This window comes from Pelobates fuscus, chromosome 1 (assembly GCF_036172605.1).
Source record: "Pelobates fuscus isolate aPelFus1 chromosome 1, aPelFus1.pri, whole genome shotgun sequence".
NCBI classification, from domain to species: Eukaryota; Metazoa; Chordata; class Amphibia; order Anura; family Pelobatidae; genus Pelobates; species Pelobates fuscus.
Window position 1 is genome coordinate 181,754,307 of NC_086317.1, and position 144,179 is coordinate 181,898,485.

Here is a 144,179-nt window from a genome sequence, read left to right on the forward strand (position 1 = left end):
TATATGGTCATAAAAAACAACATTTCACCTTTCCCTTTGTAGTGTCCCCTTAAAGGCAAGAGTAGTACAGGCCGTTTTCTCACTACCCACAGAGCAAAATTATATAATATGAAAAAAACCTGATGATGTAAAAATGCAGTACTAGATAGTAGGTTGCCTCATTTTGACTAGAATGTCAGAGCTTTAAAAAAACGAGTTTTACTGATCAACAAGTACATATTTTTTCCTGAAGGTAAATACTTGGGCATGGTTTTTCACACGTTGTATTTTCTACAATTTATTTTTTTCTTCTGGTTCCTTGTTTAACTAAACTATTGTTTTGTAACTGAGGTCAGGGTATACTGGCAGCATTAGGACAACTGTATGTTGACTTGATATATTTATATTGTTTATTGATTTCCATTTCTTTGTATGTTGAAGGGTAATGGAAAATGAAGGTTGGCCTGCACTAGATTGTTGTTCCTAACTTTCTAGTTGCTTATAAGTTAAATATACTTAAATAAATCCCTACATGATAGTAATGGTATTATCTTTGATCTTTCTGAGGTTAAGCACCATAGAACATTATCAATTGTTGTATGTGGAGTTAACCCATGTCGTTAGTTGTACTATCGTGTAGGGATTTACTTATCCATAAATCTTTTAACTATTGACAGCACTGGTGTCAGGGCTCCGCGGGCAGCGGTAAGGGGAGGCTGCAATCCGCTCACAGCACTCACCCTCGGTCCGTCGCTGCCCGCGGTCCCCCCTCCTCTTACCGTTCGGCGAGCGGCGTCCTCTCCTCTTGACACGCCGCTCGCGTCCGCTCCTCCTCCCCCCAGCGGCAGCATGTCTAACGCTGCACGCTGGGAGCCGGCACCCATATCAGTACGCCGGGGTCACTCACGTGACCCGGCGTTAAAGCGACAGTACAAAAATCACAGTGGGGGGTATAGATACCCCCCACGTGTGTTTGTTAATTCTGATTGGAAGTTATCCAATCAGAATTAAGGCTAGGATATTTATACTTACCTTTCCTGCCTCTCAGTGCCCTGTTGTGGTCTTTGCTTTATGTATTGATACTGAACGTGTGCTTTCTGGTTACGTACTCTCTGGCTTGTTATACTGACTTTGTGACTTTCTCCTACCCTTTGACCTTGGCTTGTTTATCGTTATTCTGTTTTCTGGTTCCCCTTACTTGGCTTATCTCCTGACTATTCTGTGTGTGCTTAGCCCGGCCACTCTAAGGTCCGGTACTGCACACTTTCTGTGTGTGTGTCTGTGTGTGTGTTAGCGTGTTGGGTTCCCCGAATCGTGACAACTGGTTCAGCAGTCGTCTTATCCCCCCCCTCTTGTTACAGCTATTAGTGATCTATAATACAGTATCACTTCTATTACTTGGGAATACACTGATGTTATATTGTAGCAAAACAGTAGAAAATAGAGAAAATCCCAAAACTCAAGGTGTTTGGAGAGGAAAACAGAAATCCATCTACCAGAACACACTTATAGGGTACTTGCTCCCTTGGTGTACAGAGTAAGGAAAATAATAAATCTTTATTAGAAAAACGTACAGAGACTAGTAAAATGCATGGGGTGCAGGAGTGGGAAGGAGACCCTGATATTAGGGGCATCCCTCCCAGAATAGCAGTTTGGCTATATTCTATGCAGACACTCTGGCACTATAGAGTTCATCTGTGGTTAAGTGCTATATACATCTAGGTAGACACTCTATTACCATATGCTAGTTTGAACTACTAGCTTTTATGTGTCTAGGTGCAGTTTGGCTACACTCTGGCACTATAGAGTTCATCTGTGGTTAGGTGCTATATACATTTAGGTAGACACTCTATTACCATATGCTAGTTTGAACAACTAGCTTTTAGGTGTCGAGGTGCAGTATTTTACACAGTAATCTTTCCTACATCTACCCTGCTGCCCCCCACATTGTCAGTACAGCCTCTTGGACCAATCCCCACTCCTGCACCCCATGTATTTTACTAGTCTCTGTATGTTTTTCTAATAAAGATTTATTATTTTCCTTACTCTGTACACCAAGGGAGCAAGTACCCTATATGTGGGCACACCCTCAGTCAAGTGTGTTCTGGTAGATGGATTTCTGTTTTCTTCTCCAAACACCTTGAGTTTTGGGATTTTCTCTATTTTCTATTGTTTATTGCGCTGGGTTAGGCCCTTCATGTGTTGCCCACTTAGTCCTTGCTTTGGCTCCAGAACTGGATTTTTCTAGCTCTACAGCCATCCTCCTCTCTTTGTAGCAAAACAGTATTGCTTCAGCATTAGTGTTATTATGTTTACACTTTTACAGCTTATATAAGTAGTCACAGAGTTTTACTCGCTGTATAGTCTCCACTCACTCCTGCTGTTCATATTATTTTTCTTTTCTATATTTTTATTATTTTTATTTTTATTCTAGATTTATTTATTAAAAGTTACTTTTTAAGCCTATAATCTTCTCAGCAAATCATACACAGGTAGAATGGCATTTTTTTTCTTTCTTTGTTTATTCTCTAAACTAGGAAGAAATGTCTTCTTGACCCCAAATATCTCCTTGGATCAAGCAGGTATTATCCCATTAATGATAAATTATTTGCCTGTATGTTATGTTTTTGCAAGTATTCAATTGCTGTTTAACCCCTTAAGGACCAAACTTCTGGAATAAAAGGGAATCATGACATGTCACACATGTCATGTGTCCTTAAGGGGTTAAACATCTGTATGGACTCTGATAAAACCACCTCATCAGGCAGAGAATTCCATATCCTTTTTGATCTTACTGTATAAAACCTTTTCTTTGCCTCAGATGAAATCTCCTTTCTTCCAGCCTAAATGTGTGACCTCGTTTCCTATAGCCCTGTTTACAAATAGATATCCAGATAATGGTTTTTACTGGCCCCTTATATATTTGTGTAATGTTATCATATCCCCTCTGAGGTGCCGTTTTTCAAAACTAAACAGATTTAAATTTTTTTAAGTTTCTTCGTAACTAAATTGCTCCATTCCTTTTATCAATTTTGTGGCTCGTCTCTGCACTTTTTCTAGTGCCATGATATCATTCTTTAGAACACGTGCCCAAAATTACACAGCATATTCAAGGTGTGGTCTTACCTGCGATTTATAAAGAGGTAAAATTATATTTTCTTCCTGAGAAATTATACCACTATTTATACATGAAAAAACCTTACTGGTCCTAGCAACTGCAGATTGAGATTGCATATTGCTGCCTAATTTGTTGTCTATAACAATTCCGAAATAATTCTCGTGTGTGGTTATCCCTAATCTACTACCATTTAAGGTGTAAGTTGCTAGTGCATTCTTGACCCCGAAGTGCATAACTTTTCATTTCTCTACATTAAATTTCATCTGCCATTTTAGTGCCCAGTCCTCCAATCTATCTAAATCCCTCTGCAGCAAAGCAATATCCTGCTCACATTTTATTACTTTACGTTGAACAAATAAAAAAATAATACTTTCCCAGGAAAAAAAAGAAAAGAAAACATAATATGATGGTAACATTTGTGAAAAATAAGCATGGTGAAAAGTAACTTAGTAACTTCTAGTTGGACTTTTCTATATTGCAACAATGAGGTAATGAAACAGTGTCTCTGCTTACAAGCATGTGCGATGGCCAGCTCAGTGAAGAACACAGCCTAGTTGAGATGATCTAACATAAAAATATCAGGGGACACAACCGACTCCAAGATGAAATCTAAAAGAATAGTGGCAGCGAATGGAGTACCCGGCTCCCAACACATATGATAAGGAGTAGCAAGGGTAAAAGAACAAAGCAGATAGGGGAATAATAGAGAATATGCAACTCAGGGAAAACAGAATACAAAATAAAATCATAAAATAACAATGATGCAGGTCCATTGAATTATAAGGTATATTTAGGGGTTTTAGAATACATATTTAGGGGTTTTAGAATACATGCATATTTACATTGATGACATGTATTCTACGAAGTTCTGATTGGCTGTGTTACAAGATTATGTTAGCCATTTATATATCTGTAACGGATCACCTGGCACCCCAACTGGGCACCTCCACCAACAGATGCTTCCCAGCTGACGCTGAGGATCATAAGCACCGCACCGGACACCACAAGCACCACAGACTCCAGAACTGCCATAGCTTAACTGAAATCTTGTCATCTTCCTTCCACCCTGGACCAACCTCTGAAATCCAGGACCATGTGGGAAAGACTTCTCCTACTCCAGAGAGCATAGCAGGACTAGCTCTTAGAAGAGCTAGTGATTAGAACCCAGGGGAGTATAAAGAGTATAGCAATCCCCAGTGTGAATATAGTAGTTCCCCTCCAATCACGAGACAAGGCTACGTGTTGAGGGTTAAGCAGGAACTAAATTTTAATGGAGGCACACTGGCCTTTTATGCAGATTTCCCAAAAAAGGTGACGCCCAGGTGGACCTTGTTGGGCACAGGGACACAAAGTGTAAAAGCCAATAAAAACAATGTGACGATGAATGACACTCCCACATACAGAAACAAACCCTCCCCTCTGCCTGTGATATAATTAAGGCAGATAATGCATTAACTTAATTATCCCCAGGGAGAAAAAATACACATTTTTACAGAGTCCAATAAGTACCCCAAAATACAACACATCCCCTGATAGCCCTGATCTGGGTGAAGAATATATCCAAAAATCACCCAGATCATGGCAGGGGTTCATGAAATTCCTGGAAGTCTCTTTCTGAATGACCGCACGCATGGTTTCATGCCCAAAACAGTTCCAGAGAATTAGGCTGTGCAGCCAGTCTATTTTTAACAGTTGGAATACCATTTGAATTACCAAACGTAATGGTGAATGACTATTGTCAATGTGTGTCCCTTGTTTGTCGGTTTCGACTCACCGAACGCCATTAGGCTCCCATTCGAATAGTCGAAGTTCCCTGGAAGGTAACTGTTCAGCGGTGTTTGTGCCGCTGCATGTCTGATTTGAGTTCCAGGACGCTTCTATACTCCTATGAAGCCATCCCGCCACTGCCACCAATGTGATGGGCCGCCTGGCACCCCGACCGGGTGCCTCCGTCAATCGCTGCTTCCTAGCACTTGCAAGTACCATAAGCACTGCACTGGAACACCATAACCACTGTAAACCCCATAAACCGCCACAGCTTGGTTGGGGTCTCACTAACCTCCACCCACTATCATTACAAATGACAAATATGGTTGAAATGCATTAATTTCACCTGAATGAGCACAATTTGGTCAGTATCATTTGATGTCTACTTTAAAATAAAGGATTCCCCATGTGTGAATCCTAAATACAATATATAATTCCCATATTTACTAATCACTATACTCACATTTGCCTGATATTGTATGCAGATGTATATAATATCTATACACATTATTAGACAAGTCTTGTAATACTCATGGGCGTAGGAACCCAAAGAAATCTGGGGGGGATAGCATTTTTACTCGCCGGGTATATTCTTATTCCGTAAACTAGGAGTTGTTTATCCCATTGTACAGCGCTACGGAATTTGCAGTCGCTATATAAATGATTAAATAATAACATTAAAGGGTCACTACAAGGAAGGGGTTTTACTTACCCGTATACAGCGCCGGGATCCTCCTGATTAGAACCACCCCTACCCTTCCCATGAATATTAGAACCACCCCTACCCCTTCCATGCACAAAAGAACCCCACCTACCCCTTCCACGCATATTAACCCCCTACCCCTTCCATGCATATTAGTACCCCCTAACCACTTCCATGCATATTAGTATCCCCTAACCCCTTCCATGCATATTATAACCCACCCTACCTCTTCCATTCATATTAGTACTCCCCTAACCCCTTCCAATAATTTTTCTACCTCCCCCCTCCCCCCATCCATATTAGTAGCCCCCCCTAAACCCTTCCAATTGTTTTTCTACCTACCCCTCTCCCCCTATCCTTATTAGTAGCCCCCCTAACCATTTCCAATTATTTTTCTGCCATGTTAACTAACGCCAGTGCTGGAGTGCCGCCGTGTTTACATTAAAAGGTCTGCAGGGACAGGCTATAGACACCAGAACCACTACATTAAGCTGCAGTGCTTCTGGGGACTATAGTGTTTCTTTAATGTGAGGTAAATTAGAGATTAGAGCCACGAATAATATGCTAGATTGCCTACTTACAACCAGATGAGGATGATGATGGGCTCTAGCTGCAGTCTGGCTCCACTGGTCTGGTGTAGAACAGGCTCTCTGGAGGCTGTTTGTAACTGTGGTCCCAAAAATCAATGTTCTGTGAGAACGAGAATCAGCTCCATTTTTTGGGGGCCCTTTACACAGCTCAAGGTCTGGGTCCCAGGGTCCACCTTCACGTTCCACCAATGAGTTTGTTCACAAGGGGTGGAGTGTGTAGGGGATGTCCTGATATGTGTGTAAGGAATGCATTGTGTGAATCTGTGTTTGTATGTGTAAGGGCTGCAAGGTGTGATTCTGTGTATGTACGGGATGCAGTGTGTGCGTCTGTAAGGGGTGCATTGAGTGTGTGTACGGGGTGCATTGAGTGTGTGTAAGGAATGCATTGTGTGTTTCTGTGTGTGTAAGGATTGCATGATTGTGTGATTGTGTGTGTGTGTGATGGATGTCAATCCATCGTCACTCTCTTTCTTCCCCTCCCTCCCTCCCTTGTCACTCTCTTTCTCCCCCTCCCTTGTCACTCTCTTTCTCCCCCTCCCTTGTCACTCTCTCTCCCCCTCCCTTGTCACTCTCTCTCCCCCTCCCTTGTCACTCTTTCTCCCCCTCTCTACCTCCGTCCCCCCCTTGTCACTCACTTTCTCCCCCTCCCTGTTTCCCCCCTCCCTCCCTGTTTCCCCCCCTCCCTCCCTGTTTCCCCCCTCCCTGTTTCTCCCCCCTCCCTCCCTGTTTTTTTCTCCCCCCCCTCCCTCCCTGTTTCTTTCTCCCCCCTCCCTCCCTGTTTCTTTCTCCCCCCTCCCTCCCTGTTTCTTTCTCCCCCCTCCCTGTTTCTTTCTCCCCCCTACTCCCTCCCTGTTTCTTTCTCCCCCCTACTCCCTCCCTGTTTCTTTCTCCCTCCCTGTTTCTTTCTCCCCCCTCGCTCCCTGTTTCTTTCTCCCCCCTCGCTCCCTGTTTCTTTCTCCCCCCTCCCTCCCTGTTTCTTTCTCCCCCCTCCCTCCCTGTTTCTTTCTCCCCCCTCCCTCCCTGTTTCTTTCTCCCACCCCTCCCTCCCTGTTTCTTTCTCCCACCCCTCCCTCCCTGTTTCTTTCTCCCACCCCTCCCTCCCTGTTTCTTTCTCCCACCCCTCCCTCCCTGTTTCTTTCTCCCACCCCTCCCTCCCTGTTTCTTTCTCCCACCCCTCCCTCCCTGTTTCTTTCTCCCCCCTCCCTCCCTGTTTCTTTCTCCCACCCCTCCCTCCCTGTTTCTTTCTCCCACCCCTCCCTCCCTGTTTCTTTCCCCCCCCTCCCTCCCTGTTTCTCCCCCCTTCCCTCCCTGTTTCTTTCTCCCCCTCCCTCCCTGTTTCTTTCTCCCCCTCCCTGTTTCTTTCTCCCCCCTCCCTCCCTGTTTCTTTCTCCCCCCTCCCTCCCTGTTTCTTTCTCCCCCCTCCCTCCCTGTTTCTTTCTCCCCCCTCCCTTCCTGTTTCTTTCTCCCCCTCCCTCCCTGTTTCTTTCTCCCCCCTCCCTCCCTGTTTCTTTCTCCCCCTCCCTCCCTGTTTCTTTCTCCCCCCCCTCCCTCCCTCCCTGTTTCTTTTTCCCACCCCTCCCTCCCTGTTTCTTTCTCCCACCCCTCCCTCCCTGTTTCTTTCTCCCACCCCTCCCTCCCTGTTTCTTTCCCCACCCCTCCCTCCCTGTTTCTTCCCCCCCTCCCTCCCTGTTTCTTCCCCCCCTCCCTCCCTGTTTCTCCCCCCCTCCCTCCCTGTTTCTTCCCCCCCCTCCCTCCCTGTTTCTTTCTCCCCCCTCCCTCCCTGTTTCTTTCTCCCCCCTCCCTGTTTCTTTCTCCCCCCTCCCTGTTTCTTTCCCCCCCCTCCCTCCGTTTCTTTCTCCCCCCTCCCTCCCTGTTTCTTTTTCCCCCTTCTCCCTCCCTGTTTCTTTCTCCCCCCCTCCCTGTTTCTTTCCCCCCCTCCCTCCCTCCCTGTTTCTTTATCCCCCCTTCCTCCCTGTTTCTTTATCTCCCCTCCCTCCCTGTTTCTTTATCTCCCCTCCCGCTTTCTTTATCCCCCCTCCCTCCCTGTTTCTTTCTTCCCCCCTACCTCCCTGTTTCTTTATCCCCCCTCCCTGTTTCTTTCTCCCCCTCCCTCCCTGTTTCTTTCTCCCCCCTCCCTCCCTGTTTCTTTCTCCCCCCTCCCTCCCTGTTTCTTTATCCCCCCTCCTTGTTTCTTTATCCCCCCTCCCTGTTTCTTTATCCCCCCTCCTTGTTTCTTTCTCCCCCCTCCCTCCCTGTTTCTTTCTCCCCCCCTCCCTCCCTGTTTCTTTCTCCCCCCCTCCCTCCTTTCTTTATCTCCCCTCCCTCCCTGTTTCTTTATCTCCCCTCCCTCTTTCTTTATCCCCCCTCCCTCCCTGTTTCTTTCTTCCCCCCTCCCTCCCTGTTTCTTTATCCCCCCTCCCTGTTTCTTTCTCCCCCTCCCTCCCTGTTTCTTTCTCCCCCCTCCCTCCCTGTTTCTTTCTCCCCCCTCCCTCCCTGTTTCTTTATCCCCCCTCCTTGTTTCTTTATCCCCCCTCCCTGTTTCTTTATCCCCCCTCCTTGTTTCTTTCTCCCCCCTCCTTCCCTGTTTCTTTCTCCCCCCCCTCCCTCCCTGTTTCTTCCCCCCCTCCCTCCCTGTTTCTCCCCCCCCTCCCTCCCTGTTTCTTTCCCCCCCCCCTCCCTCCCTGTTTCTTTCTCCCCCCTCCCTCCCTGTTTCTTTCTCCCCCCTCCCTCCCTGTTTCTTTCTCCCCCCCTCCCTCCCTGTTTCTTTCTCCCCCCTCCCTCCCTGTTTCTTTCTCCCCCCCTCCCTCCCTGTTTCTTCCCCCCCCTCCCTGTTTCTCCCCCCCCTCCCTCCCTGTTTCTTCCCCCCCCTCCCTCCCTGTTTCTTTCTCCCCCCTCCCTCCCTGTTTCTTTCTCCCCCCTCCCTGTTTCTTTCTCCCCCCTCCCTGTTTCTTTCCCTGTTTCTTTCTCCCCCCCTCCCTCCCTGTTTCTTCCCCCCCTCCCTCCCTGTTTCCCCCCCCCTCCCTCCTTGTTTCTTCCCCCCCCTCCCTCCCTGTTTCTCTCTCCCCCCTCCCTCCCTGTTTCTCTCTCCCCCCTCCCTCCCTGTTTCTTTCTCCCCCCCCTCCCTCCTTGTTTCTTTCTCCCCCCTCCCTCCCTGTTTCTTTCTCCCCCCTCCCTCCCTGTTTCTTTCTCCCCCCTCCCTCCCTGTTTCTTTATCCCCCCTCCTTGTTTCTTTATCCCCCCTCCCTGTTTCTTTATCCCCCCTCCTTGTTTCTTTCTCCCCCCTCCCTCCCTGTTTCTTTCTCCCCCCCTCCCTCCCTGTTTCTTTCTCCCCCCCTCCCTCCCTGTTTCTTTCTCCCCCCCTCCCTTCCTGTTTCTTTCTCCCCCCCTCCCTCCCTCCCTGTTTCTTTCTCCACCCCTCCCACCCTGTTTCTTTCTCCCCCCTCCCTCCCCTCCCTCCCCTCCCTCCCTGTTTCTTTCTCCCCCCTCCCTCCCTCCCCTCCCTCCCTGTTTCTTTCTCCCCCCCTCCCTCCCTGTTTCTTTATCCCCCCCTCCCTGTTTCTTTATCCCCCCCTCCCTGTTTCTTTATCCCCCCTCCCTGTTTCTTTATCCCCCCTCCCTGTTTCTTTATCCCCCCCTCCTTGTTTCTTTCTTCCCCCCTCCCCTACCTGTGTTGTAGCGTGGCCGAGCTGTGTACTGTCCGCGGGTACAGGGAGCTTTTGTTTCCTGTATCCGGCGGACTAACAGGAAGTGCACACTCAGTGTTCACTTCCTTTTAGTCCGGCCGGGTACAGGAGACAGATGCTCCCTGTACCGGCGGACAATACAGGGCTCGGCCACGCTACATTGAGGAAGTGACAGGAGGGAGCGCTGAGCGCTTCCCTCCTGTCAGCCCCTCTCCTCTGGCTGCGCCCGGGCGGTGCGCCCTCATGGACGCACCAGCCCGGGCAGAGCTGCAGCCGCCTGAGGCTCTCTGCAGAGCGCTCGGGCGGCTGCAGCAAAAGGGGGGCCGGCGGAGCTGGGGGGGGGATTTCCCCATTACCTGTCCCCCCCGCATGATTTGCTGGGGGGGATGCGTCCCCCCCATCCCCCCCGGTTCCTACGCCCATGGTAATACTTGTGTGTCACTCTCAAAAGGTTTTTATATGCACTGATAAGCCACAACATTAAAACAGCTGACAGGTGAAGTGAACAACATTGATTAGGGATATGCATAGGCAAAAAATGTGGTTTGGTTTGGAAATTCGGGTAAGTAAAAAAAATTAGTCTGCTTTGGCTATTCGGACCAATGGCATTTGGTTCAGCACTTCCAAAATTCGGGACTTCGGCAAATTCGGAACTTCAGCAATTTGGACCCTAATCCTACCCCTAAACCCTAACCCAAACCCTAACCCTACCCCACTTCGGAACTTCAGCAATTCGGGACTTCGGCAATTCGGAACTCCGGCAATTCGGCACTTCAGAAATTCGAAATTGCACAAAATTCGTCCGAATGTACATTCGGAACTAAACGAATTGCACATGTCTAATATTGATTATATCATTACAATAGCACCTGTCAAGGGGTAGGATATATGGGCAGCAAGTGAACAGTGAAATTTTCTGAGTTACTTTGACAACTGCCAAATAGTGATGGCTAGACGTCTGTAACGTATGGTTAGTACCTACCAAAAGCGATGCAAGGAAGAACAACCAGTGAACTGGCATAAGGGTCATGGGTGCCCAAGACTCAATGATGCACAAGAGAGTGAAGGCTAGTCACCTGGCTCAATCACAAAGAAGAGCAACTGTAGCTCAAATTGCAGAAAAACATCAGTTTGCTACGCATGGGACAGCATAACCACAGACCAGTCAGAGTGCCCATAATGACACCTGTCCACCATTGGACCAAGGAGCAATGGAAGAAGGTTGAATGGCTGCAAGATGCACTATGGGAAGAAAATAGGCCAGTGAAGGCAGTGTTATGCTCTGGGAAATGTTCTGCTGGGAAATCCTGGGTCTTGGTATTCCTGTCAATGTTACTTTGACACATACCACCTACCTAGAGATTGCTGCAGACTATGTTCAATTCTTCAGGGCAATCGTGTTCCCTGATGACAGGATAATGCACCCTGCCATACTGCAAAAAAAAAAAATGCTCAGTAATGTTTTGGGGATCATGACAAAGACAAAGAGACTCAAAATTTCCCAGATCTCAGAGCATCTGTAGGATGTGATGTAAAAACAAATCAGATGCAATAGCACACATTTAGGTGACTTGCAACATGAGGGGTGTCTTTACTAGGCAGGTGGTTTTAATGTTTTGGCTGATCTGTGTATATATAGGCCTTTCCCACCGTTTTTTTTATTTTTCCTACCCATTTTCTTGCAAGTAGGATCTTTTTTTTCAGAATATGATGGTTTCTAATTGCCCTTTTTTTTTTGGTAAGTATAAAAATATTTTTTTAACACAGGACTTTTTCTTTTTCATTTGTTTTAGATTTATTGGGCTTCCCTCACTTTTATTAGTGTGCGAGGCTAGGTATGGACATATTTATGTAGAGGGTAACTAACAGTTTGAAGACCCTAGTCATTGGTGGAGTATATTCTTGGACCCCACCCACCACTAATGATTGGTGAGTGCGGGGGGGGGGGGGGGGGGGGCTTAGATAGGAGGGGCAATGGCATGTCCCCATTTTTATTATTACACCTCACCCACTGCCCATGGGTAGGGAGGTAGGACTGCAATTTATCCACCATCCATAATTATTTTAGTACCCCCTACTTAATGCCTGTTTGGGACTGCTAGGGGGTTAGGGCACTGCCATACTACTACCAACCCCTTACATTCATTTACAGAACTAATTCCACAACTAATGGGATAGAAACATAGAATGTGATGGCAGATAAGAACCATTTGGTCCATCTAATCTGCCCAATGAATTGGATGAGACTTTTCTCATCTTGGCATCCATAGATGCCCAGTTGCTAATTATTTTAACCCCTCAAATGTTAAGCAGTGGGGTGGAAATGGAGGAACCAGAAACAGGTCTCCCTTTATCTAATATAATAATACCCCATTTCACCCACCAAGGGCTGGGCTATAAGCATTTGAGCAATAGTTGTATACCCATGATTCAGTAGATATGCCCCCACCCAGGGCATGTTGGGTGGGAGCAAAAGAGTGAAGAAAATCATCCTGATTATATGAATCTTATGTGCGTTTTATATTGGAACACATATGCATTTACTTTTTTTTTTTTCTTCTTCAGAATTCAGTTGCAGATTTCAGCCATTTAGTTGCATCCGGCAGACTAAAATCCAGTAAAAATTTAAGTTGAATTTGCATGCTGATTTGCAATATCCAAGCATTGATAAATCCTGTGAATAATGTCCAGATTTTGCAGTCCAAATGCCACTGAATGGAGCCAGATTACTTTTAGCAATTCAGACCAGGGACATGCGGACTTTAGTGATTAAATCTCAATACATCCACAGTTTTTAATGCCTCTAATCCATATATTCTTATTGAAACCATTGTTACAGCTTTCTCATACCTACTTCAACCATCAGCACATCCCATTTTACTTTTTTCTTCTTCAATGCTTCATTCCATACCCAAACAAAGAAAGGTGATGTCAAAACAAGGTATGTTAATTTAAGTCATGATAGGAGCCACTCCTTATTGTCTCTTGAAAAGGTTAAGTGTAAGCAGACTACATTCTACATTCTGACACTTGCTTTTCGGAGGACACATACCAAGCAAGAAATGTTGCTGCTCAGCTCTTTGGTGTTACTGGCTCTGCTAGGATTTGCAGGTATGTAGTAATTACAGGACAGGCATAATTTAACAATTCCAATAATTAAAGCAATTTCACTGCAATGTTTCTTATTGCTGTATATATACAATTTTAATAAAAATACATATATGCATTTATTTTGATATTAAAATTGTTAAATTCCCATTACTCAAATTATGCATGAGGTTCTTGAGAAATACATTTTTGGGTCTATTTACTAAACAGTAAGATGAAACTGAATTGCAACTTCCAGCCGCATTAAATAAGTTACATACCGTATATACTCGAGTATAAGCCGACCCGAATATAAGCCAAGGCCCCTAATTTTACCCCAAAAACCTGGGAAAACTTATTGACTCGATTATAAGACTAGGGTGGGAAATGCAGCAGCTACTGGTAAATTTCTAAATAAAATTAGATACTAAAAAAATTATATTAATTGAATATTTATTTACAGTGTATGTATATAATGAATGCAGTGTGTGTGTATGAGTGCAGTGTGTGTATGAATGCAGTGTGTGTATGAGTGCAGTGTGTGTGTATGAATGCAATGTGTGTATGTATGCAGTGTGTGTATGTATGCAGTGTGTGTATGAATGCAGTGTGTGTGTATGAATGCAGTGTGTGTGAGTGCAGTGTGTGTGTATGAATGCAATGTGTGTATGAGTGCAGTGTGTGTATGTATGCAGTGTGTGTATGAATGCAGTGTGTGTGTATGAATGCAGTGTGTGTGAGTGCAGTGTGCAGTTTTTTGTCCCCCCTCCCTGCTTGATACATGGCCAGGGAGGGGGGCTCTCACTCCCTGGTGGTCCAGTGGATGGGCTGTGTAGGACGGGGGCTGGCAGCGAGCTGTAACTTACCTTTCCTGCAGCTCTTGTCAGCTCCCTCCTCCTCCGCACCGGTCCGGTCAGCTCCCCTGTCAAGTCCCACTGTAAGTCTCGCGGCCGCCCGGAGCGTTGCCAATGCCAGCGTGGCAATGCTTTGTCCCTCCGCTTCTCGCAAGACTTACACTGGAGGAGAAGGGAGCTGACGGGACTGGCGCGGAGGAGGAGGGAGCTGACAAGAGCTGCAGGAAAGGTAAGTTACAGCTCGCTGCCAGCCCCCAACAGCCCCTTGTCTGTATGATGGCAATGTAAGTTGCCATAATACAGATATTGACTCGAGTATAAGTCGAGTTGGGGTTTTTCAGCACAAAAAATGTGCCGAAAAACTCAACTTATACTCGAGTATATACGGTACCTATTTTGCTGTACTTTGCACTTTTTTTCAGTTTAACTTCAGTTGCTCATTTAGTGAATACATCCATGTCATTCTCCCTGCATATCAGTCAGCAAGAAATTCATGTCTGAGGGGAACATATATGATACACAGTGAAAACTGGGAAAATACTAATAATTTTCACCACCAATGCATATAGTAGTAGTTGTCGCAGAGGGGATAGAGGCTGTAGTGGGTGAAGGGAAGGGTTAGGGTCTGTAGTGGGTGCAGAAAGTAATAGGGGCTGTTGTAGGTACATAAGGGATAGGGTCAAAAGGGGCTGTAGTGGGTGCAGGGTCAAAAGGGGCTGTAGTGGGTGCAGGGTCAAAAGGGGCTGTAATGGATGTAGGGGAATAGGGGCTGTAATGGATGTAGGGGAATAGGGGCTCTAGTGGATGTAGGGAGCAGGAGATATAGGGTCTTTAGTGAGTGCAAATAAGAAATAAGCAGAGCTTCAATGCAGGAATTTATACACATAAAAGTTGAATTTGTAAACTAGTTTTAGTTTACCAGGGCAAGGTTGCTTTTCTTTCCTTTCTCCTTGTGTGGCAAATTAGGCTTTAAATAGAATATTCCACAGAAAGAAAGTTCACCCTATATGTCCCTTTTAGTCAGCAGTGTCCAGAGGAATTCTTTGTAATTAAATCACAAAGCAACAAACGTGCCTTCATTTTGGTTGTAATTTGTCTTTCAATAAATATTACAAACTCCTTTACCTTGCAATAAAATTTGGCTTATAGTTAAATTAAATTGGAAAATGTAAGGAAAACAGATTAATTTACTAATTATAATACAAATTCAAAAAGTCTACAACAAGGGGATAAAAACTGGTAATGAATGGCGATATACTGCTGCAAGATATATTGTGTACAACATTAACAGAAGTTTCTTGAACGTAAACAAAGCATCTAGTGTTTCTGCATGCTTTATTGTCAAGACGCTAATTAGATCTCTCGAGTTTATCTGTAAACAGCTTCTGTTAAATAGATATTAAAATGAAACAAAGGGGAATGGACTGCCTATTAGAAAGTACTAAACTTCAAATACAGTTATGCTACTATTAAAAGACGCACAGTGAAAAGCTCCGTGCCACACTAAGCAAAATACCTGATTTTTCGGCTGAAATTGGGCACCTACCTCTCCCAAACCTCACCCAACGGTCGAGGAGAAGATAATGGGCAAGAAAAATAAAAAACCGAGGCCGGATAAAACCCCTCTTAGCCACGATATCGGCGAACTCTTGCAAAACTCACAGAAGGCTGCATGGGAGAAAATGGCGCTGGGGGAAGACGGGTACTCCGACTCCTCAGGAGACTTCTACCCAGATCTGGAAGAAGGCACATCGGTAAACCGGCCCACAGGGCACAAGATCAAAGCCCCTCCAACAGGAGAACCGGTTACAGCAGCCTTGCTGACAAAAATGTTTACAGAACTCAGGCAGGACTTAGCTGCCGACCGAGCAAACTTTAAAGAGGCCATTGAGGGGGCCACCACGAGGCTCACCCATTTGGAGACTAAAGCTAAGTCCCAAGACACACACCTGAATACCCTGGAACAAAAAATATCAGATCTCCAAAAACACCTTGGCACAGCAGAGAAGGTGGAGGCCATGGAGGACCACAGAAGGAGGAACAATTTAAATGTTAGAGGGGTACCAGATGACATAGGCCTAGCTGACCTCCCACACTATGTAAGGCGCTTAATAGCAACACTACTGCAACAAAAACAGGCAAAAAAGGTGAAAATAGACGGACTGTTCCGCCTGCCCAGATCGGCGAACGCATCCCCAACCGCCACGGCTGACATTATTGTAAAATTCCAAAGCCACCAAGATAAGACCGCTGTCCTAGCAGTGACCCGAGGGAAGACCCCTCTATCATTCGAGGACTCTCAATTGCTGCTGTTTCCCGACCTAACGAGAAGTACACTAATATGGCGCAAATCGCTTCAACCAAGCCTACAACACCTGAGATCCAACAACATCCAGTACCGCTGGGGAACACCGCGACTCATTACCTTCACCTTTCAAGGGACTACCTACCGGGCACGAAGCCCACAGGAACTAGACACTCATCTGGGCCAGCTGGGCCTGACGGCTCCGCGAACTGAGCCCAGGACAACCTCGGCCAGGCTACATCCCGCCTCAGCAAAGGAATTCATACCCAGGTCGTCTCAACGTGCTACACCAGCAGGCAACACAACCTGAACTCACCGCACCAAGCTGACTACTTGTCACCCTCAAGGATGCCACGGATTCCGCCACTAAAATCAGTGACTATATTTACCAAGTTACAAATGTGTTTTATTATTCCCTTTTTGCTTAATGGTTTACATTCTGACATGCCACACTTGAGATTACAACCCCTAGCATCTTAAGAACCCAGACATGCTAGAGTAGGCCGCTGTTTCACCTTGTTCACAGTTTTCTCTTTTTTTTTAATAATCAAGCAGTCTTAGGCAACGCGCAAGCTTATAACGCGGATACAGTTCAGGGAGGTTCACTCTAACTCTGGCTCTGATCCCCCCCCCCTCCTCCTCCTTTCATTCTTTGTGCTAGACAATATGTTAACTCAAGGCTGCAAATCCCCGGAGGGGGCTTTTCTCCCCTCTGGCGTACTCAAGTCTATGAGAGACATTATGTTATTGTCATTTTCATGGCTATATATTACTCATGTACCCAGAGGGACTTATTTATGTTGTATTAATATGTTGACTAACATGCTTTAAATAATCCAACACCCACTCAGCATGGGACTGAGTCCCAGCCATTACCTACATACCTCTTAATGCATGTGAACTTTAAGGGCGACGGCCCATACACTGTTTTGTATTGCAATATTAACATGTTGAGTGACCAAAATAAGCTTGTTTTACTACTAAACTCCACGTGATTCACAAGTGTCTAGGACACTATTACATACCTACTCAGCGGATAGGCTTATACAGACACGCACACTATGGCTTACACTAAACTACTGTTCACTCTTCTTAAATTTTTTTAAAAATGCACTATTTCTCCATACCATACAACTGTTTTTCTACGACTATGTAAAATCTGGCATTAGCTGTTGTGGCATTGCTGGCGTAAATGTCATTTGTCTTATCTGTGCATGACAAAAATAAAGAATTAAAAAAAAAAAAATATATATATATATATTTCGCCTTAACAAGATAAAATACAGGTGGATTGGCACTGAAATAAAGAAATAGCAACAACCCACAGTGTCTGACAATCACTAAAAAGACACTACTTGAATAGATAAAACTAAAACTCAGTGAGTGGGGTGCAAAGTATACAATAAATAATACTTAATACTTAGTGCTGTGAGACCTCTTGATCATTCCGTAAAAGACAGTATAAAAACAAAGAAATAGTGTAATACTGCATTAAACAATAGTTGATCTATAATAAATGTATTGGGTCACTTATAATCTTCAGAGCATTAAGAAGCAGGCTCTGGCAGGCTCTGGCAGAAACTGCAATTGAATAATAAGCTTATTCAGGCTTTCAGCACGATATCCTCCTTCTCAGGTAGGTATAAATCAATACATATCTAATAAGGTAGGTAAGAAGATTTTACTTCACAATAAAACAGTAAATAAAATAATGGAGAGCAAAAAACAGGGCGCAAGAGAATACTGAGAACAGGCAGCAGCTGAAATAGCCTGCCCTTCGGTGGCTCCCCGCTCAGTTCTTTAGCTGGTTTTAGCTCATCTTGTGCCATTACAGAGAGAACATCTCTGAAATATATCAGACTGGTCCCACCCATACGGGCAGTACAGATCCAAAATGCCAGCAAGTGTCCTCTGCACGAGAGACACAGCAACCCCAGACAATCGTTTCAGCCTTGTTAGGCATCATCAGTGAGGCATAGCTGATATCTCTCTAGGCACCGTGAGCAAAGGGTCCACGTCTGGATTACCCTTTAAACTTATGGAGAGCAAAAAACAGGGTGCAAGAGAATACTGAGAACAGGCAGCAGCTGAAATCGCCTGCACTTCGGTGGGTCCCCGCTCAGTTCTCAAGCTGGTTTTAGTTCATCTTGTGCCATTACAGAGAGAACATTTCTGAAACATATCAGACTGGTCATTTCAGCCTTGTTAGGCATCATCAGTGAGGCATAGTAAATAAAATAACAACAGCATAAAAAAAAATAAAAGTAAAACAGTGAAGTCCAGTAACACTTATTTGTATCTTCTAATTCCATGTGTCTTTCGATTATTTCTCTTTACTTGAGTCCATTCTTGCACTTTATTTTCAACTCTAAGGTTTCTTGTACCCGAGTGGATACAGTAGTCTTTGTACTGTTTTTATGATCAGTAAAATTTGATTTTAAATCTTTTTCTGATTATAATTAGCTCTAGGTTTTTTTCTAATATTTTTGTAGCATAGTCATAAACGTCTCTTTGATATTTATTTTTCTTATTAAAAATAATGGAAGATTCAAGTTTATCTAATCTCCCCATAATTTGATTGTAGATAGATTCTGAATTATTGGTTCCAATAAATGGTTCCAATTTATTTTGAATTTTGCTAATGATCTTGTCTAAAGCTTCCAGGTTTTTAGTTCCCTGATCTACTATATCCTGCATCATAGTAATAGATAATGCTTCTACTGCTCCTTCCCATATATCAATAAATATTCTATCATCATATTAGTTATACAATGATCATGCTTACATCTATTATACAGTAAGTATATGTGTACTCTTGTATTTAAGAAATAGCTGATAATTAGACACAATTATTTACCACTTGAAAAATTGTGAAGACAAATAGCTTGGATATATCACACAACTGAGAATTAGATAGGAGGCAATACATAGTTACATAGCTGAAAAGAGACTTGCGTCCATCAAGTTCAGCCTTCCTCACATATGCTTTTGCTGTTGATCCAAAAGAAGGCAAAAAATCCAGTCTGAAGCACTTCCAATTTTGCAAACAAGTAGGAAAAAATTCCTTCTTGACGCCAAAATAGCAGTCAGATGTCTCCTTGGATCAAGCAGCTATTACAAAATCTCTAAAGTTGGAAACTCCACGCTGTTACCTCGGTTAGCTCAGATAAGTGGGATAACCTACATAAATATGGTTTTCCCAATAAACTAAAGTGTAAGATCTTCCTATATGGAGGGCTTAAACTGCCTAAGACACGGTGTGATCTTACACTCGATCATAATGGCAAATATTAGTCATAAATACAATAACATTCTTAAGCTGGCATTCAGGGGGTGGAGCCTACAACCTATTTTTAGATCATTTACCAAAATACTCCTTCTTAGGTAGGTATAGCAAAACAAGGGTACAATAATGATCTAATGAACAGATACAGTAAATAGGAAATAGTTGTACTTTAGTTTGAAGCTTTTTCCCAAAAATGTCAGTATATAATTGTTAAAAGAACCCCACTGTGTCCTGAATAAAGTAAGGTATAATCAAAAGTTATTTGATTTAGTTATTTGAGTTAATTTATGTAGTGATAGAAACATCAATTTATTGATAATAAAGTGACACTCTAATAGGTGTTGGTTTCACTCACTGTGTTTCCAAGATCCACAGGTTATCAGTATCTCTAATGTTGAGGACATTATGGAACGTACACTTGGATTGTATAATTTACTATTTTGTGTAAAATGCTATAATAATACTCACTTACAATGCACAACACTTCTATTGTTATTACAACTGAATAACACTGGTACTATTCTTATAATCCCATTTTATTCCCATAATTGGTCTTTGGATACATAACCAGAACATGTCTTGCAGCAGTTATTTCTCAATTTACCAGTTTTTATTTCCCAGTCAGAGACTGTTTTAACTTGTATTACACATATTTAAAAGGGTTAATGCCTCAGATAGCACTGGTATTATCACAAATGACACACCACTTCAGTTTATTTTTAAACTAACAGTGGTTCTTTTTTTTTTTTTTTTTTTATTTGACAATTTTTATTGGGACATGCGTATACATCCAAATCGTGTATGTACATATGTTAGACGTCATGTTGAGATACACATAGTTATACATTATTCATGTCAGCGATGCGCCACTCTAGGGCGCATTGCAAATTAGGCCCTAGGGTCGCTTACATTTGCATATCACACGTTCCAAACAATTTTGTATAGCAATCAGGATGGGAGGGAGGGGGAAAGAGGAGGGTGGGTGGAGCGGGAGGGGGATCCAGAGGTATTTTTGTTTTCTTCTCCACTTCTCATGACAGGGGGTTAAGCTGAGTATGGACGGTGATGGTTTAGGGTAGACCATTCTCATAGAGGGTTCACTGTGAGTAGCGCGGAGTTTGCCAGTTTAGTCCGCACCCCGGATGCCAGCTCAGTGTCCTGCAGACTTTCCTGATTCTCGTCTCTGTTGCTAGTGTATGTGTCCCAAATGAGTTTTGCTTTTACTAAGATGGGTTTGGGGCCGAACTGTTGTTGGTGCATAGCTTCATACGTCCAGTTGTGCCTAATCTGGTGTAGTAAGTGAGTGTGGGTAGGCGGTTCAATGGATTTCCAGTGTCTTGCTATCAGAAGGTGTGCTGCTGTAAGCGTGTGGTATGTTAGCGCTTGTTGTGTTTTGGGCATTTTCTCGGGGAATATATATATATAAAAGGCATGTTAATGGGTCAGCGTTTATTGGAGCTCCGAGCATATGCAATAGGACCTGCAGAGTCTGGGTCCAGGAGGGTTTGAGAGTGGGGCACGTCCACCATATGTGAATCATTGTTCCCACTTCCCGTTCGCACCATCACCATATGTTTGTTGAATTTGGCCATATTTTGTGAAGTTTTGCCTGTACTAGGTACCAGCGATATAGGATATTCCTTTTTATTTCTAAGTGTTGGGCGCAAGATGTGAGGCCTTTGTGGGCCTTGTTGCGTGGTGCTAATTTTTCTACCTAGTTCTCTGTGCCATGCTTCTGTATATGTTGCATATGGTGGTGGTTGGCTTTGCATAAGTGTACGGTAACATTTTGACAGGGGTTTCGTGATAGGTTTGTGTGATAGGCAGTAGTTTTCGAATTCCGAGGTTGGTTCGGTAAGTGCAGTCTTGGGTTCTGTAGGTAAGTTGTTTGCCATCATCAATGGAATAGGAGTCTGGTGGGTACATTATATTGCTCTTGGAGATGTGGGAACGTTTTGAGGTGTCCACCTTGGTACAGGTGGAGGACATGGGTAATGCCTTTCTCCACCCATGGTTTATGATTGAATGAAGGGATAGTCAAGCTAATGGTTTGCAATGGTGTCGCCATTGGGATGTGGTGGATAGCCAGTGCCTTTCTCACCCTGTCCTATGTATTAATAAGCAACCGAGTAGTGGGTAACCCATCATAGGGTTTGTGTCAAAGTCAAGTTTGTGTCTGTCAGTCCAGAAAATGTGATGTAGTCGGTCAGCTTTGAGCCAGAAGGCCTCAATCCCTGTCCATTGTGGGTTGGAGTGTGTATCATGCTCAGCAGGGCCGCTTTGTGATAGGTGTGTAGATTTGGGATGCCCAGCCTCCCGTCAATTACTGGTCTTTATAGGAGTTTGGTGGCTACCCTACATTTTTTGTGTTGCCAGATAAATTTTAGGAGTAGGGATGTGACCGATCGTAGGTAGGTGGGTGGTAGGGGTATCTGCAGTGTTCTGAAAAGATATAGTAGTTTTGGTAGCAGTGACATTTTGATGGCTGCTATCTGTCCAAGCCATGAAAGGAATTTCCCTTCCCATGTTTCCAAATTCATGTGGTTTCAAATTATTTTAGAATCCTTGCATAATTCGCTTGGAATAGTCCTCAGGGTTTCTTTGGGAGTTTGATTCCCAAGTATATTATGTAGTCTGACCGCCAGTCCAGAGGGAACGCCTCCTTTAGACTGTCTCTCTCCTCCCCCCTTATCCCCACTGTCATTGCTTGTGTCTTGGAGACATTCAGTTTTAGTATGAGTGGAGGCCAAAAAGTTTGATCTGTCGCATAAGGTTGGGCATAGATATGAACAGTTGTGTAAGGGTGAGTAGTATGTCGTCTGCAAATATGTTTAGTTTATAGTATTTGGCTCCAAGGGGCATGCCATGGATGTTCGGGTCTGCTCTAATTTTGGAAGCCAGTGGCTCTAGGGCCAGGACGTAGAGAAACGGAGACAGAGGGCATCACTGTCTGGAGCCATTGGTGACGTTTATCCTGCGTGATGGGAATCCTGTGTATAAGATTTGTGCCGAAGGTGTACTGTAGAGAGCCTCCACTGCTGCGATAAATTGTGTGGGGAAATCTAATTTGAAGAGTACCCTAATCAGGAACGCCCAGTTTAATCTATCAAAGGCCTTCTCTGCGTCTAGGGACATGAAGAGGCCTCCTATCCCCAGTTTCCGAGTGCTGTGCAAAAGATCCAGCACTTTGCGAGTGTTATCTGAGCCTTGATGTGTCTAAACTAGGGTCGAGAATGTGATTGAAATCACCGCAAAGTATCAGCATTCCCCTCTGGACTGGCGACAGTTTAGCTAGGGTCTTGTGTAGGAAGTTACCTGGTCATCATGGATAAGTTCTGGGAGGATGATCTTAAGTCTGTTGGCTTGGTTCTTCGCAAATAGCTTGGCATCCGTATTGATCAGGGAGATGGGGCGGAAGTTTGGACCTCCGGACTGGCGACAGTTTAGCTAGGGTCTTGTGTAGGAAGTTACCTGGTCATCATGGATAAGTTTTGTGAGGATGGTCTTAAGTCTGTTGGCTTGGTTCTTTGCAAATAGCTTGGCATCCGTATTGATCAGGGAGATGGGGCAGAAGTTTGGACATGTGGTAGGGGTTTTACCCGGTTTGGGGAGTGTAGTAATATGAGCCTGTGGGAGTTCCGTGGGTAATGAGTGTTTGTCTATGACATTATTAAACAGGGTTGTTAGAGCTGGGGATAGGATATTGGCGTATAATTTATAGTATGCGTTGACAAATCCATCCGGGGCCTGGGGCTTTCCCGGCGGGGAGAGCTTCTATCATGTTTTTTACCTCTTGTTGGGTGATAGCGGCCGCAAGGGACTATTCGTGTGCTGGTGTGAGGGGAGGCAGGGGGGTATTCATCAATGGTCGCGGGTGATGTGGTGGGCGTGAGCGGGTTGCTTCTCAGATTGTACAGGGATTCATAGTATGTTGCAAATTCGTCACTGATAGCCTTCGGCGCAATTAGTCTATCGTCGGCCGGTGATTGTATGTATGCTATTTTAGATGTGGCCTATCTGTCCCTGAGTCTTTGGGCTAGGATTTTTTTTCTTGCCCTATTTCCCTGGGAGTACTGTGTAGCTTTCAGTTTTCTTAGCACGTCTCCCACCTTGCAAGTGCTAAGGTCTGGATCCTATTCTGCGCCTCTGAAATCTGGTGTTTCAACTCTGTAGTTGGGTGTGTTTGGTTCAATTTATTAAGGTCGTGCAGTTGCTTATGCCAGGTAATATGTTGGGCATGGGATGTCTGTTTGAGGAAGTGGGCCCTTTTTATTAATTCTCCTCAGATAACCGGTTTGTGTGTTAACCAGGTGGTTTCTGGGGATACACCTGGCGTTGTAATTTCCTGAAAAGTTGTGTGTGAGTGAGTCCTCTAGGTGCTTAACAAAAGTCTGGTCATGCAGTAGTGTCTCATTTAGGCGCCAAGGGCTTCTGTTGTGGCTTTCAAATGTATCTAGTAGCTCGATTGTGATGGGCGCATGGTCTGACCACGTAATTGTCGCTATGGAACAGGTGAGGACCTGCGTTAAGTGTTTTCCTTCAATGAGAAACCTATCAATTCGGGTGTAAGAGTTGTGAACTGAGGAGAAGTATGTATAATCTTTCTCTGCAGGGTGAAGGACCCTCCACGCATCATAAAGGGTATGTTCATCTAGCAGTTTCTGGTATGTTTTGCAAGTTCTCCTGGTGTGTGGTAGGCCCTGCCCCATTGATCCTTTTGATGTGTCTAAACTAGGGTCGAGAATGTGATTGAAATCTTCGCAAAGTATCAGCATTTCCCTCCGGACTGGCGACAGTTTAGCTAGCGTTGTTCTGAGTTTGGTGCGTATATGTTCGCTATTGTGTAGGTGATGTCATTGATGGTGCATATTAATATGATGTAGCGGCCCTCTTCGTCTATGATGAGGTCATGTTCTGTGAATGCTACTCGGTTACTAATCAATATGGATACCCCTTTAAACTAACAGTGGTTCTTAATAGCGATTGGTAGTTTGCTAATAGTAAATGTCACAATTAGATTATTTAATCCAAGATGGCTACTTTGGCCAAATTATGCAAAGTAAATATCACCTGTGATTAATGTACTTTTATTACAAATCAAACTAGGACAGACATATAGTTTATTTTATTTTAAGGGACATGTATCACTTTAAAACAACTGCCTCATGTAAAAGCTTTAGCTGCTTTTTCTTTCTTATGCTTTCCGCACCCACTCCACAGTGGGGAAGGGGGCACTGATATAACTAAACAGTACCATATCTCTTGGAATACTGGTGATGTGGACTGAGCATGCCTGACAGATTTACAAAGCTGGAAAATCTCTTCCCATTACATCATTCAGACAGGGGGAGAAGAAAGGGAGTATGATCAGTGTGATCATGCTGAGAAGACAACAGTGGTTTCTCTCTACTGCTGCTGCACAATTTCTGTAATTAGTAGACTAGTCTAAAACTGAGATTGGTGGGGAAGGGCAGAGGAAGGCTGAATAAACTCCGCCTAGCTGTGAGGCGTGCCCAATTATGCAATCTGACCAAGTTTTGTAGTAGGTTTATAAACATTTATTACATACTTCTCAATGTTTTCCTTGCCTTATTTTGGTTTGTATATTTTTTTTTTTTAAAGTGTTTACTTGGTGGTTTAAAATTGTCAAGTTTTGCAAGACCCTTTAATTGTTTAGTCAAAGACAGATACTGTTGCCAAATTATGCTTCTCGGTGCAAGTCTTGAGCGTAATAAATAACACTTGTGATTTATTTATTTTGTTGCAAATATTTTCGGAAACCGTTTTTTTTTTTTTTAAAGGAACATAGCACAGACAAATATTGTCAATAGTTGTATTATATATTTTAGAGCTGTATTAGTTGTAACTGTTTCATCCCTAAAAATATTTATGCTTCACTATTCACAGGTTCCTCTTCATCATGTTATGGTGAGTTTTACAATATGAACCTCAAACTCTTTTTCTCACTTGTGATCACAAACCGGTGGTATATTGATAATTGAATCACAAAATGTAGGTTATAAGCATTTTAAATTCAGGCATACTGACCCTTACTTACAAATTCCCTTGTCTATTTACAGAAATTCATTAATAAATACACACTTAGTCATTTTACACAGTTATTTCATAAAGTCACCAAACCTATTGGTAAAACTGACACATTAATGTTTAACACTTGTAACTTCTGTATTTTATTTTTAAGGTTTGAAAGTACTGACAACAGTCTGTAACATTCATGAGCTACAAAAGTGAAATCAGTTATTTAAAGGAACACTAAGAACCATAAATACTACAGCACTCCCAATGTAACTTCGTACTTTGGGTATTCTGGAGCCTCTCCCTGCCTCCACTACTAACAATGGAGATTGTTCTGAGCAGGAGCTTCTGTTAACTCTCCTGAGCTAAGCGCTGCAATGCAGGGTTAGCACTTTGGCAAACAGAGAGCTTCTGTATGGTAGACAGACACTAGAGTAGGAGTTAACCGTCAGAGGTAAATATTTCAGTTTCTCAATGCACCCAGACCACTTCAATGAGTTGAAGTGGTCTGGTTGCCTACAGTGTCCCTTTAATACCACCTGCCTAATATTGTGTAGGTCCCCTTTGTGCTGCTTAAACAGCTCTAATGCTGTTGGTATCATCTGGTATCAAGACAGCAGACCCTGTAAGATCCTGCAAGTTGTGAGGTGTGGCCTTCATAGATCGGATTTGTTGTTCCAGCACATCCCACAGATGTTCAATTAGATTGAGATGTGGGGAATTTGGAGGCCATGTTCCTAAAACCATCCCTAAACAATTTTTGTACTGTGGCAGGGTACATTATCCTGATAATGGCAACTGCCATCAGCGTTGTCTGATGTCACATGATGCCACTGCCACCAAGGTGTGTGTGGCCAACAACAATCACTAGGTAGGTGGTACATGCCAAAGTACTATCCACATGAATGCGAGGACCCAAGTTTTCCAAGCAGAGCATTACCCAGAGTATAACACTGCCTCTGTCAGCCTGCCTTCTTCCCACTGTGCATCCTGCTGCCATCTCTTCTGATACTCATGTCCTCATTGAAGGTGCTTTCACAGTTTGCAGTTATGGAACCCCATACACCGCAAACTGCAATGCACTGTGAGTTCTGACTTTTTTCTAACATGGCCAGCATTAAGTTTTTCAGCAATTTAAGCTACAGTAGCTATTCTGTGTGATCAAATCAGATAGGTTAGCCTTTGCTTTCCATGTGTATCAATGAGCCTTGGTTGTCCATGACCCTGATGCCAGTTCACGGTTGTTCTATCTGTTTTGAAGGTTCTAACCACTGCATAGTTGGAACACCCCACAAGACTTGCCATTTTGGAGAGGAGACACTCTGACCCAGTCGTCTAGCCATCACTATTTGGCCCTTGTCAAAAACACATAAAACTAAAGAGCTGACAGTTCACTAGCTGCCTCATATAGCACACCCCTTAACATGTGCCATTGTAACGGTATAGTCAATTTTATTCACTTCACCTGTCAGTGGTTTAATGTTATTGCTGATCAGTGTATGTCTATTGACAGATAGACAGAAGAATTTTGTTGCATATGCTTGTAACCTGCTATGTATGTCTATTGACAGATAGTGTTGTGTGCATTTATGTGTATTGGTTATGATATTACTAATTCACATATTGAAAGGAAATGTTCCATATTTTTCTATATTTTCCTTTTTAATCTATCAAAGAAATCAAAAGAATCTAGTGTGCTGCTTTCAACTCTACAGAGCGTATGCTGGGCTAGTAGAGTAACATTGTTCGTAAAAGTAGGTAGGCAAACGCTGATGTGACAAATGTATCCACTTCAATGTTTTTATGTGCAGTACACCTACAGTACTTCAGAAGGTTGTAAGAATAATGTCACATCACATTTTTCAGTTTCTAAATGTTACATAACTCCCAGGTACGAAACATGCAAATAACTGTGCAACATGTGATAAACAAGACACATTTGTTTAAAAGTCTCAGAAGACTACTTCTTTCAATTTTTCTAATTCTACTTGTAGTTTACTTTTATATATGTGCAATATAAAAATAATACTGCATTTTTGCATACTTGATATTTACAGCTGGCATAGATGGTAATTTCATCATGTGCTCTACCTGTGGAGGGAGCTGTAACGATACTTCTGGTTGCAAGTGTGTCAATCAAACATCATGTATCCCTGAAACTGGAAGCTGCAATTTGAATTCTTCAGCTTGCTGTCTTGCTGGCCTCTCCTGGAACCCAGACCTTGCATGCTGTATAGGTAAGAAGTAAATGGAAATATGAAAAATTGGCATGAAATTATGAAAAAGGATAATAAATGGGGAATTCTGCAACTAATGACCAGGGAGATAATTACATTTATAATAACAGTATATGAGAAGGCTGCATTATTCAAAAATATAGAACAAGACATTTGGAGCTGAACAGGTGAAATAAAAGTATGATGTATTTACTTTGTAAGAATAAAAATAAGCAGTATAAAGAAACAACACCTAAGCGACAATTCAATTCGAAATTCAAACTAGTGTTAGAGTTTAGAGATCAGATTGCGATACAAAATACCCTGAAAGGACAGATAATCATGTAATAAATTGGCTAGTTCTCTTTAAAAGGACTGTAGATAAGATGTACTAATTTGATATCCATGAGAAAAATTATATGTACAGCTCTTACATGTTTTCTCATAAATGCATTCTTATATTTACTCAGTTTAGAACAAAAACACTTCGAAATCATATGGGTACTGCCGAAATTTATAAGGTAACATGTACAGAAATGTTCCTACATTAGTGCATTACAGTAATTGGATTGTCTAAATATTTTTTCTCAAGAGGGACCATATTGCAACCCCCAGTGCCTAATTGATGAAAATTGCACATTTGTGAATCAAACTTCAACATGCACAGTAAACACTGCCTTCTATCAAAACAAAAATCTAAGTAAGTATATTTCAACTTTTGTAATTTGTGACATTGGGTCAAGTTTGGAAACTAAATAGCTATATGATTTTATCGTGCTACAGGTATCAATAATATTACTGCATCTGTGACCTGTAAAGGTGGCAACATGACAGCATCTGTAAATAAGAACATATTGGATTTTCTTCATTACACACCAATCAATGCCAGTTTGTCAGACCCCACTTGTACTGAATTTAATGTGTCAATTGTCGACGGAGTGCGTATATACTCCGTAACTGTTTCAGGCAGAGTTGGTACCTGTGGGAATTCTATGCAGGTAAGCACAAGTACAAAGAGTTGTATTTTGTGTAGGCATTTGTTGTCCTTAAGGGTGTAATTGTTTTGAAGTTGCACAATGGCAACATTTGATATGAAAAATTTAATGAGATAAGAGTTGGAACATTATGCAGCAAATGTGCCATGTGGATGTCCGAGGAGAAGAAACTAGATCTTCTTTCTCTTCTCCCTCTGACATTAATAGGAGGTAAATTATGGGTGAACCAGGGGTCAGAGATGCCTGGGTGCAGATGTTCTTTGTCGCCTGTTTAGATGTAGTTAAATTATACACTTTCCTTTTCCTGGACATATACGGTTTCACAGTGCTGATGGACAGTACATGACAAGTGCCATAACTTGCTGTAGGAAGGAAATAATCCTATATGCTGTAGGGAGGAAATCATTTCTGTTTGTATATGAATTCAACATAGGACAGCACTTTTCACATACATGTTTATAATGTGCACACTGGTCACCTGGGTGTGCCTAAATTGTAAGGTGTATGGGTATGGTATTATAGATCAAGATATTATAAGTCTGTGCTTTGAACTATACAATCTCACACCAGAAATCAAGGGAGCAGTGTGCAAAAAGGTAGATGCACACAGTCCCCCAAACATCTCATTTGGTTTTGTGATGTTTTCAAGTATGTTGGTGCAATCAGTGTCACTCTCACCACCCAGCAGATTTATCTTGTCCCTGACTGGATTGGATTCACCTTACAGCTCATGGTGGGGGATAGGCTTCTGCCCTGGTGCCTCCTTTGGATCTGCAGGTGCCATACACACAGAAAGACAATACACAAAGAAACATAGATACAAAATGTATTTTAGATGTACATAGCATATCTTACAAGCACACATTCACACTGAAGCATACCTCTCCAATGTGTCCTGTGAAGTATATCACTAATGGGAGTAGTAAGGGTGGAGGGGTCAGTGTCCCCAGAAAGGGGGCAGGTCTGCCCATAGAAATGGCAGGACATTCTGTATACCAATTTGTCTGCCAATCAAGTAGGCCAGCCCAACAAGGGTGGACCATGCAGGGGGCCCTGTTTAAGTGATGATCTTTGCATGCTTCTGATGCCCAGAGCATAAAGTGAATTCAGTATATGAATTCAACATAGGACAGCACTTTTCACTTACATATTTATAATGTGCACACTGGTCACCTGGGTGTGCCTAAATTGTAAGGTGCATGGAAGTATTGCTGCAGTTTTCAGAGACAACTCACTATGCAGGTAACAAGCACACATGCTATTAAAGGACCACTATAGTGCTCTATAGGGTCATTGGGTCCCCCTCACCCTCTGGGCCCCCCTCCCACCGTTCTCTAGGGGGTGGAAGGGGTTAAATCTTACCTGTTTTCCCCCGCCAGGCTCCCTCGGCGCGGGGAACTCTCCTCCTCCTTTTCACCGTCATCGGCTGAATGCACATGCTCGGCAAGAGCCGCGCGCGCATTCAGCCAATCCATAGGAAAGCATTCTCAATGCTTTCCTATGGACGCTGGCGTCTTCTCACTGTGAAAATTACAGTGAGAAGCGCGGAAGCGCCTATAACGGCTGTCAATGAGACAGCCACTAGAGGCTGGATTAACCCATTTGTAAACAACTGCTATGTTTACAGCAAAAAGGGTTAAACCTAGATGGACCTGGCACCCAGACCACTTCATTAAGCTGAAGTGGTCTGGGTGCCTATAGTGGTCCTTTAATTTTCAATGCACACTCCACGCAGTACAGTCACACAATTCTCATGCAATACAGAGACACAGACCTCACGCAGTTCATATGCACACATGCCATGCAGTTCATGTGTACACATGGAGCATGGCTAGGTTCCAGAATCACCTGGGTCTTAATGAAGTGATTACACACCAAAGATTTGAGTAAAGACACACGGAAAACATCGGCATAGGCATGGCAGTAGGAAGGGCAAGAGGACAGGAAACTGGGTTTATCTGATGTGTGACACATCAACATGAGATCGCAAAAATCTGGGAGTTTTTGCTTATGTACTTACCTAAGTTAGACATGAATATTTGATATACCCTAGGACACCCTCCCTTCCCCCATCTACATTGCCCTGTTGTAACGCCAGGATTGGTATTAACTCAACACAGAACTTAAGTGAACAAATAATTACTGTAAGTATTGCAGTTAGCATGTTAATGTCCCATGTTAAAATTAGTGTAGGACCCACCAATATTGGGGTGCTGTGACTTAGTAGTGGGCTTAAAACAATATGGCTATATGGTGTAACTGAATCCCCATATTGGTTTGCTACAATAGGTGATTTTAAGAAGGCTTCTAAAATGTAAAACTGTATTTTGTATTTATTTTTCTGAGTTACAACCACTAGAGATGGACCTATGCAGAAACGTAAGCAATGTGTTTTCTCAGAAAGGGCAGCATTTAAAAACACTGCTGACCCTGCAAATACAAATTATATGACCCAGAACCACATATTGAGTTGCGGTGGTTCTGGTGGATATGGTGTCTCTTTAATCCTCACTTTTTCATAGTAGTGTATTATATTACAATGAAAGTATTTATCACATTGTAGGGAAATATTAAAAAGTCAAAAAGCACAATGAAGACTAAATTTCATTCATAATACTGCCTGAATTTGTATATTGAGCCTCATTATTTCAGTTACTCTGCATTGACTTGGTACATGATCATGAAAATACTTTTTTAATATTTTTTCTCAGAAAACTACAGACAAAGTGACATACACAAATACTCTTCATATTTCAAAATATTCTGCTTCTGGAATTGTTTCATCTAGCAATATCAGTGTCCAGTTTTCCTGCACATATAACCTGACTATGCAGACTTCACTATCAACAGTATACAAACCAGTAATGAGGTATGTGTATTCAGCTCTGGAACTGTAGTACTAAAGCCATGCTTATTCATTTGCTGTGCTTAAAGTAGTTTTTTTTAAATCGTTCATATACGGTAATACACAGCAGTGCCCTTTTTATTCTGTGATTATTATGGGTTGTGACTGTTTTCTCACAACAGCCTATACTGAATATCCAACTTGACACCTAATAAAATATCAGTTAATATAATATAATATCTGTATCTATCTATCTACCTCAAGCATGTCAAACTCAAAGGCTAACACAGGTCAAATAAACAAGGTTTAAGTTGATGTAAGCAGCAAAAAAAGTTTCAGTTTTCCTAGAAAGGTAGGTTTATTTTGAAAAATACAGTTCCCACAGAAATATTTACTCGCCCGATCGCCGTCGTTCCCCCGGCGCCGATCAACATTGCTTCCAATCCGACCCAGACAGTCCCGCCGCAGTGAATTTGGCCCCACGGCCACATGCTCGCTCTAACAGAGCGGGCACATGGCGGCAATAGGTGCCTGTGTAACTGCCTGCAGGGGGACTGCCTGTGCTGACAGGCAGTCTCCCTGCTGCAGTAAAAAGAAAAAATAAAGTTTAAAAAAAACAATCAGTGTATATATATATATATATTTGTGCTCGGAATCTCTAATACGTAATGGAATGTAGAGGAGAAGCAAAGTTGGTTGAGGTGTGCCGAAACCAACGTAAGTGTAGGCCTGTAAAAAGAAGACCCACAAAGTGAAATGTATAAAGGAGGGTGTAGGTGGGTGAGGACAAACCAACTTGGCCGACAAAGGTAAGTAGGGGGTAGGGTTTATATAGGGTCATAACTCCTCCCACAATTTCAGGCCAAATGGCCTTCCAACTTGTGCTCGGAATCTCTAATAAGTAATGGAATGTAGAGGAGAAGCAAAGTTGGTTGAGGTGTGCCGAAACCAACGTATGTGTAGGCCTGTAAAAAAAAGGCAAAAAGGAATTCGAAGTAAACACACTTTATTGCAAGTTTAAACAGCAAGATTCCTGAAGGCTTGCTTAAGCTCCCTTTCTGGTCGAGGGAAGTAGGTGTTGTATATGGAGGATTTCCTGCGTCCTAGTCTCTTAATGATGTGTACCGGGGTGTTAGTGCTTGAAACCAATGATGCTGCGCTGATGCAAAACAAGTAACCAGAGAATGAAGCTGGGTTGTATCCCAACCTTGATAGTAGAGTTCTGATGTGTAAAATAAATTTAGCTGTGGTGAGTGGGTGTCCTTGGAGTAGAAGTAGTAGAGTGTCTGGAGAGTGAGTGTGGTGAGATAACAGGAGCAAATCCAGAATATGTACTGGGCACCACAGATTGTCGGTAGGGAAGAGGGGAATGATAGTAGGATAGGCAGAGTGATTGGTTTTAGTAGAAGGTAATGAGAGTATGTAATGGTCGTCTACTTTCTTTAAGTGAGAAAGTTTTAGACATTGGACTGTGTCTCCTTGACGAATCACGGTGAACTCTCTAGGTGTCAGGGAACCGTAGAAAGCCAAAAAGATGGCAGATTTAATGTCCATATTAGTACTATGGTCAAACAGGGATTTGTCCAATAGATCGCTGAGGAGCCTGAAAATTGGACCGTCTATTGGTAACCTAGTAGTACTAGGAGGAACTGTGACCTTAAAAATACCTTTAAGGATTTTCTTGATGGGGTAGGAGGACAGAAAAGGAGCATGGTTAAGGAAGGTAGTGAGGATGTGGTTTTGTACTCCGGTAAGGTAGAGTTTGATAGTGTTGTGTGAAAGTTTTAGGTGTAAATGGGAAAACTCGGTGGTGAATTTGTTAAAAATAGTCAGTGCCCTAGCGTAAGAGATGTGGTGTTGAGAGATGGTGCGTGAGTGCTTGAGCGTGAAGTAATAACTTGTTTATTCCGGGATTAGCCGGCAGAACGGCGGTGTCCTGGATGGTTGGAGGTGGGCCAGAGGGGGAGTCTGGCCGGAGACCTGAAATTGAGAGCATAAACCAGTGTAAAAGTAGAATGTAGGTAAAAACAACAAGAACTTTACGTTGGGTATGAGAGAGTCTAAAGCTGGATCTGGAGGGAAAGAAAAGAGATACGAAAGGTCAAATAACAAACTTTTATTACTTGGAGTGCAAGTAAGCATCCCCCCGTGAAGGGGTAGGTACGCTTGGAATGAGACATGGTTTAGACTTGGTGTTGACGTTTGTTTGTGGACAAACGGAGGTTCACCGTACGTGATGCCGTAATATGCGGGTAACCCCTGGTTTAGGTTGTGTGGTTGGAAAGTGAGTGGAAGGTCGTGAGTCCCGTGTGAGAGCCTTTGGGAAGGACCTGACACCAGATAGTTCTCTGTCGCCCAGTTGGTGGAGAGTGCGGGTAGAACCAACTATGTGTTAGGTGTCAGACGGGTTGGGCACATGGACTTGGTGTGGGCTCTGAAGCAGATGAAGCAGATGTGCAACAACCTGCATGCGCCTGTGTTAAAGTTATTGCACACCTGCTCCTTACCCAAGAATATGATGGGTCTGCCCAGCTTATCTCTCTGGCCGCCTTCCTGTCTTTGGAGTGTGGTGAAGGAGTGGTGAGGTGTGGAGGTGGAAGTGGAAGGGTCTGCATCTCCTGGGCATAGGTCGGTGCAGTGTGAAGTGGAACCACAAGAGGCACAAGACGAGGGCCTCAAACCAGCAAAATGACGGCAAAACAACTCGGTATCTATCTGGCACCAATCAATTCTAATATAGAACTGTGCCAGATGAGTTGCTGCCTTGGCCGAAACTGATTTGTGGTAATCATAAAATGAGGACCCTCCGTACTTGATGCCCAAATCAACAACCTTGTGCATGTACAAATCAAGCTCTTCTCTTCTATGTGGGTACACCGTGCAAATAACATCTCGATAAGTGCCAAAAGCGATAAACTGTGGAATGGTGAGTTTTTTGTTCAAACGTGGATCTCTGGCTCTTAAGACTACAGAAATGTCCCGATAGTTGTAAGCTCTATTCTCTAGGATGTCTTGTGAGGCTATGAGGAGGGACATTAAATTGACATCCTTTCCATCAAGAATATCTTTCTTGATGGAAGCCGGGACAGAGTGGGCTGGTGGGGCATGGGCAGTGGGAGTGGTAGTGGCTGGTGGGGGAGGGGGAGGGGGTATGGCAGTCTGAGCAGTCGAGGTTACCGGAGTAGGGACTGCTGGGGCTGGAAAGTCACCTGGCGTGGCTATGGCCGATTCCACCTTCAGCAACCTGCTGTTTATGGCTTGCAGATTAGCCAGTATAGCAGCCAGAGTGTCCTGGGTGGAATCAGGGTAGCCAAAACAATATGGCCATATGGTGTAACTGAATCCCCATATTGGTTTGCTACCAATATGTGAACTCGTGCCGGGCCTCGGGTCGTTGGCCTCAGCCGTCAGAAGTTTGTAAAGTTCAGCCTTTCTAGCGGTGGCTGGAAAGGGGATCCCCCTGAGCTAGAGCTCAGTCAATATTTTGGGAATGGTCAAAATATATAATCTTAGGGATCTGGGAGTAGAAAGAGTGAGGGATTCCTCCGGAGACCCAGGCCTGGCTGGCGTGCTGGGTACATCGTCTGATGGGGGATCGATGGTCGGTTCTTGAGACATTCTGAAAGGAATAATGATATCGATAAGTAGGGCATAGTGGAGGTGGGATGAGACCTCTGGAAAACTGGCCTGCTAGCTAGTGCCGAGGCGAAGAATTTACCTAGAACCAAGTGACAGTCGAGGTCCTGCTTTTGCCAAGTGGCGGTGAGAGGCTCTACCTATGATTTGGGCCGAGGGGGTTTTGTGGCCACCAGAACGAGGTGGCAGGATGTTGGCCTCTCGGTGACTGTAAGAGATTCAAAAACGTGTGGCCGTGACATGGGAAGCTCTAACTGTAGCCCAAAGAAGAGCAAGCGAGGTGGCTAGCTATGATTTGGTCGTGGGGCTGAACCTCCGTGTATGAGGTAGGGGGTGTAGCGGAGTGCAATATTAAAATCCACGATCTCCGCTGGTATAACAGGTACATCCACAGTCAGCGCTGAAAAGTAAGGCAATGTCCCCAATCCTCCCAATAACCGGACGAAACACAGTTTGGGAGTCAACTAACTCGCGTTATTCACAGACTTCCATATTTATGCAGTTCCCCTTGCAAGGGGTTTCCATACAATGAATCCAGGGGATTTCTCCCATCATGCAATGTAATTTTCCCAACAGGCTGTGCTGCACGAGAAGGATACTCCCACTAAAATGGACGATTACGTGGATTATCCCCTCGTGCAGCAGAACTGACAATCTGTTTTAAAATATGTTTTTTACGTTTTATTCGGCAGATTTAAGTGACCGAACGTTCGGTAGATAGCTGGGATCCGAGCGCATCTTTTGGGAGAATACCGCTCGGCTCCCAGCTGAACTGACCGAACGCCGCATGAAATACACTTAGCCATCGAGTTCGGTTTAAAACAACCGAACACCGATGGGGAACACAATGTGATGAAAGCGGAACTCCCGAACGCTCTGGAAGCCCGGCGGTGTTCGTATCATTAAGCAGCCGTTTTTAGTACCAGGCGCTCGACGACCGAACACCGCTGGAGAGACAAAGGATCCAAGATGGCCGATCGCCGCATGGTCGGTAGTCGAACGACGGCCACCTAGGAGAGCCTTTAATTACCGATTGCAACATTGTGAGCGCCACACGACTCTAAGTGTGTGGTCTACCTGGGGAGCCCGTATTCGGTTGGCGAACGGCCCGGAGAGCCGCAATGCGTCAAACGAAGGGTTTGCATGCTGGTAGCTTAGGGCTGCTGATACCGGAGAAACTGACGGAAGCCAAGCACAGAGAGATGGACACAGGTTTCTTCAGGAAGGAAGAGATTCTTTATTCGGTTCACCGATCGGGACTCAGAGGGACTAATGTCACCAAAATACAGCAAGTTCTGAGCCCCGGACAATAGTGCAGGCTCCTTATATAGGCATATAACTCCTCCCATATTAAGCTCCACCCGCACATTCTCTTGACCAATCAATACAAATAAGAATTAACTTCCTGCTTGACCGCATGGCCTGTCCAGCACAATGGAGGAGGGGAATACTACATCCTGTATTCCTGCACATGCTCCGTACATTACTGATCGTATCTTGCCACGTGCAACTAACTGATCGATACGTCAGCATATGCACGTACACATGCCACGTGGAAATCTCGGCCTACTAAATTTATTTTTACCGAGATTCCACCACATTCCCCCCTTTGATGCCTCTTGATATTTCACAATTACTTGAGGCATCACTTAACCTTGGTTTGCATACACCTCAGGTTACCATGAACCAGACCAGACTTTTCCTATGATGTGAATCCCTTAACACTCCTCTTCCTGCATTGGTTCTCCCTGATCTAGAGCCTTATATTTATATATAGCCATTATCTGTGCTGCAGCCTTCCTTTCTGCTATATTTTCTATCAGGCTTTGCTACTACTAAGGGGATAAGACATGGCAGGAGTAGACACAACATTAAAATCAGTAGGACTCCGCCTACCAATGCCTTAAGCCCTCCAAACTGCTCATACCAGCTACCAAACCAACTGCTTGGATTATACCCTTTCCATACCTGAGTAGGCACATGCGCTAGTTTAACCATATGGCTAGTAAGCTCAGCCATTGCTTGCCCTTCGTCATCTATTTGAAGACAGCAATTGCTAAGGTTAAACTTCCCACATACACCTCCCTCTACTGCCAATAGGTAATCCAAGGCTAATCTATTTTGGTACACTGCTGTCCTCATCCTGGTATTGTGCTTCGCTAGAAGATTGAGCGCTTGTGAGGTCTCATTAGTAATAATCTCAACCACCGCCTGTAACCTTATAATACGGTTGAGAATATAAATTGGGGTTCTATATCCAAAGGTACCATCCTCTGCCCATGTGGCTGGCCCATAATACTCTATAATACGCTGGGGAGGCCATTCATTATCTTCCCAGGCGCCTATCTCTATGGGTCCCCTTTTCTTCCTATGATTCACATCATACACTTTAACACCCAAAGTCTCACCTGTTTCAATAGGTAACAAGAAGAAGGATGGTTTGAGCATACCCAACACACATGCCCCTTCCCAGTCCTGTGGCAACTCCGAATAGGCTTTCTTACCACAGATCCAGTACAAATTAGCTTGGGCTCTCCAACTAGATGTGATGGATAAATCAAACCACACGTCCTTTAAATAGGCATATCTTGCAAACGGGTTAGATGGTTCTGAGACATTTGAAGCCGACCACCAAGTTGTATTCTTTGTATCATCATCATAAGCTTTTTGCCCTAGACAAGTTAACTCTCCTACAGAAGTATTATACATCATTCGTTTCCTTGCTATGCAAACATAACCTATGATGGAGGTCTTTAATCTCCACTCAGATTTACCTCTAACACTCATCTGATAATCGGCTTGTGAAGATATCAATTGTTCAACTGCCTCAGAACCGGACATTACCTCCTTTGCTTCCCAAGGCCATTGGTCTCCCATGTTAGTACCTCCACACACATAGCAGTTGGTAACATTAAGACTACCGGCAATACTTTCAGCTAAATCAATGAACAGGTTTTTAGCATTATGGGGGATCTTATTATCTATACTCATCTCTTCATAAAAGGAATGGTGTACCTGATGAGTTTGGGAGGTTACCGTATTGGTCTCTATCCCTATAAACAATACTGTCCCAGGGTCTAAACCCGTCCCATATATTTGAAACCCAAATAAATTACCATATCTATCTAAGAATTGGTCAGGATTATTTATAAGAATATGGACTGGATTGCATTCCATAGACTTACAGTATGGATTGGTAGGCAACTTAGTCACAATCATGTCTTTGTCTGCTGTCTGTCCCCAAGTTGCCCACCCCACACAAGACCAATATGGGCAAAAGTTGTATTCTCTATTTGGGCATCTAGGACTCACATACTTATTTTTACTGCTGGGACAAATATATTTTTCATTAGACCCATACGTTCTCTCCCATCTAAGATCCCCACATACATTCCACGGCTTTCTACCACTTGATATCACCTTACATGCATCAAATAGCAGAACACCCGAAGAATTTACGGATTCTAACACCGTTTTATTAATTAGGGTCCCCTGAGGATCTCCATTCCTGAGAGTCAACCAAATTGTACGGGGTTGATACTCTGGACTGAAGCACTTAGGTTCTCCTACTCCTAAATGGCACACACTATACTCTATATTTAAGTATCTACATCTTGATACATCTCCTTTACACTCGTATTGCGAATGCCAAATTAGGGTCTGGGAAATATGGTTACCTGTTCTTGTAGTCTTAATGCATACCTCACAGCTAGGAGTGTCGGTACCTCTACCTTCCTGAATATAAAAATACATATATAAAAACATTATCAGAAACACATCTTTCGTCGGCATCCTCAGTCTTCGTCCGTGCGATGGCACCTCAGCTTCCAGGATGTAAGGGCTGCAGGGTATGGAGTTCTGCTCGTCTTCACAGGGGTCCCTTCGAGACTTTTCCTGACTTTTAAACTACACGTCGGTGAGCGGACAGGCTTTATTATGGCCTTCTCACTCACCAATCTCTGAAACAATAAAATTTGTAATCCACAAAGTTCCTCGTCACTCCGACTGAGTCGTGCGCTTTAACCGGATCTTGCAGGGATTCTCTGGATCTGCTGTAACTTGCCAAGAATCGACTGCTGCTGGTTTAACCCTGGAGTGATGTATCCACGGAGTCACTTCGGCCACTTTTATCGCTGTAGGGGTAGACAAAAGAACAACATAAGGACCTCTCCACTTGGGCCCTAACGGTACATTATTCCACTCTTTAATCCACACTTGGTCTCCTGGGTGATAACTATGAACAGGGGGATAAATATTCACAGGTAATCTATCTAGTACCCATTTCTGTACCTCCTCCATAGTCTTACCCAACTCTACAACCTGTTGCCGGGTAATTCCTTCTCCCAACTGACTCAAATCCCCCCTTAAGTTACCAAGTACGGGAGGTGGTCGCCCATACATTATTTCAAAAGGAGAGAGGCCCATCCTTCTGGTAGGTTGTTAAGACACTCACCGCCTGGAGAGTGAAGCCGCCGTTTAGTCGATAATCCCCTTTCTCCAGAAATGCAATTCCAGTATAACCGATCATAAAACTCCCGAACGGAGCATACGAATGCGGTAACTCCCGATCAGCAATCCATCCGAAATTCTTCCACAGCTAGAAATAAACGAAAGCGCTGTCCCAATAGTCAATCCCTCCACAAACGAGACAAAGCTCAGTTTTGAAGGTCAAGCAGAATGTGTTTAATGGGGGCTACCTGCCCAGTATTTATGCAGGTCTCCACCAGGTAGACACTCCCCTAGGGGACCTGGTGGAAGACTGTAAAATATATTAAACAGTAGCCAATCACAGTGACTATAACACAAGCCCTTCCCATTTTACCCATAATACATATTTTCCTATCCTGGAGATAATTAGGGAGAAACCTAATTAACTCCGAGGATAGGAACCATCGCCATTTTAAAACCAAACACAAAAAATGCAATAAAATACATAAAATCAGAAGTACCGAATATATAGTGTTCGTGCAACGTATCCCCAGATAGCCTGGATCTGAGGGCATATTCCTACCGAATAGCGCTCAGGTCCGATGTACACAGTCCAATCGCCATGGAGTCAAAGTCTCTCATAAGTCCTTCGGTATACGAATGACTCCATGGGACGGCTATCTGGGTAAGTTCATACGGATGAAAGAAACTCCCGAACGGAACAGTGTTCGTATGCCTCCAAGGGAATAGAAGGGGAGACGGCCGTCTCCAGCGGTGTTCGGTAGATAAAGAGTCCGTTTTTAGATCCATGGGTTTTGCACCGAACACCGCTGATTCGCCTCGTGTCCAAAATGGCCGCCGCCTCGTGTTTGGCATACGAACGACGACCACCCATACGAATGGAATGGAGAGGTGTTTGCGGTTAACCACAACGTTCTAATTTGTGGTCAAGGTGTTAATGAGCCGCACACTCCTCTCCTGGGTGGCCGATGTTCGGTAGTTTCAATCGGTACTTTAGAAAACGTACGAACAACAGCATACGGACAGGAAATCCCTGAATCCAATGAAAACAGACGAACCAGCAATACAGGTCTATGCAGCAGGGTTCGTCACACGGCTCCCCCCTTGTGGAACACTCCGGCAGACCCGGCTTGGCCCTTTAGCGGGTCAACTTGGGGATGACCGGACTAGGAGGTAGCAAGAACGTCGGTTTGCCGTGATAACCCATCTGCATTCCCATTCTGCTTACCGGGTCGGTAGCTGATGGTGAAGTTATATGGTTGTAATGCTAAACTCCACCGCAGCAGTCTACCATTGTCTCCTGAGACCCGGTTAAGCCAAACAAGGGGATTGTGGTCCGTGATAAGGGAAAATTCCTGTCCATACAAATAGGGACTCAATTTTTTCAATGCCCAGACCAGGGCCAAACATTCTTTCTCCACTGCCGCATAACTCACTTCCCGGGGTAACAGCTTTCGACTGAGATATGCGACAGGGTGTTCTCCTCCATCTTCCCCGACCTGGCTTAGCACAGCCCCCAGTCCATACATGGAAGCATCTGTATGGACGAGAAAACGTTTGTTAGGAAGTGGGGCAGCCAGGACAGGGGCATTCACGAGAGCCTGCTTAAGTGCTTGAAACGCAGCTTCACAAGCTGGAGACCACAGGACCTGCTTAGGGAGGTTCTTCTTAGTCAGGTCTGTCAGGGGTTTAGCTATAGAGCTGTAGTCGGGGACAAAGCGTCTGTAATACCCTGCTGTCCCTAGGAAGGCCAATACCTGGGTCTTAGTGATAGGTGTGGGCCAGTTTGCTACTGCCTCTATCTTGGCCGGCTCTGGTCTCTGGCTCCCACACCCCACCCTGTGACCTATGTATTGTACCTCAGCCATGCCTAGATGACACTTTTCTGGCTTCAATGTCAGGCCAGCGGCCCAAATTTTATCCAGTACTACCCCTACGTGCACCAGGTGTTCCTCCCAGGACTCACTGTAGATCGCAATATCATCCAGGTATGCACAAGCAAATTCCTGGAAGCCATCAAGGAGCCTGTCCACCATCCGTTGGAAGGTAGCTGGGGCATTCTTCATCCCAAATGGCATAACCTTAAATTGGTATAAGCCAAAGGGGGTGACGAAGGCCGACTTGGGGATAGCGTCCTTGGCCAGGGGAATCTGCCAGTAGCCCTTACACAAGTCTATGGTGGTCAGATAGCGTCCCCTGGCAATGCGGTCTAATAATTCGTCTACCCGTGGCATCGGGTAGGCGTCAGTGGTGGTCCGCTCGTTGAGCCTCCTGTAGTCCACACAGAACCGGGTGGTCCCATCTTTCTTAGGCACCAGGACTACAGGGGAGGCCCAAGGGCTATCGGAGTGCTCGATGACCCCAAGCTGGGTCATCTCCTCTATCTCCTTCCGCATTCCTTCTCGGACTGCTTCAGGGATACGGTAAGGGGGCTGTCGCAAGGGGTCTCTACCTTATGTACAGCTAGGGTAGTGTAGCCGGGTTCTTGGGAGGACGTCGCCTGCTTCTCCCACAGAAGCTGTTTCGTCTGTCCCTTCTCTGCGGGGCTTAACCTGTCCCCTAGCTGTACGAGATCAGTCAGATCCGTCTGGGCACCTCTTGCTAATAGGTCGGGTAAGGGTAAGCTTTCGGTATCGTCTGCAGCGGGGGCACATACTGCAGCTACATCCTCAGGTCGTTCCTGATACTCCTTTAGCATGTTCACATGAAAGGATCGCTGGATCCTGTCATCTGAACAGCTGGCTATAAGGTAAGTAGTATCACACACCTGAGCTAACACTTTATACGGGCCCTGCCAAGATGCCTGCATCTTGTTCGCCTTCACAGGTTTGAGCACTAGTACCTTCTGCCCAACCTGGAATACTCGCTGTCGGGCACCCCGATCGTACCATTCCTTCTGTCTCCCCTGGGCCACCTGGAGGTTCTCTCTTACCATCAGAGACAGTTTCTCCATGCGGTCCCGAAGTTCCAGAACATATGGCACTATGGGGGTCCCTTCCTGCTCCGTCTCCCCCTCCCAGTGGCCTCTAATGAGATCTAGGGGTCCGCGGACCCTTCTCCCATAAAGCAGCTCAAAGGGGGAGAACCCAGTAGATTCCTGGGGCACCTCTCTGTAGGCAAACAACAGATGAGGCAGGAATCGCTCCCAGTCCCGGCAAGTGTCAGAAAAGGTCCTCAGCATCTGTTTGAGGGTGCCATTAAATCGCTCGCAGAGACCGTTAGTCTGTGGATGGTATGGAGAACTAAGTATCGGTTTAATGCCGCATACCCTCCACAGCTGCTGGGTGAGCACAGCGGTAAATTGGGTTCCCTGGTCAGAGAGGATCTCTTGAGGGAACCCGACCCTGGTAAAAATCCTAACCAGGGCATCAGCAACTGTCTCTGCCTCTATGTTAGACAGCGCTACTGCCTCTGGATAGCGAGTGGCATAGTCCACCACGGTGAGAATGTATTTCTTACCAGATGGACTAGCCCTGGCCAGTGGACCCACAATATCAACGGCTATGTGGGCAAAGGGCTCCCCAATAATAGGCATTGACATAAGCCTACCTTTTGGGTGGTCCCCCCGCTTCCCTACCCGTTGACAAGTGTCACACGTGCTACAATATATCCGCACAGCCTGGTTAATCCCTGGCCAAAAAAAATTCTGCATAATCCTATGGCCTGTGCGGCGGGACCCTAGATGTCCGGCTAGCGGAACATCATGCCCTATCCTCAGAATCTCCCGCCGGTATTTCGCGGGCACTACCAGCTGTCGATTCGGCGGAGGGGCAACACTTTTCTGGGACGGCTTAGGGATCCGATATAACCTGTCCCCCACCCACTCATACCGCTCCCCCTCTGCTCCTTCTTCTCCAGTGTCTGCTCTGCCCCTATACCTCTGGAGAGATGGGTCTGTCTGGGTTTCCCTCCCGAACTCCTCTGGGGAATCCCAACTAGCTAACGTCTGCCCTGGGGTGTCAGTCGGGGAATCGGTTCTTACCTGGGTCTCAGCAGCAGGTGGGCCGGTTCCAGCAGCACGGGTCTGAGCACGGGTAGTCACTGGATTGGCTTCGCCAGGTCCCATAGTAGCATAGGCAGAAATCAGAGGGGCCAAATCATTTCCCAGCAAAACATCGGCAGGCAAGTCCTTCATAACCCCCACATTCACATGTCCAGCTCCCACTCCCCAGTCCAAATGAACCCGGGCAACAGGCAGGCGGAACACGGCGCCTCCTGCCACCCTTACTGCCACAGTATTCCCGGTGTGTTGGTGTTCCGAAACCAGGTTCTTTTGGAGCAAGGTCATAGTAGCTCCGGTGTCTCTTAGACCAGTGACCTCTTTCCCATTCAACTTAACCGTCTGCCTGTGGTGTTGGCGGTTGTCCTGCTGAGCTGCTTGTACTGGGTCTGCTTCGTGAAGGAAACCCCAAAACTCCTCCTGCTCAAGGCAGTGAGCAGAAGGCTGAGGTGGCTGCTGGGCTCCGCCGGCTGGGTTTCTCCAGGACTGTGCTTGGTTGGCATTGTTTAAGGGGCATTCTGGTCTTTTATGTCCCATCTGCTTGCATCCATAGCACTGGACCTGGTTGGAGTAACCCCGTTTGTTGAATCGGGCTGACTGCCCATGGTTGGTTGCTGGCGGCATAGCGGGGGTACGTTGTGCTGGGGGGTGATATATGTTGGTGGTTGGAGGTGCTGCCGGTTTGTATTCCACTCGGGCAGGGACCTTGGCTGCTGTCTGATCGAGCTTACGGGCATCAGTGTATTCGTCAGCCAGACGAGCAGCTTCATGGAAGGTAGCGGGTTTACGGTCCCTGACCCACTCACGAACTCCTGCAGGTAACTTGTCAAAGCAGTGTTCTAGCAGGAACACTTGCAGCACCTCTTCCCCAGTTACCGCTCGGCACCCTGTCATCCAGTGGGCTGCCGTGCGGTGTACCCGGCATGCCCATTCCACATAGGAATCACCAGCCTGTTTATTATTGTCCCGGAATCGCCTCCGGTACGCCTCAGGGGTAACAGCGTACCGGGCCAAAAGGGCATCTTTTACTGCCCGGTAGCTAGTGAGTTCCTCCTCTGGGATGGCCCGAAAAGCTTCACTGGCCCGGCCGGATAATTTCCCAGAGAGGATAGGAACCCATTCTTCTGCGGGCACCTGGTGTAAAGCACACTGTCGTTCAAAGTCCGCCAGGAACCCGTCTATCTCTCCTTCAGTCTCAATAAAACTTCTAAAAGCAGCAAATGGTACCTTTTTCTACCCATTATTATTATGGGGTACCTCTGCTGCTGCAGCTCCTCCTCTCTGGAGCGCCTGTTGTGCTGCCACTGCGGCTTGTACTTGCACCACAATATCCGCTGCAGGGTTGGGGCCAAAGTGTGCCAGCCTTATCTGAACTGCCCGGTTAAACGCTATCTCCTCGGGTGTTAAATCCAGCAGGCCAGGCACATTAGCTATCTCCCTTCCCTGTGCTGTATCCATCTCTACCAATATAGCAATAATCTCACTTTTCTTGAGATTGCTCGCTGATCGTCCTCTGCGCTCCAAAATGTCTTTAAGGGTAGCACGCCTTAATTCCTCATATTGCATTTCCAATCCGGGGTGTGTAGCTGGCCTTCAGGGCGGTGGGATTCATCCCGTCGCTTGCCACCAATTGTTAAGACACTCACCGCCTGGAGAGTGAAGCCGCCGTTTAGTCGATAATCCCCTTTCTCCAGAAATGCAATTCCAGTATAACCGATCATAAAACTCCCGAACGGAGCATACGAATGCGGTAACTCCCGATCAGCAATCCATCCGAAATCCTTCCACAGCTAGAAATAAACGAAAGCGCTGTCCCAATAGTCAATCCCTCCACAAACGAGACAAAGCTCCGTTTTGAAGGTCAAGCAGAATGTGTTTAATGGGGGCTACCTGCCCAGTATTTATGCAGGTCTCCACCAGGTAGACACTCCCCTAGAGGCCGATGATCTCCTGGACAACAGACCAGTGGCGCCGAGACGAAGGGAGGTCCACGCAGAAGTTCAGGGGTGCAGCCGTAGAGAACGTGGGCAAAGATAGACCGTCTCACGCCTCTGCCTCTCAGCTACCGTTGAACGATGAGCTTCCCGGCCAATGCACCAATTGATACCGGAGAAACTGACGGAAGCCAAGCACAGAGAGATGGACACAGGTTTCTTCAGGAAGGAAGAGATTCTTTATTCGGTTCACCGATCGGGACTCAGAGGGACTAATGTCACCAAAATACAGCAAGTTCTGAGCCCCGGACAATAGTGCAGGCTCCTTATATAGGCATATAACTCCTCCCATATTAAGCCCCACCCGCACATTCTCTTGACCAATCAATACAAATAAGAATTAACTTCCTGCTTGACCGCATGGCCTGTCCAGCACAATGGAGGAGGGGAATACTACATCCTGTATTCCCGCACATGCTCCGTACATTACTGATCGTATCTTGCCACGTGCAACTAACTGATCGATACGTCAGCATATGCACGTACACATGCCACGTGGTAATCTCGGCCTACTAAATTTATTTTTACCGAGATTCCACCACACTGCCAGCATGCGAACGGTCCTAGAGAATACACATACAATATATAAGATACAGTCCCCCCTTTCAGCCTACGGACAACCTCGATATATCACAGTCCAGAAGTGGCTAGGTTTGCCACAATGCTCCCGCAGAACCAAGCCGGCATACACAGTCTGATCCCAACGGATCGGCTTGGGGATGTCCGGGGGAGTACTCACAGATCATTTTTCAAGTTCAGTTTGTCTAGATAACCCGTCGGCGTTACCGTTTTGCTTCCCTGGGCGATAATGGATCGTAAAGTCAAAGGGCTGTAGCGCCAAACTCCAGCGCAACAGCCTGGCATTGTCCCCAGCCACACGGTTCAGCCACACCAACGGGTTGTGATCTGTGAGTAGGGAAAAGGGTTGTCCGTTCAAATAAGGTTGCAACTTTTTGAGGGCCCACACCACGGCCAGGCATTCTTTTTCAATGGCGGCGTAGCTTACTTCCCGGGGTAACAACTTTCGGCTCAGGTAAGCTACGGGATGTTCTCCGCCATCTGCTCCTACTTGGCTCAGCACTGCTCCCAATCCAAACATTGAAGCGTCTGTGTGAACAAGAAATCTTTTAGTTGGATCAGGAGCGGCAAGTACGGGAGCATTAGTCAAAGCAGTTTTGAGTTGTTGGAATGCCTGCTCACACTCTGGGGCCCAGACAACCTGTCGGGGAAGGTTCTTGCGGGTCAAGTCAGTCAGGGGTTTGGCCAGGGCACTGTAATTGGGCACGAATTTTCTATAGTACCCTGCAGTACCGAGAAATGCCAACACTTGAGTTTTGGTCCTGGGGGTAGGCCACTTGGCCACGGCTTCAATTTTAGCCGGCTCGGGTTTCTGCTGCCCACACCCCACCCGGTGACGCAAATACTGCACCTCTGCCATCCCGATATGGCACTTGCTGGGTTTCAGGGTTAGCCCTGCCTCCCCAATCCGGTCTAGGATGGCCCCTATATGCTGTAAGTGCTCCTCCCAGGTCTGGCTAAATATGGCAATGTCGTCTAAGTACGCACATGCATAACGTTCACGTGGAGCATGCGTCTTTTCCCTACCCCTGAGCAGGGGCCAATCACATAGGTGGTGTCACATTTCTGTTCCACCACCTGGTATGGGCCCTGCCAGATGGCCTGCAGCTTGTCTGTGCGGACTGGTTTTAAAAACAAAACCTTTTGTCCTACTTGAAAGCTGCGGTCTCTGGCCCCCCTATTGTACCAGCGGCGCTGGCGTTGTTGGGCCGCCTGGAGATTGGTGCGCACAGCCTGAGTTAGCGCCTCCAGTCGGTCCCTAAACTCCAGCACGTAAGATACAATAGGGGTCCCATCGGGACTACTCTCCCCCTCCCAGTGTTCCCGGATTAAGTCTAGTGGGCCCCGTACCCTCCTCCCGAACAGCAATTCAAACGGGGAAAACCCTGTGGACTCTTGGGGCACTTCTCTGTATGCGAACAGTAAATGCGGTAAAAACCTTTCCCAGTCTCTATGGGCCTCTCCAAATGTGTGGAGCATCTTTTTCAGTGTACCATTAAACCTTTCGCATAGGCCATTGGACTGGGGGTGGTACGCTGAATTGACTATCGGCTTAAGGCCACATAATTTCCATAATTGCTGGGTGACCTCAGCGGTAAACTGGGTGCCCCTATCGGATATGATCTCTTGGGGAAATCCTACCCTGGAGAATACCTTCATTAGGGCCTCTGCCACTGTTTCGGCATGAATATTGGCGAGGGCTATAGCCTCGGGGTACCGTGTGGCATAGTCTACTACCGTTAAAATGTACTTTTTCCCGGAGGGACTGGGTTTTGGTAAGGGCCCCACTATATCTACGGCCACCCGACTAAAGGGTTCTTCGATGATGGGAAGGGGGCAGAGTTTGGCTTTATGGCGGCCTCCCCGCTTGCCTACCCGCTGGCAGATGTCACAGGAAGTGCAGTACTGTCTCACGTCCTTAGAAATCCCTGGCCAGAAGAAAGCGTGGGTCAACCTATATCGAGTACGGGTCATCCCTAGATGTCCAGACAGGGGGATGTCGTGTGCAATCCTAAGTAATTCCTGCCTATACTTCTGGGGTACCACTAACTGTTTAGTCGTGACTGTGACCGACCCTCCTACTTCCCATTCAGCAATGCGATACAGTAGCCCTTTTTCCCACGTGTATCGCTCCCCCTCTGACCCTGTCTGGTCCGCGTGTACCCGGTCCCTGTATATCTGTAGTGTGGGATCTGACTTCACCTCGGCCTCAAACTTAGTCGGGGTATCCCAGGATAAACGTGTCGGGTGGGGGTCTTGGTCTCTTACCTGAGCCTCAGAGTGTGTTGGTGGAGCCATGGTGCGAGCCTGTTGCCGTGTGGTCACTGGATGGGCTTCCTGGTAGGGAGCCTGGGGAGCAAAAGCAGAGGTCATCTGGCCCAAATCATTCCCCAGCACAACATCTGCCGGTAAATTCTGCATTAGTCCCACTTCTACTGTCCCCTCTCCCGCACCCCAATTCAAATGTACTTTCGCAGTGGGCAGTCGGTATACCGCTCCCCCGGCTACCTGGACTGCCACAGATCCGCCAGTATGTGTCCCCTCGGAGACCAAATGGGGTGCTATCAGGGTTAAGGTAGCTCCCGAATCCCGCAGCCCCTGAACCTCTTTCCCCTCTAGGGTTACCAGCTGCCGGTGATGCTGCCGGTTATCGGTGGCTCGGACTGACATTACTTCATGTAATATACCCAGAGGTTCCTCTGCATGAACACTCCACAACTCCTGAGTGGTCGGTTCCCGTTGATAATGATGGGCAGCCGCCTTGGGTACCGGGTTTGGGCGCCCCTGATTCCAGGCGGGCTTGCCCCGGTTTTGGGTGCATTCCCGGGCCATATGCCCCCATTGTTTGCAGGAGTGGCATTGGATGTTGGCCCGCCCGTTATATCTGGAAGGTGGAGGTAAATTCCCTTGGGAAGGACGAAATGGGGAGGCTGTGGGCGCTGGAGGTGGTAGAGCGCTAGGTAGTCCTGTGGGTCAAGGGTAGCTTTTGGCTATAGGTCCATGGTGTCTCCGTGCATCAAAGTGTTGGTCGGCCAATCTAGCTGCTTCAGTTAGGGTGAGGGGTTTCCTGTCCCGCACCCATTCTTGTGTCTCAGGGGATAGTCCATCAAAAAACTGCTCCAGCAACATCAGCTGGCGTAACTCTTCCATGGTGGTGGCTTGGCTGGCCTGTATCCACCCTTGGGAGGCCTGATCTAGTTTGTGCGCCCATTCAGCATGCGAATCTCGTGCTGGTTTGCGCAAGTGTCTGAACTTGCGTCGGTATGCCTCTGGAGTAATGTCATACCTCTCTAATATGGCTCGCTTCACCTTCTCGTAATCCTTGCTGTCCTCACTGGGCACAGCACGGTAGGCTTCGGCTGCCCGACCTGCTAGCTTGCTTGCTAGCAGTTGCACCCATACTGTCCGCTCTAACTCATGCAAATCACACAGTCTCTCAAAGTCCTGCAAGTACCCATCAATCTCATCCTTTTCCTCGCAAAATGCTTTGAAGGCCTGATACGGGATTTTGGCTTTTACCGGGTTGTAGAAGGACCTGGTTGCGGACTCTGCTCGAGCTAGTGTGTGCTGCGGGCTCTGTGCCATTACGTATTCCTGCACATTTGCCATTACCAGGTTCATCATGGCATCCGATACAGGCTGCGACAAAAATGCTAGCCTGGTTCTCATTTCTCTCTCATAGAGCGTTTCTTCCATAACTGCTGGGGGTGTAGCGCTGCGGCCTCGGTCTCCCTCCATCAGCTCGGCAATTAGGGTAGCCTTGGTTTTGTTGCTGGATATCTTACCCCTGGCTTCCAGTAGTTCCTTTAACGTTTGTTAAAGGCGTAGAATAATCTGTCTCCATTCACTTTCGGTAGTCAGTTCTTTCGCTGTATTCTGCTTGCCATTTCCTCTTCTTATTCGGCAGTTACAATTGCACGAATTGCGCTTTTCGGCTGTAAGGTTGGATCCCGTCGCTTGCCACCAATTGTAGCGGAGTGCAATATTAAAATCCACGATCTCCGCTGGTATAACAGGTACATCCACAGTCAGCGCTGAAAAGTAAGGCAATGTCCCCAATCCTCCCAATAACCGGACGAAACACAGTTTGAGAGTCAACTAACTCGCTTTATTCACAGACTTCCATATTTATGCAGTTCCCCTTGCAAGGGGTTTCCATACAGTGAATCCAGGGGATTTCTCCCATCATGCAATGTAATTTTCCCAACAGGCTGTGCTGCACGAGAAGGATACTCCCACTAAAATGGACGATTAAGTGGATTATCCCCTCGTGCAGCAGAACTGACAATCTGTTTTAAAATAAGTTTTTTTACGTTTTATTCGGCAGATTTAAGTGACCGAACGATCGGTAGATAGCTGGGATCCGAGCGCATCTTTTGGGAGAATACCGCTCGGCTCCCAGCTGAACTGACCGAACGCCGCATGAAATACACTTAGCCATCGAGTTCGGTTTAAAACTACCGAACACCGATGGGGAACACAATGTGATGAAAGCGGAACTCCCGAACGCTCTGGAAGCCCGGCGGGGTTCGTATCATTGAGCAGCCGTTTTTAGTACCAGGCGCTCGACGACCGAACACCGCTGGAGAGACAAAGGATCCAAGATGGCCGATCGCCGCATGGTCGGTAGTCGAACGACGGCCACCTAGGAGAGCCTTTAATTACCGATTGCAACCTTGTTGCAATCGGTTAATGAGCGCCACACGACTCTAAGTGTGTGGTCTACCTGGGGAGCCCGTATTCGGTTGGCGAACGGCCCGGAGAGCCGCAATTCGCCAAACGAAGGGTTTGCATGCTGGTAGCTTAGGGATGCCAGCATGCGAACGGTCCTAGAGAATACACATACAATATATAAGATACAGTCCCCCCTTTCAGCCTACGGACAACCTCGATATATCACAGTCCAGAAGTGGCTAGGTTTGCCACAGGGGGGTAGACCTCGCGGACCGCAGAATTATTTGGGAAAGCTAGGGCCAGCGCCTCACCCTGAAAGCCAGTTCTCTAACCTGACGGGGGCTTGTCTCTTGATGGAAGTATGTAACGTATGTAAATACTGACCTTGAGTGTTTGACCTGTATATTAAGACAATGCTCAGGGCGACTTCAATATAAATGTATAAATATATATATACTGTGAAGAACAGGTCCAGTCCAGGAACCTAGGGGTAAAAAAAGATGCTAGGCTTGATGCATGCCACTGGTATTCCAAGTGTAAAAATGTAGATCGTATGGAAAGGTGTGTAACAGTGAAACTGTAGCGTAAGTACCTGTGTAAGCTGAGGGACCTGAACGTCGGTCTAAATTTTTGAGACAAGCCCTTGGGATCCCATAAATGTGTATATTTGTGAACGATATGAAGGCAAAGTGAGGCCTTAGAAGGAGCATAATCGTAGTGAGTAAGATTACTGATACCTGATACTGAAACGTCAGGGACCAGGTAGCCTGTTGGTCGTTGAATGCGTAGTGAAACTACTAAATGGTGCAGGTCTAAGTAAAGGTATGGTGAAAAGAAAAACAAAATTAACACGTTAGTATAATAGTAACATGGAGGGTAAGGCATCTTTAGACCGGGTATGTGTGAAGTTTTGAACCCATTTTGGGAGGTGGGAGGTGATTTGTAAAAAAGGCTGTGGAGGCTGAATGAGGCCTCTGGAGAAACATAAAAATTTTAACCTTTTTTACCCGATACCGTGAAACGGTATACTGGAACCACCTCCTGGAGTTTTCTTGAAGAAGAATAGTACAACGTGAAACACATTCATTTTTGTAAGAATAAGGAACCAGAGTATAGCATTTATAATACATACAGAGATTAAGAAAATAAGAGCTAATGAACAAATTGAGCGTGGAGCTGGACAAATTTAAGAGTCAACTGTTTCTTTAAGAGAAAACCTCTGGGAATTTATGCATAATTAAATGTGACAATGGGCGGTGAAAAGAGCCGCTCAGATTTAAGGAAAACGTAGGGAGAACCATGTACACGTTTCAAAAAGAAATAATTAGGGGAACATACTTAAATCATCAAAATTAAATATCTAAACATCATGCATTTGGCTAACACGTGTGATAGATTAGGAAAAACGGAAAGCTTGTAAAAAACGCTGTTTGTACGTGTTTCGACTAAACAAACGTATGTAAGAAACAGGCGAACGTAGGTGGTATTACATTTGTAACGAAATAAAAACGAAAGCTTGTGTACTCTGCGTTCGGCTAGTAGCCGCACGAACGCAGAAGTACACGAACAGCGTAAATACATGAACGGGTAAGTAATATAGGGAGCCTATCCCTGCGTTTCAGGCCCGAACGTGGGAAATAGCCGAACGCTATTTCTAACGTCAATGCTTACGTGACCGGAAGCCAAATAGCTGGGTAACAAGTGAGAAATACAGTGGGGCAGCCGGTGGATGAGCCCGGAGGTCGGCGGCAGGAGCTTCTGAAGATAGACTGTTTGTACGAGGCAGGACTGGCAGGAACAACAAACCGGAAGTGCAGGTAACTCTGGAGACAAACCAACTTGGGTGTATATAGGGTCATAACTGCTCCCACAAATTCAGGCCAAATGGCCTTTCAACATATATATATATATATATATATATATATATATATATATATATATATATATATATATATATATACATACACACACATATACACATGTATATATATATATATATATATATATATATCTTATTTACATAATGTCAAACTAAGTATATTTTTTTCATATATATACATATATTAATATAAAAATACACATATAATTAAATTACACACGTGTATATATACAATATATATAATAATAACTATATATATATTGTGTATATATGTATATATATATATATATATATATATATTATACAATATAAATAAGTAAATAAAAATAATATATATATCAAAATACACTTATATTTTACACTTATATGTATATATAAATATATAAAAATACAAAATATATATGTATATATATATCCATATACACAATTACATAAATCATTTAATAAATATAGATGTAGACTTCAAATATATAAATATGTATATATTTAAATTATACATGCATATTTATGTGATATTTTTACATAATTAAGTACTTTTATTGATTGCAATTTGAGGGACCTGCCTGACAACCCAGGGCGAAAGTCCAGAGAATTTAATTTGTTGGCACTATATTTAACCTTGTAACTTTCTATGACACCCTAAACCCTGTACATGGTGTGTACTGTTTTACTCGGGAGACTTCGCTGAACACAAATATTTGTGTTTCAAAACAGTAAAACATATCACAGCGATGATATTGTCAGTGAAAGTGACGTTGTTTGGATTTTTTACACACAAACGGCACTTTCCCTGATGATATTATTGTTGTGATACAGTTTACTGTTTTGAAACACTAATATTTGTGTTCAGTGAAGTCTCCTGAGTATAACAGTACCCACCATGTACAGGTTTTATAGTGTTTTTGAAAGTTACAGGGTCAAATATAAGGCTTGATTTTCTTTTTTTCTTTTTTTTACATTGAAATTTGCCAGATGGGGTATGCTGCCTTTGAGAGCGTATGGTAGCCCAGGAATAAGAATTACCCCCATGATGGCAACAATTTGCAAAAGAAGACAACCCAAGGTATTGCAAATGGGGTATGTTCAGTCTTTTATAGTAGCCACTTAGTCACAAACACTGGTTGCGTTAGCGTTCATAGTTTTTTGCATTTTTAACACAAACAAATATAAATGCTAACTTTGGCCAGTGTTTGTGACTAAGTGGCTACTAAACAAGACTGGACATACCCCATATTGAATACCCTGGGTTGTCTACTTTAAAATAAATATGAACATGTGAGGTGTGATTTGGAGATTTATGACAGATAACAGGTTTACAATGTCACTATTGATAAATTATAAAAATATATACCGTATATACTCGAGTATAAGCCGAGTTTTTCAGCACATTTTTTGTGCTGAAAAAACCCAACTCGGCTTATACTCGAGTCAGTGTCTGTATTATGGCAATTTACATTGCCATAATACAGGCAGGGGGTCAGTGTCTGTATTATGGCAATTTACATTGCCATAATACAGGCAGGGGGCTGTGGGGCTGCAGAGCGTTTACTTACCTCTCCTGCAGCTCCTGTCAGCTCCCTCCGCCTCTGCGCCGGTCCGTTCAGCACCTCGGTCAGCTCCCAGTGTAAGTCTCGCGAGAGCCGCGGGGTCATAGTGCGGCTCTCGCGAGACTTACAGTGTGAGCTGACAGAGATGCTGACCGGACCGCCGCGGAGGAGAAGGGAGCTGACAGGAGCTGCAGGAGAGGTAAGTAAGAGCTCTGCCAGCCCCCTCCCCCCCACTGAACTGCCAATGCCACTGGACCACCAGGGAAGGAGAGCCCCCTCCCTGCCATGTATCAAGCAGGGAGGGAGGACGAAAACAATTAAATAAAATAAAAAATAATAATTAAATAAAAAAATAATAATAATTCAAAATAATAATAATAAAAAATTATTAAAATAATTAAAAAAATAAAATAAATTGCCCACCCCCCACCAAGGCTCAGCTACACACACACACACACACACACACACTGCACTCATACACACACACTGCACTCATACACACACTGCACTCATATACACACACTGCATTCATACACGCGCACTGCACTCATACACACGCACTGCACTCATACACATGCACTGCACTCATACACACACACTGCACTCATACACACACACTGCACTCATACACACACACACACTGCATTCATACACACACACACTGCACTCATACACACACTTTACTCATATACACACACACTGCATTCATACATACACACACATCACTCATACACACACGCTGCACTCATACACACACTGCACTCATACAAACACTACACTAATACACACCCACTGCATTCATATACACACACACTGCATTCATACACACACACTGCATTCATACATACACTGCATTCATTATATACACACACTGTAAATAAATATTCAATTAATATAATTTTTTTAGGATCTAATTTTATTTAGAAATTTACCAGTAGCTACTGCATTTCCCACCCTAGTCTTATACTCGAGTCAATAAGTTTTCCCAGTTTTTTGGGGTAAAATTAGGGGCCCCGGCTTATATTCGGGTCGGCTTATACTCGAGTATATTTTGAAACAGCAATTTCCTACTTGTACTTATAGCCCTACAGCAAAAAAGCATGTAAACACTGGGTGTTTTTGAACTGTTCCTTACAACATGGCCAAAACAGTCCGGTCCTTAAGGGGTTAAGTAGACATAAATTTGCATATAACAAATGTTTCAGTACAACTACCATGACATATTAAGAAAAGTTGGTAATGGGACTGAAATGGTGAATGTATGCTGTTGCACAGCTGTAAAAAACAAATGACATTATCATGTTGATTTTCAAGTACTATGAGTGTGTTCTTCACTTTGGCTGAGATCATCAAACGTAATGATCTCAGCCAATTCAATGCTTTCCCATAAGAAACCGTTGGGAGGGTATTGTGCATGTCTGTCAAAACACTGCACGGCCAATCAGCATCTCCATGGGGAGCGTTCAGCATATCCATGCAGATCCAATCTAAAACATTGCCCCCATCTAATACACTGCACCCAAATCCAATATCCTCCCCCTCTCCACTCTTATACTCCTGCAGCCCCCACTCTAATACACTGCCCCTCCTCCCCAATCTAACACTACCCCTTTAACTCATATACTTCCCCCACTCCCACCATTCTAATTTAATACACTGCCCTCCCTCCCCCAATATTCAACACACTGCCCCCCTCCATCCACTCTAATACACTGCCTCACTCCCTCCTCTAAATTAATATACTGCCCCCTCCTTCCACCAATTTAATACACTGCACTCCCGTCCCACATGCAACACACTACACAGGAAGTTCCCCCGAACCCCTATTGCCCTACTTTAGGATGATCCATCCATCCTCCAGGTCCATCTCTTCTCTGCTCAAGCAGGCCAGATGCGTGGCTGGAGTGGCTGGAGTGGCTGGCATGCTCTGTGCACAATGTAGCACCGCACAGCCGAAGCACGCAATTTGCCAGGGCAGGACACAGCCACAGCACAAAGCAGCCCTAGGGCAAATAAATTAACTGTTGGCTGTATGCGGCCCACAGGCCACGTTTCACATGCTTGATCTATCCATCTGTATCTATCTATCTATCTATCTATCTATATCTTTCTATCTATAAATCTATTTGCATCTATCTATCTATCTATATCTATCTGTATGTATCTATATGTATCTATCTCTATCTATCTATCTATATCTATCTGTATGTATCTATATGTATCTATCTATCTCTATCTATCTCTATCTATATGTGTATATATATATGTGTGTGTGTGTGTACGGGGCAAATAGCCCTATATGGAGTAAGGATCCAGCATAAGCTTGGATAGTATAAAGGGAGCAAGTCGGTTGTGGTGTGCCGAGACCGACGATACAGTAGGCCTGTAAATAAAGAGCGCCCACCAAGGAGTAAGAAAGTAAAGTAAATGGAAAGAAAAGAGAAAGTGTTGAAATGAGGAGTGGGTGGGAGGGTCATTCTGATGCTGACCTCAAGCGATATGAGTCAGGTAAGGGGTGTCCCTTATATAGGGGAATGAATTAATTTAAGCCCCTTCCACAAATACAGGCCAAACGGCCTTAATACTTGTGTAAGGGGAAAATAGCCGCATATGGAGTAAGGATCTGGAGTAAGGATTTTGCCTTCTTTTGGATCAACAGCAAAAAACATATGTGAGGAAGGCTGAACTTGATGGACGCAAGTCTCTTTTCAGCTATGTAACTATGTAACTATGTAACTATGTAACTATGATCCAGCATAAGCGTAGGATAGTATAAAGGGAGCAAGTCGGTTGTGATGTGCCGAGACCGATGATACGGTGGGCCTGTAAATAAAGAGGGCAAAAATGAATAATCAAAGATTTAATACAGTCAACAAATATATACAAATTAACCAGACATGTCCTTAAATGCATTACAATATTTAATTCCTGGAAGGATTTTGAAGGTAGGAATCTAAGACCGCAAGTGGACTCCATTTGTTGTGGGTAGGATAGTATGTTATCTCTACTGTTGGTGCGTGTTGACTCGTTTCGGAATGTGGTAGAGCCAATAGGTACTGATATATGTGTTTACGTACGTGGGATCGTTGAAGACAATGATCTGTCTGAGTGGTGGTGATGGTAGTGGATTCTGTGGCCTGAGAAAGGCATAGAAGGCAGTGTGCATGGCTGGTAATGGCCGACTTGGTAGTATAATTGAATGGTTGTAGATCTAATGGGTCTAATGGATCTAATGGGTCTAATGGATCTAAGGATGGAAACGTTGGATGGCTATTGGTAATCTCTGAGAGGAACGTGGGGGAATGGATTCCTGAAAACCTCTGAGTATATTCTTGTCTGGTATGATAGCATGAAGTTATGGTAGTTTTGGCCATAGGTTATCCTGTGTTGTTGAATGCCTGTAAAATATATAATTAATGGTGTGTGAGATAGTTTAAGGTGGCAAAAAGAAGCAAAACCTAGGAGAAATATTATGACACAGGTTGAGCTATGTCGTGTTCCAATGAGATTCTTTAAGCCAGGTGAAAAGCTGTGTTATGCGTTCTACAAGTATGGGACAAAAGTGCTAGGTGGGATAGTGCATGCTATGCTGCATGAGTATGTCTAATCCATGATTTTGTCTCTGGAATGAAAGAGTGGCCATGACTGTATGGGCGGCTGTAGGAAGCGTTTGATGAACATGCCTGGAATATAAATTAGACAATTGTCGTCAGGGATGTATACCCCCGCCTGGTACATGAAAGTAAAAGAAATGTGATAGGTGGCCAACCAAGTGAGTTCCCTAGAAATATCATGACCTTATGGATGATGAGTGGCGTTTGTTGATGATATGACATGTGCTTAGTTGTCTGAGTAACAATGGATTGATGACCCTGACCATGATTTACCCCATGCCACAGCAGCTGCTAAAATGGGGTAGATCCCCCAAAGGGGCTGAGGTGGTGGAAAAATTTCCAAACCTGGATGCCATGGCCAACAGCTCCAAAGCAATCATTCGCGGTAGATCGCTGCCAAACCCGTGGTAGACGCTGCGTCTGACCATCTGGTTAGAGAAGTGTCAGACAATCATGGAAGGAACATGCTTTTACCATGCCAAGTGGTTAAGAAATTCCCCCCATGTGCAGATCTGCTGTTGCTGGGGTGTCTAAGGACATCCTCTGATCATCATTTTGGAAGTGTGGAAAAAAGGGGAAAGTACTCTGGATGTGAAAAGCGTGGTCTTGTGGTATGATAGGCATAGCAAAATTAAGGAACCTGGTAGGGATTGTAGTTCCTTGCGGTTGTAAGTACTAAGCAGGAGGTAGTGATTGATGTAGTTGAGAATGTTCCCTATTTGTCTTGTGGTAACTTGCGTGTATGGATGCCGACTCAAGTCGTATGCCCAGTAATGTTATGATAGTGTCTGGGCCTTCTGTTACAGCCGATGGTTCTGTTGTGCTGACTGTAAGTGAAGGCATGCTATATTCCTTGAAGGTGTATTTATGATACCTGTATGGGAGCCCTTTGAAGTTCCAGAGCTTTAGTAAATCTACTACAAGTCTGGAAGGGTGATGAGTCAGTAGTGTTGAAAATGCATTGGTGTGTACAGATGGTGAGTATGTTATTTGTAAGTTGTATTAGGACACATGGTTTGTCATGTGCCCTGAACCATTTGAACATATATGCAACAGTCTATATGCAACTACTCATATCAATTGTCTCTGGTAGTTCAGAGGTGCTGGTACCTGGAGCCTGAGAGTGCTCGTCCGTTTGTTTGGGACAAAATCCCTTCTGTATGGGTACCTGCACAAATAAACATCTCTACATATTCCAAATGCCAACCCAACCAAGGCATGGTCAGTTTCTGATTTACCTGGAATCCCTGGATCTGACCATCACAGATACATCATCATAAATATATATGCCTTGTTTCCCCTATGTGCTGGGATCATACATGCAGGGTTAACGTCTTGTGTGTCATAAGAATTGATTGTACCAGGTAACCGAGTTTCGGTTGGTGCTGGTTGTACAGTAGCGTGAGGCCCAGCCTTGTGAGGGCTGTGGTGACCGACTCGAGATTGCCAGTCTGTCATAAATTTTTTGGCTCATGAGTTTATGAGTGAGGCTAGCATGGCCTGGGTGTCACCTGAGTTGGTGTTGCTGGGCCTTCCCCTGCCTCCGTGTTGTCTGTTGATGTATGGAGGAGTTTGAATAACTCTGCTTTCCTTGCTGTGGCAGGGTAGGGGATTTGTCGCCTCCTTAGGACGGTGGTAATGTGTGGGATCGTCCAGGATCTGATTGCTGCTGGACTAGCAACATCTCCTCTGCTTGAAGGTGTATCAATTCTAGCCCGGGTGCTAGGAAGAGGTGATTCTTCACCATATTTTTGAGAAATACTTAAATAACAAAAAAGATTGAATTATTATTTGTACCCAGGGGTCTTGTACTGGCTTGCTAGCTAAGCCATAAGGCAAAACGATTAGGCTTGGTGTTTTTTGGTGACTGGTGAGGCCCATGCTCGTTGCCAAGTGGCTTGAGAGGCTCTATCTATGCTTGGCGCGAGGGGATTTTGTGTGGCCACCGAACGTTGTGGCAGGATGTTGGCCTCTCGGTGACAGTAACCAGAAAATAGGAAGGGGAGTGACAGGTGAGACCCTCTCTATGATACAATGCGAGGCAGCTAGCTCACAAGTGGCCCGAGGGGTGTACGCCTCCGAGTATGAGGCGGGGTGTTGGCCTTGCGGGAGCACTAACCGAAGCATAATGCAGAGAAAAAAGGGGGTAATACCTATTGGGCCCTAGAACCCTAATTGCCAGTACGCTATTACTATTCCAGGGAATACGTGAGCAGGTGTATGTACCTGGTAGTATGGTATTGAACATGACAATCCGTATAGATTTTTTATTAGTAACTGTAACCTGAATGGATAAAACCATATGGCATAAGGAAATATGGCATAGACCAAGCTTATCTTAATACGTACAGCATATGTGAAAAGTAAAGTGCCGTGATGTTTAACCCCTTAAGGACACATGACATGTGTGACATGTCATGATTCCCTTTTATTCCAGAAGTTTGGTCCTTAAGGGGTTAAATATTAAACATCGTAGCCATACTGGTTAAATATGTATCAATCTTAACCCATTAAGTGCCGTATGTTCAAGTGAAAAGGTGATCTGTCCCCACCTTGTATGTTGTATGTCCCCTTGCTAGGGGAAAGTCTGTTGTGTGAGCAGCGTGCTGTGAAAAATGTATGTGAACTATATTACCAGTTACATATATACAGATGCATCTGCTACTGTGTAATAATATATGTATTTATAACAGATGTTGATATACTACTTCCTATGTGAATTACTGCATGTCTTATTGAATGGTAGGGGTCAGTGAACATGGTGTTGCAAAATGCTAGTGCACTGCAGATGTGCCCTATAGGTGGCAGTGTAGTTGGATACTGATTGGTATGTGAAATGTTGTTTGTCTGTTGACCTATAGGGGTCAGTGTTTTGGTGTTTGTAAAACCCCATGAAAATTGTCAATGTACTTGACAGTCCTGTAGGTGGCAGTGTTGATAGAACAACTGTTGGTCTTGATGTGAAATTTAAATTATTATTTATTTATTTATTATTATTGCCATTTATATAGCGCCAACAGATTCACATAAGATTGTTTTAAACATAAACCATAAATTAAACTCCAGCACGGGCTCAACTTGTGAATTAAACCTGAAGTTGAGCCCGTGCTGGAGTTTAATTTATGGTTTATGTTTAAAACAATCTTATGTCTAATTTATATTGGCTGGTAAATTGTATTTGACATGTAAAGACAGTTTTGCTGTTGACCAATAGGGGTCAGAAATGCTGATTGTATGGTAAAAATACCCTTTAATCCAAATGCAAGGTTAACGTAATATTTTGAGAGTGACCTGTTGGGGTCAGTGTGATTTATGTGAAACATTGTTAGTGAGCTATACCCCAGCATTATAGTTGTATGACAGGGAAATGAACAGTGCCCGTTTGACAATATACAATATGTGAACGTAATAGCTTAATAACAGTCATTGTAACAAACCAGTGTTCTGTTCATGGGTTGTAAATGCACGAAACGTGTGTGTAGTACAATAGTAAATGCATGAACTAGTTCCCGTAGAAAATTGCACAAACTGTGAGCCTGGTATGTCAGGAAAACAAAATGAAACGCTCAGTGAGATTCGAAATGCACGCACAGAATTGCCTAGTATGTTTAGGCAATTGAAACAGAATGTGTTCCCGTTCGGGAGTATGCTGATGCTCAAATGAGCCAGTGACAGATATAAACAAGTAAATTTAAATGAATGATATGCATGAACATGCAATGGTTTTAGAACAGACGTAGACAAAATGCAGCTGTAAAGTGAGGACCTGACCCGTGCATGGTGCCGTGGGACTGATGCCTGGCGTAACGGGTAGGTCGACGGTTTGTGAGTCATTTGGACATAATCCACGGCGATGGATTTAAGAAAGAAGGTGGTAGGCCGGAAAAGCCTGTGGCTGGATTCCTGACACAGCTCAGCTTAGAAAACCTCATGGAGTAATCAGGTAAAATGGCGTCTGGATGACCCAGAAGTGGAAATCATTCTGATGCTGACCTCAAGCAATATGAGTCAGGTAAGGGGTGTCCCTTATATAGGGGAGTGAATTAATTTAAGCCCCTCCCACAAATACAGGCCAAACGGCCTTAATACATATGTATCTCTATCTATCTGTATCTGTCTATCTGTATCTATCTATCTGTGTCTATCTATCTATATTTAGTGATCTATCTCTATCTATCTGTATCTATCTATCTATCTTTCTATCTATCTTTCTATCTATCTTTCTATCTATCTGTGTCTCTCTATCTGTGTATATCTCTCTCTGAAATACAGTGTTTACATGAAAAAGCCTGCAGGTATCTCCTATACTCACCTGAACAACCTCATTAAGTTCAGATGACTAAAGTGCAGGGCCGGACTTGCCCACCGGGATACCGGGAAATTTCCCGGTGGGCCGTCGGGCACCTGGGGCCGGGGAGACATTTGGGTGACCTGCGGCCGCAGGGAAAGCTTGGATGGCAGCCGCAGGGGGAGCTCTTCTGGCGGCCGCAGAGGAAGCTGTGTGTTCTGTCTCTGCTCCCCCGCCCTCGCATGCTACTTAATAAGACCAGGGCCGGAAGATGACGTCATATTCCGGCCCCGGTATCATTAAGCTGCGCGCTGGGGAGCAGAGACAGAACACACAGCTTCCCCTACGGCCGCCATCCAAGCTCTCCCTGCGGCCGCCAGCACACCCATCTGTCTGCCCACAGGTAGCAACAATTATGTATGTCAGTCTGTCAGTGGGAGTGTATGTGTGTGTGTCTGTCTGTCATGGTGTGTGTGTCTGTGTCATGCTGTGTGTGTCTGTGTCATGGTGTGTGTGTGTGTGTCTGTGTCATGGTGTGAGTGTGTGTCTGTCTGTCACGGTGTGTGTCTGTCTGTGTCATGGTGTGTCTGTCTGTGTCATGGTGTGTGTGTCTGTGTCATGGTGTGTGTGTCTGTATCATGGTGTGTGTGTCTGTCTGTGTCATTGTGTGTGTGTGTGTGTGTCTGTCTGTCTGTCATGGTGTGTGTGTGTGTGTCTGTCAGTCATTGTGTGTGTGTCTGTCTGTATCATAGTGTGTCTGTCATGGTATATGTGTGTGTCAAGGTGTGCGTATGTCTGTCATGATGTGTGTGTGTCATGGGGTGTGTGTGTGTCTGTCATGGTTTATGTGTCTGTCTGTGTGTGTGTTTTTAAAAATAGTGTTTTTGTTTTTTTTCAACATCGTGCTGGTCTCCCCTTGACTGGCCCTGCCTCTATGACTGAGATCATCAAGCTTGAACCACTACATTAAGCTGTGTGTGTGAGTGAGCTTGCTTGCATGTGTGTGTGTGGGTGTGTGACTGCTAGTGAGTGAGCTTGTGTTTTTATGTCAATGAGCTTATGTATATCAGTGAGATTGTTTGTCTATGAGGCTGTGTGTCAGTGATATGGTCTGTGTCTGCATGTGAGTATACTTACTGTATAATTAAATGTTTTATTCTGAAAAGCACCAATATTTTATATTAGAAAAAGCCATATACCAGTTCCTCATCCCTAACAACTGCTCTAATCCTAACCTAAAAATATCATAGAGAGAAAGATAGCAAAGTACATGTTAGGGGAAAATAATTCCATCTTTTTCTGATCCATTCTGTATATATATATATATATATATATATATATATATATATATATATATATATATATATATATATATATATATATATATATATATATATATATAGTTACATAGTTACACAGCTGAAAAGAGACTTGCGTCCATCAAGTTCAGCCTTCCTCATATTTGTTTTTTGCTGTTGATCCCAAAGAAGGCAAAAAAACTGTATATATATACAGTTGTAAGAAAAAGTATGTGAACCTTTTGGAATGATATGGATTTCTGCACAAATTGGTCATAAAATGTGATCTGATCATCATCTAAGTCACAACAATAGACAATTACAGTCTGCTTAAACTAAAAACACAAAGAATGAAATGTTGCCATGTTTTTATTGAACTCACCATGTAAACATTCACAGTGCAGGTGGAAAAAGTATGTGAACCCCTAGACTAATGACATCTCCAAGAGCTAATTGGAGTGAGATGTCAGCAAACTGGAGTCCAATCAATGATATAAGATTGGAGGTGTTGGTTACAGCTGCCCTGCCCTATAAAAAACACACACCAGTTCTGGGTTTGCTTTTCACAAGAAGCATTGCCTGATGTGAATGATGCCTCGCACAAAAGTGCTCTCAGAAGACCTAGAATTAAGAATTGTTGACTTGCATAAAGCTGGAAAGGGTTATAAAAGTATCTCCAAAAGCCTTGCTGTTCATCAGTCCACGGTAAGACAAATTGTCTATAAATGGAGAAAGTTCAGCACTGCTGCTACTCCCCCTAGGAGTGGCCGTCCTGTAAAGATGACTGCAAGAGCACAGCGCAGACTGCTCAATGAGGTGAAGAAGAATCCTAGAGTGTCAGCTAAAGACTTACAAAAGTCACTGGCAAATGCTAACATCCCTGTTAGCGAATCTACAATACGTAAAACACTAAACAAGAATGGATTTCATGGGAGGATACCACAGAGGAAGCCAATGCTGTCCAAAGAAAACATTGCTGCACGTTTACAGTTTGCACAAGAGCACCTGGATGTTCCACAGCAGTACTGGCAAAATATTCTGTGGACAGATGAAACCAAAGTTGAGTTGTTTGGAAGAAACACACAACACTATGTGTGGCGAAAAAGAGGCACAGCACACCAATATCAAAACCTTATCCCAACTGTGAAGTATGGTGGTGGGGGCATCATTGTTTGGGGCTGCTTCGTTGCGTCAGGGCCTGGGCGGATTGCTATCATCAAAGGAAAAATGAATTCCCAAGTTTTTCAAGACATTTTGCAGGACAACTTAAGGTCATCTGTCTACTAGCTGAAGCTCAACAGAAGATGGGTGTTGCAACAGGACAATGAACCAAAGCATAGAAGTAAATCAACAACAGAATGGCTTAAACAGAAGACAATATGCCTTCTGAAGTGGCCCAGTCAGAGTCCTGACCTCAACCCGATTGAGATGCTGTGGCATGACCTCAAGAAAGCGATTCACACTAGACATCCCAAGAATATTGCTGAACTGAAACAGTTCTGTAAAGAGGAATGGTCAAGAATTACTCCTGACTGTTGTGCACGTCTGATCTGCAACTACAGGAAACGTTTGGTTGAAGTTATTGCTGCCAAAGGAGGTTCAACCAGTTATTAAATCCAAGGGTTCACATACTTTTTCCACCTGCACTGTGAATGTTTACATGGTGTGTTCAATAAAAACATGGCAACATTTCATTCTTTGTGTGTTATTAGTTAAGCAGACAGTGATTGTCTATTGTTGTGACTTAGATGATGATCAGATCACATTTTATGACCAATTTGTGCAGAAATCCATATCATTCCAAAGGGTTCACATACTTTTTCTTGCAACTGTATATGTATATATATATATATATATATATATATTACTCAATCATCTGGGGTGGCAAGACATAGCCTTACATATTACATGCAACAATATATGACGCAATGACTTATGGGGCTGCTTTGTATCCCCAGTCCGGCCCTGCTATAGTGTCCCTTTAAAGTTAGAAAAGCATCATAAGAGGTTTACTCCAGCAACAACTGAAAATATAAGGAAAATATTGTGTTAAAGTACTAAAGTGTGATTTGCAGTATAGGGCACATTTGTAAACGTTCTTTAGAGGTTCTGTGGCACATATACTTCAAAGCTCAGTGTGTGTTCGGAGGTGCTCTACTGCACTGTAACTGTGGTTTTATTTCAGTTACCGTAAGAACATGAATTAATCTTGCCATTGTGTCTCCGACCTTTCTCATTAAAGTGTTTTTCACTCCTTCGTTTAGTTCACAGAACCTAGACACTGGAAGTTCCTCAGGTGATTCCACAACAACCATAGCAGTATATGAAAATCCAACATATACTCAACCTATACTTCAGCAGGATCAGCAGGAGCTCTCTGTAGGCTCAACATTGTATTTTGGGATGACCACACAGTTCCCAGACCCAGTGTTTGTCCTGAGAGTGGAGACATGCTTTTCCACCCCTACCAGTGATGGCAGTGGACAAATTAAAGTGATCCTAATCCAAAATGGGTAAGAAAACTAAAAACTAGAAAGAATATAAATTTTTGTGTAACTATAAAATAAGCTTGCTACCAGAATTAGTTCACACAATTAATTTGACATCTACATTGGGCATTTTTATTTTCCAAGAAATTAAAATATTTATATTCATATATACATTATAGAAAATGCCACACACTCCACAGAATACCAGCAACATAGCTCGCAAAGCTATTATAAAATAATAATTTTAGTTGAAAGGTGTGTATTTAGTTACACAATATAACCACACAAGCTTAGCTTGCCACAACAATCACATTCCTTGTGTCAAGATAATTGTTTATGCATTAAAGGGACACTGTTGACAACATAACCACGTCAACTCATTGATTTGATGGGGACCTCTGGTGTTATCCCTTGTTACATTGTTATACAATTTCCGAATGGTATAATAGTGAATTATTGTCCAATGGCACCTGCAGCCCAGCCCTCTCTGATGAAGTGATAAGCTAAGCATTTCAGCTGAGCTATCACTGCACCAATGCTGCCCTTACTGTAAAGTCCTATCAGAAAACATTAACCTGTACACTACTAACCACTACATTATCACTAAACATTAACTTCTACACTATCACCAGTTACGAGCCTTAACCTAATGCTAATACCAGTTCCTCATCCCTAACAACTGCTCTAATCCTAACCTAAAAATATAATAGAGAGAAAGATAGCAAAGTACATATTAGGGGAAAATAATTCCATCTTTTTCTGATCCATTCTGTAATGTGGTTTATCAGGATGCCTCCATAACCCCATAATTGACATCCGAAAAGAGATTTGGCTTTTGCACAAGCCTGTATGCACCTGATATGCTGCATTTCTATCATTACAATATATATATATATATATATATATATATATATATATATATATATATATATATATATATATATATATATATATATATATATATATATATATAAAAGAGAATGATATAGCTTAACTGATTGTGCTTCTTATTGCCACTGAATCTCTAAGCACAACAACACATTGCTTTCACAGAGAAGCACATAACATAATTTTTCTAATTTACTCACAATGATTGAAAGTACAGGGTACAATTATAACAATTATCTTTTTATTTTATATATATATATATATATATATATATATATATATATATATATAAAGATGAAGATGTATCATCCTACTACACACATTTTATGATATTACTCTTTGAAAATGATGCTTATGCTGAGATTTTAAAAACATAGCTTCAGTTTATTAATCACATCAAGTTTTTACTTGATAAAACAAAGGTGACTTCTTGGAAGATCATAACATCTCCAGTTTTATATATTTTTATGTCTATGTCTATGCATTTTTGCCCCCTAGCTGTCCAACAAATGAGGGACCATATATTGAAGTTGAAGAAAATGGAAAATCTAAAGAGGTCAGATTCAGCATTACTTCGTATGCTTTCCCAGGCTCTAATACTGTCTTCATTTTCTGTGATGCCCGCTTGTGCAATACAGCATCGGAATCTTGCGCTACTGTGAGTAACAACTAAGAATATAAACTTTAGTCTTATTTTTCTAAATTTGCTATTCCAATATAAATTAATTTGTACAGTCTTTTTTTTTTTATTTAGACTGTTTTATCTTTATTGTCATTTAATAGTTCTCTCTAATTTCATGTAATGCTGGCTTTCTATTCTATTTAGTGTGCATCTTCTCGTGATCAATCTGGCATTCCAAGACTTACTCAATTCTCACTTGGACCTTTTCAATTCATAGGTATGTAATATGATTTTTAATTAAGCTAGGTCCCTACCTTGCCATAGGAACCACACTTCTGTTATAGTGGTATAGGTATCTCCCAAGTTTTCTTATCCTAGGGATGAATTATTGCCTTGACATTCTCTGAGGTTATTGATTGTCATGTGCCTTTTATAACATAATTGTTACAGATATTTTAACATTTGCAACTCTGATCAGAGAGCAAGGTTGTTTGTAAGGAGCAGGCTCTCAGTTTTACATACTTGTTAGGATATGTCATGGACATCCTTTTCTCCAACCCCTCAAACAATTGCATACTCTGCAATCCTCTTGCTGCCCCCTAATACAAATAAATTACCCTACCATCACCCTAGTAATATTAAACTAGGACTTTTTAAGAAACAAATTATACTTGCCATCATAAGACTTCTTTATACTATTTCTTATTTTTTATTCTTCTTCATCCACAAAAAAAGGGCAAATAAAAGTCCAGCATAACCCCTAGGCATGTGCATGGGAAAAAATTTCGGTTCGGTTCGGCCTTCCAAAATTCGGGACTTCAGCAATTCGGCACTTCCAAACTTCGGAAATTTGGTAATTTCGGAACTTCGGGACCTCGGCAATTCGGCACTTTGACACTTCGGCAACTCCGGGATTTCGGAACTTCTCTTGCAGCCGCTTGGTAGATAACTCCCTAATTCCCACGGTATTAGGGAGTTATCTACCAAAAGGCTGAAAGATCTAAATTGGTCTTTCAGCCAAATTTACTAATACTAAGTAAAAAAAAAAGGGTAAAGGGTCCCCCCTCCTGGGCCCCCACCCGCGACGCGAGAGTGGGGGCTTTTAAACTAAAGGGGGGCCTATTGCACCCCCCGGCACCCACCCCTGAGCGGCGGGTGGGGGCCCTAAAGTAAAATAATGGGGGGGACCTATTGTCCTCCCCCCTGGCCCCCACCCCTGAGCGGCGGATGAGGGCCCTAAAGTAAAATAATGGGGGGGGGACCTATTGTCCTCCCCCGGCCCCCAAACCTGAGTGGTGGGTGGGGGCCCTAAATTAGAATGAGGGGGGGACCTAATTACCCCTGAGGTAAGTTTTCTTTTCTTTTTTTAAGGTACTTAGATAAATAGTCACCCCTCATTATTTTTAGGGTGAGGGGGGTAGGTAGGGGTTAATTTTTTTGGGGAGGGTGGTGACTAGGGGTTTGGGGACCCCTAGTCACGCGGGGGAGGGGGGTTATTTTTTTTATTTAGGGCCCCCACCCGCCACTCAGGGGTGGGGGCCAGGGGGGAAGACATTAGGTCCCCCCCCTAATTAGTATTTAGGGCCCCCACCCACCGCTCAGGGGTGGGGGCCACGGGGGAGGAAATTAGGCCCCCCTAATTAGTATTTTAGGGCCCCCACCCACCACTCAGGCGTGGGGGCCAGGGGGGAGGACATTAGGTCCCCCTTATTCTGATTTAGGGCCCCCACCCGCCGCTCAGGGGTGGGGGCCGGGGGGAAGGACAATAGGTCCCCCCCATTACTTTACTTTAGGGCCCCCACCCACCGCTCATGGGTGGGGGCCGGGGGGGAGGACAATAGGTCCCCCCCTGTTATTTTACTTCCACAGGCTGCTCACTGTTTAATAGACATGCCCCTACTCACGGTATAGCGAGTAGGGGCATAATTTAATAATACTAAGTAATCTTTACTTAGTATTAGTAAATTTGGCTGAAATACCAATTTAGGTCTTTCAGCCTTTTAGGAGAGAGCTCCCTAATATCGTGGGAATTAGGGAGTTATCTACTTATTCATTCCTGTCATTACATTGACTGACTAAGTAACTTACATTTTATATGAATGTATGTTACTTGATTGTTGTAAGTGTTGCAAATGCTAACAGTTGAATCCTGGCTATGTTTGTATACTTTTTATTTAAAATTGTATACAATGTAACATTCTTCTTCTTTCACTGGGTAAGTATATTAGTACTTAGGCAATTCTGTGCTTCGGAACTTCGGAACTTCGGAAATTCAGGACCTCGGTAATTCGGCACTTCGGCAATTCGGCTATTCGGACATTCGGAAGTACCCGAATGTGCAAATTTCCCGAAATTGGTTCGGTCCCACTTATTAAAAACAATCCATCTTCATCCATGGAGGGAAAAGGTACTGATTAGAGTTGAGCGGACACCTGGATGTTCGGGTCCGGCGGGTTCGGCCGAACTTTGAAAAAAAGTCCGGGTTTGTGATCGAACTTGACCCCGAACCCGAACCCCATTGAAGTCAATGGGGACCCGAACTTTTGGCCACAAAAATGCCTCTAAAAAGGTCCTGGAAAGGGCTAGAGGGCTGCAAAAGGAAGTAAAATGGGGGTAAGAGTAGGACAAGTGCCCTGCAAACAAATGTGGATAGGGAAGTCACTTAAAATAACATAAAATACGTAAAAATAAAAAATACAGCTGAGCCATAAAATAGCACTAGATGGAATATTTGATTTTAGCTTTGGAAGAAGATAAATCAAAATCTAAAGCATGGCTGTCAGGAGGATCACCAGAATTATCCATTTGAGAGAGGGTTGGAATGCAGGGTATTCTCTTTCATTGTTGAAACTGAGCTCAACTCCTGATGCATGGAGAAAAGGCCTTCACAAGCCTTTGCTATTGTGTACATAGTTTATTCTACGTGACCCATAGGTTGAGGAGGCGATGACCGTGGCGGTGTGGGTGGAAGCGGAGGTGGAGGACGAGGAGGTAGCCAACACTGTTTATATATATATATATATATATATATTTTAATTTTTTTTATTTTAATTGGGGTAGCCCCCAAAATATTGGGACATTCAAAAAAAGAAACATTTGTGGCCTGCGGTGCATTTCTTGCAGTCCTGATGCATGGAGAAAAGGCCTTCGAAGCCTCTGCTATTGTTTACATAGTTTATACTAAGTGACCCATAGGTTTAGGAGGCGGTGACCGTGGCGGTGTAGGTGGAAGCGGCGGTGGAGGAGGAGGAGGTAGCTTTTTTTATATTTTATTTTTTTAATATATTTTTTTGTTTTGAGTTTAAATAGGGGCCATAACTCCTCCCACAAATTCAGGCCAAATTACCTTTTAACACATATGACATAAAAGTGAGCTTGTCCACGTTGGCAGTGGACAGGCGGCTGCGCTTGTCTGTGATAATGCCCCCTGCCATGCTAAACATACGTTCAGACAATACACCGGCTGCAGGGCAGGCCAGCACCTCCAAGGCATAAAGGGCAGGCTCAGGCCATGTGCCCAATTTGGAGACCCAGAAGTTGAATGGGGCAGACCCATCAGGCAGTACGTGTAGGCGTGTGCACACGTACTGTTCCACCATGTTGCTGGAATGCTGCCTCCTGCTAAGACGTTCCATATCAGATGGTGGTGCTGGTTGTTGGGGTGTGCTGAGAAAGCTTTTCCACATTTCAGCCATGCTAACCCTGCCTTCTGAGGTGCTGGCGGTGCACCAGCTGCGTTGGCGACCTCTTCCTCCTCCTCTGCCTTCGCCTTGTGCTTCCACTGAGCCCCTGGTGTCAGATGAGAATGCCCTCAGCAGCGCGTCTACCAGCGTAGGCTTGTAGTCGCGCATCTTCTGATCACACTCCAGTGAGGGGATTAAGGATGGCACGTTGTCCTTGTAACAGGGATCCAGCAGGATGGCCACCCAGTAATCAGCACAAGTTAGAATGTGGGCAACTCGGCAGTCATTACACAGGCACTGCAGCATGTAGTCGCTTATGTGTACCAGGCTGCCCAGAGGCAAGGACAAGCTGTCCTCTGTGGGAGGTGTATCATCTGTGTCCTCCGTATCCCCCAGCCACGCTCCAGTGATGCCCACGAGCTGCGGTGGGTGCCACCCTGCTGTGAACACGGTTCCTCCTCCTCCTCAACCTCCTCATCCTCCAGAACTGTGCCCTGGCTGGACAATTGTGTACCTGGCCTATGCTGGTGCAGGAACCCACCCTTCAAGCCACTTGTGATTGACTGGTCTTATAACCATGGAAATGACCCCTCTTCCTCCTCCTCTTCCTCCTCCTCATCCTCCTGTGCCACATCTTCTTCCATCATCGCCCGCAGCGTTTTTTCAAGGAGACATAGAAGCGGGATAGTAAGGCTGAGAACGGCGTCATCGGCACTGGCCATGTTGGTGGAGTACTCGAAACAGTGCAAAATGGCACACAGGTCTCGCATGGAGGCCCACTCATTGGTGGTGAAGTGGTGCTGATCTGCAGAGCGACTGACCCGTGCGTGCTGCATCTCAAACTCCACTATCGCCTGCTGCTGCTCACACAGTCTCTCCAGCATGTGCAAAGTGGAGTTCCACCTTGTGGGCACATTGCATATGAGGCAGTGAGTGGGAAGGCCGGAGTTACGCTTCAGCGCAGACAGGCGAGCAGCAGCAGGGTGAGAACGCCGAAAGCGCGCACAGACAGCCTGCACTGTGCTCTGATATATCTGTTTTTCAGGAATTTCTGCACCACCAAATTCAGCACATGCGCCAGGCAAGAGATGTGCGTCAAACCGGCTAGGCCCAGAGCTGCTACGAGATTTCGCCCATTATCGCACACCACCAGGCCGGGCTTGAGGCTCAGTGGCAACAACCACTCATCGGTCTGTTGTTCCATGCCTGTCCACAGCTCCTGCGTGGTGTGGGGTTTTTCCCCCAAACATATGAGTTTTAAAACAGCCTGCTGTTGTTTCCCCCTGGCTGTGCTGAGGTTGGGGGTGAAGGTGTTTCGCTACCCGGATGAGGTGGTGGTAGAGGAGGAGGAAGCGGAGGAGGAGGAGGAGGCAACAGGAGGCAAAGAGAAATGCCCTGCAATCCTCGATGGCGGAAGGACATGCGCCAAACTGCTTTCCCTCTTAGTCCCAGGCGCCACTACATTTGCCCAGTGTGCAGTTAGGGAGATTTAGCGTCCCTGCCCGTGCTTACTGGTCCACGTATCTTTGGCTATGTGGACCTTGCCACAGATGGAGTTGCGCAGTGCACACCTGATTTTGTCCGCCAATTGGTTGTGCAGGGAAGGGATGACGCGCCTGGAAAAGTAGTGGCGGCTGGGAACCACATACTGTGGGACAGCCACCGCCTTTTTCATAATGGGTTAGCTCTTGACAAAGACGCAGGTTAGCGCCGAAACGCTCGTTGAGTTTAACCTTGTACACCATGTACTGTAATTAGAAATATCCGCTTCCATCACTACCTAGGGTTTGGGTTTTGGGGACTTCTAATACTTGTAATATTTAGGATTTGGTCGACTTTAGAGACCGATACTCGTAGGGTGCGGGTTACTAATATACGGGGAATTGCTGGTATTTTCTTTATCTACTCAGGCTAGCGATAAAAAGAGCAGTATACCCATATATGGTATACTGACTCCACCGAGCACCTTTCTTTCTATCAGAGTATTTAATGACCAATCCTTATTACTGATAAATGCTCCTTACGGGGAAACTGTAGGCAGTGTATAGGGCATAAGAGATTTATGTTCTTTTGTATAAGTGTCCGGCCGGACCTATCTAACTGCCCATTCTCATTGCATTAAGGTAGCTAATATACTAGGGTGCCGACGGAGCGTGGAGATCGCCAATATTGCCGTCTTCCACTCCAAACCCTTTTTGTATATTATTGATTTTTAGAGTCCCCACTATTATAAGAAGCAATTTTATTGCCAGTGTTACTCTTATCAAAAGTTACATTTACAAGTACAAGTGTATGCACGTGACTTTACTAAGGGGATTACCGTTATTCACTCCCTTATCAAGCTACACTGTATTCTGTTTAGTTTACAACTTACACTAAACAATGTTGCTATAGGTATTTTTGTTCACTCAACTATAGCCTTTATCTCTCCTAACCTAATAAGAATGATCATATATCCTGTGATTATATCGCAGTTTAGCGGATTTACCCTTTCTTTCACTACTTCTTGTAAATATCACTGTTTATACTTAGTTTCTATTTTTATGACAGTTTTGTCTTTTTTTCTTCTTTTCTTCCCCTAAGGTGGCTCAATTGGTTTGGGAAGAGGTTTCTACAGGGCCGGATTAACATAGGGGATGATGGAGCTGCAGCTCCCGGCCCAGGCCCATGGAATAGGCCCATTTAACCCCTTAAGGACACATGACATGTGTGATATGTCAAGATTCCCTTTTATTCCAGACGTTTGGTCCTTAAGGGGTTAAAAAAAAACACACACACACACTACTCTTAGGTTTGCCACCTGACTGGTAGTTTACTGGCACAGCCGGTATTTGAGGCTGCCTGGCCGTGCTGGTATTGCAGTAATACCGGCTATAGTACAAATGCAGGTATTTTTCTCAGAATAAATGGAGATTACTCTGCAATACCAGCACCAGCCAGTAGGGGTCACTGTCTGTGGAGAGAGGCAGGGATAGGAAGTTACAGCATGTCCCTGCCTCTCTCTACTACTCACTGATCTGTGGGGGAGCAGCAACACAGCACAGAGTCCAGACAGCAGCTCTACAGCTCAGGTAAGTGAGGGATGGGGGGAAGGCAGCAGGGACACATGGGGACACTGAGACACTAGGGGACACCGACACTAGGGGAAACTGAGACACTAGGGGACACAGACACTAGGGGAGACTGAGACACTAGGACACATGGGTACACAGACACAGGGAGACCTGGGAACACTGAGACACTGGAAAACATAGGGATGCTGAGACACATGGGGATGTTGAGACACATGGGGATGTTGAGACACATGGGGATGCTGTGAGACATAGGGACATTGGGAGACACTGAGACATTGTGTCCCCCAGCCAGTGTCCCTAGTGTGCCCAAGTCTCCCAGTGTCTGTGTCCCATGTCTCTCAGTGTGCCTAGTGTCCCCATATCTCCCAGTGTCCCTATATGTCCCCATGTCTATGTCCACAACTTTCCCCATGTCTCCCAGTGTCCCCAAGTGTCTGTCTCCCAGCCAGTGTCCCCTAGTCTCACAGTGTCTGTGTTCCCATGTCTGTGTCCCTAGTGTCCTCAAATGTTTCAGTGTCCCCATGTCTCCCAGTGTCTGTGTCCCTAGTGTCTCAGTGTCCCCATTTATCCCAGTTTACCTAAATGTCTCAGTGTCCATGTCTCTGTGTCCCCAGTATCCTAGTGACATGGGGACACATTGAGACACTGGGAGAAATGGGGAAACTGAGACAGTGGGAGACTAGGGGACTGGGCGACATGGGGACACTGACACTGTGATACATAGGGACACTGAGACACTGGGTGACTTGCGAGACTGAGACACTGTGAGACAGGGAGACACTGGGAGCAATCCATCTATACAGCAGAATCAAACTGTGAGTAGTTTGTTGGTGATTTTACAGAATTTTCTCTGATGTCACTCCTTGTGATTTACATCATGTGATGTCACGCTTAACTAATTAATTATACAAATAATTAAGGCTGGTATTTTTTTCCAAGAAAGGTGGTACAATCATGTATTTCTGACCCTATTATGTTAAAACCATCACCCTGGCCCCTTCTTGCCTCCCTAAATATAGTAAAATCTTACTTGTATTCAAGTCTACAGCTCCTGGCTCTGCCTCTGAACTGACTGTCTGCTGACATCATCAGAAGTGGTGGTCTGAGCAAATTACAATACTTCCCTATAGGATTGGCTGAGACTGTCAACTAGGCAGATCAGGGGCAGAGCCAGCACAAGTCCAACATAACCATGGCCAATCAGCATCTCCTCATAGAGATAAATTGAATCAATGCATCTCTATGAGGAAAGTTCAGTGTCTGCATGCAGAGGGTGGAGACACTGAATGGCAGTGCTGCACACTAGGCAGTACTGCCCCAGGAAGAACCTCTAGCAGCCATTTAAGAAGCGGCCAAAGGAGTTATTTTCTCTGAAAAGACAGTGTTTACTGCAAAAAGCCTGAATGGAATGATTCTACTTACCAGAACAAATACAATAAGCTGTAGTTGTTCTGGTGACTATAGTGTCCCTTTAAGTTTGGAAGCTTAAGACGGATGTATGGGAACAAACTTGTGTGGACTGGCTGACAATAAAATTAGTTTAGGTAATGCAGACGTTGGTCTCTCTAACACTGTGGCATGTTCCCTTTCTTCTATACTCGCTACATACACATTTTCTCGGTCTCAGACTATATACCAGGAACTTCTGCCTGGTAGTAAGAAGGTAAGTAGACAAGTGGGCCAGCGAGTGCTAGGGTAAAGTCCTTAGAAAGCATGGAGTGAGTGCATCATTAGATGCATTTATGTCAAGCTCAGGGTGCTGCCTGCATAGTATGCCGTTAGTTGGACAGCCTGCAGGATTGGCAGGCAGCCTGACTTGCATTCATGCCAGGCTGACCTTCCAATTCTTTGGATAAACATGCCCCCTTTTTGGGCATGTTCACCCCCTTTTGGCAGGTCTGGTCACATGATTTGCACCAGTGGCACGCCCTTTTACCCCACCCTTTGACTTCCTGCTTCACTAGACACTGCTGTTAGTGGTTATGAATTTACTTGATGAAAGCATAAGTTAGAGAGAGATTAGCATAGAGTATGTGTTTTCTTATAGCTGCATCCTATGATTTTCCCTCCAGCACCATCTCCATCAGATACATGACGCTTGGGAGGTATGACTGTTTTAGTGTTTTTGGTCGATAAAATTCCGTAATTAGGCCCATCATAATTGTCAGCACCAGGCCCACTGGGCTCTTAATCCGGCCCTGGGTTTCTACTAATGGTTTTAGTATTGCTGTTTGTATCCCTTTATGGATTTTGGGGTTTTACAACTACTTTTTTCCCCCCTTTTTGGGATACTGCATACTTTGTGCCTATTAATAAATCCCCCCCCCGCCTCCCCTCCCTCCTTCCATTTCTCTTTTGCTGCTATTCCCTTAGGTTCTCCACTTATCTGGCGAGGTGTGCATTGTTTAGTATACTGTCCTTTTTGTTAGGATCTTTACCTATTAGGCTAATTATTAGTCCTTTAGCATGCTACACTTCTCTCCATATGAGATTCTAGATACCTTTGTCTGTTCCCAGGTATTTAATAGACTATAATAAAGTTTTTGTTTTTTTTGTTATCCTTATACTTACTGTTGAGATTGGACTGGGTCCTTCTCCTATTGGCTATCTTCTAGTAAGGTAGCTTGTGGGAATTATTTTCTACTGCAGCCTACTAATGTACTTTTTAGCACCCAAAAAAAATGTAAGTTTTAAAACTGCAATGTAACAGCAGCATTTGACGATTCTATTTGACTCTCAGATATGAAGTGCACCACACTAATGTACTATTTAGCAGCAAAAAAAATGGACTTTTTAAAACTCTGATGTAACTGCGGTATTTGACGCTTCTATTTGACTCTTAGATATGAAGTACACCCCACTAATGTACCAGTTTGCAGAATTATTTCCTAAGCTGTCCCTCACAGCGGCAGTATCCTCTCCCGACACTCATAAGAGCTCATGTGCGTGCGATGCTACGCGACTCCAGCTTATATATAGAGGCTGGGTCACATGCTGCACTGGCCAATCACAGCCATGCCATTAGTACGCATGACTGTGATGGCTTCTAAGGGCTCACGAGTCAAACGCTTGTTGATTGGCTACCCTGCAGCCTTTCAAAACGCGCCATTAAATCGCCAAACACCGAACTCCAACCCGAACATACAGTGATATGTCCGTGTTCGGGTCCGGGGTAATGTTCAGTACGAACACTTAATCACTGTTTATACACGATTATGACCCAGGTAGAAGAGGAATGATTTCACTTTGTTATTCCTCAATCTCTACTAGGCACACTTCTAAATTAAATGATATCCTAGGAAACTGAACTGGGGACTGTTTGGTATGATTATAGGAGTATATTATATTATGATTATGATTATAGGATTGGTTTGACTACTTTCTTGCCTTGAGAGGTTTTCCTCAATGTGCAAACCACATGGAAAACCATTATAAAATGCTTTATAGATGATACCTAGTGCCAAACAGACTGCATGCTATGAATGTTGACTTTATGGATGAATGTTGGAGAGGATGTGGAGGAATTGGTATTATGGCCCATATCTGGTGGTGTTACCCTAAACTGATGACATTTTGGAAGCACATTCATAAAGTGGTAACTAAGGTTGACCATTACGGTATTTACATCAGAATTAGGACTTAAGAAATCCCCAGAATCTACTATCACAATAGACAAAATTATTATAGACAATATTTGAATAGCTAACACATCATGTTTACCTCGATATCTTCTACTATTCTATCAATTACAGATGTACTTACCTTGATTTTAGAAAATAAAATATACAAACTAACTTTGAGACAACCTCTGTTAGTCTCTGATAGTGATGTACTGAACTGTTCGCCGGCGAATAGTTCCCGGCGAACATAGCATGTTCACGTTCGCCACGGCGGGCGAACACATGCGCGGTTCAATCCGCCCCCTATTCGTCATCATTGAGTAAACTTTGACCCTGTGCCTCTCGGTCAGCAGACGCATTCCAGCAAATTAGCAGCAGACCCTCCCTTCCAGACCCTCCCACCTCCTGTACAGCATCCATTTTAGATTCATTCTGAAGCTGCCTTCTTAGATAGAGGAGGGAAAGTGTAGCTGCTGCTCATTTGATAGGGAAATGGATAGCTAGGCTAGGGTATTCAGTGTCCACTACAGTCCTGAAGGACTCATCTGATCTCTGCTGTAAGGACAGCACCCCAAAAAGCCCTTTTTAGGGCTAGAACATCAGTCTGTTTTTTTTTTTTCTTCTGTGTAATGTAATTGCAGTTGCCAGCTTCTGTGTCAGGCTCACAGTGGATACTGTGCCCACTTGCCCAGTGCCACCACTCCTATCTGGTGTCACAATAGCTTGCATTTAAAAATAAAAAAATGTTTTTCACTGTAATAGATTGAATAGCAGTCAGTGTCCTTCAAGCGGGTGTCAGGCCTTCAGCGTGTACTCTGCCAACTTCTGCCAGTTCACTTTGACACTCATATCTGGTGTCACAATAGCGTGCCTTTAAAAAGAAAAACTGTTTTTCACTGTAAGCTAATAGCAGTCAGTGTCCTTCCCGCGGGTGTGTCAGGCCTTCAGCGTGTACTCTGCCAACTTCTGCCAGTCCACTTTGCCACTCATATCTGGTGTCACAATAGCGTGCCTTTAAAAAGAAAAAAGTTTTTCACTGTAAGCTAATAGCAGTCAGTGTCCTTCAAGCGGGTGTCAGGCCTTCAGCGTGTACTCTGCCAACCTCTGCCAATCCACTTTTCCACTCATATCTGGTGTCACAATAGCGTGCCTTTAAAAAGAAAAAAAGTTTTTCACTGTAAGCTAATAGCAGTCAGTGTCCTTCAAGCGGGTGTGTCAGGCCTTCAGCGTGTACTCTGCCAACCTCTGCCAGTGTACTTTGCCACTCATATCTGGTGTCACAATAGCGTGCCTTCAAAAAGAAAAAAGTTTTTCACTGTAAGCTAATAGCAGTCAGTGTCCTTCAAGCGGGTGTCAGGCCTTCATCGTGTACTATGCCAACCTCTGCAAGTGCACATTGCCACTCATATCTGGTGTCACAATAGCGTGCATTTAAAACCCAAAAACTTTTTTCACTGTTATAGATTGAATAGCAGTTAGTTGTCTTCAAGCGGGTGTGTCAGGCCTACAGCGTGTACTCTACCAACCTCTGCCAGTGCACATTGCCACTCATATCTGGTCTCACAGTAGCTTGCACGCATAGTACCACTAATCCAAAAAAAAAGACAGGCAGAGGCAGGCCACCCCACAGGGGCCGTCGTGGTCGTGATGCTGTGATTCCCTTTTGCCCTAGAATAATGCCCAATTTTCAGAGGCCACGTACCCTGAACTTGAAAAGTTCTGAGGACATAGTTTACTGGCTAACACAGGACACCCAATCACCCGCTGCTGCTTCCTTTGCTGAGTTGTCAGATACAAGTGAAGCGGTTGATGATGACGATGCGTCCATGGATGTCACGTGGGTGCCCGCTCGGCAAGAAGAAGAACAGGGCGAAAGTTCAGATGGGGAGACAGAGAGGAGGAGGAGACGAGTTGGAAGCAGGGGGAGGTCGTCGCAAGGAGCTAGTGGCACAGTCAGACAGCATGCATCGGCACCCGGGGTTAGCCCGACAGCACGCCAATCAACGCATGCTGTGTCCACCACCAGAATGCCGTCATTGCAGAGCTCAGCAGTGTGGCATTTCTTTTGTGTGTCTGCCTTTGACAACAGCGATGCCATTTGCAACCTGTGCCAAAAGAAACTGAGTCGTGGGAAGTCCAACACCCACCTAGGTACAACTGCTTTGCGTAGGCACATGATCGCACATCACAAACGCCTATGGGATCAACACATGAGTACAAGCAGCACACAGACTCAAAGCCGCCATCCTCCTCCTGGTCCAGCATCTTCAGCCACGTCAACCACTGCTGTCCTCCTTGCCCCCTCTCAACCATCCGCCACTCCGTCTCTTGCCTTGAGCAGTTCCCGCTCATCTGCCCACAGTCAAGGACATGTTTGAGCGTAAGAAGCCAATGTACGAAAGTCACCCCCTTGCCCAGCGTCTGACAGCTGGCTTGTCTGAACTATTAGCCCACCAGCTTTTACCATACAAGCTGGTGGAGTCTGAGGCATTCAAAAAATTTGTGGCTATTGGGATACCGCAGTGGAAGGTACCCAGACGAAATTTCTTTGCACAAAAGGCAATCCCCAACCTGTACTCGATTGTGCAAAAGGAAGTAATGGCATGTCTGGCACACAGTGTTGGGGCAAGGGTCCATCTGACCACTGATACCAGGTCTGCAAAGAATGGTCAGGGCAGGTATATCACCTACACTGCGCATTGGGTAAACCTGCTGACGGCTGCCAAGCATGGAATGCGTGGCTCTGCAGAGGAGTTGGTGACACCGCCACGACTTGCAGGCAGGCCTGCTGCCACCTCCTCTACTCCTCCTACTCCAACCTCTTCCATAACCTCCCCGGCTGAGTCCTCTTCTGCTGCTGCGTCTTGCTCCACATCAACGGCACCCCCCAGCTCCCCAGGTACTATTCCACATCCCGGATACGGCAGTGTCACGCCGTCTTGGGTTTGACTTGCTTGAAAGCAGAGAGTCACACCGGACAAGCACTCCTGTCTGCCCTGAACGCACAGGTGGAAAAGTGGCTGACTCCGCAGCAACTGGATATCGGCAAAGTGGTTTGTGACAACGGAACAAATTTGTTGGCGGCATTGAAGTTGGGCAAGTTGACACATGTGCCGTGCATGGCACATGTGTGTAATCTGATCGTACAACGCTTTGTGCATAAGTACACAGGCTTACAGGACGTCCTGAAGTAGGCCAGGAAGGTGTGTGGCCATTTCAGGCGTTCCTACACTGCCATGGCGCACTTTGCAGATATCCAGCGGCGAAACAACATGCCAGTGAGGCGCTTGATTTGCGACAGCCCGACACGTTGGAATTCAACACTCCTATTGTTCGACCGCCTGCTCCAACAAGAAAAAGCCGTTAATGAATATTTGTATGACCAGGGTGCTAGGACAGCCTCTGGGGAGCTGGGAATTTTTTTGCCACGTTACTGGACGCTCATGCGCAATGCCTGTAGGCTCATGCGTCCTTTTGAGGAGGTGACAAACCTAGTCAGTCACACCGAAGGCACCATCAGCGACATCATACCATTTGTTTTCTTCCTGGAGAGTGCCCTGCGAAGAGTGCTGGATCAGGCCGTAGATGAGCATGAAGAGGAAGAGGAAGAGTTGTGGTCACCATCACCACCAGAAACAGCCTTATCAGCATCGCTTACTGGACCTGCGGCAACGCTGGAAGAGGATTGTGAGGAAGAGGAGTCAGAGGAGGAGCGTGGCTTTGAGGAGGAGGAGGAAGACCAACCACAAGAGGCATCCCAGGGTGCTCGTTGTCACCTATCTGGTACCCGTGGTGTTGTACGTGGCTGGGGGGAAGAACATACCTTCATTGAGATCACTGAGGAGGAGGAACGGGAAATGAGTAGCTCGGCATCCAATCTTGTGCAAATGGGGTCTTTCATGCTGTCGTGCCTGTTGAGGGACCCTCGTATAAAAAGGCTGAAGGAGAACGACTTGTACTGGGTGTCCATGCTACTGGATCCCCGGTATAAGCAGAAAGTGGCTGAAATGTTACCAAATTACAACAAGTCGGAAAGGATGCAGCATTTGCAAAATAAATTAAAAAGTATGCTTTACACAGCGTATAAGGGTGATGTCACAGCACAACGGGAATCTAACAGGGGAAGAGGTAAAAGTCATCCTCCTCCTCCCACGACCACGCCGGCAAGGACAGGATGCTTTAAAGACGTATTGTTGATGGAGGACATGCGGAGCTTTTTAAGTCCTACGCATCGCCACAGCCCTTCGGGATCCACCCTCAGAGAACGAATCGACCGACCTGTAGCAGACTACCTCGCCTTAACTGCAGATATCGACACTCTGAGGAGCGATGAACCCCTTGACTACTGGGTGTGCAGGCTTGACCTGTGGCCTGAGCTATCCTAATTTGCGACAGAACATCTGGCCTGCCCCGCTTCAAGTGTCCTGTCAGAAAGGACCTTCAGTGCAGCAGGAGGTATTGTCACTGAGAAGAGAAGTCGCCTAGGTCAAAAAAGTCTAGATTACCTCACCTTTATTAAGATGAATGAGGGATGGATCCCGAAGGGACTGACAGTGGGCGATACATTCTACTAAAAAAGGCCTGATGAGATGAGTTGCCTTGGGCTAAAAATGGTGACCCTATGTAGGAGGAACAGTCCCTATTCTGCTCTGTGTCAGTGTGTATCAGGGTCCCTGAGGACAGGTGTCAATCCATATCTGCCAAGTGACCCTATATAGGGGGAACAGTCCCTATTCTGCTCTGTGTCAGTGTGTATCAGGGTCCCTGAGGACAGGTGTCAATCCATATCTGCCACGTGACCCTATGTAGGAGGAACAGTCCCTATTCTGCTCTGTGTCAGTGTGTATCAGGGTCCCTGAGGACAGGTGTCAATCCATATCTGCCAAGTGACCCTATGTAGGGGGAACAGTCCCTATTCTGCTCTGCGTCAGTTTGTATCAGGGATCATTAGGAAAGGTGTCAATCCATATCTGCCAAGTGACCCTATGTAGGGGGGACAGTCCCTATTCTGCTCTGTGTCAGTGTGTATCAGGGTCCCTGAGGACAGGTGTCAATCCATATCTGCCAAGTGACCCTATGTAGGGGGAACAGTCCCTATTCTGCTCTGTGTCAGTGTGTTTCAGGGTCTCTGAGGACAGATGTCAATCCATATCTGCCAAGTGACCCTATGTAGGGGGAACAGTCCCTATTCCTCTCTGTGTCAGTGTGTATCAGGGTCCCTGAGGACAGGTGTCAATCCATATCTGCCAAGTGACCCTATGTAGGGGGAACAGTCCCTATTCTACTCTGTGTCAGTGTGTTTCAGGGATCCCTAGGATAGGTGTCAATCCATATCTGCCAAGTGACCCTATGTAGGAGGAATAGTCCCTATTCTGCTCTGTGTCAGTGTGTATCAGGGTCTCTGAGGACAGGTGTCAATCCATATGTCAAGGTGTCAATATGTCATATGTCAGGTGTCAATCCATATCCATTGTGATTTAGGAATGTTAGGTGATTTATGCCCTTTATGGATTAAAACCAAACTCTGCATCAACTATGTAATTTTCCATGGGAGTTTTGCCATGGATCCCCCTCCGGCATGCCACAGTCCAGGTGTTAGTCCCCTTGAAACAACTTTTCCATCACTATTGTGGCCAGAAAGAGTCCCTGTGGGTTTTAAAATTTACCTGCCCATTGAAGTCTATGGCGGTTCGCCCGGTTCGCCGGTTCGCGAACGTTTGCGGAAGTTCACGTTCGCCGTTCGCGAACCGAAAATTTCGTGTTCGCAACATCACTAGTCTTTGACCAACTTTTATCTTTCTGGTCTAAATGGGAAAAGGATATTAAAAAACTATGCAACAAAATATACAACAATGTGCAATGTCAATTTGCAGTGGCTAAGGCATGAAAAAGGGCATTCATTCTCGGGATTAGAATATCATTTTGCCTCTCTATAAATCACTGGTAAGACCACATCTTGAATATGCTGTGCAATTTTGGGCACCTGCTCTAAAGAAGGATATTATGGCACTAGAAAAAGTACAGAGGCAGGCTACAAAATTAATAAAAGGAATGGAACATATCAGCTATGAAGAAAGGTTAACAAATTTAAATCTCTTTAGTTTAGAAAAACGTCACCTGAGAGGGGATATGATAACATTATACAAATATATTCGGGGCCAATACAAACCATTGTGTAGAAATCTATTCACAAACCGGACTTTACATAGGACACAATGTCATGCGTTTAGATTAGAAGAAAGAAGATTTCATCTAAGGCAAAGAAAAGTTGTTTTTACTGTAAGAACAATAAGGATGTGGAATTCTCTGCCTGAAGAAGTGGTTTTATCAGAACCCATACAGATGTTCAAACAGCAACTAGATGCATACTTGCAAAAACAGAATATTCAAGGATATAATTTTCAATGTAGGGTTATAGCTTCTTGATCCAAGGATAAATCTGACTGCCATTCTGGGGTCTAGAAGGAATTTTTTTCCTAGTTTGTTGCAAAATTGGAAGTGCTTCAAACTGTTTTTTTTTGTTTTTTTTTGCCGCCTTTTGGATTAACCGCAAAAAAAACTAATGTGAGGAAGGCTGAAGTTGATGGACGCAAGTTTCTTTTCAGCTATGTAACATATATACTCGTTGTTAACATTTTTTAAGTACTGTGACTTTATATATAGTTGGATGGGTGTTCCTTTCTCCCTTCCCTGTAACATTGCAGGTGGGTGCATATGGAGGTCTTACTCACCCTATAGGATTATTATTATTTATTAATTAGTTTATTTTTTTGTAATGTGGCGGCTGCCTAGCCTCCAGGCTCAGATTTAATTAATTTGGTCCAGATGTCAGCCATCTGGCAGCATTCCTTACAGCTGTAATCTGGATGAACTTTAGGTCTACATTTTGCAGTCTGTCTGGATACTTATAGTAGTGAATGTTTTTTCCCCATTTGGTATGGGGACATTCAGAATAATCTCTCTCTCCACTTCACAATGCAATATGAAGAGGATGGAGGTGGGTCAAACGTGCGCACAGCACTGTGACCACTATGACTGGTTGTTGAACTGATCACATGAGCTGGGACATTGTGATTTTGGACACAGACGCACCCAGCAAAAGCATTAAATCTGCTAATTTTAGCACATGGTGGAATTATTCCATTGTGGGTTCTTTAGGGTAGGAAAACCATAACAGAATAATGTTATTATCGGTCATGAATGAGTTAGAGAATAGGTATTCAAAACAATGAAAGCCTGAATGCAGAGATTCAGATACTAATAATAAGGCCAGGAAAATGAAGAATTAAAATTTGTACAATATTTAGGATATTATTTTCAAAAGATAATTGTGGTTGAAAATTCAAATGCAGAAGAAAAGCCTTAATCTTTTACTTTATATTTGCATATTACTTATTCTCTTCTTTTTTTTTCTTTCTTTTCAGACACTGAAAATTCTTGTTCTCACATAGGTATGAATATATATTTTAATTCTTTATTTTTGTTGTGCATAAAGTGAACAGGATATCAGTAATCATGACATTGCTTAGTGACAGGAGAAGTTTCCAGTATTACATATCTAAAAGAAAACTGCACACATTTTTGTAATAAAGAAAAGCATACGTCATATGTCTAAAACGATTAGTCTGCGAACCAAATTCTGTGGACTTTCTGCATGGGTTGTCATACAAGTCCCTCAAAACGTAATTAATAAAATGACTTAATTATGTAAAAATCTTACATAAATATTTAAGTAGAATTTAAATATGTAAATACGTATGTCTATATACTGTATATATATTAATATCAAAATACAGTTAGAACAACGTTGCACATGTATATATAATTTGTATTTATTTTATATTATATATGTGTATAAAATTATAAATATATATATATATATATATATTATATTGATATTAAAATACACTTAGAGACATAGTGTATGTGCATGTATGTGTGTTTGTGTATATATGGAAAGGCTGAGCCTGTAGTTGTCGGGGGGGGGGGGGGGGGGGTATGGAGGGGAAATTGCTATAAATACACAGGTTACCCCTTCCTCTGGGCTGAGACTGTCTGGTTCAGTACAGATCCATCTACTTCCAGTTCAAAGGTAATCAACACAGACTGCCTAACCTCCAGACAAGCTGGCCTTGGCCTAGTGTGGTCCATGCAAGTATTCATTTTACCTCACTCTAGTAAAGAGCCTCCTCCCTCGAAGATTATTGGGCACCTCTGTGTCTTGCCCAGCCGCGGCTGTTCACACATTTTATGTTTTTCCTCTACAAAACTGTTTGTTCATTCGGATATGGCAAATTTCACTACTAATGCAAATTTAGCCTATTTCAATTGTACTTAGCATTACAGCGATGCCTCAATAAGGTTCATGGTTTTACTTACTGTATTTGGCCATATTGACTTTTAAAGAACCAGTAGAAGGTGTGATCAAGGAACTGTCAGTCCCCAGAGTACTAAGGAGAAAACTCAGTCTTAAATAAGTCTTAAATAAGTTAAATATAAAAACACACACTTTATTTGAAATCAGAAATACAAAAGAAAAATAAAATAATAAATATAATGAAAAATAAACAAAATACTAATCACTCCAAAATAAAAATAAAATTAACCTCCCTGAGGGGAGCTAATGAGTTCCAATAACCTAGTAGACGTATGAGCTGGGAAGTTAGGGCTAAACTGTATAACAGACAGAAGTCTCTTATAGAAAGAGATTTAAACACATAATCCTATCTAACATGGTAATGATGGGTATATATACAAAAGCATAGGTGGCTCTCTAATTAGGCGATTTAGGCGGCCGCCTAAGGCCTCGCACAGTCAGGGGCCTCGCGGCCGCCTAAATCGCCTGAGGGCAGACTGACATGTCGGGTTCTCGGTCTATGACCGAGGACCCGACACAGGAGGTTGCCCAGCGGCTTGCCCTTTGTGCCACCGGGTGCGAGTCCCCTCCTGTCAGCGAGGCCCCTCCTGCCAGTCCTGTCAGTCTGCCCGGGGAGAGAGCCAGCCTCAGTCTGCAGCTCCGCCGGGTGTGAGCTGCAGACTGATGTCTCGCGATCTCCAGCCAATCAGAGCGTTGCCGCGGGTTACCACAGCAACGCTCTGAATGGAGATTGCGAGACATTCCCTATGTGGTCTGCAGCTCTGCATCCGGCGGAGCTGCAGACCGGAAAGCCCACTGGACCACCAGGGACAGAATGACCCCACCGGACCACCAGGGAGCCATCCAGGACACTGGACCACCAGGGACAGATTGACCCCACCCCCATCTCATCCTGTCACCCCTCTCACCATGTCACCCCCTCTTACCCCTCTCTCACCCTGCCACCCCACCTGCCACCCCCTCACCCTGTCACCCACCTCTTACGTTGCCACCCCACTTGTCACCCCCTCTCACCCTGCCACCTCACCCTATCACCCGCCTCTCACCCTGCCACTCCACCTGTCACACCCTGTCACCCCCTCTCACCCTGCCACCCCACCTGTCACCCCCTTCACCCTGTCACCCCCTCTCACCCTGCCACCCCACCTGTCACTTGCTGTCACCCCCTCTCACCCTGCCACCCCACCTGCCACCCCCTTTACCCCACCTCTCATTCTGTCATACCCCTTCCACCCCACCTGTCATCCCTCACTCCCTCTCACCCTGCCACCCCACTTGTCACCCCCCTCACCCTGCCTCCTCTTCTCCCCAGTCACCCCCTCCCACCCACATCTCACCCTGCCACTCCACCTCTCACCCTGCCACCCCACCTGTCACCCTGTCACCCCCTCACCCTGTCACCCCACCTCTTACTCTGTCACCCACCCTGTGACCCCCACACTGTCACCCCACTTACTCTGCCACCTCACCTGTCACCCCCTCACCCTGCCTCCCCTCTCACCCCACATCTAACCCTGTCACTCACCCTGCCACCCCACCTGTCACCCTGCCACCCCACCTGTCACCCCCTCTCACCCCACCTCTCACCCTGTCACCCCCTCTCACCCTGCCACCTCACCTGCCACCCCCTCACCCCGTCACCCCACCTCTTACTCTGTCACCCACCCTGTGATCCCCCACACTGTCACCCCCTTACTCTGTCACCTTACCTTGTCACTCCCCACACACCGTCACCCCACCTCACACTGTCACCCCCCAACACCATGTCCCCCCCTCTCACCCTGTCACTTCCCTCTCACCCTGTCACCCCCTAACACCATGTCACCCCCCCAACACCCTTTCACCCCCCTCACACACAAGGTCTCCCCCCTCACACACTAGGTCTCCCCCCTCACACACTAGGTCTCCCCCCTCACACATTAGGTCTCCCCCCTCTTACTCTGTCACCCCCCTCTTACTCTGTCACCCCCCTCTTACTCTGTCACCCTCCCTCTCACGCTCAGTGGTGTATCCTGGTTTTGTGCTGCCCTAGGCAGGACAAAACTCAGGCGCCCCCCTCCCCCTCCATACACACTATCTCTCCCTCTAAACACACTCTTTTACACTCACCCTGCCACAGTTACCTCTTTACTCACCCTGTCACCCCCTGAAGGCATTCATTCTACACACTGTCATAAAACATAGCTTCGCCATGAACTTAATGCCAAAGGCCACAGGCAGTACACAAACATACACATGCTCAGAGAAACATACATACATATACAAAGATACTCACTGCAAGACATACACTCTCAGGCACACACAGGTAGACAATGCAACGATGTATACAAAGACTAGTTCTCTATACTCAGTACTGCAAGCTCCCCCTTCAATATACCTACAGCTTCTTATACAAGTCAACTGCTATTTAATCCAATAATGGTGTTAGTGGGGGCCTCATGTATGAGTTTTGCCTAAGGCCTCGCCAAGTCTAGAGTCGCCACTGTACAAAAGTATCCCAAATGTGGATACTTAGTGAACTCTACAGTATCTTACTGAAAAGTAGTTACAAAGTAACAAAATCTGTCTGTACGGAGACAGGAGCCAAAAGCAAAGTAAAGAGCCGCCTAGGAATACAAGTTGTTATCCCATGAACCTATATATGCCAGAGCCCAGTATAGATCAGTGAGATCCTCTTCTCGTCCATCTTATACTGTATGTTAAAGCAGTCTAAATCCTACCTACAATTTTAAGCCTTATAATGACGAGTGAAATCACTCTCTCAAGCAGCTGGCTCTAGGTTGGATCTTGCTGCCGTACTGGCTGTATAGGTAAAAGGCAATATACCCTGCTATCTGCTCCTAGTTAGCCACCATATCCCCAATAAATTTAAAAGGTTAGTCCTCATTATAACCCAAAGTGCTCAACTCAAAAAGTGACGCAATTAAAACAAAAAGAAGAATCATAACGCCTAACGTGTTTCGGCACTCCTAAAGCGCCTTTCTCAAAAGGCAGTAACCGGGTCAGTGACCTGTGCTGTTATTTATATGTAAGATGGGTTCGCCTGCACCAATCAGAGCCGGTGGGCGTATGAAATTTATGGCGCCAAAAGCTTATGACGGCAATCTGATAGCCCCTGGTGGCGTTCTACTTCCGTATGAAGTCACGGCCATTGTGGGCGTATTAATGAATGGACCCTGACTTTGGGTTGTGAATGCTACTCATGTTTGTTATTTTTTGTTGCCTAGGCAACACCTTCATTATCCAGTCCGTCAAGTTTGTTTGTGTGCCAGGCAAAAAGAACACAGACCTACAGCCTGGATACCCTCATCTAAAGTTGTACAAATGGGGTCACGATGATCCGCTGTCATAGGACAGCACTATTAGTAAAATGCACATCATTAAAACCGGACGAAATATTTGGATTGGATATATAAAACGCATTCAGACACATTCACGTCACTTTTTGAGTTGAGCACTTTGGGTTATAGCGAACCCAAAGGTTATAATGAAACTTTGGGTTATAATGACTCACTTGCTGCTGTTGAATGCGCCACGGGAGGGGGACCCTGAGGGTGGGGCCACCCTCAGGGCACAATAGTGTCAGGAAAACCGCTTTGTTTTCCTGACACTATAGTGATCCTTTAAATCTCTTTCTATAAGTTACTTACTTCTGTCTGTTATACAGTTTAGCCCTAGTAACTTCCCAGCTCATACGTATACTAGGTTATTGGAGCTCACTAGCCCCCCTCAATAAGGGTTTGTTTTTTGTTTTTCTTTGCATATTGACTTTTATCATATGCAATTCGGTTGTCACGCTTCTTTTTATGTGTTATTTGTCTGCCCTCTGGGTATTCATGCACTCATTAGGCCTACATTGTTTAGTAATTATGTAGCTAGGTGTTGCAACAGTCTAAATTTATGTTGGGCCCACATTTGGGCCTATACATGTGGTTAAAGGACCACTCTAGTGCCAGGAAAACATTTTCCTGGCACTAGAGTGCCCTGAGGGTGCCCGCACCCTCAAGGACCCCCTCCCGCCCGGCTCTGGAAAGGGGAAAGGGGTAAAAACGTACCTTTTTCCAGCGGTGGGCGGAGAGCTCTCCTCCTCCGATCCTCCTCTTCTCCTCCCCGTCGGCTGAATGCGCACGCGCGGCAAGAGCTGCGCGCGCATTCAGCCGGTCACATAGGAAAGCATTCATAATGCTTTCCTATGGTCGCTTGCGTGCTCTCACTGTGATTTTCACAGTGAGAATCACGCAAGCGCCTCTAGCGGCTGTCAATGAGACAGCCACTAGAGGAAATAGGGGAAGGCTTAACCCATTCACAAACATAGCAGTTTCTCTGAAACTGCTATGTTTATGAAAAAATGGGTTAACCCTAGAAGGACCTGGCACCCAGACCACTTCATTAAGCTGAAGTGGTCTGGGTGCCTAGAGTGGTCCTTTAAGGAAATAAAAATATAAACTTTTATATGCATTCTATGTACACAATAAAACTTAAAAATAATGTATCCTGTTTAAAAGGGAACATCTTCTAAATGTCTAAATATCTAACAAACCGAAACTCATAAAATGTATCATGCATTTCAGTTGCCATTCTATTTTTAATGTTTTATGTGTATGCCCTTAATCTTGTGGCTAGGTGTTGCAATTGACCGCCTAAATTTAAGCTTATACATGTGGTTATTTAAAATAACAGCCTGTTTGATATGTGTTTGGTTATTAGGATTAGGATTTGTTTATTGCATGCTAACTAAGTATTATACCATCCCTCCGTATTTAAGCCTTAATAATTCTTGCTCGCTAATGTTGTCCTGATTTCTCACATGTTTGGCCGAAGTAACTTATATTTTTCTGCAAATATCATCTTTTAATAATGAGTTTGCTATTTTAGGATATTCCTGGGTCATTTTGTATTGCCTACTTCTTAAAACTCTGTATGATCTCTATTAATGCTGTATGCACTTAAAGAGTCACACCACTACGAAAATACAAACTAAGTGGAAATCACTGTTTAGTGTATGTGCCCCGAATGACAACATGCATGCATATATTTATGCTTGCAAAATCTACAGTTCTCTTGTCTGCTGCTTCTGCCTGCCCTTCCCTTCTAACCCTGCCCGGTCTTTCTGTGGCTGTCCAATCACAGACTTTCTGGTCCAGTTTAATGAGAAGTCTTTGCAAGTGGGTGCTCTTGGCAGTTGCTGCCTCTTGAGTTTGGCTCCACTGGGCTGATCATGGAGGGGAGCGGGGGGAGGATTGGATTTATGGAGGTGTCAATTTGTACGGATGACTGCACTTTTTCAACAACAAAAAATAAAATAAAGTACACACTGAAGTGCTTTGGGGGTCTGGAATGTCTCTTTGAGTGAGTTTTCCCCTTTAAATTTGTTTTCACTTGCCATAAGCAATTTACAAGGGAATCTTAATAAGCCCTACATTATGAGTGTCGTAACTGACCTACAAGGCTTCTACCACCTATTATGTGCTTTCAATTCGATTACTGCATTTTATGATTTATTGTATGGCCTCATTCGACCACGCAGGTTTTTCTTGTACAGAACAACCTCATTCACTTTTTAGACATGGTTAACATTTCGGCCCACTTAGGCCGCTTGTTTTATCGGTTGCACAAACACGTATCAATCATATTTAACCATATTAGGCCGGCTCCGGTATTGTGATTACTTTTACTGTCTTATTTGTAGGGTCTACAAATAATGCATTACGTAAAACTCATCAGTCATGTTCAGTTTAAGCATGAAGTTATAGCTGATGTTGATATTAGTGAGATATTCTACCATTGTTATAGCCTTTTCTGTTGCTTTCAACCCTATTCTTCCATTCCAGTTGTGTATACATAATTGTTTTTTCATCCTCCTAATCATTCCCCATGTAAGTCTTAACATATATCTTATATCTACTGTCTCTTCCTATGTATTGTGTATGGCTGTCACAGCCGTCAGCCTGTTCAGCCTCTGTGGCATTCTAGAGGCATGGGACTCTGTTCCCATTTTTGATTCTGTCTGCCAACACCCCATTTTATTTGGCTCCATGGGTATGTATTCTATGATGTTTTATAAGTGTTTCCATACCGTTTCTATTCTGTTCGCCATTTCATAAACTAGATGATTATTTGTAACTCTATCAGGTTCTCTACCATCTCATCACAACATGTCTTACATGTTACATACAACTTCTCCACAACAATTCTTTGATTCACATCCTACCTTCACCTGTATTAATACAAACACAGCTGTAACTCAGGAACCAAATTGGGACACCTTCTGGTATTATATGCAATTCCCTACTCATGGCCCTCACTAAGCCTTTACACAGTGGGCAACATGTCACGTCCTAATTCGGCACCTCATGTGGGCATTTCATTTGTCTTACAGGGGTTGCATTATACTACATGTTATCAACAGGATACTTATCCTTAAGACTCTCACTTGGCCAATCTCATGGGGTAATTGTAATCCATCATTATGTACATTATCTTTACCTCACATAAAGCCCTTCGGTTCACCTATATCTATTTAGGCAAGTTTATTATATTGCTCTCTCCTGGTTCTCCTCCTACCTCTCCCAGCGCTCTTTCAGTGTTTCTTTCTCTGGCTCTGCTTCTTCTTCCAACTCCTCTCTGTTGGTGTCCCCCAAGGTTCAGTCCTTGGTCACCTACTGTCTATACTGCCTCCCTTGGTAAACTCATTAGCTCCTTTGGCTTCCAATGTCATTTCTATGCAGATGACACGCAAATCTACCTGTCCTCTCCTGATCTCTCCCCGTCCCTCTTGACTTGTGTCTCTGACTGCCTCTCTGCTGTTTCTAACTGGATGGCTGCCCACTTCCTTAAACTTAACTTGTCCAAAACTGAAATTCTGGTCTTTCCTCCCTCAAGTGTTGTTACTCCTGTGTCTGTCTCCCTCCAAGTAAACGGTGCTACCATCAGCTCCACCACGCAGGCTCGCTGCTTATGGGTTCTCTTTGACTCCGACCTCTCCTTCAAGCCTCATGTTCAATCTATCATTTCCATTTCAAAAACATTGCGCGCATCCACCCCTACTTAACGCCAGATGCGACTAAGGTGTTGGTCCATTCCACTGTCCTTTCTCGCCTTGACTACTGTAATCCGCTTCTCAGTGGTCTTACGTGCTCCCAATTTGCGCCGTTACAGTCCATAATGAATGCGGCGGTGAGGCTCATCTTCCTGTCCGCCCGCACCTCCCATGCCTCACCCTTCTGTCAGTCCCTACATTGGCTTCCTATAAAATATAGAGCTCAATTTAAAATTCTGGTTCTTGCTTTCAAATCTCTACATAATGCTGCTCCCACCTATCTACCTTCCCTTATACACAAGTATGTCCCATCTAGGCTCTTACAATCTGCTGAAGACTTTCGTCTATCTTCTGTCCGTACTCCCACCTCTGATGCTCGCTTTCAAGATTTCTCGTTCCTGTGTTAGATGCTCACCCAGTCTCCACTCCTTAAAAAAAATCATTAAAAACCCACTTCTTCATAAAAGCGTATCAATTAAACTGTTAATAGTTCCTGACTGATTCCTCTTCTGCAACTGTCACTAGTCTAATACTATCCTTACCTTTTTGTGTCATTTTACCCCACTCCCTCTAGCATGTAAGCTCGTTGAGCAGGGCCCTCAACCCCTCTGTTCCTGTGTGTCCAACTTGTCTGGTTACAACTACATGTCTGTTCGTCCACCCATTGTAAAGCGCTGCGGAATCTGACGGCGCTATATAAATATCATAATAATAATAATATCATAATAATAATAATAATAATAATCCTTCATAGATATCATATTGAAACTGCTCACATATAGCAAGGTTGTGAGTAAATGTTAACCTGGTCTTGTTTCAGGTCCAATGCCTTCAAACGCAGTCATACTGGGTCTTCATTTCATTTCTATCATATGGCCCTCTGTGGCAGGCCAATACAACCAATTCAGCCCATCAGTCATCATCTGGGCTTTGCATAAGTACCTTCCTGCTTCATGGGGGTTATATGTATACACCACTCTTTCTTACAACATTTCATTACACCACTTATACTTGCTAGGCCTATACCAAACAGCCTATAAGGCCCTAACTCGGCCTGCAAAACTCCATGGTATCCCTTATGCTATACATTGTATCCTTACTTCACATACTGTCACTTTGTTCTTGCACAGTATTAGCAATGTTATGCTAATACATTGAGACACCACATAATCTATTGTGTTGGTTGTATTCTGGTCATCCTTTGGCATGGGCTTTATAGTCAGCCTCCATTGCATGCCACTTAACCATCATTTTAGCCAAACTACTATTCTTACCTTTACAAATGGACTGGACCAAACACTAGGGCTTCACGATTGGCAATTTCACAGCCCCATGCATCTTGGTATGCTTATCCTTCTTTTGTTTGTTCCATACATCCATACGCATCATAGAGAACTATTCCAGCAGCTCAGGGCTAACATTGAGCACTCTGCCTTCCGCTACAATACCTCTACAAATGGCCCTCACTAGGCCTTCACTCCATACATTTACACATGGCCCTCCACGGGCATTCCAACAATTGCGGCCCCTCATTTGGGCAATTACATACGTCAATTTCCTGATATACGAGGGTCAAAGAAATACAACCTTTCATACTCCTTTCCAATATTACACATGGCCTCGTTAGGCCCACGCAAGTCTTTTCCATATGGCCCTCTCTCAGCACACTCTCAAGAACCTGGAACCTAACACTACTAATTTAACTGTCTAGTACTTCCACTTTAAGGCACTTGCTGGTTCTGGTATTTCACTTCCTGCAGTACGCTATGGGATTTTGATTAGATTGATTAGATGTGATGGTTGGTTATTTCTCAGGGTGTTCTTTTTCATACACAGTTCAGGTTCTTCTAGTGGAAGTATGTGCAGTGGGAACTCATGCCTAGATTCAGTACAATCAGGTATCCGGTACCAGCTTTTGATGTGAACTGTTAATTTTCAGTTACTCCACATGTCTGCACTGTTATGTTTTATATTGTACCTTTTTCTGTCACTATCCCTACTTGCTCCAAACTTCCAGCTGGTTATCCTCAACTTGATAATTTGTGAACTGTAGCCTCAACTCTTGACATATACTTCACAGGGGCCTTGTTGTTCAGTTATTCTGGTCACCTCCTTAATGTCCTGTATCATTATGCCAAGTTTCACCAGGTATACTTTATACCGGCCATTGCATATCTTGGGGTATATTTGCATGTATGGTCAACTGAGTCATTTATTACACTGTTCAATTTCCTTTGGTTAGTTTGGTAACAGATATTAATAGAGTATTTGTGTCCTGGTCTCATTGCACTTATTTTACCTACCTTACCAGCAATCTCTGTTGCATTTTCATTAGTGTTGGTGTCGTAGTTCTGAATTATGAACACTAAGTTCTTGGGTCTCTCTCTCTGGTTGTATTTCGGCTTTGGATCTCTGTAAACATTTTCTTATGCCCTCAACTTTATATTCACCTATTCTTACCATCAACTTCTAGCATAGCTTTCATTTATCTGCCAGGTGTATATCTAATCATGCCACATTTATTGTTTTGCATTTACGTTTTTCAAGTCACCACGTAAGTGACTTGCTTTACGATACTACCTCCCTTCTTACAACAACCACTCGCTCTACAGAACTTATCTTTAGCTTGGTCTGTCTGTTAGGGTACCCTAAGTGGTCATATGTGGTTTTAGGCTTCTTGTGACATTATATAGCTGTCCCGTGAAGCCAACTCCCATCCTCAACTATGGAGGTATTCGCCCCTCGGGCCAAATCATAGTTACTGCCTCGCATCGCTGCCCTCTTGGCAAAAGCAATTAGGGTCTCACGCGTCACGGCCAACTTATTTTGAATCTCTTTAATCCTCACCGAGAGTCCAACACCCTGCCACAATGTTCGGTGGCAAACATACCCAATGGGCCAAATCCTAGGTATCGCCACTTGGTCAACCAGTATCTTGGTATTATAGAGTATCTCCCACTTATGAATTTTCTCTTTCAGGTATGGTTATAAATGCTGATAAAATGTAAAGTATTGATTGCATAATGTTGACACCTATTAAAGGGTAAAACTATTAACTTTTTGCCATCTTGGTTGCTGGCAGTTCAGGCACTCTGTGCATTTTATAACTAACAGCTTTCAAGCAGACTTCCAACAGGAAATCATGGGCGTAGGAACCGGGGGGGGGTGGGGGGGGACGCATCCCCCCCAGCAAATCATGCGGGGGGGACAGGTAATGGGGAAATCCCCCCCAGCTCCGCCGGCCCCCCTTTTGCTGCAGCCGCCCGAGCGCTCTGCAGAGAGCCTCAGGCGGCTGCAGCTCTGCCCGGGCTGGTGCGTCCATGAGGGCGCACCGCCCGGGCGCAGCCAGAGGAGAGGGGCTGACAGGAGGGAAGCGCTCAGCGCTCCCTCCTGTCACTTCCTCAATGTAGCGTGGCCGAGCCCTGTATAGTCCGCCGGTACAGGGAGCATCTGTCTCCTGTACCCGGCCGGACTAAAAGGAAGTGAACACTGAGTGTGCACTTCCTGTTAGTCCGCCGGATACAGGAAACAAAAGCTCCCTGTACCCGCGGACAGTACACAGCTCGGCCACGCTACAACACAGGTAGGGGAGGGGGGAAGAAAGAAACAAGGAGGGGGGGGATAAAGAAACAGGGAGGGAGGGGGGGAAATAGAGAAACAGGGAGGGGGGGATAAAGAAACAGGGAGGGGGGATAAAGAAACAAGGAGGGGGGATAAAGAAACAGGGAGGGAGGGGGGAGAAAGAAACAGGGAGGGAGGGGGGAGAAAGAAACAGTGAGGGAGGGGGGAGAAAGAAACAGGGAGGGAGGGGGAGAAAGAAACAGGGAGGGGGGATAAAGAAACAGGGAGGGAGGGGGGAAGAAAGAAACAGGGAGGGAGGGGGGAGAAAGAAACAGGGAGGGAGGGGGAGAAAGAAACAGGGAGGGAGGGGGAGAAAGAAACAGGGAGGGAGGGGGAGAAAGAAACAGGGAGGGAGGGGGGAAGAAAGAAACAGGGAGGGAGGGGGGATAAAGAAAGAGGGAGGGGAGATAAAGAAACAGGGAGGGAGGGGGGATAAAGAAACAGGGAGGGAGGGAGGGGGGGAAAGAAACAGGGAGGGGGGAGAAAGAAACAGGGAGGGAGAAGGGGAAAAAGAAACAGGGAGGGAGAGGGGGGAAAAAGAAACAGGGAGGGAGGGGGGGAGAAAGAAACAGGGAGGGAGTAGGGGGAGAAAGAAACGGAGGGAGGGGGGAGAAAGAAACAGGGAGGGAGGGGGAGAAAGAAACAGGGAGGGAGGGGGAGAAAAACAGGGAGGGAGGGGGAGAAAGAAACAGGGAGGGAGGGGGAGAAAGAAACAGGGAGGGAGGGGGGAGAAAGAAACAGGGAGGGAGGGGGAGAAAGAAACAGGGAGGGAGGGGGAGAAAGAAACAGGGAGGGAGGGGGAGAAAGAAACAGGGAGGGAGGGGGGAGGAAGAAACAGGGAGGGAGGGGGGGAAGAAACAGGGAGGGAGGGGGGAAGAAACAGGGAGGGAGGGGTGGGAGAAAGAAACAGGGAGGGAGGGGTGGGAGAAAGAAACAGGGAGGGAGGGGTGGGAGAAAGAAACAGGGAGGGAGGGGGGAGAAAGAAACAGGGAGGGAGGGGGGAGAAAGAAACAGGGAGGGAGGGGGGAGAAAGAAACAGGGAGGGAGGGGAGGGAGAAACAGGGAGGGAGGGGGAGAAAGAAACAGGGAGGGAGGGGAGGGAGAAACAGGGAGGGAGGGGGGGAAAGAAACAGGGAGGGAGGGGTGGGAGAAAGAAACAGGGAGGGAGGGGTGGGAGAAAGAAACAGGGAGGGAGGGGTGGGAGAAAGAAACAGGGAGGGAGGGGTGGGAGAAAGAAACAGGGAGGGAGGGGTGGGAGAAAGAAACAGGGAGGGAGGGGTGGGAGAAAGAAACAGGGAGGGAGGGGTGGGAGAAAGAAACAGGGAGGGAGGGGTGGGAGAAAGAAACAGGGAGGGAGGGGTGGGAGAAAGAAACAGGGAGGGAGGGGTGGGAGAAAGAAACAGGGAGGGAGGGGTGGGAGAAAGAAACAGGGAGGGAGGGGTGGGAGAAAGAAACAGGGAGGGAGGGGTGGGAGAAAGAAACAGGGAGGGAGGGGTGGGAGAAAGAAACAGGGAGGGAGGGGTGGGAGAAAGAAACAGGGAGGGAGGGGTGGGAGAAAGAAACAGGGAGGGAGGGGTGGGAGAAAGAAACAGGGAGGGAGGGGTGGGAGAAAGAAACAGGGAGGGAGGGGTGGGAGAAAGAAACAGGGAGGGAGGGGGGAGAAAGAAACAGGGAGGGAGAAAGAAACAGGGAGGGGGGAGAAAGAAACAGGGAGCGAGGGGGGAGAAAGAAACAGGGAGCGAGGGGGGAGAAAGAAACAGGGAGGGAGAAAGAAACAGGGAGGGAGTAGGGGGGAGAAAGAAACAGGGAGGGAGTAGGGGGGAGAAAGAAACAGGGAGGGGGGAGAAAGAAACAGGGAGGGAGGGGTGGGAGAAAGAAACAGGGAGGGAGGGGTGGGAGAAAGAAACAGGGAGGGAGGGGTGGGAGAAAGAAACAGGGAGGGAGGGGTGGGAGAAAGAAACAGGGAGGGAGGGGGAAGAAAGAAACAGGGAGGGAGGGGGGAGAAAGAAACAGGGAGCGAGGGGGGAGAAAGAAACAGGGAGGGAGAAAGAAACAGGGAGCGAGGGGGGAGAAAGAAACAGGGAGCGAGGGGGGAGAAAGAAACAGGGAGGGAGAAAGAAACAGGGAGGGAGTAGGGGGGAGAAAGAAACAGGGAGGGAGTAGGGGGGAGAAAGAAACAGGGAGGGGGGAGAAAGAAACAGGGAGGGAGGGGGGAGAAAGAAACAGGGAGGGAGGGGGGGGAGAAAGAAACAGGGAGGGAGGGGGGAGAAACAGGGAGGGGGGAAACAGGGAGGCAGGGGGGAGAAACAGGGAGGGGGGAAACAGGGAGGGAGTGGGGGAAACAGGGAGGGGGGAGAAAGTGAGTGACAAGGGGGGGACGGAGGTAGAGAGGGGGAGAAAGAGTGACAAGGGAGGGGGAGAGAGATTGACAAGGGAGGGGGAGAGAGAGTGACAAGGGAGGGGGAGAGAGAGTGACAAGGGAGGGGGAGAAAGAGAGTGACAAGGGAGGGAGGGAGGGGAAGAAAGAGAGTGACGATGGATTGACATCCATCACACACACACAATCATGCAATCCTTACACACACAGAAACACACAATGCATTCCTTACACACACTCAATGCACCCCGTACACACACTCAATGCACCCCTTACAGACGCACACACTGCATCCCGTACATACACAGAATCACACCTTGCAGCCCTTACACATACAAACACAGATTCACACAATGCATTCCTTACACACATATCAGGACATCCCCTACACACTCCACCCCTTGTGAACAAACTCATTGGTGGAACGTGAAGGTGGACCCTGGGACCCAGACCTTGAGCTGTGTAGAGGGCCCCCAAAAAATGGAGCTGATTCCCGTTCTCACAGAACATTGATTTTTGGGACCACAGTTACAAACAGCCTCCAGAAAGCCTGTTCTACACCAGACCAGTGGAGCCAGACTGCAGCTAGAGCCCATCATCATCCTCATCTGGTTGTAAGTAGGCAATCTAGCATATTATTCGTGGCTCTAATCTCTAATTTACCTCACATTAAAGAAACACTATAGTCCCCAGAAGCACTGCAGCTTAATGTAGTGGTTCTGGTGTCTATAGCCTGTCCCTGCAGACCTTTTAATGTAAACACGGCGGCACTCCAGCACTGGCGTTAGTTAACATGGCAGAAAAATAATTGGAAATGGTTAGGGGGGCTACTAATAAGGATAGGGGGAGAGGGGTAGGTAGAAAAATAATTGGAAGGGTTTAGGGGGGGCTACTAATATGGATGGGAGGAGGGGGGAGGTAGAAAAATTATTGGAAGGCGTTAGGGGAGTACTAATATGAATGGAAGAGGTAGGGTGGGTTATAATATGCATGGAAGGGGTTAGGGGATACTAATATGCATGGAAGTGGTTAGGGGGTACTAATATGCATGGAAGGGGTAGGGGGTTAATATGCGTGGAAGGGGTAGGTGGGGTTCTTTTGTGCATGGAAGGGGTATGGGTGGTTCTAATATTCATGGGAAGGGTAGGGGTGGTTCTAATCAGGAGGATCCCGGCGCTGTATACGGGTAAGTAAAACCCCTTCCTTGTAGTGACCCTTTAATGTTATTATTTAATCATTTATATAGCGACTGCAAATTCCGTAGCGCTGTACAATGGGATAAACAACTCCTAGTTTACGGAATAAGAATATACCCGGCGAGTAAAAATGCTATCCCCCCCAGATTTCTTTGGGTTCCTACGCCCATGCAGGAAATAGGCTGGAATTCAAATTTTCCTTTTCTGGGCACGTAATAAAGGGCATCTATTCGCATTTTCCAAATACAGGGAAGTTTATATTTCTCATTTTATCTGTCCTTTCTAGTATGCATTTTGTGCTGACTAATTAATGCAAGAATTATGTTATACAAGTAGATAAATGTATTTTTCTAAAAACAGTTATGTGTTGTTTTAGTTCAATCTGGTAGTAAAGCATAAATCCACAAGTCACACATGTAAACCTGTTAGATATAACATTTATAAAGTTTTGTCTGTCCCACCCACTACTAACTAACGTTTAGCACTCCAGCTCTTGTGGCATACGTATCCCATGATGCTCAGCCAGTCGGCACATTGGCTGCCTCAGCATCATGAGAAGGCAAGTCCATGGTAATTGATAACTAAAGTGGTACTCTGTATGTAAGTTTAGATGTAAAGTAAATTTTGATATGTGGGGCTACCTTATTAACAATACAGGCACTATCTGTAATAATACGGCTAATTGCCTGCATTAGGATTATCTCAGTTCTATATGCCAGGTCTGGCTTATGTCGCCACCTTGTGGTTTTACAATTATCTGTCAGTAATGTTCTTTTAGGCATAACAATCTTTTATATTTGCATATATATGTTTCTTAGCTCTGTACCCTCATTTGGGGTATATTGGTTGTTGGTTTTAACTCCAGGTAAATCACTGTCATAGCAGCAGTGGTTAATTCCAGTCATACAACACTGGGGAAATCGTTCTCCATTAGGTCAGTTATAGGTTATTACTACAGTATTTCCCCTTATAGCTTATCGTGTACTTTCCTTGTTTTATTGTACAAATTATTAAAGCCCGGTCTTGTGCATTTGATATTTTGCTAGCTAGGCTGTTCAGTATTACGGAGATGACATTTATATACGTGATATATTGTTTTCTCCCCTCTGTTAAGATAATATTATCACTGACATGGTTTACAAATGGGCCTTATTGGTCATAAGCAAACGGCTTATCACCCTGCCAAATCTTCTTATCATTTTCTATGTATATGGTTAGTATCCAACCTTTTGCTTGGCGGGACAATTTTCTATGGTTTCACCAGGAGGTAAGGTTATAACCTAAATCTATGACATGTTTTAGGTCCAAGTAAGGATTATTCTGTCTGCTACCGTACACGTCACACAAGCCAATCATCAGGTACGTTAACTGTTTAAACCCAGGCAGGATCACAAATAGGTTTGAGCTCTCCCCAAATTAAGTATGGTCCCATAGGCCTCTTCGCCTATAAGTCGAGTGGTCCGGCAAGGCATACTCTTAGACCTGCCGCTCAGAGGTTCGTGCCCAATCATGGCAATACATAGTTATAGCCTTGCATCAAGTCATAGTTAGGGCCTCACCCGTCATGGCCAATCATTTTACATTCTTTTACGTATCACAGAGAGGCCAACACCCCGCCACCTCAGTGGCACAAAGGCCCCACAAGCCAAATCATAGGTAGAGCCTCTCATAGCCACTTGGCAAGTAGTCAGGGCTTCACCTGTCACCAACATAAGCTAGTTAATACAATTTCGCCAGTAGGTACTATAATAGTAAGCTCGGCCACTACTGTTCCTTACGGTACCATACTAACCTTGTCCATCTGCCTCACTTTCATAGCATGTCTAACGCTTCTACACAAGAATTTGATCTGTTGGTTGCCAGCACCCCACTCAAATCAGGTTCACAGAGACGACCCAATCCACCAAGTCCAGCTTCCAGCTATCGTTCCTAGACTATCCCTAAAATAACCTCAGAACTTAAAAAAAAGGAACATTCCTTTCCCGGCTACATCCAGGAAAGCTGAACTGTTTTGTTTACTAAATATTACTGAAGACAACGAAAGGCCTGGCCCTAATTCGGAATTCAATGTACAAAATAGCCTTGCCGAATTACACGTCATGATGGCCTCCCTTGTTTCTTCAGTAGCAACGATTAATAATAGGTTGGATAATCTGGAGTCAAATAATGTTCCAACCATTCCAGAGATTCCAATGCCCATTGCACCTAACTCAGGAGGTAAACTAACAGAGCTACAAATATCATAAACCCTATTCACTTCATTCCTCAGTCTCTTAGACGGGACATTATAGAGAGGAAGGACATCAACTTGGCATCACTAGTGATAGCATCTCAAGACGTGGTAGAGAACAGGGCGTATACCTTTGAGGATCTGTCAGTAGTGATGAAATGGGTTTCACACAGGGTTCGTGTCACTCCCCACAGGTGTTTTGGAATGTCCCAACTTACAGTTAGCACTCACAGACCCAGACAGCATACAAGAACTCTTACAGAAAGAAATCACCAATAGTTTCATGATAGGTCCTTTCTCTACTCCTCCTTTCACTTCCTGGAGGACAAACCCTCTAGGAATTGCCACAGGGAAATATAATAATAAAAAGAGACTGATTATTGACTTTTCTGCACCTCACTCATCCCCTATACCTAGCCTTAATGCTCTGATCCCATCAGAAGATTTTTCCCTTTAATATGCCAGAACTGACAATGCCATCCAAGCAATGACCTATTCCAGGAAGGCAGCTTGGTTAAGTAAATCTGACATCACTAACGCCTCTAAATTACGGATTGTACCCCATCCATCAGTCACTCTGGCATCTGCATGGAGTTAAGTGGCAGGACAGCTACTATTTCACTACCAGACTGACCTTCGGATCCAAAAGTAGCCCAAAGTTATTCGACATATTCGCCGAAACTTTAACCTGGCTCCTACTGAACTTTTGCAGATGTCCAGTAGTCATACATTACTTAGACAACTTCCTCACCATTGAACCACACCAACACACGCCCCACATTCTTAATCACATGCTCACTCTGTTCAAAGACTTAGGAGTCCCTGTAGCCCAGGACAAAACAGAAGGCTCCAACACGGTGATTACTTTCCTGGGAATTACACTCAATTCTGTCTCTATGCAGGCCATCCTACCTCAAGAGAAAATAGACCGGATTCTTTCTTACATAAACATCTGCACCTCACAAGGCACTTGCACCAGGAAACAGCTACAGTAACTACTTGGTTCACTAAATTTTGCAATGAGAATAATTCCTCAGGTTAGGTCTTTCAATTCCAGAATCCTCTCACTGTTACATGGTCTCCCCGGCGACGATTCCACAACTTCCTTAGACGAGTCAGCTAGAGCTGATTTACAAATGTGGCAGCTGTTCCTATCATCTTGGAATGGCAGGTCGCTATTTGTTCCACCCATATCTGACTATTTCCCTGTTATTTGGACCGATGCCTCAGGTGCATTAGGGTATGCAGCTATTTTCAGTGATGAGTGGCTATACGACTCTTGGCCAGTTGAGTCCACCTCACTCGAAAATTTCAATACCACCTCAGCGCTATTTGAAATTTATCCTATAGTAGCAGCTGCACATGTCTGGGGTAAAGAATGGCATGGACATTCTGTCAGATGCTTTTCGGATAACTTAGCTACCTGTAATATAGTGAACAAAGGCCGATCTCAGTCCCTCACGATTATGAAATTAATAAGGAGACTGACCTGGCTAGCAGCTAATCTTCAATTCTGCATAACCTGTATTCACGTTCCGGGTGTTCAAAATAATGCGGCTGATGCTCTCTCACGCTTGAATTTGCAGGAATTTTTCAGGCTTCATCCATCAGCGAACCCGCATCCGAGAGAACCTCCAAGCTTCTCGGAACTAATTATGTTTTAAGTTCTCTATTAAAACATAGTAGGTCTCTCACACAGGCAGGCTTGTCCCCTAATACAAGGAAAGCCTACTCCAGAGCATACAAGTTGTTTATAAGTTTTGTTCGTGATTATCATATAATAAATGTTTTTTCTGTTGAAACTGTTGTAGCTTTCACTACTTTTTGTCACATCTCTCTTAAGTTAGCATACAACACTATCAAACTCTACTTAACGGGTATACAACACCACATGTTGACCAGCTATCCCAACAAAACTCAATTTCTAACGTCCTACCCAGTAAAAAGTATCCTAATAGGTGTTCACAGATTATCATTACACAATCCCATCAAGAGACTTCCCATAGACAGTAAGCTCTTTAAAAGTATCTCCGATATACTCGACACGTCCCCTTTTGAACACACCACACACCTAATTGTCAAGGCCGTGGCTTACTTAGCATTTTATGGTTTCTTGAGACCCAAAGAGTTTTCAGTGGAGAAAGCATCCGATTCCAAGTCATGCCTCCAGAAGAAACACCTAATTAAAAAACAGGACCACTACATCGTATATATTGCCCATACCAAATCAAGCCAAACAGGTCCTCCAGTAAAAAATAAATATTATCCTACCTCTACCAGATGGTGTCCTATCCTAGTTTTAGATAAACTAATGGTGTCCCAGATCACTTCCAACCCGGATTGTCGACTATTAGCCATCCAAGGGAAACCCCTAACCACTAAACAATTCATGTTTTACATTCGTACATTGTTACTCCGGCTAGGACACAACCCACACGCCTTCTCGGGGCATTACTTCCGCATTGGAGCAGCTTCAGCTGCCTCAGGTAACCACGTACCAACTCACATCATTAAGAATATGGGAAGGTGAAAATCATCCGCATACAATAGATACATTCCCAGTCCTGAAAAAGAGATAAGAATGGCTTTCCATGACATGTCTAAATAATGTTTGTACTTAATAAACTTATATGTACTTTGAGAAATCGCTTCTTTTATTTTTGCCCTCTTTTACAGGTCTAACCTCACGTCAGTTTCGGCACACCTCAGCTGACTTTGCTCTTTCTAATACTGTTTCTTTCTTATTATTTGTTTCATTATGTCCTCGAAATGTGCCGTACACAAATAGAAGGCTTGGTCTGTAATTGTGGGAGGTACAATTTTTCCCTACTTAAACCCCGTGAGCCCTACTTACCTGTCAGCGACATTTCTGGAAGTGCCCCTCCCACCGCACCCTCAATTTATACATCATTTCACCTAGGTGGGCCCTCTTTTACAGGTCTAACCTCTCGTCAGTTTCGGCACACCTCAGCTGACTTTGCTCTTTCTAATACTGTTTCTTTCTTATTATTTGTTTCCTTACGTCCTCGAAATGTGCCGTACACAAATTATATATATATACACACACACACACACACACACACACACTTGTGTTCGGCAACATCGATTATGATATGAAGTAAGATTGTTGTTAGCAAACCTGTGATAGGAAAAAAAAAAAATATATATATATATATATATATATATATATATATAATCGGTTGAGGTGTGCCGAAACAGATGTATGCTATAGGCCAGTAAATAAAGTGGGCAAAAAGGAATACATATCATGCTCAAAATACATTTATTGAGTAAAGAACATAATACAACGCAAGTACATTAAGATGACATTTTAAAGAATGCCTTTCATATTTCCTGTACTGGTTGGGGTAAATATGTTGTATATGCTGAGGACTTCCATCGACCTAGAGCTTTAATGGCACGGACTGGAACGTCTTGGCTCGATGCTGTAGATGCGGCCCCTATGCTAAACAAGTGTCCTGAATAAAGGCTAGGGTTCATACCGAGCCTTGTTAACAATAACCGTACGTATAAGATGAACTTAGAGGTAGTGAGGATAGCCCTGTGAAGTGAAAGTAGCGGAAGAGATGCAATATTCGGTACGGTGAGGGGGTAGGAATCGAAAACCTTTATAGGCACCATATATTATTCGTGGGATAGTATGGAATGTGGACGGGTTGACCCAGTTGAATGTTTTGGTCATGGGTAGAGTCAGTATGTAATGATCTTCATTTTTAATTAGGTAGGAGCTTCAAAGGCAACCTTATGCATTATTTTGGCCACTGATGGTGAATTCTCGTGGCATCAGGAAGTCGTAAAACGCCAGGTAAATAGTGGTTTCAGAGTTAGTGAGGGATTTGAAAGGGGCTGAATCAAGCAAATTAGACATGTTTTGGATACCCTTAAGTATAGTCTGATTGGATAGGATGAAAGGAAACAGGCTTTGTTGGAAAGTAGAGAAACGTGATGTTGGATGCCAGTCAGCTGTAACTTGATGGTATAGTGAGAAGGTGGCAAAAAAAGTAGCGAACACAACCAGAGACATAATAACCAATGTGACGGACCGCCTGGCACCCCGCCTGGGTGCCTCCACCAATTGCTGCTTCCTAGTCACCTTGAGTACTATAAGCACTGCACCGGACACCTTAAGCAACGTAGCCCCATAGCCGCCGCAGCTTGGCTGGGGTATCGCTGTCCTACACACACCCTGGACCTAAGACAAGTGTAGCGGAGAGCTGATTTCTCACAGCTTAGCTCCACCAATATATCCAAAGGATGCAGGAACAAGTAATAAATCCCAGAGAATATCCAGCACAGTCAGCAATAAAATCCAATAATATCCCATCACCTTTCCCAATCACTGGACGACACACAGTATCAGGAGTAGAACTGATGTTTAATGGCAGGTACTCTGCTTTTATGCAGTGCTCCCCTGCAAGGGAGCCGCCCACAGGCAATTAGGCATTCACCAACCAGATAACGGTTACATCCCACATATTCCCTCCCCTCTGCTTGGGAGATAATTGAGTTTCTTACTGTATCTCCTCAATTATCTCCAAGCTAAAACTTATACATTTTTATACAATTTTATAACTTTATGATTTTGTATCACACAGGAATAAAACTTATATTTTTATGAACCACACAACTTGAGGAAAAACATATAAAAAATTCGTACAAATCGGTTCAGTGGTTCCAGAGATATTGAAAAAGTCTCTTTGTACCAACAGAATGCCTGTTTGCATGCCCAAAACAGTTCCACAGATTCAGGCTGTGTGGTTGGTCTATTTCTGCCTTGAAAATTGACAAAGTCCCATCCGAAGGTGGCGTTCGAATAGTCGAAGGCACTTCGACTTCTGTCGAAGTGTCGAAGTAGAACGGGGTTAAACTTCTGCGGTGGTCGTTTTGTCGAGTGGCAGTCTATTTCCCATGAAAAAGATGACAAAGTCCCATTCGAACGGGTGTTCGAATCTTCGAACGGGACTTAGTCTCCAGCCGCGGTGTCGAAGGGTAGGGGAAGGTACAGGTCAGCGGTGTTCGTTCAGATGTGTGGCCGATTTCCGTTCCAGGGATTTGACGGCACACACTGCTGACCGCGTTCGACTGCATTAAAATGGCCGCCGCCACGTGTTCCATTGTCTAATGGCAGCCACTTCGACTACTTCGGCACTTCGGCTGTATGGATGATGGCAATAAAACAAAGGGTAGAGGTTCCCAGGTAACATGGTAAGTGGCTGATGCAACATTGATTGCAGATCAAATGCAAAACAGGGGGATCTGTTACAGATGGGACAGCCAAAAAGGGGTTCCGCTACAACAAGGATCCACCTTCCAGTGGGTGGACCTCTCCTTCTCCAGAGAGTATAGCAGGTCTGGCTGTATAGTTCTTAAAAGAGCTAGTGATTATAGACAGTATAGTATTACAAAGAGTAACCCCAGGAGCAGGTATTATAGCTGGTATAGCTGTTCCCTACAATCACGAGACAAGGCTACGTATTGAGGGTAAAGAGAACTGATTTAAAAGGCGTGCGCACGGGGTGTGCCTGGGCACACCCTAATCCCCGCAGCCCGCGCATGAATTGATGCCAGCAGGGGAGATCACAGAATCTTCCCTGTCGGTCCATGCAGAGCCGGCGCTATCAGAGTGCCGGCCCTGCTGTGTGCCTCCATGGGCCGGTGGGGAGATCAAAAAACTCCCTCACCGGCCCACAGGCAGGGATGGAGGCAGGAGAGGACCCCGGGAGCTCTAGCCAGCAGCTCCGCCTGGTTCCTCTCGCGAGGTTGGAGCGTTGCCACGGCAACACTCAGATCTCGCGAGAGTGAACTCTAGCCCTGCAGGCTAGAGTTTACTCACCACTAGGACCACCAGGGATGGTAGCAAGGCAAAAGGTAAGGCAAAAGGTAAGAAGGGAGGTTTTTTTTTCCTAATCAGTCCCCTCCCACCCCCACACACAATAACTCCAAACAAATTCACACACACACAGCACACAGCACCCTCACACACACACCACACTTACAGTACCCTCGCACACACACACAGCACACTAACAGCACCCTCTCTCTCTCACACACACAGCACCCACACACACACACACACAGCACCATCACACACACACAGCACCCTCACACACACACAGCACCCTCACACACACACAGCACCCTCACAGCACACTTCCAGCACTATCACACACAGCACCCTCACAGCACTATCACACATACACTCACAGCACCCTCACATACACAGCAGTGGATGTATTTATACGTGTGTGTGTGTGTGTGTATATATATATATATATATATATATATATATATATATATATATATATATATATATATGTATATATAGTTTATATACACACACAAAAAGGAGAACGAGAGAGCCAGTGAGAAAGTCCACCAGCCTCTTGGTGTGCCAGGGGGATCCTTCAAGGGGATAACCCTTACATACATGGAAAGAGATATATATATACAGAAAGGTAGACTTAGGGAGAGAAGAGGAAACTCCTCGTCCCTACAGTAAGTCCACCCAATAGGAAACCCCCCCTTGGGTAATGCTTCAAAAAATAAAACTTAACCTTTATTATAGTTAGTAAAATAGTGCAAACACAGACAAAAAAAACAAGAAATGAAAATAAAAAAGGAATGCCACAAAAATCACTGTGGGTGTGGACAGTAGTAATCAATAATATATATTTACATTGTCCACCAAAACCACCTTTAGATAGGAACCAGATGAAGCAGGCTAAATTTAGCTTAATAAGGTGAGGTATATGGAGGAGAGAAGGAGGGGGGAGAGAAGTAATAGGAATGATATAGAGTCTCAAATCTAGTATACTTAGTGGCTATTAGAAACAAAGTGCTTCTAGTGCACATAGAAACTAAGTTGCATTGGAGATCAGTAATCCCTGTGATATGGGATACTGAACTAAAATAAGGCCAAACGATACTAGAGAGTCTGTCCATGCAATGAATCAGACTTGAAGAACATCCAAACCTCCCCCCCCCCCTCTGTAATATACCCTTTGCCAACCCCCAGATTGCTGAGCCTGGTCTATTCTAGCTAGAACCTATCAACGTGGCAACTCCTGACTACAATAACCTGACGCACGTTTCAGCGTCTCTAATGCGCCTTCGTCAGAGGTATAGTGGTAGCCGGTCCCCCGTCCTGCTCTTTTATACTTGTGTATCGGGTCGGCAATCCGTGGGCGAGCCCACACTGTTCGCGCCGAAAACCGGCGTTCGAATATGTGCCGCCCCCTTCAGTGAGTCACCAATTGATTGACAGGAGCGGTGAAGACCTCCCTAGTGTGATATCACCTAAGTGGTGGTTCACAACGTTTAAAGATATAGTCAATAACCATCCTTAGTCTGGTAAATAAAGCCAACAGACTGAAAAAAATCCTTGTTAATCAGGACATGAGTAAATGAATACATATGCACATATTAGTAGTCCATTAAAGATAGGTGAACTATTTGCAAGACCTTAGTCCTTATTTGTTAAAGGGAAAAATATGTATGTAACTGGCTCAAAGTATAGCTTTCCATTAAGGTACATTGATCCCACAACATCATTACCTTAAATCTTCATATTCAGCCCAGGTAACTCCATTTGTACACATGTATAATTGAGGGAAAGAGCGACCTTGAAATCCAAATTTAAAAAACAAATAACGAAAGTATTTACACAACTATATATATATATACAAAAATCAAGTAATATTGCATTACTGATGATGTTGAATATTTTTCACTGTGAAACTCATTTTTCAATGAAGGGTGTGAACGTGAACCCTTCATTTAATCTGTTAGGGGCCAGGGTATTGGATTTGTAGATCCAATAGCATTCCCTTTTGAGGAGGGTACGGTCCAAGTCACCTCCTCTGCGACCCAATTGTACCTTTTCAATACCCGCAAACTTGATCCCTCGTGTGTCCCCGTGGTGTTCATTTCTAACATGCCTAGAAACTGGGGTGTCTCTAGAGTTTCTGACTGAGTGTATGTGTTCCATAACACGTTTCTTAAAGGGGCGGATGGTTTCCCCCACATATCTAATGCCACACCCACATGTCAGTAAGTATATAATCCCCTTCGTATTTCAATTAAAGAATTGTTTAATCTGACATGTTGATTGGTCAATCAGGTTTGGGAGAACTTTTGAGTCTTTCATCATGTATTGGCAGGCAACACACCTACCACACTGGTATGTACCCTGTACAGAAAGCCAGGTTGTATTGTCACTTTTGATGGATAAATGGCTGGGAACCAAGACTTCCTTTAAATTTCTGCCTCTTCGTGCAGTGAGGGAAACAAACGGAGTCACCACTCCCTTGAGTTGGGGATCTTGGGAGAGCAGTGGCCAGAACCTGCCTAGTATCCGTTTGGTCTGGTCCCATCCAGAATCAAACGTGGCAACACAGCGAATAGGTTCTTGTTTTGTTGGTGCCTCTTTATCTTTTAGAAGGTCCCCTCTATCACAAAGTAATGCCCTCTGGTATGCATTTTTGAGGCAGCGATTGGGGTATCCCCTCTCTTTGAACCTAGCTCTCAGGAGTTTTGCTTGGTTGATGAATTCATCCATAGTTGAGCAGTTCCTCCTCAGACGTAGGTATTGACCTACAGGGATCCCTTTTTTTCAAAGTTGTGGGGTGGTAACTTTCCCACCTAAGCATAGTATTTGTTGAGGTGGCCTTTCTAAAGAGAGTAGTCTCAATTCCAGACTCCTTAGAAATATTAAAGGTACAGTCTAGGAAATTAAGTTTAGAACCACCAATCTCCATTGTTAGTCTCAGATTCAATTCATTTGTGTTCAATTTATCTACAAAGGACATGAAGGAGTCACCCGTGCCCGTCCAGACAACGAGGACATCATCCATATATCTCTTCCACAGGAAGATGTGCCTTGTGAACTCAGCGTTGATGTCTGAGAATACCACGTTCTCTTCCCACCACGCCAGGTGCAGGTTAGCATATGACGGGGCACAAGACGTACCCATAGCTGTACCCTGCACTTGGTGGTAGAACTGGCCATCAAAGAGAAAGAAGTTGTGGGTTAGCACAAATCTCAGCAATTCTAGTACGAATCGAGTATGGCGCTCATGTCTCAGACCACGTGTGTCCAGATAGCCTTTAGTGTGTGCCAAACCCAAAGTGTGGGGAATTGATGAATACAGGGCCTCTACATCGAGGCTACACAAAAGTGCACCTCTTGGTAGATTGAGAGAGGCTAGGCACTTTAGTGTGTCTTTTGTATCTCTCAAGTATGAGGGTAGTTTTTCCACGAATGGTCTAAGTATTTTGTCAAGGTAAAGACTAGCCCTACTTGTCAGGTTATTTGACCCTGACACAATTGGCCTGGCTGTTAATTGAGAGTATTTTTTGTGCACCTTGGGTAGGCAATAGAACGTAGAAACCACCGGGTTTTTGATATAGATGTATGCATGTTCATTCCTACCCAGTATGCCTTCGTCAAACGCTGAGTTCAAGATACATTTAAGGTCTGACAGAAATTTGATGGAGGGATCAGAACTCAATGTACGATAAGTTGTATCGTCCTTGAGTATGTTGTTTGCAAGCCGAATATAATGTGCTCTATTTAAAACAACAATGTCCCCCCCTTTGTCTGCCGGTTTTATGATGATGTCCTCGTTGTCCTGCAGGGCACGGAGGGCACGCCACTAGTCCCCTGAAAGGTTACTGTGGGGTCGAGGCTCTAGAGAGTCAACTTTGAGTTTTTCTATCATATTACATGCCGACTCTACGAACATGTCTATGTTTTTAAAGTCCCTGATGTTGGGTGTAAATTTACTTCTAGGGCATAAGTCTGTGTAGGGGTGTGGGGAGATATCATCATTATCTTCCAACAGAGATACTAGGTTGTTGAGGCACTGATATTCTCTGACACTGAAGCCCAGTTCCCTGGCTCTTTTTATGTCGAGCCAAACGTCTACCAAAACAAGTGGATATCTTTTATCCAGTCAAATTTGTTGAAAGGGGGCACCGGGACAAACGATAAACCCTTCATCAAGACCTGTTTTTGTGGGTCAGTGAGTATAGTGTCAGAGAGATTGAGGACCTTTGTGTTGTTGTCTAGTACCTTTTCCGTGCCCTCCCCCTGTATCTTGTCTGTCTGTGCTGTAAGGCTGGTTCCCCCTCCCGGGGGCTCTGCCCTGAAAAAGTAACCCCTTTCTTCAGAATACTTTTTGAATGTTCGTTCATACGAGACACAGAGGTTGTAGTAGTGCCATCATTCTCCGTGTTCCTATCTAAAGGTGGTTTTGGTGGACAATGTAAATATATATTATTGATTACTACTGTCCACACCCACAGTGATTTTTGTGGCATTCCTTTTTTATTTTCATTTCTTATTTTTTTGTCTGTGTTTGCACTATTTTACTAACTATAATAAAGGTTAAGTTTTATTTTTTGAAGCATTACCCAAGGGGGGGGGGGGGGGGGGGGGGTTCCTATTGGGTGGACTTACTGTAGGGACGAGGAGTTTCCTCTTCTCTCCCTAAGTCTACCTTTTTGTATATATATATCTATATACACACACACACTTTAGGGTGCACACCCCTATGCACTTGGCCTTATATGACAATCCCCATGCAAGGGGTACGCCCACATGGACCTGATGGTAGACTGATTTACAACGTCACAAACCAATAACAATAAGGTTACAAGGCACGGCACTCCCACACACAGCACACAATCCATCCCCTCTGCCTGAGAGATAATTGAGTCAGATACCCCCTAAACACATAAAATCCCCACAAATGTTACATAGCCCTGATCTGGGTGACCAACATATCCAAAAATCACCCAGATCAGTTCAGGTGTTCAGGAATTCTATGGAAGTCACATTTTGACCGACCGCAGGCATGGTCCCATTCCCAACACAGTTCCAGAAAATCAGGGCTTGCTGTCGGTCTAGTTCGGTAGTTTGAATATGAACAAACTACCGAACAGAGTCAATAGTCTTACCCTGGAGCTTGTTCGCCTCATCCAGTCGAATGATTTCATCAAACAGTGCCCTTCTAAGTTGTGTAGAAACGAACGCAGGCGATGATGGAAGTCCAGCAGTGTTCGGGAGTTTCTGTGACCGATTTTAGTTCCATGAGATTCATGCCCAAACACCGCTGCCTGCGTTCATGCGAACAAGATGGCCGCCAGCTCATGGTTGTCCATAGGATTTGCGGCCACCCAGACGAACAATTAGAACACTGCGGTGAGAAACGTTCCAAGTTATTAATAGGTGTTGCAAGCTCCAGGGTGATCTGAATCAAAACAGGAACATAGGCCTCTAGAATGCCACAGTGGCTGAACAGGCTAGAGGCTGTGATGGCCGTACATAATACATAGGAAAATACAGGAGATATAAGACATGTATTTAAAAAGACCTACACCTGGAATACTTAGGAGGATGATAAATACTTATGCATACACAGCTGTCATAGAAGATTAGGGTTGAAAGCAACAGGAAATGCTAGAAAGTGAGGAAACGCAAAAGCAGCAGACGAGAACTGCAGGTTTAGCTAGCTGTTTAAAATTATACCCCAATGAGAATTACATAATTAAATGCATGCAAGTTGTCCCTTGGGGCATATCTACTAAACAGTGAATTACCAATGTTGGCCCAATGAGTCCCTGAATACCCATAGGGCAGACAAACATTAAAATGTAGGATGACTAACTGAAATACAAATTATACTGTTTTATGAATTTTAGGTCATTTAGTAAGAAGATTTAAGACATTTAGAAGATATTCCCATTTACAGAAAATAAGAAATTTTACATTTATGTGTACAGAGAATGTGTATACAAGTTTATATTGTATTTCCTTTACCACATGTATAGGCCCAGGTTTGGGCCTGACATAAATTTAGACAGTCAGTGGCAACACCTAGCCACATAATTACTAAACAATGAAGGCTCAACAAGTGCATGAATAACAAGGACAGACAAATAAAACTTTAAAATGTAGAGTGAAACATTAAATTGCAGGGTGACTAACTAAAATGCATATGATAAAAGTCGATATGGAATTGTGAGGGCCAAATACAGTGAGCAGAATGAGGCATCGCTGGCAAATACAGTAAGCAGAATGAGGCATCGCTGCCAAATACAGTAAGCAGAATGAGGCATGCTATGTACTATTGAAATAGGCTGAATTCACTTTACTAGTAAAATTTGCCATATCTGAATGGCTGAACAAACAAACTTACGGTTTTGTTGAAAAAACATCAGTCATAGATGCCGTGGCTGGTCTGGATGCGGCAGTGCCCCATGAGATTCTAATGAGGTGGCTGTTTACTAGAGTGAGGTAAAGCAAATACTTGAGTGGGCAACACTAGGCCAAGACCAGTGTTTGGTGGTTAGGCAGTTTGTGTTGATGAACTGGAAGTAGATGGTTCTGTACTGAACCAGACAGTCTCATCAGCCTGCAGCTTGTCAGACCAATCACGGTAGGGTAGGGAAGGGGGAGTCCCTTTTAAAGCTCCATAAGCCCCTCCCACAACTTCAGTCCAAGCCTTCCTATATATATATATACACATACACAAACATATATATATGTGTGTGTATGCATGTATGAATACTATCCTAGCAACGTACTTTTCTACCCTACCCTTACCTTTTGTGTCACTATACTCCACTCCCTCTAGCATGTACGTTCAATGAGCAGGGTCCTCAATCTCTCTGTTCCTGTGCGTTCAACTTGTCTGGTTACAAATACATGTCTGTTAGTCCACTCATTGAACAGCACGACGGAACTTGTTGGCACTTTATAAATAATAATATATATATATAATTTTAAAGAAGAGGAACCCCCCACCCCCGTTTTCTCATATATATATATTGGGATTAATATATGTATAGAAAGCTAGTATGTAAAAAAGTATGTCACCTAAACAAGAGCACATGCCACCTAAACAAATATGGTCTCTTACCAAGGAGGAATATCTTGCAAATGATACCAACCAATCCTCTCTGTTACTTGACTGCTGACTCCTACGATCACCAAATCCCGTTACCCTTCCATTGCCAATAAGTAACGCAACACCATGTTAAGTGGGTAAGGGCAACAGCCACATCTTTATTTAAACCAGAATAACCAAATACTGTCAGCTGCTGGTTTTACCCAGCAGACAGGTACACTCTAAACTTCTTCCAGAGCCTCTTCAGCCTGTCCTTCGTCATCAACCAAATTCAGGCTGCGACTCCCCAAGCCCATCAAGGCATTATTCATTTACCAAACTTGTGGCGCAGGAAACCCGCAGCTGTGACAAAACAAAAAACAATGAAAACACACTGCAAAACAACAATTCCAGAAAATAACTATTGGGGTGGGTGGGTGGACAAAGACACTGCCAGACTCCCTCAGCATTGTTCATCAGTAGTCTGGTAATTTTTTTCCCAGAATTCCCTGCTTCCAGCTGTAAAACCAACTGTATCCATTTGGTTGCTATGCCCTCAGGGCAGCAGTCACGCTTCCCCCTCCCTATTTGCTCCGGGTGTTGGCCTATCCTCTCTGAACTATTTGCCTCATATTGGTATGATACCTCAAAATAAACCTTTTTGGAGAATTTGAAAAACACAAATGGTTCTGCAGAAGTGCTGCAACAGTAGAAGCATACACAATTATACTTATATTAAAGGCACAGTATAGGCATCCAGACCACTTCATCCTTATATGTAAAACGCTGTCATTTTGCAGAAATGCAAATATACTGTAGGAAATTTACACTGAAGTCTTTCAATGCCTGTACTGGATGTCACTCTGACAGTCACTATAGATGCTTCAGCCGCAATAGCGGAATGAAATGTTGCTATTTCAATCAAATGGTCTTATAAAGAACATTTTATTGGCACTGCGTGTTTTACCACACATGCACACTAGCCTCACAATACTTTCCTACGTGAAAGCATTGGATTAGCTGAGATTGTCAATCTTAATAATCTCAGCCATAGGGCTGAGACAGCAGCATGGAGATATGCAATGTGAGGGACAAAAGGTAAGTAAAACTACTGTTTTACTTCTTCCAGATCAGGGGGCAGGCACTATAAACTTTTAACAGAGCACTATAGCATTAGGAATATATGTTTGTATTCCTAACGCTATAGTGTTCCTTTAAATTTGTATTTTCAGGTGGGTCAATGGGACTATTCATTCTTACTAATGGTTAACATTTTGTACACAGTACAGTTATCTGCACTGTTAAACGATGCATCATTTATAACACGTACATTACAAAATCTAAATTATTACCATGCTTTTATTTGCAGCTTTGTCTGTTGCTGTGCTGCTGTGCAGTTTGTTGACACTATGGATCCTCTGATTCTTATCAAATTCACTCAGATGTCAGATGGACTTCACCTGTTCATATTACTATGGAACTAAAAAATTATTTGGATACACACTTACCTCAGGCATATCATAGATAGTATCTTCCTACAGATTGCGGTTTTACTATGTATTCTGTTGTATGTTTGAGGATTTCAAGTACACTATTGCGAATCTTAATATACTTATTATACTGTGATTCACTTGTTCATTGATATACGTATAGAAGTTAAAACCAGCTATGCTTCTCATAATTATATGACCTATTCAATGAATATAAGTAGAACTATAAATGTAGTATTGTGAAAGAAAGTTCACGAATATAAATTACTTTTCCATACGTCCTTAAAATTATAAATTGCCACTACCAAAAATTATAAGCATGTACATTTTTTTGTAAACTATTTTATGCAGGTTATATGGCAAGATATATTGTCATAATTTGAAGACAACACTGACTAAATTGTACAAAGTAATATATACTACTAATTTTGCTACAGGAAATTATAAATATATGCTGAATTCTACTGACAAATCTTTTTAGGAGCCAGAAATTTAGTTGTTTTAGATTCCAAGGAAACCGTTTATTTGTAACATTTTGGCTAGCCTTCAAAAAAGTTAGAAATTTGTTGTTACATTTTAGAAACCATGGCTCTACTATACCTAAATTCTATAACAGTATTCACATAATTTTTAAGACCGAGTGCACAAACCGCCAACACTGCAATTAAGTCTACTTACTAAAAGAAAACTAATTCCCAATACAACTCTTTTTCCTACACAGTTGACTTGGCATTTTGCAATTCCCTGACTAATTCACCACACTTCACATTTACCTGAATGGACCTTAACATCTGCTACTTATAAATGTCAGTCAGTGTCCAGGGCAGCTGACATGGGCCAAATATATAAATCTCTGTATTTACCCAGAAGATGATGCAGGACACACATGATTTTCTACACCCTGGAGCAAATGATGCGAAAGGTCCCCTCCTTCACATGAACAGTAGTCGAGTTCACTAAAAGCTGTCTGGCATTTGGCATCACTGCTGCACACTTTTCAAAAGCTGTGAGCAAAATACTACATGCTGTGGCAGTGACATACCTAGTTTACACAGCACCAGAGGAAGTAAATTATTTTGGCATCCCCCCTCTGTTCTCTAAACAGTAAGGGAAATTACGTATACAAACTGACATTGATATTCACATATACATACATTATTTCCACACATACATTCATATATACACACATAGACACATAGACAGACACACATAAATAACTAAATATTTTGGTTTTAATGCAGTTGTGTTTGTATATAATGTTTGCGTTTGTATATAATAGTTGTGTTTGAATGCAGGGGTGTGTTTATAAATAGTGTTGGCATTTGAATGCTGATGCCAATTTAGTAAATTTACAAATTATGTATTTTTATATTGTTTATTTGTTAAATGTCTTGTGTGATGCTCTGTACCAGCTAGATGGATTTGGTTATAGGGCCTGTGCTGCACCACTTGGTTATTAACGATCTTGCAACAGTTATGTTGTATATCAAATAGCAAGGCTCATTGATTTGCATATTCAGATATATTTGCTTATTATGATTATTGTGTTGTCTATTGCCATTTACCTCTACAATGTAATGCTTATGTTATTTTCACCATATGTTTAATGGAGAGTGTGTAAAAGCTTGTCCTTGTTCACAATAAAGAGGTTTGTGTGTGTTCCATTATGAACTGTTTGTCCTGTCTGGTTCTTTTAGTAATTCCAATAGCATAGTTTTAGGACCTGTTTTCTGTCTGCACAGTTCCCTGAAACTAGACACCCAGAGGGGTTGATACTTGCCTGAAAGGAGGAGACATTGGCAGAAGGGCCAGCGACTGAAGCAATCCCAGTTGTCAGAGATATAGGTTTACTCTGTCTCCACGAAGATCCCTTTTATACGATACACCAGGGGGCGAGGCTGCTCCAGGAGTCCATATCATCAAAGTGTGTTTGTGTATGATATTGGTGCTTGAATGCAGGAGTATGTTTGTATGTAGTTTTGGCATTTCGATGCAAGGATGTATTTGTGAGAAGTGTTGGCGTTTGAATGCAAGGGTGTATTTACAATTTGAATGCTGGAATGTATGGACATATAGACGCACTGCCACATGCAAAGGCGTCTCTGGGGGGGGAGCTGATGGGGCCATGGCCCATCTTACATAATGCCGTGCCCCAAAAACACCTGCATGGATGTCACCGATGGCAGTGCTTTCTCCGGTCATGGAGGAAGCACTTTACGGAACCCTATATCAGTAGATGCCTTCCTATATATATAAGTAGACAGCCTGCGAGGGAGCAGAGCAGAAAGGATTACAGCTCCTTTGCCGCCTGTGATGTGCTCACAGCCCCACGCCTCACAGCAGCCCCACTGGACCCCAGGGACAGATCCATTCCAGGGACAGTAATTTGTGAGTGTGTGTGAGAGAATGTGTTTGTGTCTGTCAGTGAATGTGTGTGTGTGTGTGTGTGTGTCTGTCAGTGAGTGTGTGTGTGTCTTTCTGTGTCTGTCAAATTAGTAAGAGTGTTTTTGTCATTGAGTGTTTGTGTGTTTGTCAGTGTATGTCTGTCAATGAATGTGTGTGTGTCTGTCAAATCAGAGTCCGTTTCTGTCAGTGACATTTGTGTGTTTGTCATTGAATGTGTGTGTGACTGTCAGTATGTATCTGTAGTATAGGTGTGTCTGTCAGTGACTGTGTGTGTATTTCTGTCTGTCAGTGAGTGAGGGTGTGTATGTCAGTGAATGCATGTGTCTCTGAGAGAGTGTGTTTGTGTCAGTGTGTGCCTGTAAGTGAATGTGTGTGTGTTAGTTAAACAGTGTGTGAGACAATGACTGTCTGTAAGCGAGTGTATGTCAGTGTATGTGCATCAGTGAGGAGATGTCTGTCAGTCTGTCCATCCACACTGTCCCCTTCTTGCATACTGCCCCTCTATACTGTCACTTCCTACACACTGTCCTTCCCTTCCAATCCGAGGTAAGAGGCAGGGAGGGGGGAATAAGACTAATTTAATTTAAACGGTTCACCCCCCAGCACTTACTGCATACAATACACACTACATCCACAGCATGGAAGAAGGGGGAAGAAAAGACATGAAAGAGAGGGGAACATAAACACGGATGGAAGGGGGACAAAAAAGAAATGGATTCTTCAATCCATAGAGTAGATGAAAGCTGAATGGACACTGTGGCTACATCTAATGTGTGACAAATTACTTACATGGCTGAGACTGCAGTTTGCAGAGGCCACAGACATACATACACATTTACATACACATAATTGATATTTTTTTAGCCATGCTCCTGAGACGGATTGGGAATCTGTGACTGATGGAGACTCTACTTCCTCTCTCCCCCTAGCCCTCTTTGTTCAGATGTTTGTAAGCTGGGAGGAAGTGAATTGTATTAATTTCCTCCCAGCACTGCCGATTTAACAGGGGCACAGTGGTGATGTTAAACGGACACAATACCCAACGAGATGAGGGACACCTGATGGGCACTCCCAGATTGTGGGCACCGATATGGCTGCACAAGCTGCTGTAGTTCCACAACTGAAGTCTCGGTGCAGGAAAGGGGGTTTGTAGAATATTGCATATTCTATGTTTCTATTGATTATATATGGATGTGTGGATTGACATAAGTAACATATGGTATCAATAAGTCACAAGACTTTCTTTGTCCGAGAGCTCTGGAATGTGGATTAGGGGGTCTTGTCCTTATATGGCAAGAGTTATGCTCTGACGTCAGTATGGGCACTTCTATATAGTAATGGAGGGACACGAGGTCTCTCTCTCTTCTCTCTTGGCTCTTGTCTCTCTCTCTCGGCTCTCTCTGGTTCTCTCTCGATGTAAAGATGTAAGGGTGTAAAGAAGTCCAGCAATTACCATCTGCTGTTGAACGTCCATTAGCCTGTAACATCCTTTGTTGTTTTATTATGTATCAGTAACTAAGAATAAACCTGAAGAAACTGTAAGTCAGATTGCGTATTAGTACTTTTCAATAATATAGACATATATTATTGTGGCGAGCATTTGGCCCAAGACTATATACCGTATACAAAAGACGTATATATATCAATCAACTGAAGACAAGAAGAAATTAAGAAGATTTAACTGTGAAGAGTCCAAACCAGTTTTTACAGGGTTTGAGGTTTTTAGAGCACTGGGGCGATTTTGCACTTGGGTACAACTGTATAGCAGTGATGGATTGCACCTAAACGGAAGAGGGTCTGCTGTGCTGGGGGATAGCTTGGCTAGAAGGTTGGAGAAGAATTTAAACTGGAAGCAGGGGGGGAGGGTCAAAGCAATCTAGAAAATGGAGATAGGATTGAAAGGAGACCCCTTTTATAGCTCAGTATAAAAGGGGTGAAGATGGGGGAGGGGAAAACTCAGAACAGAAAAGGTATGTAATATTGATAAAAATTCACAAAAAGTACAAATGACTCGTGCTAATATTAAATGTATGCTTACTAGTGATGTCGCGAACACAAAATTTTCGGTTCGCGAATGGCGAACGGGAACTTCCGCAAACGTTCGCGAACCGGCGAACTGGGTGAACCGCCATTGACTTCAATGGGCAGGCGAATTTTAAAACCCACAGGGACTCTTTCTGGCCACAAAAGTGATGGAAAAGTTGTTTCAAGGGGACTAACACCTGGACTGTGGCATGCCGGAGGGGGATCCATGGCAAAACTCCCATGGAAAATTACATAGTTGATGCAGAGTCTGGTTTTAATCCATCAGGTATGATGTTGTATCGATCAGGTAGTGTAAGGGTTATGCCCGCTTCACAGTGACAGACCAAACTCCCCGTTTAACGCACCGCAAACAACCGCAAACAGTCCATTTGCACAATCGCAAACTCCCCATTTGCACATGTTTTAGTGCAAACTAGTCTAACTACTAATATAGTTGAAACATGCTACTTTTATTCATGCCAGACAACCATGCAGGCCAGACTAACAAACATGCCAGGGCCAATCATAGTTAACCACCTCAGATAGTAACATGGCTCCCTCTATATACATAGTAAACATGGCTCCCTCTATATACAGAGTAACATGGCTCCCCTCTATATACAGAGTAACATGGCTCCCCTCTATATACAGTGTAAACATGGCTCCTCTCTATATACAGAGTAACATGGCTCCCTCTATATACAGTGTAAACATGGCTCCTCTCTATATACAGAGTAGCATGGCTCCCCTCTATATACAGTGTAAACATGGCTCCTATCTATATACAGAGTAACATGGCTCCCTCTATATACAGTGTAAACATGGCTCCTCTCTATATATAGAGTAACATGGCTTCCCTCTATATACCGTGTAAACATGGCTCCCTCTATATACAGAATAACATGGCTCCCTCTATATACAAATTAACATGGCTCCCTCTATATACAGAGTAACATGGCTCACTCTATATACAGAGTAACATGGCTTCCCTCTATATACCGTGTAAACATGGCTCCCTCTATATACAGTGTAACATGGCTCCCCTCTATATACAGAGTAACATGGCTCCCCTCTATATACAGAGTAACATGACTCCCCTCTATATACAGTGTAAACATGGCTCCTCACTATATACAGAGTAACATGGCTCCCTCTATATACAGTGTAAACATGGCTCCTCTCTATATACAGAGTAACATGGCTTCCTTCTATATACTGTGTAAAGATGGCTCCCTCTATATACAGAATAACATGGCTCCCTCTATATACAGAGTAACATGGCTCCCTCTATATACAGAGTAACATGGCTTCCCTCTATATACAGTGTAAACATGGCTCCCTCTATATACAGAGTAACATGGCTCCCTCTATATACAGAGTAACATGGTTCCCTCTATATACAGAGTAACATGGCTCCCCTCTATATACAGTGTAAACATGGCTCCCTCTATATACAGAGTAACATGGCTCCCTCTATATACAGAGTAACATGGCTCCCTCTATATACAGAGTAACATGGCTCCCTCTATATACAGAGTAACATGGCTTCCCTCTATATACCGTGTAAACATGGCTCCCTCTATATACAGAGTAACATGGCTCCCTCTATATACAGTGTAACATGGCTCCCCTCTATATACAGAGTAACATGGCTCCCCTCTATATACAGAGTAACATGGCTCCCCTCTATATACAGTGTAAACATGGCTCCTCTCTATATACAGAGTAACATGGCTCCCTCTATATACAGTCTAAACATGGCTCCTCTCTATATATAGAGTAACATGGCTTCCCTCTATATACCGTGTAAACATGGCTCCCTCTATATACAGAATAACATGGCTCCCTCTATATACAGATTAACATGGCTCCCTCTATATACAGAGTAACATGGCTCCCTCTATATACAGAGTAACATGGCTCACTCTATATACAGAGTAACATGGCTTCCCTCTATATACCGTGTAAACATGGCTCCCTCTATATACAGAGTAACATGGCTCCCTCTATATACAGTGTAACATGGCTCCCCTCTATATACAGAGTAACATGGCTCCCCTCTATATACAGTGTAAACATGGCTCCTCACTATATACAGAGTAACATGGCTCCCTCTATATACAGTGTAAACATGGCTCCTCTCTATATACAGAGTAACATGGCTTCCTTCTATATACTGTGTAAAGATGGCTCCCTCTATATACAGAATAACATGGCTCCCTCTATATACAGAGTAACATGGCTCCCTCTATATACAGAGTAACATGGCTTCCCTCTATATACCGTGTAAACATGGCTCCCTCTATATACAGAGTAACATGGCTCCCTCTATATACAGAGTAACATGGCTCCCTCTATATACAGAGTAACATGGCTCCCCTCTATATACAGTGTAAACATGGCTCCTCTCTATATACAGAGTAACATGGCTCCCTATATATACAGTGTAAACATGGCTCCTCTCTATATACAGAGTAACATGATTTCCCTCTATATACCATGTAAACATGGCTCCCTCTATATACAGAATAACATGGCTCCCTCTATATACAGTGTAAACATGGCTCCTCTCTATATACAGAGTAACATGGCTTCCCTCTATATACTGTGTAAACATGGCTCCCTCTATATACAGAATAACATGGCTCCCTCTATATACAGAGTGACATGGCTTCCCTCTATATACCGTGTAAACATGGCTCCCTCTATATACAGAATAACATGGCTCCCTCTATATACCGTGTAAACATGGCTCCCTCTATATACAGAATAACATGGCTCCCTCTATATACAGAGTAACATGGCTTCCCTCTATATACCGTGTAAACATGGCTCCCTCTATATACATGGCTCCCTCTATATACAGAGTAACATGGCTCCCTCTATATACAGTGTAACATGGCTCCCCTCTATATAGAGCGTAACATGGCTCCCCTCTATATAGAGAGTAACATGGCTCCCCTCTATATACAGTGTAAACATGGCTCCTCTCTATATACAGAGTAACATGGATCCCTCTATATACAGTGTAAACATGGCTCCCTCTATATACAGTGTAAACATGGCTCCTCTCTATATACAGAGTAACATGGCTTCCCTCTATATACAGAGTAACATGGCTTCCCTCTATATACCGTGTAAACATGGCTCCCTCTATATACAGTGTAAACATGGCTCCTCTCTATATACAGAGTAACATGGCTTCCCTCTATATACCGTGTAAACATGGCTCCCTCTATATACAGAATAACATGGCTCCCTCTATATACAGAGTAACATGGCTTCCCTCTATATACCGTGTAAACATGGCTCCCTCTATATACAGAATAACATGGCTCCCTCTATATACAGTGTAACATGGCTCCCTTCTATATACAGAGTAACATGGCTCCCCTCTATATACAGTGTAAACATGGCTCCTCTCTATATACAGAGTAACATGGCTCCCTCTATATACAGTGTAAACATGGCTCCTCTTGTGGTGGAATCTCGGTAAAAATAAATTTAGTAGGCCGAGATTACCACGTGGCATGTGTACGTGCATATGCTGACGTATCAATCAGTTGGTTGCACGAGGCAAGATACGATCAGTAGTGTACGGAGCATGTGCAAGAATACAGGATATAGTATTCCCCTCCTCCATTGTGCTGGACAGGCCATGCGGTCAAGCAGGAAGTTAATTCTTATTTGTATTGATTGGTCAAGAGAATGTGCGGGTGGAGCTTAATATGGGAGGAGTTATGTGCCTATATAAGGAGCCTGCACTATTGTCCGGGGCTCAGAACTTGCTGTATTTTGGTGACATTAGTCCCTCTGAGTCCCGATCGGTGATCCAATAAAGAATCTCTTCCTTCCTGAAGAAACCTGTGTCCATCTCTCTGTGCTTTGCTTCCGTCAGTTTCTCCGGTATCATTTGGTGCATTGGCCGGGAAGCTCATCGTTCAACGGTAGCTGAGAGGCAGAGGCGTGAGACGGTCTATCTTTGCCCACGTTCTCTACGGCTGCACCCCTGAACTTCTGCGTGGACCTCCCTTCGTCTCGGCGCCACTGGTCTGTTGTCCAGGAGATCATCGGCCTCTACGTAAGAAGTGCTGGGGTGTCCCCGTCGATGAGTGTGAACTCAGGTTCAGGAACGAGGAGGTAAGACAACTGCTGTTTTAGACGGCAGACCCACTAGGGGTATACCGATTGTGCGGTAGGCCCAAAAGGGGTTTAAATCTGTGTATGGAATCTGCCCCCTCTGTCGGAGGGAAGGAGCGAAGGCGCACCGCTCAATCGAACGCTCTTTAGTAAGACCGTTTGATTTGGTTTGGAGTCAGGCGGGGTCCTGTGTAAATAGCCCTAGCCGGACACCGGTGTCTTGTCTAGACTAGCGTTCTAGGGTGTATATTACGTTCGCTAGGTCGGAGGGACCGGGAGACTAAGCGGCGCCTGTGTAAATTCGTTTCGCTAGCTCTCAACCTATCTTGGCTAAGTGGGAAGGCGTGTAAATTTGGAACCCACTAGATTTTTGATAGAGTAATAGACTAAGAGGCGTCTGTGTAAATTCGGTCCTCTAGTTCGCTATATGTGGTGCTTGGGCAGTGTGGCTAACCAAAACGGGTGTAGATAGTTTTAGGTAGTCCATTCAAGGTACTGGCCAATAGTTTAGTTGGGATTGTAAATGTGTTAAAGATTGTTAGTAAAGTGTATATCTTGTTAGATAGCGCGAGCTCAGCGGTCTAGCGAGAGTGTTAATAGTGTGTTGCTGTATCATAGTGCACGGTACCATAACCCTGTATATTTACTGACACTGTATATAAGTAGTCCTAATAATAAAGACGATAAAAATAGACAGGAGAAAGGAGACCAGGATGGAGAGGGTGAATGTGGCTGGATACACATAGACCCTAGTATCCCTTTAACAGTACGGTATATGTGAGCCTAAAGATTAGGTAACATACAGAGACTGTAAGGAGATAAATTAGGTAAAGAGACCTGTAAGTAAATAGGGGAGAACAGAGAAGAGGACCTCTAAACTAGAGGTATATGTACACACCTCCCTCCAAAAACCTTAATCCCCTAGGGGTCCACTCGCTAGGAGAGGATCCTGTAACTTGATACCTCGGCACTGTGACTGTCACAAGTACCTACCTATTACCCTGCTCCCTGCCTGTCTAAGTAGCGAAAAAATTAAATAAATCAAATTCAATCCATAACGTGCTACCTTAAAAAAGACAGGAAAAAGGAGACCAGGATGGAGAGGGTGAATGTGGCTGGATACACATAGACCCTAGTATCCCTTTAACAGTACGGTATATGTGAGCCTAAAGATTAGGTAACATACAGAAACTGTAAGGAGATAAATTAGGTAAAGAGACCTGTAAGTAAATAGGGGAGAACAGAGAAGAGGACCTCTAAACTAGAGGTATATGTACACACCTCCCTCCAAAAACCTTAATCCCCTAGGGGTCCACTCACTAGGAGAGGATCCTGTAACTTGATACCTCGGCACTGTGACTGTCACAAGTACCTACCTATTACCCTGCTCCCTGCCTGTCTAAGTAGCGAAAAAATTAAATAAATCAAATTCAATCCATAACGTGCTACCTAATTGTGCAACCAAAATTAAATAAAATAAGATAAAACTCGACGCGCGTTTCGGCGTGCTAACACGCCGTCGTCAGGAGTAATGTACTGCAATGTAACCTTGTTCCTTTTTATACCCGTTGTAATAATGATAGTTAACAGCTGTGAGCCCCACGTGTGCGTGCTTCATTGCTTTCCCGTCCACTGATTGGTTCAGGGAATACCATTGTGCCCTGATTGGTGTCCTTCCCGGACCATGTGACCAGGGGGCGTGGTATTGGGTAAAGTGGAGCCCACGTGGGGAAACCGTCAGCTGAATACGTCAGATGGTGACGATACTGTCAATCTTCAAAGCCGGCCCACTAGATAGCGACTGCGTTGAGGAGTTTTACGTGTTGAAAGGGAGAGAGAGGGATTTGTTATGATCCGGTTGCCTTGATGACCGGGAGATCAACCCCCTATACTCTCCCATATTTTCAAGAGCAACATAGATGCTCTGTCTCCTCAAAATTGGTCTAGTGCTGTTCAGATGGTGTTACCATCCGAAGAGTATTATATCCTAATGGGTCATTGAAGATGTACCAAACGTAAAATCTATGGTATATTGAGGGAAAAAAGGAAAACAATTAAAGGAAAAAATTCCAAATTATAAAGTGAGGCTAATGGACCAGTCAGACTAGAGGTATTGGTCCATATCCTTATAACCTTTGTTATTAATTCTAGAGATATGGACAAAGGGTCTGTCTGTCTGTCCTGCCTTACTGGAATCTTGCTTAAGGTAACAGGATAAGAGGAAAACCTCCCTGCAGTGATTAAATAACTATATACAGTTGTGCCTATTAATTATATACAAGAATACAGTGGGGATAACTATATACAACATCAAAAAAGAGAGAATGATCATAAAAATGCGGTAAATGAGAAACCCTCATTGAGACCAGCCGGCGAGAGAGTCTTTAACCTGTAGATCCAGTAGGACTCTCGTTGCCTTAATTTCAAATCCCAGTCACCCTTCCTTTGACTTTGTGAAAATCCTCAATGTAAATGATCTCAATCTGAGGTTCACTAGCGAACTAGGTGGCCAACAAATTAATTTCTTGGATATTACCATTGAAATTAAAAAAGATGGGTCGATAAAAACTACTCTATTTAAGAAACAAACTGCCACCAACAGTCTCTTAAATTGGTCTAGTTACCACCCGCAGCCACTTAAGGCTGGCATCCCAATTGGGCAATACTTACGATTGAGACGTAATTGCTCGACTACAGAGGATTTTAAGATCAAAGCCTGGGAACTGAGGAAAGCCTTTAAAGATAAAGGATACCCAAACAGGGTCCTACGTAGAGCATACGCTAGAGCCATTAAGACTGATCGTGATACACTCCTCATCGATGAAGGGGTACAATCAGTAGACAATAAAAATCAAAAAATGATCAGATGCATTGCCACATATGATGCCGGGTGGAACTATATGATGGGTACACTGAAACGGTATTGGCCTATACTTCAATCTGACCCGCATTTGAAACATGTAATCACTTCTTTCCCCTCCGTGACCACTAGGAGGGGAAACAATTTTCGTGATACCCTGGTACAGAGCCATCTGGCACCTAGTAAAAGGAGCCTTAATCATTACCTACCAAAGGGTTCATACAAATGTGGGCACTGTACCGCATGTGAATTCATGGAGAGACACTCCAAGGAATTTACAGATAGCCATAATATCGATACCTTCCCAGTCCGATCGTTTTTTAACTGCAGAACAGAAGGGGTAATCTATTTACTCACCTGTTCGTGCGGTCTAAAATATGTGGGAAAAACGTTCAGACCCCTCAAACTGAGGATCAGAGAACATGTGAATTCTGTAAGGCGTCCCTTGGAAACCCCAATATCACGCCATCTAAAAATATTCCACTCAAATTCCTCCAAAAAATTGAGATTTATGGGTATTGAACACATCCCACAGACCCAAAGGAAGGGTGACTGGGATTTGAAATTAAGGCAACGAGAGTCCTACTGGATCTACAGGTTAAAGACTCTCTCGCCGGCTGGTCTCAATGAGGGTTTCTCATTTACCGCATTTTTATGATCATTCTCTCTTTTTTGATGTTGTATATAGTTATCCCCACTGTATTCTTGTATATAATTAATAGGCACAACTGTATATAGTTATTTAATCACTGCAGGGAGGTTTTCCTCTTATCCTGTTACCTTAAGCAAGATTCCAGTAAGGCAGGACAGACAGACAGACCCTTTGTCCATATCTCTAGAATTAATAACAAAGGTTATAAGGATATGGACCAATACCTCTAGTCTGACTGGTCCATTAGCCTCACTTTATAATTTGGAATTTTTTCCTTTAATTGTTTTCCTTTTTTCCCTCAATATACCATAGATTTTACGTTTGGTACATCTTCAATGACCCATTAGGATATAATACTCTTCGGATGGTAACACCATCTGAACAGCACTAGACCAATTTTGAGGAGACAGATCATCTATGTTGCTCTTGAAAATATGGGAGAGTATAGGGGGTTGATCTCCCGGTCATCAAGGCAACCGGATCATAACAAATCCCTCTCTCTCCCTTTCAACACGTAAAACTCCTCAACGCAGTCGCTATCTAGTGGGCCGGCTTTGAAGATTGACAGTATCGTCACCATCTGACGTATTCAGCTGACGGTTTCCCCACGTGGGCTCCACTTTACCCAATACCACGCCCCCTGGTCACATGGTCCGGGAAGGACACCAATCAGGGCACAATGGTATTCCCTGAACCAATCAGTGGACGGGAAAGCAATGAAGCACGCACACGTGGGGCTCACAGCTGTTAACTATCATTATTACAACGGGTATAAAAAGGAACAAGGTTACATTGCAGTACATTACTCCTGACGACGGCGTGTTAGCACGCCGAAACGCGCGTCGAGTTTTATCTTATTTTATTTAATTTTGGTTGCACAATTAGGTAGCACGTTATGGATTGAATTTGATTTATTTAATTTTTTCGCTACTTAGACAGGCAGGGAGCAGGGTAATAGGTAGGTACTTGTGACAGTCACAGTGCCGAGGTATCAAGTTACAGGATCCTCTCCTAGTGAGTGGACCCCTAGGGGATTAAGGTTTTTGGAGGGAGGTGTGTACATATACCTCTAGTTTAGAGGTCCTCTTCTCTGTTCTCCCCTATTTACTTACAGGTCTCTTTACCTAATTTATCTCCTTACAGTTTCTGTATGTTACCTAATCTTTAGGCTCACATATACCGTACTGTTAAAGGGATACTAGGGTCTATGTGTATCCAGCCACATTCACCCTCTCCATCCTGGTCTCCTTTTTCCTGTCTTTTTTAAGGTAGCACGTTATGGATTGAATTTAATTTATTTAATTTTTTGGCTACTTAGACAATCAGGGAGCAGGGTAATAGGTAGGTACTTGTGACAGTCACAGTGCCGAGGTATCAAGTTACAGGATCCTCTCCTAGCGAGTGGACCCCTAGGGGATTAAGGTTTTTGGAGGGAGGTGTGTACATATACCTCTAGTTTAGAGGTCCTCTTCTCTGTTCTCCCCTATTTACTTACAGGTCTCTTTACCTAATTTATCTCCTTACAGTCTCTGTATGTTACCTAATCTTTAGGCTCACATATACCGTACTGTTAAAGGGATACTAGGGTCTATGTGTATCCAGCCACATTCACCCTCTCCATCCTGGTCTCCTTTCTCCTGTCTATTTTTATCGTCTTTATTATTAGGACTATTAAAGTTAGGGATTTCTGACTAACTCTTCCACTAGGGACCTTTGGTTCCATATTTTTCTACTATTTAATTTGTGGGTTATTCCCCGTTGGGAAGAGTTACTGGGGCATTTTTCTTAAACACCGACCTATGAGCTTTGAGTGAAGGCTCTTGGGTCGAGGTTTTCTCTCTATCTCTACTGTATATAAGTACTAATCATTGTCGTCTATTGCATGTTTAACACCATAACCACTAATAATTGTATTGTGACCTTAAATTGTGCTTTGACCTATGCTAACCGTACTGTAACCGCTATTTGTAAAAGACGATGTTACTGGGGTGTGTTATAGACGGGTAATTCATATATAGAGAATTATAGCGTGGGTGACTGTATAGTTTCGCCAAGGGGCATAATATTGAGTATTTAGTGACTGGTGTAACAGCTGTGTGTGTACGGGAATTCCCTGAGTGTTTATTGTGTTATTGTGTACGTTTCACTTGGTAACCGTACCACGTGGTGCTGTTGCCAGAGGAAACGGGTGTGACTATTGAATAGAACGCGTGCATAGTATTCGTTGTCAACGACGTTCCATTGATAAGTATGGGCGTGTCGGAGTCAACGATTCCGGATCCCTTAGGTTGTATGGTAAAGAATTTTAAAAAGTGATTCAAAACATGTGATTTTGGGGTTAAAATGTCTCCTGTACGTTTGGTCACTTTGTGCACTAGGGAGTGGCCTACTTTGGTTGCGGCATGGCCGCCACGTGGCAGTTTGGATCCAACCCTGGTACGGCGCGTACACGTGGCTGTATCAGGTAGGCCTGAACTTTACGGGCAGTTTCCATATATTGATTGTTGCAGACAGGCCGTAAACGACTCGCCAAAATGGATTCAGATATGCCACGAGGAGCAATGTCGCCTCATGGTGGCCAGGACTTGTTTGTCCACTAGGACTGTGGTTAGGCCCATTTTGGACACGCCCCCTGAATCCGAGATCCCTTTGCCACCCCCTTACTTTCCTTTAAGAGGAAGTGACGCGAATGCAGGAAGTTCTGCACCCCTTCCCCCATCCACTTCCGCTTCCTCCTCCAGTACAGAATCCACCCCCCCTCGTATTAAATCTCCCCTTCCGGAACCAGAACCAACCCCCATTAGATCTGAATATTCTGATTTGGCGCCACTTCAAACTTCCGGTCAAGCTTCCTCTAGCTCGGCTCGGAGTGTTCTATTCACTAACTTTTCCCAAAACCAAGCTCCCACATCCTCATGCTTTATTACCCCCCGACCGGAACCTCTAACTGACGCCCCTCCACGTAGCCCTATACTAACCCGACAACTGACCGGTACCCAACAAGTAAAACATTACCAGATGCCTCTTCGTCTGAATCCTGGGTCAGCCTATATCGATGCCGCAGGTCAAATGGCACATGCTGACCCAGTCTTTGTATATGTCCCATTCACGACAACCGATCTCTTGAATTGGAAGACCCACAATTCCTCGTACACTGAGAAACCACAAGCTATGACCGATCTGTTCACCTCGATAGTTCAGACACATAACCCGACATGGGCTGATTGCCAGCAGTTATTAATGACATTGTTCAATAATGAGGAAAGGACAAGGATTAACCAAGCGGCCATTAAAGCGCTAGAGGATAGAGCCCGTGCTTTAAATCAAGCCAATCCGGCAGCATGGGCCGCAACACATTACCCTAATACCGATCCCGATTGGAATGTTAATGGCGCAGATATGGTTCAACTTAAAGCCTATAGAGACGCTATAATTGCTGGCATGAAAGCCGGAGGAAAGAAAGCTATTAATATGTCGAAGACAGTTGAGGTGATTCAGAAAAGTAATGAAGCGCCCAGTGTCTTTTATGACCGATTATTGGAGGCATACCGCTTGTATACCCCCTTTAATCCGGAAGACGCTGATAACTCCCGAATGGTGAACTCCGCCTTTGTCAGCCAAGCTTACGGAGATATTAAGCGCAAGCTACAGAAGTTAGAAGGGTTTGCAGGTATGTCTATCACCCAACTAATGGAGGTAGCGAATAAAGTATACATGAACAGGGAAACAGAAAGTAAGAAAGAGGAAGAGCGCAAGATGCGTAGAAAGGCAGATATGCTGGCGGTAGCGATCGCAGGCGTAGATAGACGGGGCCCAGATAGAGGCGATAGTAGATGGAATAGGGAGCCTTTGAGTAGGAATCAGTGCGCGTATTGCAAGGAAGAAGGGCATTGGAGGAACGAGTGTCCACAAAGAGAGCAGTACGAGAGAGACCAACCCAGGGCAGGTTACGGAAACTTTAGAGGCAGAGCGAGAGGTAGAGGAGGCCCCGGAGGGAGTAATGGTAATAGAGGGAGCAATGGGAACAGAGGAAGTGTTAGGGAAGATAGGTATTATCCAGCAGCGCAAAGGTCCCGCGATAGAGAAGGTAGGGACTTTGTAGGATTGGCTGACACGGTCATGGAGGACTATTGATACCGACCGGGCTCCATCCCCCTTGGTCGAGCGGAGCCTATGGTCGATGTATCAATAGGGGGAAAAAGGAGTGCGTTCATGATCGACACTGGTGCTGAACATTCGGTGGTGACTAACCTAGTTGCTCCTCCATCTGGAAGAACTATTACTGTAATAGCAGCAACTGGGAGAAGTGCTGAAAAACCGGACTTTATACAGCGTTGGCTAGCCAAAACCCTAGGAGTGATGAATCCTTATTCAACATACCAGGAGTTTGGGCAGAGAACAACCCACCAGGACTGGCCCGCAATATTCCACCTATTAATATCGAACTAAAACTTGGGGTTTATCCAGTGAGCCTAAGACAATATCACATCCCGCAGAAGGCTAAGAAGAACATCCAATCTTATCTGGATAAGTTCATACGGTATGGTATCCTAAAATTCTGTACTTCCCCCTGGAACACCCCATTGCTGCCTGTTCAAAAGCCCGGTACAGATGAGTATCGACCTGTGCAGGACTTGAGAGCAGTCAATGATGCGGTTGTTAGTATACATCCAGTTGTGCCCAATCCATATAACCTGCTTGCTTTAATTCCGGGCGGGGCTACTTATTTTACAGTCTTAGATCTCAAAGATGCCTTCTTTTGCCTCCGAATTGCCGCAGAAAGCCAATGTATCTTCGCTTTCCAATGGGAAAACGCTGTGACGGGCTCAAAACGCCAAATGACCTGGACAAGACTGCCCCAAGGGTTTAAAAATTCACCTACCCTATTTGGTTCAGCTCTAAGTCAAGATCTACTGGATTTCGAGTCTATCCCAGAAGAGTGTGTATTGTTACAATATGTAGACGACTTGTTGATAGCAGCAGTTACAAAGGAAATATGTCAGCAAGCAACGCACGATCTACTACACATTCTCTGGAAGGCAGGATACAAGGTGTCTAGAAAGAAGGCTCAGTTGTGTTTGCCAACTGTCAAATATCTGGGATTCCATATCTCTGAAGGTCAAAGAATTATGGGGCCAGAGAGAAAAGAAGCTGTGTGCCAAATACCAATACCCAAGAATAGAAGACAAGTGTGAGAATTCTTGGGGGCAGCAGGCTTCTGTAGGATATGGATTCCCAGCTACGCGATACTGGCAAAACCTCTGTATGCAGCTATCAAAGGTACAGAGCACGACCCCTTCTTATGGACTCAAGAACAGCAAACGGCATTTGAAGATGTGAAGAAGGCTTTGATGAGTGCCCCAGCATTAGGCCTACCTGATCACACACGACCATTCTACCTGTATGTACATGAGCAAAGAAGAATGGCTGTGGGAGTATTGACACAGTACTTGGGATCATGGCAAAGACCTGTTGCCTACATGTCTAAGCAACTGGATGCAGTGGCCAGCGGACTTCCACCTTGTCTAAGAGCCGTAGCTGCAGCCGCCCTGCTAGTAGCTGAAGCCGATAAACTCACTCTGGGTCAAGAACTTTATGTACGAGTTCCACATGCAGTACAGACGTTGTTGGATTACAAAGGAAATCATTGGTTTAGTAACAGCCGTATGACCAAGTATCAAGCAATGTTGTGTGAAAACCCAAGAGTGCATTTAGAGACTGTAAACACCTTAAATCCAGCTACCCTTTTGCCACAACCTACTGAAAGTCAACATGATTGTTTGGAAGTAATGGATGAAGTATTTTCAAGTAGACCAGATCTTCGTGATTTTCCCATCCAGAACCCTGATGTTCAATATTACACCGACGGCAGTAGTTATGTGAAAGAAGGGATCCGCTATGCAGGATATGCAGTAACAACGATAGACAAGGTGATAGAAGCTCGGCCACTGGCAAAAGGAACATCAGCACAAAAGGCAGAATTGATAGCACTGACACGAGCGTTACAATTGGCTGAAGGTTTAAGAGTGAACATCTACACGGACTCCAAGTATGCGTTTTTAACCACTCATGCCCACGAAGCTTTGTATAAAGAAAGAGGACTATTGAATTCAGAAGGCAAAGAAATCAAGTACGCAGCTGAAATCCTACAACTATTGGAAGCAGTGTGGGAGCCGAAAGAAGTCGGTATTATACATTGTCGAGCGCATCTGAGAGGAGATGGTGATGTAACCAAAGGAAATCGGATGGCAGACAGTGCGGCTAAGCGTGCCGCTGAATCAGGAAGACAGGAATATGTGGAGCATATAGCTGCTCTTATACCAACTCCACTGTCTCAATGGACTCCAGTTTATACAACTCAAGAAGAGGAGTGGTTAAAGACTGAACCTGGAAAGTATTTGGAGAACAAATGGTATCAGTTAGAAGATGGAAGAATAGTCATTCCAGCATCACTAGCGGTAGAAATTGTCCAGAACTATCACAACGAGACACATTCTGGGAGAGACAGCACAGAAGAATCTCTCAGAAAACATTTCTACATACCAAGATTGTCCAACTTGACTCAGGCCATTGTACGAAGATGTGTAACGTGTGCTAAAAATAATGCAAGGCAAGGACCAGTAAAGCCACCAGGAGTCCAGTTTACGGGGGGACTCCCCATGTCCGATTTACAAATTGACTATACAGTAATGCCTAAATCTGGTGGACATCGCTACCTGCTGGTAGTTGTGTGTACCTATTCAGGCTGGGTAGAAGCATGTCCTACTCGTACAGAGAAAGCATGAGAAGTTGTGAGATTCCTGCTACGAGAAATAATACCCCGATATGGACTACCCTGCTCTATAGGATCGGACAATGGTCCAGCTTTTGTTCATCAGTGTCTACAACAACTGACTCATATGCTTGGTATAAAGTGGAGGCTTCATACGGCATATAGACCCCAGAGTTCTGGTAAGGTAGAGAGAATGAATAGAACTATTAAGAATCAGTTGGCTAAAATGTGTCAGGAAACCCAACTTAAGTGGAACGTTCTCTTGCCCATAGCTCTATTGCGAATCCGCAGTACACCTACCAGAAGGATGGGCCTCTCTCCTTTTGAAATCATGTATGGGCGACCACCTCCCGTACTTGGTAACTTAAGGGGGGATTTGAGTCAGTTGGGAGAAGGAATTACCCGGCAGCAGGTTGTAGAGTTGGGTAAGACTATGGAGGAGGTACAGAAATGGGTACAAGATAGATTACCTGTGAATATTTATCCCCCAGTTCATAGTTACTGTTACAAAAACCTTATTGAACTATGTGCCTTTAAATGTTATTTTCACCTGTCTGACTTATTTGCAGTCGTTGGTATGGTTCAGCACGAATCCTTTGTGTAAGCGTATGGGTGGCCGCCATTTCGGGACTTTGCACGTGTTCGCGGCCATCTTACGTACGACCAGCGGTGTTTGCCAGCAATCGTCTGGAACTAAAAACGGAGACGCACCCAGGCGAACACCGCTGAGACCTCCAGGATAGCATAACTTCGTGCTGGACCTACCGAGCAGCCCACCGTTCGGTAGGACGATTATTCTTCGCAGGGGGAGTACAGCGACCGCCAGGATACCTATGGATGGCAATGGGTTCGTGGAGTTTCACCGTACGAACGGAGACCGACCGCAAGGCCTAAACGTGTGGAACCATTTTCGGCCAGGAAGTCTGTGCGGTCGGTCAAAACTTTGAAAACCCATAACTCTCGAACCGTTCATCCGAACGGGTTGGTTTTCGGATATGTTGCTCCCCTGAACGAGATCTGTACAGCGGTGTAGGATTTAAAGGGGTACCCTCTGGTTTTGGGGTACATCCAGGACTTGGTTAAAAATATGTACTACCTAATTATGTTAACTGTTTATCTGAGGGGAGGAGATGTGTGGGAGGTATCCAATATGTGATTGGTGATTTTATGCCTCCCCCTGGGAGTATCCTTTTTGTATGTAACCACAATAAAAAGCAGGCTGGTCAGCCCAGTCCTCAGTTCTTACTTGACCCTCAAATCGCAGCCTCGACTCGTTTTGTTGGGCAGAAAGGTATCCTAGCTATGCTATAGCTAGTGGGATTATTCTACACTTACAGGACTCTTATGGAATATTAGGGAAAGCAGCTCTCTCCTCTTCAGCAACTAGGAATCCAGACGACTAAGCGGTCCAGCTCTCAGCAAGCCTAAGGGTAACCGTAACATTTGGTGGCAGCGGTGGGATTATCCTGGATTTCCTAGGAGAGGTACGGAACGGATGGAGAGCACCTACACAAAATTGAAGCGTACCACCCTAAAAGATTTACTGGAAAGCAGAGGAGGGTACGCCAGCAACCGGCCAAGGAGAGAACTGATCGCAGAACTGACCGAACTGGATCAAAGCTTCACAATGGCGGAAGCACCAACCACGAATGGTGACGAAAAGGCAAGGATTGTTCGGGAGAGGCTCTCCCTATACGGGCCAAACCCACCTATAGAACTAGTCCAGCAGTTGATGGCGGAGGCAGACGAGGATATACGAAAGGCCCGAGCCCACGCACTTGACCTAGTAAACGCACAACGCAATGCTGAAGCCCCGCAGGTAATCGTTCCTGTCGAAAACGCTGGGAAGCCCAAGATACCCTTTGCGGCATTTAGATCCTTCCTAGAGAGCGAGACAGGAATTGATGAATACTTGGCGGACTTCGAAAGGCAATGCGCCCTGCACCAGATTCCCATCAGAGAGTGGCCCACGATCCTGTCTGGGAAACTATCCGGGCGAGCCCTGGAAGCTTTTCGTACCTTGGGTACTGAGGAAGTGACACAGTATGAGCGAGTTAAAGAGACACTGCTAAGACGGTACGCTGTAACTCCAGACACGTATCGCCGGCAGTTTCGAGGCACGAAAAAGAAGCCTAACGATACCCATATGGAATGGGCGCACCGAATGCGGAGAGCGGCAAATCACTGGATGAGCGGAAGTAAAGCTGTGACTGGTGAGGAAATCTTACAACTATTTCTCTTAGAACATTTTTATAATGGCATGGAGCAGCAGGGGAAGGAGTGGCTGCGAGACAGGCGACCTTCCACCCTAGAAGAAGCAGCCAAATTAGCGGATGAACATTATGATTCCCGCCTTCACGAGCCAACGAGCTACCGGGCTCCAGCACGGGTTGAGCCCAGAGAGGTTTACCGTGCCCCTCCTCGTACGGAGTTCCGAGCCCCGGTACCCGCAGGGCCCACCCGACACTCAGGGCCACCCAATAACAACTCTGATCGTCCCAGACCAACTTGCCACCGATGCAAGCAACCAGGGCATTTCATGGCTAACTGCCCTCTTAACACGCACCAGACACCCAGGAATTACAATTACCCCTCTGGGCCATACCGTTCTGCCCGCGCCCTCTGTGTTAACCAAGAGGCCTCGATGGAAGAATATCTGGGGCCGCTTCACGAGGCAGACCCTGTATATGCTGCTTCAGATAACCGCCAGCACCATCGGCAGAAGGTATGGCTCGAAGGGCGATCTACCGAGGGGTTGAGGGACACAGGAGCTACCATCACACTGGTGCAGAGTCATTTGGTGCCAGAACACAAGCGATCAGGGCAGACCGTGGCCGTTAGAGTGGCGGGGGGGGATGTGTACAAAATTCCGACCGCTAAAGTACATCTGGATTGGGGAGCGGGAAAGGGGGCTGTGAACGTGGGCATAATGGATAATTTACCTGCTGAAGTACTACTGGGCAACGATTTGGGCCCCATGACTTCTGCCTATGCTCCAGCGTACAACAACGAGGCGAACCCAGTGACTACCCGAGCACAAGCCCGGACGGACCGAGAACCCTCACCAGTGCGGGAGACCCAGGTAAGACCGACCCCGACTGTTCCTGACATGTTAGGCCCCATACCCTGGGACACCCCAGATACTTTCGAGACCGAGTCTAGGAATGACCCGACTTTACAAAAATACCGGGAACGAGCAGAGACCGGGGGGAGCGGGGCAGATAGCGAAATTTTTCTATGGGAAAAAGGCAAACTATACTGCTTGACAGAGAAAAAGGGCAACGTAGGCGACAGCTGGTAGTGCCCCACAAATACCGTCGAGAAATCCTCAAGATAGGACACGACATCCCCTTGGCAGGTCATCTAGCTGTAACCCGTACGCTACACCGCATTACCCACACATTCTTTTGGCCAGGAGTACACGCTGATGTTAGGACTTATTGTAATACTTGCGATGTGTGTCAACGAGTAGGAAGGCGGGGCGATCACCCTAAAGCCCATCTAGTCAATATGCCCATCGTAGAGGAACCCTTTAGCAGGGTTGCTATTGACCTAGTAGGACCACTGGCCACCCCTAGTCCATCCGGTAAGCGCTACATCCTTACCGTAGTGGACTACGCTACCAGGTACCCCGAGGCTGTCGCCCTGTCCAACATCCAAGCGGATACGGTAGCGAATGCACTGGTACAAGTGTTCTCCCGGGTAGGATTTCCAAAGGAAATCCTGTCGGACCGAGGGACCCAATTCACAGCCGAATTGACCCAACAACTCTGGCAGGTCTGCAAAATTAAATCCCTTCTGAGCTCCCCCTACCATCCCCAGACGAACGGACTTTGTGAGAGGTTCAACGGAACCCTCAAGCAAATGCTCAAAACGTTCACTCAGGAATACCGAGATTGGGAACGCTTCCTGCCGCACCTCCTGTTTGCCTATCGGGAGGTGCCCCAGGAAACGACAGGGTTCTCCCCCTTTGAGTTGCTCTACGGAAGAAAGGTACGGGGCCCCCTAAACCTGATCCGGGAGCACTGGGAGGGAGAGACAGAAACTGACGGTGTCCCCATTGTGCCATACGTGCTGGAACTCAGAGACCGAATGGAGCAGCTAGCCAGATCCGTGCAGGCTAACCTCCAGTCGGCCCAGAGAAGACAGAAGGTATGGTACGACCGGGGGGCCCGGAGGAGAATCTTTACCATAGGACAAAAGGTGTTGGTACTTAAACCGGTAAAGACAGACAAATTGCAAGCATCCTGGCAGGGCCCCTACCAGATTGTAGAGAAACGGGGCGACACAACTTATGTCATAGCCAGTTGCCACGACAACAACCTTAGGAGGACGTTCCATGTAAACATGCTCAAAGAATACTTGGAGCGACCCGAGAACGTGACAGCCGTATGTTGTCCTCCCCAGGAAGACCCCGACAGTCTACCCATTCCCGACCTACTAGAAAAAAGTCCCCCCACAGGGATAGTAACCCAGGTTCAGATAGGAGACCGACTTAGCCCCACTGAAAGGGAGCAGCTCAATACACTCCTCCAGGCCAAACACCTCACCTTCTCCCAGAAGCCAGGGTACACTACCCTAACCACCCACCAGGTCGATACCCCCGGGCAAACACCCTTACGCCAGCCCCCGTATCGCATCCCCGAGGCAGTTAGAACAGGAATGAAGCAGGAGATAGATGAGATGCTCCAACTCGGGGTGATTGAGCCCTCCGATAGTCCCTGGGCCTCCCCGGTTGTCCTGGTACCCAAGAAAGATGGGACAACCCGGTTCTGTGTAGATTACCGGAGGCTCAATGAAAAAACAGTGACGGACGCGTACCCTATGCCCAGGGTAGACGAGCTACTCGATCGTATAGCCAGGGGAAATTACCTGACCACTATCGACCTCTGCAAGGGTTACTGGCAGATTCCCCTGGCCCCGGAGGCTATCCCCAAGTCGGCATTCGTCACCCCATTCGGCTTATACCAGTTTAAGGTAATGCCGTTTGGGATGAAGAATGCCCCAGCTACATTCCAGCGCTTGGTGGATAGGCTCCTGGATGGCTTCCAGAGTTTTGCCTGTGCATACCTGGACGACATAGCGATTCACAGTGAGTCCTGGGAGGACCACTTAGCTCATGTAGGAATGGTTCTGGATCAGATCCGGGCTGCTGGCCTGACTCTGAAACCAGAAAAATGTCACTTTGGGATGGCCGAGGTACAATACCTGGGTCACCGGGTGGGGTGCGGAAAACAGCGACCAGAGCCAGCCAAGATAGAAGCTGTTGCCAATTGGCCCACCCCCATCACTAAAACCCAGGTTCTAGCCTTTCTGGGCACGGCAGGGTACTACAGACGATTTGTACCCGACTACAGCACACTTGCCAAACCCCTGACTGACTTGACCAAGAAAAACTTACCTCGACAGGTCCTGTGGTCTCCCCACTGTGAAGAGGCTTTCCAGGCCCTCAAAAACGCTTTGGTTAATGCTCCTGTCTTGGCGGCTACAGCTCTTAATAAACGTTTTATCGTCCATACAGACGCTTCCATGTTCGGGCTGGGAGCCGTCCTCAGCCAAGTAGGTGAAGATGGAGGGGAGCACCCCGTTGCCTACATCAGCCGGAAGCTCCTACCCCGCGAAGTCAGCTATGCAGCGGTCGAAAAGGAGTGTTTGGCTTTGGTGTGGGCATTAAAGAAATTGACTCCCTATTTATATGGACAAGAGTTCACTCTGGTCACCGACCATAACCCGTTGGTGTGGCTAAACCGGGTCTCTGGAGATAACGGCAGGTTATTACGTTGGAGTTTATCATTGCAACCCTTCAATTTTACCATTACCTACCGACCCGGGAAACAGAATGGCAACGCGGACGGGTTGTCCAGACAAACGGACCTCAGCCCAGCATAACCAGCGGTCTGGACAGCCTTAGTCTGCCCCGAAAAGGGGTCAGACGGTGTCTGCCAGAGTGTTCCACAAAAAGGGAGCACTGTTACAAAAACCTTATTGAACTATGTGCCTTTAAATGTTATTTTCACCTGTCTGACTTATTTGCAGTCGTTGGTATGGTTCAGCACGAATCCTTTGTGTAAGCGTATGGGTGGCCGCCATTTCGGGACTTTGCACGTGTTCGCGGCCATCTTACGTACGACCAGCGGTGTTTGCCAGCAATCGTCTGGAACTAAAAACGGAGACGCACCCAGGCGAACACCGCTGAGACCTCCAGGATAGCATAACTTCGTGCTGGACCTACCGAGCGGCCCACCGTTCGGTAGGACGATTATTCTTCGCAGGGGGAGTACAGCGACCCCCAGGATACCTATGGATGGCAATGGGTTCGTGGAGTTTCACCGTACGAACGGAGACCGACCGCAAGGCCTAAACGTGTGGAACCATTTTCGGCCAGGAAGTCTGTGCGGTCGGTCAAAACTTTGAAAACCCATAACTCTCGAACCGTTCATCCGAACGGGTTGGTTTTCGGATATGTTGCTCCCCTGAACGAGATCTGTACAGCGGTGTAGGATTTAAAGGGGTACCCTCTGGTTTTGGGGTACATCCAGGACTTGGTTAAAAATATGTACTACCTAATTATGTTAACTGTTTATCTGAGGGGAGGAGATGTGTGGGAGGTATCCAATATGTGATTGGTGATTTTATGCCTCCCCCTGGGAGTATCCTTTTTGTATGTAACCACAATAAAAAGCAGGCTGGTCAGCCCAGTCCTCAGTTCTTACTTGACCCTCAAATCGCAGCCTCGACTCGTTTTGTTGGGCAGAAAGGTATCCTAGCTATGCTATAGCTAGTGGGATTATTCTACACTTACAGGACTCTTATGGAATATTAGGGAAAGCAGCTCTCTCCTCTTCAGCAACTAGGAATCCAGACGACTAAGCGGTCCAGCTCTCAGCAAGCCTAAGGGTAACCGTAACAGTTACCACCCAGGGGACCAAGTGTGGATTAAAGAGTGGAATAATGTACCGTTAGGGCCCAAGTGGAGAGGTCCTTATGTTGTTCTTTTGTCTACCCCTACAGCGATAAAAGTAGCCGAAGTGACTCCGTGGATACATCACTCCAGGGTTAAACCAGCAGCAGTCGATTCTTGGCAAGTTACAGCAGATCCAGAGAATCCCTGCAAGATCCGGTTAAAACGCACGACTCAGTCGGAGTGACGAGGAACCTTGTGGATTACAAATTTTATTGTTTCAGAGATTTGGTAAGTGAGTGAGAAGGCCATAATAAAGCCTGTCCACCCACCAACGAGTGTATAAATCAGGAAAGGTCTCGAAGGGACCCCTGTGAAGACGAGCAGAACTCCATTCCCTGCAGCCCTTACATCCTGGAAGCTGAGGTGCCTTCGCACGGACGAAGACTGAGGATGACGACGAAAGATGTGTTTATGATAATGTTTATTTATGTGTATTTTTATATTCAGGAAGGTAGAGGTACCGACACTCCTAGCTGTGAGGTATGCATTAAGACTACAAGAACAGGTAACCATATATCCCAGACCCTAATTTGGCATTCGCAATATGAGTGTAAAGGAGATGTATCAAGATGTAGATACCTAAATATAGAATATAATGTGTGCCATTTAGGAGTAGGAGAACCTAAGTGCTTCAGTCCAGAGTATCAACCCCGTACAATTTGGTTGACTCTCAGGAATGGAGATCCTCAGGGGACCCTAATTAATAAGACGGTATTAGAATCCGTATATTCTTCAGGTGTTCTGCTATTTGATGCGTGTAAGGCGATATCAAGTGGTAGAAAGCCGTGGAATGTATGTGGGGATCTTAGATGGGAGAGAACGTATGGGTCTAACGATAAATATATTTGTCCCAGTAGTAAAAATAAATATGTGAGTCCTAGATGCCCAAATAGAGATTATAACTTTTGCCCATATTGGTCTTGTGTGGGGTGGGCAACTTGGGGACAGACAGCAGACAAGGACATGATTGTGACTAAGTTGCCTACCAATCCATATTGTAAGTCTATGGAATGCAATCCAATCTATATACTTATAAATAACCCTGACAAGTTCTTAGATAAATATGGTAATTTATTTGGGTTTCAAATATATGGGACGGGTTTAGATCCTGGGACAATATTGTTAATAGGGATAGAGACTGATACGGTAACCTCCCAAACTCATCAAGTATACCATTCCTTTTATGAAGAGATGAGCATAGATAATAAGATCCCCCATAATGCTAAAAACCTATTCATAGATTTAGCCGAAAGTATTGCCGGTAGTCTTAATGTTACCAACTGATATGTGTGTGGAGGTACTAACATGGGAGACCAATGGC

At 44.7% G+C, this 144,179-nt stretch overlaps 1 protein-coding gene across 1 annotated transcript; it reads left to right on the forward strand.

Annotated features, from left to right (window-relative positions):
- Positions 1-12,865: 12,865 nt before the first annotated feature.
- Positions 12,866-117,423, forward strand: LOC134609470 (uromodulin-like). The gene is made up of 11 exons (XM_063453144.1): positions 12,866-12,951; positions 25,280-25,300; positions 27,466-27,645; positions 28,217-28,324; positions 28,408-28,622; positions 31,331-31,488; positions 65,687-65,935; positions 67,298-67,457; positions 67,626-67,698; positions 85,223-85,249; positions 116,919-117,423. Exons 1-11 carry the CDS (start codon positions 12,903-12,905, stop codon positions 116,969-116,971), a joined length of 1,293 nt encoding a protein of 430 aa, XP_063309214.1. The 5' UTR covers positions 12,866-12,902; the 3' UTR covers positions 116,972-117,423.
- Positions 117,424-144,179: the final 26,756 nt, after the last annotated feature.

What these genes read in the sequence shown, in the direction of transcription:
- LOC134609470 (XM_063453144.1), top strand. Translation starts at nt 12,903, where the DNA reads ATGTTGCTGCTCAGCTCTTTGGTGTTACTGGCTCTGCTAGGATTTGCA. An exon ending in CTATCAAAACAAAAATCTAA is followed by an intron (nt 28,325 to 28,407) that starts GTAAGTATATTT and finishes ATCGTGCTACAG; the next exon opens with GTATCAATAATATTACTGCA. An exon ending in TGGACCTTTTCAATTCATAG is followed by an intron (nt 67,699 to 85,222) that starts GTATGTAATATG and finishes CTTTCTTTTCAG; the next exon opens with ACACTGAAAATTCTTGTTCT.